This window comes from Heloderma suspectum, chromosome 1 (assembly GCF_057233095.1).
Source record: "Heloderma suspectum isolate Gila_16-S chromosome 1, 16-S_ref, whole genome shotgun sequence".
NCBI classification, from domain to species: Eukaryota; Metazoa; Chordata; class Lepidosauria; order Squamata; family Helodermatidae; genus Heloderma; species Heloderma suspectum.
In genome coordinates, this window is record NC_139458.1 from 273,978,104 (window position 1) to 274,122,282 (window position 144,179).

A 144,179-nucleotide genomic window follows, 5' to 3' on the forward strand; every position below is an offset into this window, starting at 1 on the left:
ACAAGAGACCTCTTCCAGAAAATTAGAAACATCGGAGGTAAATTCCAGGCAAACATGGGTATGATCAAAAGCAAAGATGGCAAGGACCTACCAGAAGCAGAAGAGATCAAGAAAAGGTGGCAAGAATATACGGAAGATCTGTATAGGAAGGATAATAATATCGGGGATAGATTTGATGGTGTGGTCAGTGAGCTAGAGCCAGACATCCTGAAGAGTGAGGTTGAATGGGCCTGAAGAAGCATTGCTAATAACAAGGCAGCAGGAGATGACGGTATCCCAGCTGAACTGTTTAAAATCTTGCAAGATGATGCTGTCAAGGTGATGCATGCCATATGCCAGCAAATTTGGAAAACACAAGAATGGCCAACAGATTGGAAAAAATCAATCTATATCCCCATACCAAAAAAGGGAAGCACCAAAGAATGTTGAAACTATCGAACAGTGGCACTTATTTCACATGCCAGTAAGGTAATGCTCAAGATCTTGCAGGGTAGATTCCAGCAATTCATGGAACGAGAATTGCCAGATGTACAAGCTGGGTTTAGAAAAGGCAGAGGAACTAGAGACCAAATTGCCAATATCCACTGGATAATGGAGAAAGCCAGGGAGTTTCAGAAAAACATCTATTTCTGTTTTATTGACTATTCTAAAGCCTTTGACTGTGTGGATCATAACAAATGGTGGCAAGTTCTTGGTGGTATGGGGATACCAAGTCATCTTGTCTGCCTCCTGAGGAATCTGTATAACGACCAAGTAGCAACGGTAAGAACAGACCACGAAACAACAGACTGGTTTAAGATTGGGAAAGGAGTACGGCAGGGTTGTATATTCTCACCCTACCTATTCAACCTGTACGCAGAACACATCATGCAACGTGCTGGGCTCGATGAAGCCAAGGCTAGAATTAAAATGGTTGGAAGACACATTAACAATCTCAGATATGCAGATGATACCACTTTGATGGCTGAAAGTGAGGAGGAGCTGAGGAACCTCATGATGAAGGTGAAAGAAGAAAGTGCAAACCTGGGTTGCAGTTAAACCTCAAAAAAACCAAGATTATGGCTACCAGCTTGACTGATAACTGGCAAATAGAGGGAGAAAACGTGGAGGCAGTGACAGACTTTGTCTTTCTAGGTGCAAAGATTACTGCAGACACTGACTTCAGCCAGGAAATCAGAAGACGTTTACTTCTTGGGAGGACAGCAATGACAAATCTTGATAAACTAGTGAAGAGCAGAGACATCACACTGACAACAAAGGTCCGCATAGAGAAAGCAATGGTATTCCCCGTAGTAACCTATGGCTGCGAGAGCTGGACCATAAGGAAGGCTGAGCAAAGGAAGATAGATGCTTTTGAACTGTGATGCTGGAGGAAAATGTTGAGAGCACCTTGGACTGCAAGAAGATCAAACCAGTCCATACTCCAGGAAATAAAGCCAGTCTGCTCACTTGAGGGAATGATATTAAAGGCAAAACTGAAGTACTTTGGCCACCTAATGAGAAGACAGGATACTGTGGAGAAGATGCTGATGCTAGGGAAAGTGGAAGGCAAAAGGAAGAGGGGCCGACCAAGGGCAAGGTGGATGGATGATATTCTGGAGGTGACAGACTCGACGTTGGGGGAGCTGGGGGTGGCGACAGCCGTCAGGAAGCTCTGGCGTGGGCTGGTCCATGAAGTCACGAAGAGTCGGAAGCGACTGACCGAATAAACAACAACAAACCAGCACTGACCTTTCCCAAATAATAATTATTTAGCCACAGTAACTCAGGATATAGTCACATCCCTATAAGACTACTGCAGTGTGCACTACATGGGGCTGCCTTTGAAGAATGCTCACACACTTCAAAGGCAGCTCTTCAGGCACTACAACTGGCTAAGAATGTGACTGCCAGGCTGGCTTCTGGGCCCAATTCAAAGTGCTAACTATTAGCAAACTACTAGCAAAATATTGCTTTTTTTTTTTTTATTCTCTTATGCGAGGTCTTTTTATTGAGCTGTGTTGGTGCCTAATAATCTTTGCTTGGATCCAAGATTGCCATTCCACCAGCAGAACAGATACTGCTGGTAGAATGGGACTTCCCTATCCTCTGCTCCCCCTGCAGCCCCTGACACACCCTCCAAATCTGCTTCAGAGGCTTGGGAGACCCTCTGGAGCAGATCTGGAGCATCCACAGGGGGCTACAGCGGGAGAGAGGAAAGGGAAGTCCCGTTCTACCAGAAATATGTTCTTGGATCAAACCCCTTGTTTTTATTATGTATTGTAATCTTAACATCTTTGTTAGCCACCTAATAGTAGATCTATGGAGTGAAAGGTGGGGTGCAAATATTTTAATAAACAAACATTTTGAAGTCCTCACCTATGTTATAAGGCTGATGCTTTGGTCATGTAGGTATAAGAATGGACAAATATAGAGGAAATGGCACCTAGCATGCTCTCTTTTCTCTTAGTGGCCGAAATTGTGCTGGACTTTGCTGGTATACAGCTTAGAGCCCTGCAGAGTGGCTTACATATTTTTTTAAAATTATGATTAGATTTATAGCCCGCTTTTCTTTCCTCTTACAAGAAAAAACTCAAGGTGACTTACATGGTCCTGTTCCTCCTCTCCATTTTATCCTCAGAACTCTGTGAGGTAGGTTAGGCTGAGAGTCAGTGACTGGCCCAGTCAGCTTCATGGCTGAGTGGGGCGCAGAACCTGGAACTCCCAAGTCCCAGTCCAACACTAACCACTACATCACACTTGCTTTCCACTTCAGTGCTATAGAATTGTGTGAGAGCAATTCAGCTATACTAAAATGGAGAACTAAGTCTCACAGATAGGCAGGGGTTAGACTGCACTTTATCAGATGTATAGGTTTTCCCATTATTGCACACCTGACCAATTTTCCTTACTCAGCTATGTGTATAGTGCAGAGTACAGCTGAGTTATCTAAATACAGTACACTGCACTCCACATAGTCCTTACTTTTATATAGATATAAAAGCAAGTAAGCAACATGTGGAATGCAATGTCTACATTATAGACCATGGTTTTTATGTTAACCAAAAATATTTGCCAACAGGTGGTACTGTTTAATGCCACTATTTATATAGCACCACTCTCCAGCACTGCAGAGAACAGGTCTCCTCTGGTATACGAAGTATGGAGGAGAGTGCCCTATACTCAATTACCTACAAAATCTGTCAGCTGTCCATTTCTTCTGCCTGTGGTATTTGTAGAGATTTTATTGTGGTGATTTTTGTTGATGTCTCTTCAAAATTACCAATTCTCTGCATCACTGTGGGAGGCTTGGGGAAAAAACTCAAGTTTTCTGGCTCAAAAAGACTGCGGCATTGCAAAAAGTTTTATTTTTTTCCTTTTAATGCTTTCCTCTTTTAAAATTATTTGGAGGTTTGGAACTATTCAGAAATATACTGTGATTTTTCAACTGTAATTTTCATTAATACATTTTAAAATGTATACCCAGCCCAGCTTTTGATCAAATGATCCCCAGTGTGTCTTACAACAGATAATAAACACAATGCAAAACAACCAAACTGTCTCTCCTGGTGATGTGGCTGCTGCTGCTGCTTTCTCCAATGTTCATCCAAAGACCGTTTTATATTGGGCTTTAAGACAAGGGTCACTTACATGTTATTCTTGTGTAAACACTTGGGTTGATTAAAAAACAAGGGAAACATAGTGTTTCTTCCTACAAAAGCTGAAGGGAACAAATAACAAAAAGAACATTGATCGCCTGTCTTCTGAGTTTTCAGTAGGGCAAAGTGAACGTGTGTTCAAGCTGTAGAGACACATTCAGAATATCACATTTTAAAAATGTCCCTGGTGCTCATCTTCACTTTGCGATCTTGGCCCCATCTACATTGGGCTTTTACTCCGGGGCAGGTGCAAGTTGAGGTCCCTTGTGATAGATGACACAGTCGTGACTTCGCAGCCATCCGTGGTTTTTGCCTGGAAAAAGTGGAGTTCCAAGGAGTTGTTTTACTGCGATTTTTTGGGTTTCCTGTGGGTTCCCCCGCGGCTGCAGGCCATCTGTTCCTTCCCCGAACTGACTTCGCATCTTACAGTGGGCATGTTGTAGGGGTGCGTAGTGCCTGCATTACTCTGTGACGCCCCTTTGCTCCCCCATCCCTTCGCAGCTGCGCAGTTACAGAGTTTCATTTATTTAATCACACTTTCCCACATTTTTGCAGCTTTGTATCTTCGCAACGGTTGCTTTTGGACTCAGTACCCAAGGGCTAGGGAGGGTCTTGGGGGAGGAACAACATTGCTCCGGGCACCATTTCGGAGTGATGGCTAGGCATGTAGCGCTCATGTTTGTGAGCACGAACCATCGCAAGAGTCTCGGGCTGGGGAACTGACAAACTGATGGTGCGGAAATGAAGGAGCACAAAACACCCAATTTTTATCTAAAACAGGGTCACAAAGACACAGCAGAGCCCCTCAAATATAAAACAGCCACTGAAGTGCCACACCCCCACACTCATGGGACTGCACAACTGTACACAATGGCAAAAAAAGGGGCACGGTGAGTCTCTTAGGGAGGCGCACAGTACATCACCAGTGTATCACAGGGCATGCTAACTCGAAGCCGCATTACTGCACAGTTGCGACGGGATGGAGGGTCAAAGCAGTGCCATATAGATGGGGCTCTTCTATTGTCCATCCTTATAGCAAAATCATACTAGCAAGGCTTGTGCTTCTTTGCATGCCCCCATCATAACCATGTGTCCTCCTCCTTCATGCTGGATGTAGTAATGTTTTTTTAAGGGGGCTCTTTCTGATTCACCAAAACACTTTGCTGAACCAAGAACACAGGAAACTTCAGGCAGATGTATCTTTAAAGTGCCCTTCCATTCATACAACCAAGATAGTCATGTGGTATGCTTGTGGCTTTCCCTCATTTCAATACATATTTAAGGAAGCATTCTTGGTAGTTCCTTATACTTAAATAATCACAGCTATGTGGAAGCAACTGGGAAATGCATAGCAGTGGCTCCACCTGGCAGCGATTACATATATAAGCAATGTGTCTGCATTGCACATGGCTAATAAATAGCAGATGGTGGTGGCAGCACTTTTAAGTCCAAGCCTTTTATCCCCTACCCCTGCTTATTTATTTTCTTTATAAATTGATGGGGGCTGGAAGCCCCTCTGTAATTCACTGCCTGAAGTGACTGTTCCATGCATCTTCACAGGAAGGAGGGCTTTGCCAACGGAAGGAAATAATTGTCAACTTCCTCTACACCAACTTTCCCCAACCTGGTGTCCTCCAGCTGTGTTGAACTGCAACTGGCTGGGAATGATAGGAATTGCAATCCAACACATCTGGAGCGCACCAGATTGGGGAAGGCTGCTCTTCATGGTTTCCATAAAATGTACACAACTCTTCTAAACACTATTCCTTTAGAACATGGTTTTATTATTGTTGAGCACCATTAGGTGGGATATAAATTTAATTAATTAAACCTGCCTTCATTCATATATTCGCCTTCATGAGGCATCATGTGGAAGAAGCCTCGTAGTGGCTGTAGTAGGAGCTATACCTTGCCTTTCCCCTTTCCACTTATTTCCTTACCCTATGCTTCTTTGCCCCATTCAGCCTCAAAAGGTCCATACCTCCTCTACAGTATAAGGAAATGAGTCAGCATATGTAATCCAGCATAGGACTATAAATGACTACTGGTCATGATAGCTATATGCTACCTCCAGTATCAGTGTGCCTCTATATACCAATTGCTAGGGAACATGAGCGGAAGGGCACTAATGCACTATTTGTAGGCTTCCCACAGACAGTTGTTTGGCCACTGTGTGAACAGAATGCTGGACCAGATGGACCCTTAGTCTAATCCAGCTTGGCTCTTCTTATGAACTGGGGAGAGCAATCTGCGCCCCCTAGGCAGCAGCTGGGGGACACAGGATATTTTGGTTTCCTGACTCTGAGTGTGGAGCCAGGAAACTGTGCTCCCTGCCTCCCTCACAGCCAGAGCAGAGAGGACTGCACTGGCTGCTCCTACGCGCTCACACGTGAGCTCGTGGGGGTGAAAGAAGGTGTTCCCAGGGGTGAGGAGGGGACTGAGGACGCAGGGATACGACGTATCCCCAGCCGTCCCCAGCCTCCTTCCCTCCCCCTCCCCAAAGCCTCTGCTAGACAGGCAAAATCACCCACCTCCCACTCTGCATTAGATACTCATTGTAAGCCTCTGAGTTCAGAGGCTTACAAGTACCCAGGGTGGATCAGATTAGATTGTGCCCTAAGTGAATAAACTAGGGCTCTCTTCTTGAGACATGTGGAAGAATGGGGGAACATCCATTCCCTTACTGGTTGGGTGAATAGTGTTTTAAACTGACCATTTAACCCCCTTTCACTGCTTTTCACAGAGCAATTGTGCTGTGTGCAAACCTGAAGCATTAGGTGATTAAAGGATGACACAGGCCGACAAGAAAATTTGTCTTTATTTCAATTAACATTTCTTGGCATTAGGCAGATATTAAATAACACTGAAATGCACAAGACTATTAACAGATGGACAGCAACAAGGTCAGAGGGCCACAGCAAGTGCGTGTCGAATCACCTCACCTCACTCAAAAGCCATTTTAAATGCTGCAGCCACAGTAAGTGGCAGTTCACTGCGAAACACAGAAGTAGAATTATTCCTTTTTAGATTTCATTTAACACAGTAAAACGCTTGAACAATCAGCAGTAAAAACGAATGAAGTGTTGCAATTGGTAATTAAAAGTGTTATATCCACAAACAGCTAGTCATGCAATGCCGTTACAACAACTTTGTTATGCATAAATATCACAATCCTTTTTTTTTAAAAAAAAGTTTTGAATAATCACAGACATCTAGAAGAAATGAAGCATGAGTTCTACTTGATATATTAAATATGACCTAAATATTAAAATTTTACTTCACCATATATATAGTTTTTTATATATATATATTTAAAAGAATGGAAAGACCATTACATAAGTGCAAGCATTTTTCCTCATAGAAAGGAAACTGTTTTCATGCTCTTAAAAAAAATCCTACTCAATTTATTCCACATTTCATAGCCATTTTCTGGGACGCAACTGACATTGCCTGTCTTTTGCTGTTGCTGTGTCAGGCAAAAGGTACACACATCTCTTCTTAGGGGTTATTAGAAGGTCACCCATTCATATTAACCAAGTGATGTGCAATAAACCCTCTTTAACCTGCATGTAAACATATCCTTAAGTTATGTCAGATGTGTAGAGAGAGTCATAATATTATGCAGAGAGAGAAAACATGGAACCATGGAAGGAGGAGGAGTTGCATCAATATTGGTGAGAGGAATGAGACTCTGTTTCACTTGGATACACAGACAATCTGGCAGTGGAGTTTCATCCACTAACCACTGAGGAATGGTTGAGAAGGCATCAATTTATGAGCAAAGCTTGAACAAGCCAGTAATTTTCTTTGCAAACTGTCCAGAGTTCAATTAGAACTGACTTGCGCTGCTTGGATCACACTGTAACAACCGCACAATAGAGGGATCACTCTTGGCACCTTTAATAAACTCTTCGAGTGATAGTTTACCTTGAAGGGAAACAGAAAAAAAAGATACAAAATTAAAACATTCTCTTTGCCAAAAAATGGTAGCAAATGTAATTTATAAAACTCAAATAAAATAATGATAGAAGGATTAATCATACATATTCAATTGCCAATGAGTTTTAAGGTGAAACATATAATCCTGAACAGATGAGCCAGGCAATTATTAAGACAGTTCAAACAACTACCAGCTCAGGGCACATCTGAATAACATTTTGGTAAAGTGCAAAGTTATTTGTACTCCAAATTCTATATTATGGTACTAACAATACATCCGCCCTTACCCAATAATCCTTATTCAACAGAACCTAGCGGACTGTTCTGTTCTGCTGTCTACAGAAACCTTGATATAATCTAGACTTCAGAACAACAATCAGAATATGAAACAGACAAGATTCTCATATCCTGTTACACATCCAAAACACTAAAGATAAATGCAAAAACATTTCATGGAACTGACATGGAAAACATGTATAACCTCTCTAGTGATCCATTGCTTCCTTGAACTGACATCTTGCCGAGGTGTGAACTTTAACAAATCCAGATGGCTGAATCCCAGGCAAAGATATTTTTGAAGCTAATGCAGATCTCTCCCTGCACATACAAATTAGTGATGCCAAAATATTTGAAACTAACTAGACATTAAATCCAACTATTCTAGGTGAATTGGTCTGCAGACCTGGCAATCTGAATCAACACAAAACATTTCACAGAACGCTGTATGTATACATTCTGACAAACGGCTCACATTAATTACCAAATTGGAGCAAGACTACACAGTATGAGAATCCTGATGTTACCACTGAAAATGGCATCTTCAAGCACTCTCACTCTCTCTCCCTCCTCCTCCTCCTCCTCCCAGATAACATATAGTAAAATGCCCTGTGCCTTGACATCATCAGCATCATGTTATGAGTTATCCTGCCAAATCATTGTTCCAAATCAGTGGCTGTCACTGGAACACACACACAAAATGATGATGCCCTAGGCTATTTGTAATCTCTAGCTCCACCCTTAAAGGATTATTGAAACAATTCATATAATTTGAGGTACAGTGTAAGCTAAAAATTTGGGTATTTTCCTCATACTCATATTTCTTAGATCGGTAAAGGGAGAGGAGCAAAGCAATGCTGTAAGGAGAAGTGATGTTCTATTTCTAGGATGATTTGGTCAAGCACAGATAAACCTCCTTGAACACCATTCACTGCGGACGAAGGCCATCTGTGCTTGATCAAATCATTCCAGGGACATAGCCGGGCTAGAAAAGTGACACAGTGGGAACATATTCTGTTCTTCAACTCTTTCCTTTATAGCCACTTGAAGCCCATTATCAGGAAGTGATAATGTGCAGCCACTGCCCTAACTTAAATGGCTTATAGACACATACACTTCTATGTAAGTCCTCCCACAGTTGATGTAAGGAGGGATGGGAGAGCTGCCCTGTGTTTGACCCAAAGTACATTTGTGTCTCAAGTGTTAAAACCAAATGCTTGTAAAGCCTCAAGAAGGCTTTTGAAGCCTTCAACAATGCTTAAAGAGCACACATTCCAATCTCCCACCAGCTGCTACCCTCTCTTCCTAGGGCAAATCTCTCTCGCCTTGAGAAAGTGCTAGTAGCCAGCAGGGGGTGTCAATGAAAACTGGAGAGTTGAGCAAATGACACCCAGAGCATGGCTTTCTGCCAGGAAATCATACAGAGGCTGTAGTCCAGCCCATAATTTCTCGCCAGAAAAAAACGAAGGCACTCTGCATATTGTTGCTGCTTGTGGGTAGCCACTGTCTCCAATCTTTGTTGAAATCCTCCACCAGTTGATAGGCTCCTTTCCTTGTGGTGAAGGGTTTTTGTCCTGGGGAGGCAGAGTAGGAGCTGTTGGAGAGCTGGGGGTGCAAGCAGAATTGAAGGTAGGGAGGCTTACTTGAGGGGGGCTGTGCCTGCCTTGATTCAGCTTACAGTTATTTGAGTGGGGATGCTTGAATTGTCAAGGGACCAGCTTCCAATTCTCATTCGTTCCCTAGAAGCAACTGTTGCTTGACAGTGGCTACTTACTACACCAGGTAATGTTCTTTCCTTTTGAAAGCTGTTTGATGTATAGGTTATTGCATTCCAGGATAAAATGTATTAATAGGTAGCACTTCATAAAAACATCCCATTTGCATCTTATGTCATAGGAGACAGTATTTCATTAAAAAAAATAATTGCAACCTATTCCAAGACAATTCTTAACCCAATTTCCATTGTTCCTATTATAAGAATCACTTTCATTGCATTTATTTTGCCAGAGGGAAGGTTATTCATGTTGGAGATGTGTACTACTTTGCATCTTATAAAAAACCTGAAAAGGGGGCCTCATTCACACTTCGTGAATGCCATTATCCTCAACCAAGATGTTAAATTGTTGTAAAGCTAAGACATTTCGATAGGCTATCCATGTGGGGAAGATTTTCATTAAATATAATCACACCTGTTAGGTTATGTACTGCTTACCTTATTAATATTACTCCCAGTATCGACTACTATTACATATGTATGCATTCTCTTATGTCATTAGAGAACTAGTGTTTACCAGAAAGAAAGCTATTCTTAGTCCTGTTGCAACTGTTTTATTCACTAATAACTGTATTAGCCACCTGGAAGAGGTTGCTTTTTCCATGGAGTGGGGCAGGAAGGAGAGCCAGAATGAGAGATCACTCATCAGAGAAAATTCTGTCTCTATCATGTCCTGATCCAGTTGTATAGACTCAAGACTTTAATACTTTAAAAGTTGCTAGGTTAAGAATCAGTGTCTCTATATAGAAATACTTAATCTACTAACTTTTAAAGTATTGAAGTGCCAATTAAACAAACGACCATCAATGCAGAGCCAGGATAAAGAATTTAAAAATTAAAAGCAATTCTCTGAATTGCTTGCATTTCTTATCCTTTTATCAGTGCCTATCAATATTTTTGGTTTGTTTAAATGCTCTAAACTGGTGTGTTCTGCACATCCAACCATGATCCCACATACCTAGATGAACAATGCTATTAGTCTGAAGAGGAACGGCTGCTGGACAAGTCTGGAAGACCCCAAATACAAATAGTGAGGAGGAGAGGTATCACAGAATACCCAGCCTTGGGTATTCCATCCAAAGGTGATCCCCCCACCCTACTTGGAGGAAGAATAGTTCAAGGGAATCTGGTGGCAATACAATAACTCTATGGAAAAGCTCACTGCAGGAATTTTGATTCAGAACTCACAAGACCTTGTGGGAAAAAAGGAATTATCAAACTCACTGAAGTTGGCAGGTTTTTGACAAGATCAATTGTGCATAAATTACTGTTATAATTTCACTGGACCAGCCCTGACTGAGAACAAGGGCCAAACTACATATTACGTGGAAGATCCATATTCAGCTTTTCAACCCAGCTCTTTTTATATTTACTAGGACTGCAACATTTAATTGATTGATCAGTTAGAAGATCACCCAGTAAGCTTCATGGCTGAATGGGTATTTGAATCTGGGTTGCCCTGTCCCTTGGGTGATAAACTTTCAGCCTGCAGGCCTAGTCTGGTGCATGGTGCACCCCAATCCTGCCTACATGTTGCCGCCCTGGAGGAATCCCCTCAGAAAGCATCTAAGACTGGAAATAAGAGCGGAGATTCCTCTGCTGGTGCACACCAGCAACAGAACCTCCACTGTTATCTCTGATCTCAAATCAGAGATAGCAGTGGGGATGTGGGTCAGCCTGGGCACTGGGACTCACCCAGGTTGAGATGTCTTCACACAGTACTTGCAACTGATACAACTGCTCTTTGTTGTGCAAGAGAGAAGTTGGCTAAAGGTCTGTGAATCTCGAAGTATCGTAACTAGACTACATTGTATGAATTAGGACAAAAGTACTACCCTTTTCCTAATTTATTTCAATTGCAAAACATACATATCTGCAGTTTTACATTGCTTGGCAAGGTCTCTGGTACTAGTGGAGAAAAGTATTATGGTTAGGAGAAACATATTATGTAAGAGGAAACGGTCAGCACCTGGAGAAGGGGAAGAGATGTGTGGACATTCAGATGTTATACCTCACAATCGCTGCCTTTGGCAGGGTCATGCTTTTCTACAACCAGAGAGGCTAGAATTGTGGATTGCTTTGTTTAAAAAATGAGGATTTTAAAAAATATGTCACAGATTGTGGCTGTGTAGATTTTGTGACCTGAGATTAAGGAGCTATGAGCACATGCATATCAATATTCCAGGCAGGTTTGATGCAGGAATCATACCGTCATTGTTTGTGTCCATCTGTCTGAAGATTTTGTCTGTTCGTTTCTCTGGAGTAGATTCATCCTCTGGCATTTTCATGACTGAAGACACCATTTTGTAGATTGCCTATGCAAGGACAGCAAAATACAGGAAATGTGTTTTGTAGCTTTGAGGGATTGTAGACCAAACTTAAGAAAGGCTGATTGGTGATTTCCTAAGAAGCTTATATTTTAAGCTATGGGAAATAAGTGCTAAGGGCACATTCTGCATTTTTTTAAAAGCAAAATTAGGACATGAACTGTGATTTGCATATAATGTATTCCCCATATACTACATGCGCTGTATTTATATGAGTCATAAGAAATGCAGAGAATTATAATTTACTAGAAAATGCCCATCAGTTTGACAGTGTCTGTGTGTATTATATAGGTTTACATATTGTGCTTATTTACATATTGTAAGCACTGTTGTGGGGCGCTGTGTTATTTTGTGTTCTGCACAGACACACATGATCCCCCTCCCCCAAAGGGAAATGGGAGAATTAAATGGATGCACTTTTGGGGACACTACAGGCACTTGGAGCTAAGACTGCTCTATGTGCACATGGTGTGTGTGTGTGTGTGTACACACACATGCACAAATAGTTTTGGTTCAGCTGTTTCGTACAAGATGGGAAGAACTTCATCTGGAATATGCTCAAGTCCTGTGGCACACAAATCAAGACAATGTATGCTATTGCATGTTAAATATGCAGTTTAACATTTAAAGGCCTTGGACTGGACTAGACAAGTTTTAATGTACCCTTCCAGCTCTGATTTACTTACCTGAACGATCTCAAGCATTTCAGCACGGCTGATGTAGCCATTGCCATCAAGGTCATACATGCTAAATGCCCACTTCAGCTTCTGTTCGAGCTTCCCTCGAGAAGTGACGCTCAATGCAATTATAAATTCCCGAAAGTCAATTGTCCCATCGCCGTTGGTATCGAAAGTGCGGAACACATGTTCTGCAAATTTTGAGGCATCGCCATAGGGGAAGAAGTTAGCATATATCTTTTTGAATTCATCAACAGTCAAATGGCCAGTTGGGCAATCTTTTAAGAAGCCTTTGTACCACTCTTGAAGCTCGTGGTCTGTGAATTCAGTATTCTCTCGGAGATCTTGGAGAACTTCAGGTCTTAATTTACTGTTCTGTTTCCCCATTCTGTTCTTTGTTAATCTCTAAGAGGCTGCAAACAACAACAACACAAATTAAGTTTTTCTTAAACCCACTGCTGACATTAAGAACTTAGGGATATTAAACATACAGACTGAATGTAAGAGATTAATGCTTATTTGATGCAAACTGGGGGTGGGGTGGTGGCAGCAGTTGGATCAATAATTTATTGAGAAGAAATACCCAACCCTTCTTTTCCCACCTTTGTCCAAGTTTATCGCTGCTGACAAGCCCATTGTAGGATATGAGAAGAGGCAGAGGAAATGTGAATCATTATGCAAGTAATTTCCTCCTCTTCATTTGTACAGAACATATAATACAAACTATATCTTGTATCCAGTGGTGGCCTTCTGAAAACGGGACAGAGTCCTTCAGGTTTTTGATCTAGTGGAGGCTTCCCCTAACAAAGAGGGAAGGCAGTTTCTTCAAATTCTTCCTCCCACTGCAGCTCCTCCTGTGACATCTCAGGTTAGTGGAAGCTTCCATTAGGTTAAATGCTCTCTGGGAACAGAATGCACAATTGGATGCACAACCCTGTTGTTGTTTTTTCATATAACAAGCCACAATCACCATTATAGCCAGTCTCCTATACTAGGAATTTTGTTCTATCTCTCCCCGCCCCCCCATACTTTATGTACATAATCATAGAATCATAGAATAGTAGGGTTGGAAGGGGCCTACAAGACCATCGAGTCCAACCCCCTGCTCAATGCAGGAATCCAAATGAGAGCATCCCCGACAGATGGCTGTCCAGCCTCAACTTGAATGCCTCCAGTGTGGGAGAGCCCACTACCTCCCTAGGTAATTGGTAACAGTCAGGAGATTTTCCTGATGTTCAGCCGGAATCTGGCTTCCTGTAACTTGAGCCCATTATGCCGTGTCCTGCACTCTGGGATGATCAAGAGGAGATCCTGGCCTTCCTCTCTGTGACAACCTTTCAAGTACTTGAAGAGCGCTATCGTATCTCCCCTCGGTCTTCTCTTCTCAAGGCTAAACACGCCCAATTCTTTCAGACTCTCCTCATAGGGCTTTGTTTCCAGTCCCCTGATCATTTTTGTTGCTCTCCTCTGAACCCTCTCCAGCTTGTCTGCATCCTTCTTAAAGTGTGGTGCCCAGAACTGGACACAGTAGTCCAGATGAGGCCTAACCAGTGCTGAATAGAGGGGAACTAATACTTCACATGATTTGGAAGCTATACTTCTATCAATGCAGCCCAAAATAGCATTTCCCTTTTTTGCTGCCACATCACATTGTTGGCTCATATTCAGCTTGCGATCTACAACAATTCCGAGATCCTTCTCGCTTGTAGTATTGTTGAGCCAAGTATTCCCCATCTTGTAACTGTTCATTTGGTTTCTTTTTCCTAGGTGCAGAATGTGGCATTTATCCCTGTTAAATGTCATTCTGTTTTTTTCTGCCCAGTGCTCCAGTCTATCAAGATCACTTTGAATTTTGTTTCCATCTTCCAAAGTATTAGCTATCCCACCCAATTTTGTGTCATCTGAAAATTTGATGAGCATTCCCTGCACCTCCTCCTCCAAGTAATTAATAAAAGTGTTGAAGAGCACTGGGCCGTGCGGTACCCCGCTCGTTACCTCTCCCCAGTTGGAGAAGATCCCATTGATAAGCACTATTTGAGTCCGATTCTGTAGCCAACTGTGGATCCACCTGATCGTTGTTTCATCTAGCCCATTTTGAGCTAGCTTGCTCATCAGGATATCATGGGGCACTTTGTCGAAAGCTTTACTGAAGTCGAGGTATCTTATGTCCAGAGCATTCCCACAGTCCACAAGAGAGGTGACCTGATCAAAAAATGAGATCAGATTCGTTTGGCAGGATTTGTTCTTGACAAATCCATGTTAGCTTTGAGTAATCCCTGCATTGTTTTCAAGGTGCTTCCAGATGGATTGCTTTATCATCTGCTCCAGAATTTTCCCAGGGATTGATGTCAGACTGACTGGTCTGTAGTTTCCAGGTTCCTCCTTTTTGCCCTTTTTGAAGATAGGGACAAAATTAGCCCTCCTCCAGTCATCTGGCACTTCACCCGTCCTCCATGATTTCTCAAAGAGAATAGACAGTAGTTCTGAGAGCTCTTCTGCCAGTTCCTTTAGGGACTGTTCATCCCTAAAGGTGCAGTTCATCTGGCCCTGGAGATTTGACTGACTAGGGTGCAGTTCATCTGGCCCTGGAGATTTGAACTCTGAATGAGTAGTTAGGTGTTCCTTGACCGTATGCCTATCGATCTCAAGCTGCAATCCTGCTCCTTCAGCCTGTACTTCTCCTTTGCCAAGGGGGTCATAGACCCTCTTTTGGGAGAAGACTGAGCCAAAGTAGGAATTGTGCACTTCTGCCTTTTCTTTGTCATCTGTTACCATTTTGCCATCCTTATTTAATAGCTGAACCACAATTTTGCTATCCTAGTAGTTACAATCCTACTGAATACTAATTCTTCATTTCCCCTTCTAATTGTACCCTTTCTGCATGTCAAAAGTAAAAGTAAAAACACTGGGTTTAAATGGAATTTATTATTCCAATTACTTTTTACAGTCCTTCCCAGTATAATATTTCCAGACATCCTTATCACAGGTAAATAAGCTGTCTCCAAGTCATTTCCCACATTTGTCATGATTATATATGAGGATAATTTCGAAGTAACATCATTTATCAAAAGGTGTGTGCTGTTGTCCTGATGTACTTCCCATTTTAACATACACGTTTCCTCCACCCCTTCCTGATTCATTAAGATACTGTATAATTTAGACTTTGAATGTGGTGCTTTCATTTCTCTCAGACTTCCATTCTAGCTAAATATACACAGTTGCACAGCCAAAGATTCTAGAAATGCTTTGGAAGTTGATTCAGTCACTCCAAACAGAATAAGCAGGATGTAAAGACAACAGGAAGCACAGAAGGAAACATGAAAAAGCCACTGGGAAGCCACCCCCATGTTTATTAGGAGCACCCTAAGGGAACTTCGCCCTCCTACTCGCTAGCACACATTTCAAGCATGTTACCCAGGAAGATGTATTTGTGAATACCCAAGTGACTCAGCCGATTTAACATGCATGTTAAAAACAACAGAAACAATAGACAATTAGGAATGTGTGGAATAAAGCTAAAACTGGCATTCTAAGGTGCTAGTCTTGAGAAGTGGAATGAGTGAATGGTAAATAGATTGATCCTGCAGCCCTGTTTGTGGTCTTGCCACAAGCATTTGCAGAGAGAATTATGTAAATGTGATAGTTTGTTCAGTCTTTGTGCACTCTCACTTTAAGAATGCTTAAAAAAAAATAGTAGCCCACACTTTCTGGAATGCAATAACTTGTCTAAATGGCTTTTCAGGAGTGAAGCTTGATCAGGCAAAAATGACAGCTGACCAAGGATTTTTCCCAACACGGCTTTTTAGGACCAGTTCACACATAGTCAACCAAGCCAGAAACCCAGTACATGTAGTGGAGGAGTACAAGGCCATGATTGTCCCTTGCCACTCACTGTATGTAAACTGTAAAATGTCTGTATCAGATGTATGCATTTGCCACCCAGTTCCCAGAATCTCTTTCAGATTCCCAATCCCTGAATCTTTCTACACACGCACATACATACGCGTGCGCACATGCACACACACACACCCCTACCTCGCTGCAAATGTTATGCTGTACGCACAGTTGAAGGCCTACTCCCCACAATAGGGGAGTTCTGGATTGAGAAGTATAAGCTAACCTTAGATTTTCAAATTAAATCCTCCCATGAAGAAAATCTATAAACTGACAGTCCCCACATAAAACAGATGAAGGGTACTTCCAGTCAATGCCAACTCCAGGTTTTTCAGTGGCCTTAGGCAAGACACCCTCAATGGGCCCCTCCCTCAGTGAATCTGCCTTCTCCCTTCTCTCCATCATTGTCATCAGCTGCTATAGCTCCTCATCCTCTTCCTCATCATTGCTGCCACATGCTTGCTTGACAGGCAGAGAGCCAGTGAGCAACCAGGCCGTGGTATCTGCTGCTGCTCCTTACCACCACTGTTATCTGGCCCAGAGTCAGAGGCTGGTGAACAAGCAGGTTGCAAGGGTGAAGAGGAGAAGCAAGTCAAGGGGGTTCTTAATATTAGGCCCCTGCTGGGGTATGGACCCCCGGCAGGTGCTTGACCATGCCTACCCTTGATACCAGCCCTGCTTCCAGATGGAGGACTCCTAGGCTTTCTTCACACGGAGCTTTTATCCTGCGCTTGAGATTGCTCCTTCATGGAAGTTTGCAGGCTCTTTACATGACGCCGTGAACCTCCAAGGTGTCTCCTGCACTAAATGCCCCTTGTTCCATTTTTAAATAGATCACAGATAACGAGCTATCCAATCACCCCGTTGTGTTCTGCTTGAGTTCCCGCCACGAAAAGAGGAAAAGTGGCAAAAAGAGGAGTGAGATCAGTGAAAGATAATGGAAGACTCAGATACAGGAGGAAGGAGGGGGAAAGGGGAGGGGGGAAAGGAAGTGGGTGAAAAAGGGAGTCGTCGTGATCCTGCATTTAAAACGGAAGCAGAAAGCCCCATTTTAAATGCAGGGTTTTAGGCTGGTGTGGAGATGCCCCTATCAGTCAAAAGACATAGTGGAGCCATTCTGTCTTTCCCTCCTTTGTGGATTTTTGGTGCTAAGAAGAATGATGGAAGAAGTGGCAGCAACCCAAAAGAGGGTTACAACTGGAAGACAATATCATCTGGACCCCCTGTAAAATTCTGTGAATGAGGCAGGATGACTGCATGATAAGCAGCAACAACTGGAGTACCTGAGCTACAGTTGGAAAGTGAAATCCACATAAAATTAATGCACACACAAAAGTCCTTGAGCACATACAAAGTGATGGAATGGGCTCTCTGTTCTTTGATCATAGTCTTGACTAAATATTAGAGAAACCTACACACATGCAAGAATCATTTTAACAAGTCACTGCAATCAGAAGACAACTCTTTGTTTAAACAGCATGTGCAATGATGGGCATGGTGTCCCATGAAGTAGAATGTTTTAGTTATTATATGATAATAATACTATACTGTACCTGTATTCTGATAAAAGATTTGGAATGCAAGAGGTGAAGAAAGGAATTACTGAGAAAATATAACTTTCCAATTGTATTTCTTTATTACATTTATATCCCAGCTCTTCTCCAAGGAGCTCTACACTGCATATATGGTTCTGTCCTACTCCCACCACCCCATTTTGTCCTTACAATAGCCCTTCAAGGTAGATTAGGCTGAGACTTGGTGACTGGCCAAAAGTCACCCTGTGAGCTTCATGGCCATGTGGGGATTTGAACTGGTCTCTCCAGTCCTAATCTGACACTCTGACCACTACACCATGCTGGCTCTAATATATTTGGAAACATGAGGATAGTGTTTGTGCGTAATTTGTCGAATACCACTCCTGCAACTTACTTCTCTCTCTCTCTCTCTCTCTCTCTCTCACACACACACACACACACACACACACTTCGGAAAATCTAAGAACAGTAAAGTATAAAAAAGGTGAGAATATATATGCAGAACAATCAAGTTTGCACATTTTAAATTGATTTACATAATATATTCTCAGTCCAGAATATAAGCTGAGTTTTCTTTTAGCAATACTGAATAATACTCCAATTCAATGCAAAAAAGTAAGTAGGTCCCAGAGCTCCTCTAGTCAAATCTATTCTTTACATAACCTTCACAGCTAAAAGTGTCTTACGGCGATACTGAAATGCTATTGGATTTGCAGCCCTCTGATCTTTGTGTACGTATATTGTGTTGTGGCAGGTTTTAGAAAGGTAAATGAATAGTGAAAAACGGTTTTTTGGCATGATTTTGTGGTAATATGAACAATGCTAGTATTATACTAATTTAGGGTTGAAATTTGAATTATTAACAGTGAATTGTCTGGTCAGCTGTGAAAAGATCTCTACCAGGTAGGGAGGTTTTGCGGAAGCTTATTCTCTTTCAATCTTGGGCCACAAATTACTAATGTAGGGAAATGTATGTGGGCTGGTAGTAATTTTTGTGGATTTATTTGTAAGGCTAGCTTGTTTGGTGCCCATCATCGTACTCCAAGTAGTGTCATAGCTTATACTACTATGATGTACAGCTCCATGATAGGTAACTGGAGGACATGTACCTATCCTTAACCCCTGCATTTCAGCTGGAAAGCATCTAGCTTGATCAGAGAAGTTGCATGCAGAACATCTCCCTAAGCTTGAGTTGGGAAGTGACTAGCCAAAGCGGAGGGGCTTCAGTGAGTGGGTGGAGTTGGGCTTCAAGGACATGTCTGCAAAGTTCTATACTTTCCAAGGTCAATTCACCCTGCCCAAACTTTCCAATTGCAAGGGGCCATTCCCCCTCACAGTCTAAAGTAGGGGTAGGAACCAGTTTTGGCCCAAGGGCCAAATTACCCCCAAGGCATCAAGGGCCACATGCCAACAATGGGTGGAGCCACTGTTGACATCCCCCGCCCCATTTTCACACATACATTCACACCAACAGACCTATAGACTCATCCCATGCTCATAGGCATGTACAAACATACACCATTCTCTCTCACTCACACACTCAGCCCCGCTCCCCATGCCTTGAAGCCACGGCTCAACCGCTCTCTTTTCCCTTCTTGAGGCGGTGGAGCTTTGGGGAGGGGCCTCACCTGGAGGCCTTCACAGGCTGGATGGGGAGAGGCCTAGCAGGCCGGATTTGGTTCTCCATCCATGGTATGGGGGAGGAAGAGTGACTGGGCTTGTAGAATGCTCCAGGCTAAAAGGGAAACAAGCAGCAAGCCATGAGCTTCTCCTCAACCCAACTCCCAGCCCTGGCCATCTGAGAGCTTGCACTTGCATGCTCCTCCCCTGCCAACATTCAGAAGCAGCATTCTGGCAGCCCTTGACTTCTACTAGGATTTGTTTTGGGGGGGGGGGTGTTTAAAAACTGAAACACCATCACCACATGATTTCTTCTGCATACTTCAGTGATCTCCCTGCTATGTAGAAACACATTCCTGGCCTTTTCCTCCCCTCACTTCCATTTACTAATTGGGGGTGGGGATGGGATTGATAACGTACTGTGGCCTGACAACACTGCAAATGTGACAAAACACAGAATCATAGAATAATAAAGTTGGAAGGGGCCTACAAGACCATCGAGTCCAATCCCCTGCTCAACAAAACAAGCCACAGCCCAACTTGCATATGACTACCTAAATCTTGCATATGAGGAAGATATAACGACATAACAGGATAGGTTTAATCAGAAACAACACTCTCCTGTGTGCTATTTGTACTCCATTTACTTTCTACCCAGCCTTGGCAACATGAAATCCTCATCCTGCTCAGAGCCCAAAAAAAAGCAACCAGCTGCTCATTAATAGAATACATCAGGTTTAAACAGAACCCTGTGTTTATATCATTAGCTACTTCTGTGTTGGAGGATACCATAAACATCCCAGCCTCCTAGCTTTATTCCTATTCACTGTTTGCTCTGATGGAGCCCTGCTTGCTTCCAAAATGTTGTAATGTTTAAACTAGGCTCCCAGCTGGTAGAGCTGCAAGCCATGTAAAGAGCACAGAGGAACTCTCCAGCTAATTGCACACATTGACAGCTAGGCAAATACTTGCTCTCCATCTTCATTTCAAAATGCTACTCAAAATGTGTTGCTTGTGCAAAGAGGTCAGGGAAGGGGAAGAAAGGGACCCAACCCTTTGCATTCTCTGTTGTTTTTTAAAAGGGCAGCTGGAATTAACAGCCTCACTATGTAAACACAGACAAGCTCTGTACCATCACAGACTAGTCTTAAAAGTTAAAAGACAACTCATTGGCATCTTATATTTTCGTCCCCCCCCTTTTTTTTACTCACTAAAGAAAGCTGCCATTTTCTTTTTTGTCTTTGGATAGCATAAGCCCCAGGGTCAGCAACTGGGTCAACCTCTGAAAGCCCACACTGAGAAGTAAGGTGTAAGAGGCCAGGAAGGAGGAGGTGGAGGTGAGTGTGTGGGGGGTGGGAAGGATCGCAGTGGAAAGGCCATTTCGGGTAGGGGAGGAAGGAGGAGGTGCAGGTGAGTGCGGTGGTGGCAAGAAGGCCATTAAGGGCGGGGAAGGAAGGAGGATCAGAGGTGGCAGTGACGGGAAAGGAAAGCAGTGGTAGGCAGTACAGCATTCAAGGGGGGGGGCGGTGGAGAGGAAACAAAATCCAATGGGGGGGGGAAGTATCCTACTAAGGGGGTCAAGAAAAGAGAAAATCCCCAAAATAAATGCCTGCAGGCCCAAATGACTGTGGGATAAATGTGCCCTCTAAGCCTGAAAAAAAAGAAAGACAAATGTGCCCATGGGCCTGAAAAGCTGGCCTACCCTGGCCTTGGAGAAGGATATTGGAACTCCTTCAAAGCAGGACTCTTTCACATCCAGGATATCCTCTCTATTTTGTCCCAATTTTAGTTCACATTGTTAAACAGATTTGTAAATTTTATTTATTGGCTGCTAGTTTTGGTTTTGTATTAGTCTCTGTAGCTGTTTTTAGCTTGCTTTAAATGTTTTTGATAATAAATAGATTTGTCTTATATTATCTGCCTCTTCCCATGCTCTCTTATCTAAGACAGACTGAGATAGGGCAAAGTAACTGAGCTATATCTCATAGCTCATACATTGGGATATGGTCTGCCACCTTCCCAAGATATCCATTACAGTTTATTTATTTACAACATTTGTATACCGCTCCACATCTAAACAGATTCTGGAGCAGTGAACAGCGACAGATAAAATGATACAAAGATAAAAATAATAAAACACAGTATTATAATTATTCTTTTAAAAAACAGAGTGCCAATTAAACCGTGGCTGTTCAACCAACAAAGGCTTCCTGGAAAAGGGCTGTTTTCAGGAGATGCCAAAAACAACACAGTATTGGTGCCTGCCTGACCTCCAGAGGCTGGGAGTTCCACAGGAAGGGGGACACCACACTGAAGGCTCTTCTCCAGGTGGACTCCAATCGGGCCATAGGTCCCTATGGAACCACCAGGAGCATGCCCTCCGATGACCTCAGTGACCAGGCAGGTTGGTAAGGGAAAAGGTGCTCTCTCAGTTATCCTGGTCCCAAGTTGTTTCGGGCCTTGTACACTTGTATCAAAAGCTTAAACTTGGCCCGTTTAATAGGCAGCCAGTGGAGTTCCCTCAGCAAAGGAGTTACATGCTGAAAAGGGGCAGCTCTTAATAACAGCCCAGCTGCTGCATTCTGCACTAGCTCCAGCTTCCAGAGCAGCCCTAAGGGCAGCCCCACATCGAGCGCATTGCAGTAAATCAGTCTTGAGGTTACTAATGCCTATACCACTGTGGCCAAGCTATCCCTGTCCAAGAGGGGCCATAACTGGCGAACCAGCCAAAACTGGTAAAAGGCACTCCGAGCCACCATGGCCACTTGGGCCTCCAGCAACAGTGATAGATCTAGGAGTAACCCCAGACTGCAAACCCGCTCAGAGGGAGTGCAACCCCATCCAGAACAGGCAATGAGCCTATCTCCCAGACCCAGGAACAACTCACCCACTGTTGTCTTTTAACCTATGGTAATAGTTGCACTATGCAGAGCACCTATGCAATTCCAAAACAGCACTATACACAAGAATCGTGTACTGTGAATACGCAGTCATTTTTTGCATACCTAATTTATTCCATTGTCATCTTTTAGCTTGGGAAGAAACCACATCCACAAGAAGCAGCCTCAAATGTTTCATTTGCAGTAATGGTGCTAATGTACCTTGGCAAAATCACATCAGTTGTTTCAAGGAGTTGTTTGTCTGCTGGATCATTTTAATCAGTTCAGCAGAGTAGGTGCTGCCAGTTAAATCTAAAATGGCTGTCTCCCATTTTGGATTTGGAATCAGCCACACTCACAAGTTCAGACACAACTATGTTAATACAAAAAAAAAAACTGCATTGCTTATAAGAACACCTTGCAAGCTTAGCTGAGTTGGGGCACTTTTAACAATACTCTTGTATTCTTCCTAGACTTCTCTATCTTCTAGCTACTCTTTTCATGTCCCTGACTACCCACCGGAAGCCCTATTAGTTCAATATTGAGAATCATACTTTCTAGCAAGAGAAAGAATTGGACTTCCGAAAGGCTTTTGACAAAGTCTTCCACCCTGAGCAAGGGTAGGTCATAGGATAAGAGGAGAGGTCCTCTTATGGATCTGTAACTTGTTAAAGAACAAAAAGCAGAAAGTAGTAATAAGTGGTCAGTTCCAGGGACAGCTGGTGCTTTTGGGCAGGAGGGGCAATGAACCTAGAATCATAGAATAGTAGGGTTGGAAGGGGCCTATAAGACCATTGAGTCCAACCTGCTGCTCAAAGCATCCCTGACAGAGGCTGTCCAGCCTTGTCTTGAATGCCTCCAGTGTGGGAGAGCTCACCACCTCCCTTGGTAATTGGTTCCATTGTCATATTGTTCTAACAGTCAGGAAGTTTTTCCTCATGTTCAGCCGGAATCTGGCTTCCTGTAACTTGAGCCCATTATGCCATGTCCTGCACTCTGGGATGATCGAGAGGAGATCCTGGTCTTCCTCTCTGTGACAACCTTTCAAGTACTTGAAGAGCGCTATCATATCTCCCCTCGGTCTTCTCTTCTCAAGGCTAAAAATGCCCAGTTCTTTCAGGCTCTCCTCATAGGCCTTTGTTTCCAGCCCCCTGATCATCTTTGTTGCCCTCCTCTGAACCCTCTCCAGTTTGTCTGCATCTTTCTTAAAGTGTGGTGCCCAGAACTGGACACAGTACTCCAGATGAGGCTTAACCAGTGCTGAATAGAGGGGAACTAATACTTCACATGATTTGGAGCTATACTTCTATCAATGCAGCCCAAAATAGCATTTCCCTTTTTTGCAGCCATATCACAGTGTTGGCTCATATTCAGCTTATGATCTACAACAATTCCGAGATCCTTCTCACTTGTAGTATTGTTGAGCCAAGTATTCCCCATCTTGTAACTGTTCATTTGGTTTCTTTTTCCTAGGTGCAAAACTTGGCATTTATCCCTATTAAATGTCATTCTGTTGTTTTCCGCCCAGCGCTCCAGCCTATCAAGATCACTTTGAATTTTGTTCTATCTTCCAGGGCATTAGCTATCCCACCCAATTTTATGTCATCTGCAAATTTAATAAGCATTCTCTGAACTCCTCATCCAAGTCATTAATAAAAATGTTGAAGAGCACTGGGCCCAGGACTGAGCCCTCCAGTATCCCACTCGTTACCTCTCCCTAGTTTGAGAAGACACCATTGGTAAGCACTCTTTGAGTCAGATTCTGTAGCTAACTGTGGATCTACCTGATAGTTGTTTCATCTAGCCTACTTTTAGCTAGTCTGCTAATCAGGATATCATGGGGCACTTTGTTGAAGGCTTTGCTTAAGTCGAGATATATTATGTCCACAGTATTCCACCTGGCTATGTTCCTCCCTGCCCCCCCGCCCCCCATTTTAAAACTTACATTATAGTAGTATGTTGCCTAGAAATCGTACATAGAATATACTCTAGTGTATTAGCCCATTGGCAATTTCGACGGTGTCCAGAGTTTATCACTTATTTGGGAATAATTATTCCTAGAGATATATCTCAAATGATTAGTTTAAATTTAAACAAGTTGGTTAATGATATTTCACAAGATATAGACAGATGGGAATCTTTAAAGTTGAGTTTATGGGATAAGGTGAATACCCTTAAGATGAATACTATACCCTGAATTATTTATGTTATACGAGGGATCCCTATACTTATACCTGGCAAATATTTCCAAAAACTCAATGCTTTGTTTTGTAAATTCTTTTGGGGTTCCTCTCCATCAAGAATATCTTTGAAGAGGATGCAACTTCTAATTAATGAAGGCGGGTTCAGTTTTCCGGATCAAGCTATGTACCATCGGGCCTATTTGCTGACCTCTCAATTCCCACTCAAATTAGATTTTCCTCCATGGTCAGTATTGCAGTCTTCTTGTCTGGAGCCTCTCTTTAAATGGATGGCATTAGGTTCTTGGCATATTAAGGTAGACACAGCTCCTCCCACAATTTTGGCAGTTAGGGAACGTCATGTCAATTACAGTTTGATCCATTTTCCCATGCTAAATTGACTTTATGGGGAAATACAGATTGAAGAATTGGCAAGAAAATGTTTTTATGGTAGACCTCGACAGATAAGATGATCTTTACTTTAGATCAATTAGTGGGGGCTGATGATGAGTTTTTGGTATTTTCAATTTTGCGAGATCAATGTGATCTGCCGGCTTCAGCGGAAGCAGTATTTGCAATTGAAACATTTATTGGTATCTAGATTCAGTCCTGCTGCTTTTATTGCTTCGGAGTCTCCTTCGCTATTGGAAATACTTATTGAAGCTGATCAGATACAGTCATGTGAAAAAGAAGTACACCCCCTTTGAGTTCTATGGTTTTACGTATCAGGACAGAATAAAAATCATCTGGTCCTTAGCAGGTCTTAAAATTAGATAAATACAACCTCAGATGAACAACAACACATAACATATTACACTGTGTCATTATTTATTTTACAGAAATAAAGCCAAAATGGAGAAGCCGTGTGTGAAAAACTAAGTACACCATTACTGCTTCCATAGGTATGAAGAGGCTAAGTAGCAGCCAGGTGCTGCTAATCAAATGCCCTTGATTAATTGATCATCAGCAAGTGTGACCACCTCTATAAAAACCCAAGTCTCAGGAGTTTGCTAGTCTCGAGCATTCAGGTGTGTGTTAACACAATGCCGAAGAGTAAAGACACCAGCAATGATCTTAGAGAAGCAATTGTTGCTGCCCATCAATCTGGGAAGGGTTATGAGGCCATTTCCAAACAATTTAAAGTCCATCATTCTACAGTAAGGAAGATTATTCACAAGTGGAAAACATTCAAGACAGTTGCCAATCTTCCCAGGAGTGGACGTCCCAGCATATTCACCCCAAGGGCAGACCGTGCAATGCTCAGAGAAATTGCAAAACATCCAAGAGTTACATCTCAGACTCTACAGGCCTCAGTTAGCATGTTAAATGTTAAAGTTCATGACAGTACAATTAGAAAAAGACTGAAAAAGTATGGTTTGTTTGGAAGGGTTGCCAGGAGAAAGCCTCTTCTCTCTAAAAAGAACATGGCAGCACGGCTTAGCTTTGCAAAGTTGCATCTGAACAAATCACAAGACTTCTGGAACAATGTCCTTTGGACAGACGAGACCAAAGTGGAGATGTTTGGCCATAATGCACAGCCCCATGTTTGGCGAAAACCAAACACAGCATATCAGCACAAACATCTCATACCCACTGTCAAGCACGGTGGTGGAGGGGTGATGATTTGGGCTTGTTTTGCAGCCACAGGACCTGGACACCTTGCAGTCATTGAATCGACCATGACCTCCTCTGTATACCAAAGTATTCTAGAGTCAAATGTGAGGCCACCTGTCTGAGAGCTAAAGCTTGGCCGAAATTGGGTCATGCAACAGGACAATGATCCCAAGCACACCAACAAATCTACAACAGAATGGCTGAAAAAGAAAAGAATCAAGGTGTTGCAATGGCCCAGTCAAAGTCCAGACCTCAACCTGACTGAAATGCTGTGGTGGGACCTTAAGAGAGCTGTACATAAACAAATGCCTGCAAACCTCAATGAACTGAAGCAATGTTGTAAAGAAGAGTGGGCCAAATTTCCTCCACAATGATGTGAGAGACTGACAAAGTCATATAGAAAACGATTACTTCAAGTTATTGCTGCTAAAGGTGGTTCTACAAGCTATTGAATCATAAGGTGTACTTAGTTTTTCACACACAGCTTCTCCATTTTGGCTTTATTTCTGTAAAATAAATAATGACATGGTGTAATATGTCATGTGTTGTTGTTCATCTGAGGTTGTATTTACCTCATTTTAAGACCTGCTAAGGACCAGATGATTTTTATTCTGTCCTGATACATAAAACCATAGAACTCAAAGAGGGTGTACTTTCTTTTTCACATGACTGTACATCTCCCTACAATTCATGTTTATAAACATTTATTATGAATAAATATGACACAAGTGGTTTACAGCAGGAATGGAACAGGGAATTGGAATGTCCTATTTTGCTTAATCAATGGACTGCTGTTTTGGTGTCTGTATTGGATGTTTCAATGGATCATCGCTTACGCCTTATTCAGCAAAAACTCTTGTTTCGGGTCTATTGGACGCCACAACGTCTTTTTAGTAAAGCCTTGTCAAATTCGGCTAATTGTTGGAGGTGTGATATAGTCAATGCTTCTTTTATTCATGCGTTTTGGAAATTCCCAATGGCCGCCTCCTTTTGGGAGGATGTTATTATATGGATAAATTTTGTATTGGAAAGCTCTTTAATATTTACTGATGTAAATGTTCTTTTAAATTACTTACCTGCTTCTTGGAATGTAACACATGGTCAGCATAAATGGATTTTTTGCACCCTTTGGGTTGCTAAAAGACTGATACAATATTGGAACGATAAAAGCTCACTGCCTATATAGCACAATGGACTGAAGACTTAACAGCACTAGCAACATTTGAAAGAGTGGTATATAGGCGTAACTTGCAAATGGACTTATATGTGGATATTTTGTCTGCTTTTACTGATGTTTATGTGTAACCTTCCCCTCCCCTTTTCCCCTCAGATATTGTAATGTTAGAAACAGAGGATTTTGAACATGTTGTTGTATTTTTATTTCATTCTTTTCTTTTAGGTTTTGTAATGTTTTCAGTTTGTTTTGTTTTGTAAAAATTCACAATAAAAAATTAAAAAAAAACCCTCTCCCTAGTTTGGGAAGACAGATTCTGTAGCCAACTGTGGATCCACCTGATAGTTGTTTCATCTAGGCCACTTTTAGCTAGTTTGCTAATCAGGATATCATGGGGCACTTTGTCGAAAGCTTTGCTGAAGTCGAGATATATTATGTCCACAGCATTCCACTTGGCTGTGTTCCCCTTCCCTCTGCCACCTGATTTAAAACTTACATTACAGTAGCTGTGTACAGTTCTGGTCAGAACTGTGTACAGTTCTGGTCACTGCATCTCAGAAGGCATATCACAGAGCTGGCAACAGTGCTCAAAAGAACAACCAAAATGATCAAGGGGCTGGAGCAGCTCCCCTATGAGGAAAGGGTACAGTAGGGCTAGAAAAAAGGCAAGGAAGTGGGAGACATGATAGAGGTGTATAAAATTATGCATGGTGTGGAGAATGTGGATACTCTCATAGTACTAGAATCCCAAATGATTCTATGAAGCTAAATGGTGAGAGATTCAGGACAGAAAAGGAAGTACTTCATGTACATTGTTAAACTATGGAATTTGCTAGTACAAGATGTAGCACTAGCCACCAACTTGGACAGCTTTAAAATAGGATTAGTCAAAGTCATGGACCATAACGCTATCACTGGCTACTAGTCATGATGGCTATATCTTACCTCCATATCAGAGGCAGTATGCCTCTGTATACCAGTTGCTGGGAACATGAGTGGGAGGGTGCTATCATGTCCTGCTTGTGGGCTTCCCACAGGCATTTGGTTGGCCACTGTGGGAAACAGGATGCTGGAACAGATAGGCCTCTGTCTGTTCCAGCACAGCTCTTCTTACGTTCTTATAAGAGATACAATTATTTTTTAAAACCACTGCCAAATTAAGCTTTGCATTCTAAAGAACCAGAAACAACCTTTGACCTACTTTTTGTTGCTTAGATCATTTTTAAATACTCTTGTAATATTGGTTTCAATTATTCAATTTCGATGAGGCATTTTGTTTAAAAGTACCAGATTTCTCAATGTGTTAGGCTTCAGTATAAATCTTCTGTCATATAATCAATTTATTATGAGAAATTAAGTAACTGACATATACATTAATTTATTAAGGCTCATCTAATGGAATAGCACGTAAACAGAACTTGCGCTTCAGGTAGTTGCTACAAAATTAAATGCCCAAATCTCTCATTCATCATGACAAAGAAAAGAAATCTTGCTGCTAGCACCTCTGTAACATTTCAGTCAATTTCTCTACAAGGCTTTTATCAGATCACTTCCCAGAAGCTCATTATCTGACTTTACCATGGTAACTCTTAAAAGAACAAAACCACCTGTAGCCCTACCTTGCAGCACCATTTCCACAAGTACTGCAAGCCACTTACACTTTTCATGTAATGCATTTACCTAAAACAGTATTTTTTCTGCCTTTGTTTTGTGAGCTACTTGGAATTACCACAAGAAAAGGCAGTTTTCATGTAAGGGGGGCATGAGAGTAGGGGGAGGAAGAGAAGGCAGATCAAGGACAATTGACCTTGGAAGAAAGAAAAACCCCACCAGGACAATGTTAGGAAATGGAGAAATTAAGGAACAAGCAATTACTTTCTCTGAAAGCTTTCAAAAATTGAGAAGTCATCATAATTTTAAGGTTACATTGTTTAAGGAAATGTAATTAGTCTTAGACAGGGTAAAACATTTTCATGGAATGTCCTGGTTTGCACGTAACAAGAAGCCACTGTAGGTGAATTTCCCCCCAGGGCTTCTCGTGGCGCTGGTGGATGCCATTCTGAATGTTTTGGGTGTGGCGGGTGTGGCGGGGTGTGCCGCCGTAGCTTCTTATTACATACGAACCTGGCAAGGGTGGGTTGTTTGTGTGGTTGACAGAACCCATGGCTTATCAACCACCACAACAACCTACCCTTGCCAAAAACTGTTGGCACACTAATACATTTAGCAACACAAAAAACTGTGCATGATATAATGGCACATATTTACAAGTCTGAAACTCCCAAGCTTGCCTAATATTGTATTTGTAAATTGGCATCCATTCATTGTTACTAATGAACATATATGAAATGGAAAATTTACCACAGAAAAATTAAGCACTGGAAAAAATTCCCCCACGCATCCCCATCCAGGGGGGTGTTTCCAAGACAATGGAAGGAGAAGCGAATGCAAGAGTACCGGATTTTTTTTTTTTTTAAGAATCGGCTTTGCTGCACTTTGGTCCATGCAGGGCTCCACAAGCGAGTGCTCTGCACCAGTAAAAATAGCTTCACAGAACATACTTCTGGGTGGGGGTTGGAGTGAATGCCATCTGACTGGCAGGGGCTGCTCAACCAATAAAAGAGGCTCCCCCCCCCCCAGGCTCGCCACCCCTTTCTCCTTTCCCCTGAAGCTCCAGATGCACCTGCATTTCAGGAAGAAGCCTCACTGACCACAATGGGAGTTACCTCTGAGTAGACACACATATGTTTGTGCTGGGAAACAGGAAACACCGTTTGTCTTGATAAAAATCACTTCTCTCTCTCCCTCCCCTCCCTGCACCTGCATTAAATACTTTCTTAAAGCAACAACCACTAAAAGAACAGAGTGTTCTCCCTGCCAAACAATCTCTTTCTCTCTCCCTCCTCCCATGCATTATTTACTTTGTTAAATAAACAATCAGTAGAAGAGGAACACAGTGTTCTAGCTGCCCTGCGGGATCAATTGAAGCTTTGACATTAAGGCTCCTAGATACATTATTTCAATTCATGGGAATCTCAGTGACTCCCTGTAGTGCGCATTTTGGGGACAAGTTTAATTGCTGAGAGTTACTTCCAAGGAGGCACACATATGCTTGTGCTGGGAGGGGGGGGGAGACACAGGGATGGGAAACCAGCCCCCTTCTAACCCAGTGCTGCGCAGGATCCCTAAAACGAAGGTGTGAAGTAGTTACTTCCTAAGGCAATAAAACAATGGAGAATCGGAGCCTCAAGATCCCACTCTACAACCTTTAGGGAATTTGTGCTTTAAACTGTGCCACTTCAATTGAGGCAAATCTCTGTAAATTCTGATGTGTGCATTCAGGGGACAAGCTTTACTGACCACAACAGGAGTCACTTCTGAGTAGACACTAATTGGTTTGTGCTGGGAAACAAAGAGACAGGAAACACCACTTGACCAGGGTCATGGTGAAAGGCGCACACCTGGGCAGGGCTAGCATACCCGAGGTAAATGCGGGGGTTGGGCACACAGCAACTATACCGCCGAGAACCCAACTTGAGGGAAAGAATTGGACTTTAAGCTGTCTCAGAAAATCCAGTTTTTCCATGATAAGCTCTTCGGTGGCTGCTGGATGACCATGACGTCATGTATCCCTAATGACCTCCAAACGCAGCCAGCTTACCAGTTTCTGTTTGCTTTTGACATTATTAAACAGGGCAAGAAAAAGAACAGAATGGAAGTAAATGCACAATAACAAGAAAGTGAAGTGGAATTAAGGTCCTGTTGTCTGCTTTTCAGGAAGATTCAGTCTGAGTTACTCATTTAGATCATGGCAGTGTGCATAGCCTTTCCATGCCAGATGTCCTTTAACTGTCAGCATCAAAGCCTCTTTAGGGCTTAGCATTCTTGTGTACAGGGTCATTGGAAGAACTCTGCTGTGCATACCGTATCTAGGAGTTGCCAGCAAAACACATCAAAATACACTGTGAATTAGTAAGAGATTTGCTGTGCTGTGCTGCGCTGCAGCATCTCGCACCACAGAGCATGAAGGCAGATAAAATACATTGGTTCTCCTCCCTGCCTTGTTCTAAGAAGAGCATTTACATTTAAAGACTTTGTGTTGACTATGATAAAATGACTATGGCACATTACTCCTCAGATCTACTTCTTACATGTCTACACGGTCTAATCACCAGACATCAGTGACAAATATTTTGCCTCCCTTTTAAATTCCTGTCAGTCTTAAGAATCTTCACAGTGAAGTGGAGCTGAGCTATTTTGTCTTACAATTTAAAGTTGTTTTGCAAAATTTGCTTCATTGCATTAACAAAGTGATAGGCAAGTGAGTCCACTTTGACCACATCAGAGCATCTTTATGTGTGTACTGTGTGAGGTACGTAACGGTGTTAACAATAATCTTGTAGCTATCTTTTTAAAAATTAAAAACACTTTTGATACAGCACCATCAGCACTTTTAATACAGCACTAGTTCTTTAGCACTAGCAACATGCCTGGTGTTGTACATGATATACAAGAGACAGATGAGAGAAGGGATGAGAGAAGAAATGTTCTCTCACCAAGAGAGCTTTAGCTACTGGGCGGTATAGAAATGAAATAAATGAAAATGAAATGGGGGAATGAATGGTCAGGGATTGACAAGACGTTCAGGGAAGATGAGGTGCCCCTGGAGGAGCAAGTGAGGCTAAGGTGGTTTAGAGAAGGATGATGCTAAAGAAGACACTATGGAGCAACTTAAACAAGACACTATTAAGCTTTGAGCAACGACGACGACAAGAACCCAAACCTTTCAATATTGGACCTGTTGACCATCCTTTTAGGTTGGAGAAGCACAAAGGCGATAGTAGAAAGCTGGGTCCCACATGAAGACAACAAGCCCCAGAGATTTGGATCTTTGAAGTAATAAGTAAATCAGGACCACATCAAGACAGAAGCAGGGCTGAAACCAGAGGCTGAACTATGAAACCAAGCTGGGGCAGAGTTAAGTCGTGGCTGAGTGGCCATTGCAGGCATGGATAGATGCAGGCAGGCTGATTAAGGCCTTTGTAGGGCAAATGCTGGAGTGCATTTTAAGTAGCTGTCTCTAATTTTCCATTCTGTTCAAATCTAACAGTCTTGTGCCAGACAGCAAGGTCTATGGGCCAAACTAAACATTCCTTTAAATGTTTACTCTCCTGCAAGCATGTGCAGCCCCAATTCAGATCAGGACCATGGAGTTCCAGGACAGGGGGCTTTAAAGCTTTCCCTCCACCTGTTTTTGCCTTGCAATTCCACCCCACCCCCGGCATGGAGGGTTAAAAAAAAGAAAGAAAAAAAAAAAGCATGCATTAGAATCAATAGATATTTTTTTCTTTTCTTTTTTACCCCCCCCCCCCCAGCCCTGAGTGCTCATTGGAAGGACAGATAATGAAGCTGAAGATCCAATATTTTGGCCACCTAATGCGAAGACAAAACTCCCTGGAAAAGACCCTGATGCTGGGAAAGATTGAAGGCAAAAGGAGAAGGGGACGGCAGAGGATGAGATGGCTAGATAGCATCACGGATGCAATGAATATGAACTTGAGCACGCTCCGGGAGAGAGCGCAGGACAGGAAGGCCTGGCGTGCTATGGTCCATGGGGTCATGAAGAGTCGGACACGACTGAACGACTGAACAACAACAACCAGCCCATGGGGTGGTGGTGGAATATTGGGATGAAAATGGGTGGGGGGAAAGCTTAAACCCTCCTCTCCAGTGCCATGGTCCTGGTCCTGATCCTGATCATGACTACCAGACCCAAAGAGGCTCCAACTCCTGGGAACCCAGGGTCTTGTAAGATCCTTCCCAGCCTCGGCTCAGGAAATGCCATGCTTTAAACTTGCAATCGTAGCAAGAGCTTTCATGAGCTTACACACACACACATCATGTGCTATTGGATGTAAATTCTGTTAGTGGTTATTGGATATTGCCCTCTGGTCCGAAGCCTTAAAGGTCAATACCAGCATCTTGAATTGGGCCTGGAGATAGACTAGAAGACAGTGAAGACAGCAAAGCAGTAGTGTGATATGCTCATATCACCCAGCTGCATTTAGCAGTCTTGCAGCCATATTTTATTTATTTATTTATTGCATTTATATCCCGCCTTTTTTCCTCTTGCAAGGAACCCAAGGCGGCTTACATGATCCTCCTCCTCTCCCTTTTATCCTCACAACAACAACCCTGTGAGGTAGGTTGGGCTAAGAGTCTGTGACTGGCCCAAAGTCACCCAGTGAGCTTCCATGGCTGAGTGGGGACTAGAAGTTTCCAGACTGTTTTTAAAATGGCAGCCCTAATGTACAACACATTGTACAATGACATCTTCTTGAGACGGTTTTAAGAAAAATACAAATTAGGTAGTGACAACTCACAGCTGCTTTTCCCCTTATCAAATGAATGCTGCCTTCAAAAAACAGCCACCTTTATTCATGGAATAACTACTGTGTTGACCAGTGCTAAGCACATCACTGAAAAGTTTCAATATGACTAGTGTTGCTTTTGATGGTATCTCTACTTCAAGTGTCTAGTTATGAATGGGAAAATTAATCCAAACAAAATCGGGGAAATTGATGGGAAGTGTGTATGGGGAATGAGAATCAGAAGCAGCTCTCACCTTAAGCACACTTCATTCCTCAGCCAAACTCAACTCTGACAAATAAATTGCATGCTTTGAAGAGGTTGAAACTGGTATCATTTTTAAAATGTTCGACTCTGCTACTACTCAGATCCAAATATTAAAATGGCAAATTCAGCAGAAGATAGTGAAAGTCATCAACAGAAGAATTAAGGAATTTAATGATATTGCACATGTAGATGGATATTCAGCAGCAGTCTATGAGGTAAGCTAACCCAACAATGTGGAGTGTTTTCAAGTTCTTAAGATGCCTCAGTATGGGTCAAGGTTGTAACTGGTGGTGTTGGGAGACAGAATAAGGCAACATGCCGCCACCCTGTAATGATGTCAGGCATTCAGAATCTTTAAGCAGAAATACTGCATTTTGAGTACTTATGAAAACACAGTTTCTCACACAACACCTCCACAACACATTTATTGTTGAGGAGAAATGTTTGCCTTTGGGGGGCCTTTTCAGACAAGCCATGTCTTGTTCTTAATGCACATGAACAATGAATATGGGATCAGAGGGAGAGATCTTTCCTCTGGATGCTTTCCTTGTGCTATGCTTGGACAAAGGCAATGGTAGAGTTATACCCCAACTCAAAGGTGGAACGGACATGCCACTATCAGCTGCTGTGGACCATGAATTCCGCAACCAAAATAATGTCTAAATATTTGCTCAGCACAAACAAGCACTTGAATACAATAATACCAGTTCCATGCACCCACACATCTAACCACTATTCAGTCAATAACCTCCCCTTTTCCATAAGTTTTTTGTTGTTTATTCATTCAGTCACTTCTGACTCTTTGTGACTTCATGGACCAGCCCATGCCAGAGCTTCATGTCGGCCGTCACCACCCCCAGCTCCCCCAAGGTCGAGTCTGTCACCTCCAGAATATCCTCTGTTCCTCCCCAGTAGCATTTTGACCATCTTCCGACCTGGGAGTCCCATCTTCCGATGGTATACTGACATATCTCTGGTTGTACTGATCCATTTAGTTTTCACGGCAATACTGGGGTGGGTTGCTGTTACCTTCCCCAGGGATTGTATTTAGTCTGACCTCTCTGCCACGACCTTCCTGTCTTGGGTGTCCCTTCATGGTTTAGCTCATGGCGTCATTGAGGTGCTCAAGCTCCAGCACCATGACAAGGTAACAATCTCCTTTGTTGGAATTTCCATAAGTAGTTTCTGATATTTAAAGATGTACTGACTCTCCTTCTCATCTGAAAATGCATTGCCTCTTCAATACCTTCTAACATCTTGATGAGAACCTAAGCGATGGTACTTTTACACCGTTTTATTGTGTGTGTGTATTGTTTTTAATTGATCTTTTTGAGCCATGCTGAGGACCACACAAAGGTCTGAAAGTAGGGATATAAATGTTGCTTTAATTTGCAGGGTCCTCCCACACACCACAATGGAAATATGGTCATAGTTAACTAATCCTGATATGAAAAAGGAAACATTTCCCCTCTTTCCTCTTGGCAGAGGTTCTTGATCATGCAGTCAGGCCAAGGATTGTACAACTTGCAGTTACTCAAATTTCAGGTTTAGAAAATGATAACGTAAAATGATATTCATACTGAAATCTCCAGCTTCTTTTCAGTTTGCAATGCTAGTTACTAATTTTCCTTTCTTGACATAGCATTAAAAATGTTTTTATTAATTTTCTATAGCCAGCCCATAACACATGTTCTCTGGGTAGCAAACAAAACAAAATTATCCTCTTCGTTGTCTTGCATATCCAGGGAAAATGGTTTAAAAACAAATATTTAATAAGTGTGGTGCTAAACTAGGACAGATTGAAAGCTATTATACCCACATACCCCTCAGCAGTTGTGGTTATCTTGTAAAACAAATACTGTGGTTACCCTTGCATACGAAGACACATTTTATGTTGATGGACATTTAATTGTAAAAGTTATACCTCACCAATTAACCCCCCACAGAAACAGCCAATGTACAAAAATAAAGCAGTCAAACAATATATCAAACATACAGTATGCAAAACAAACATGGAAAACAGCAGTTAACATGGTAACCCCAGAAATCAATTAAACAAGAACAGCCAGCCGTTCATAAAGCGGTAATAAAAAAATGGGGAATAGCAGTAATTATAACGGACAAAAACGGGGGGGGGGGAGGGGGGAGAGACAAAATACTTAGCCAAAAACCTTCATAAACCACCAACTTCAGTATCAAAAATGTTAAATCTGCAGTTTAACTATGGTCCCCAAAAGCATTCCATAAGGAGCTTAGAAAAGAGGGTTTTAATATTTACTAAGTAAAAATCCAGCATGAAGACATTACCAGTTATCAGTACACATTAGTTCAAAGTCCTAATGGATATTAATATTATATTACAAAAACTTGCAGTGAAAATAAAGAGTTAGAAATAGTGATTCATTGGAAGCTGAACATTTCCTTTTAAGAATGCCAGTACTTCAGTGCACACGAAGTAACGTAGGAAAATTCCAAACCAGTAGTGACTCTTTAATTTTGAAAGGGGAGAAGTGGGGGGAGGAATTAAGAGAGGTATCCAAAATAGTTCAGCCCCATGCTCCAACAGGCATTCTGGAAATATTCTGTTTAAGACAAGAAAAGACATACATCTTAGGAATAGCCACTGACACAGCGGAACTGTAGAGCAACAAAGAACATCAGGGATGTAGGAGACAAGGCAACAGAGAAAAACATTAATGGAATTTGGGCAAAAAAAATCTATTTGATAGGAAGTAGTTCTTGCTACTTCAATGGAATAAAAAGTTTTAAATCAATCTGTCTTCAATGCTGGGGAAAGACAAATTGCTTTAACTGAATAATAGGCTGACACTATCATGCTATTCCTCTGCCTTGAAAGATGTATAATGTACAGGTATCTGCTGATACAGTAAAAAAGTAAAGCACTATCACTGTTTTATACAAGTGAAAACAGAAATGCATCATACATAAATTAAGGGCTTAGAACATTTCTGCCTTTCCTTTTCCGAAACTCCATCCTCTTATCACACTAAACTTAACAGGCACACTCAGCTCTCAGAGGTTTCCACACTGAAAATGCAAGTTGTGTGTTATCATGCCAGATGCATACAAATACACACACACAACAAAATACTGCAAGGATGCAGATAACAGCAAGCATATTCATCACAAAAAAAGACTAATAAAGGATAGCCATTGAAAGCATGGTGGATTTTGGAATGGTCACCAGTGTTTTTTGAATTGGGATTCAAATGCAACAGAACTAAATCCAACTCCCCCCGCCCCCCGCTGGCATGTTTTAGCAACAAGACTACCTCCTCACAGCCTGTTCATTTTTAATGAATAAATACTAGGTCCTTAATTCTGATCAAATGCCTCCCATTTACCTCTTCTGTAATGGTAATAGAAACTTCTATTTTTTGTAGCAATTACACACGGCAAGCATCATAGAGCAAGTGACACAGACCGAGTTCACCAGACATGATAAGCCATGGTGGGTTGTCACCATGGGTTGTTTCAGGGTAGCTTGTTGTGACATCTGAATTCAGAGCAGTTTCTTCATTGTGGGTTGTTTTCCATGAACAAGTCACCCTGAAAACCCATAGCTTGTTGCTGGGTTGTTCAGGTTGGTTTGTTGTGATGTCTGAACTCGGCAAGGTGACTTCATCATGGGTTGCTGGGAATGGCTAGAGAGCTGCCGAGCAAGAGCAGTGAAAACCCCTGCTGTTCCTTGTGATCTTACTAGTGCCCCTGCCATCCTCCCCCACTCTTTGTCAGTGCCCTCCACCCTGTGCTCCTAAAAATTGAGAAGGACACCAGAGAGTGCCCTGAATGTGTTCACAACCTTAAAAAAAAAAGGTCTTGCACAAGTGTACACATTTGGATGTCCACTCCTATGAAATGTGTATATTTTTCTGCTCTGCCATGAAATTTGCATATATTTACCCATCCCACTCACTCCCTGCTCTGCCTTGAAATTGTATACCTTTACCGATTCCCCTCAGCTAAAAAGCTGTATATAGGTTAAAACTTGAGGTTGCACTGACCACAAGATTCAACTTGGCACCTGATTCAGAGCTTCAAAACATGCCCCCATTCTGCTCAGACTGATTCAGAGGCCGTCCAACTTGACTCAGGTACTGAACCCAAGTCAAGATTCGGAAATCTGAGGTTTCATGCCTCCACCTGGCTAACATGGGAAATTACAACCTGGCTATAACTTTTTCTGTTTGTCAGACGTGAATGACATTTGGCAGGCATAGTAGCTCCTTAGGAGGGGATTATACCTACCATATTTCAGAAAAACAGGTGCAATGCTTTTTGTGCTATGTGCCTTTATATACTGACTTTTTAAAAAGGGAACGGCTGATAACTTTTGATTTTTTGGCAGAATTGGATGAAATTGGCAGGGACAGTTACCCCTTTTGACGGGATTAAGCCTGACATGTTTCAAATGAATAGGTGCAGCAATTTTTATGTAAGAACAACCTTTTGCATTTGGAGAGTATCCAAAAAATGATGAGTTCATCCCCCTATATTCCTTGTGGACATTATTTTAAAAGTGACAGACAGCATAGGGGTGGCCGTAAGTAAGAAAACTGTGAAGTTAGCAGTTTATGTGGAAGAGGAATCCTCAAATTTGGGGGAATGGAGTGATTCGCTTCCACTCCCCCACCCACATTTTTTTAGCTGGTGGCAATTTGCATGAAAATGGCACACATCATAGAGGTGTCTCCAGGCAAGAAACCTGCAAAGTTTCAGAAGGATAGGAGCAGAAGCTAGGGAGGTCTGATGATTGAAAACCTGTTTAAAGCTTTTTTCATAGCAAAGCTTAGTGGCATTGGAAGAATGGCTATCTCACAGTCCCATCCTAGCCCTTCTTCAAAGCACAGTGATTGGAGAGCCCCTGGCAAAACATAACCTATGTTTAGAAGGTGGACTTACCAGTCACTCAACAATATTCCCATGCCCCCCCATCAGTGTTTAGAGAAACCAAAAATAGCAAAAGGTGCTATTTTTGAAGACACGCTGTCTGCCTTTCTGAAGCCCAATTGTGAACAAAGCCTTGCTTGATTCTGGTCACTTTGGAGGGAAACCCGCCTTGCTTTGGGAAGCACCAGGAAAGGTCTGAAAGGTGTTGATTTGGCTCGGGCTTCAGCTGATACACATCCCTAGTTAAAGCAAAGCCTTTAGTAATTAACCATTGCTTCTTTGATCTGGATAAACATTCTTTCTGTAATGTTTTCCAACCCAATTCTGTAGAGAATGCTGAGTGTATACAAAAGTAATATTAAAGTTACGGTAGACATGGTATCTACTGGTAAATCGTGTGGTAAACGTTTATCTTCCAGGAACTGACGAGACCCCTCCTTATAGCAGAACTGACAAGAACCCTCTTTATAGCTGATCAAAAGATTCAAAACATGGTACTGTTCCCAACTCTCACTCAACCAATTCATCATTTCAACCCAAACTCTCTCACCACCACCACTTTTATTAGCATGATATGACCTTAAGGAAAGTTAGGTATTATCAGGTATCAGTAAACAAGAAGTGTGAACTTCATTGAAACAAGAGCCACAGAGTCTGAAGGGAAAATGATACTCAGATTCATGACTGCTACTTTTTCCATAGAAAAGTCATTTATTCTTCCCAGGATGAGCGAAGCCTAGTCCACAGTGAATTTTTCCCTTTCTCCTTTTGTCCAAAATATACTCCCCCCAATCTTTTGTAGTGGTGGCCACTACATGAAAATATGCATATTGTCTGTGATTGTATTACATTGTCTTCGGTTTCAACTATATTAACATGTATCTTTAGTTTACTCCTACACTGACTCTGGCAAGAATAGTCCTTCACTTCTGTACTGTTTACATGGCATCTTCCCCATTCTGAAAAGAGAAAGTCAACCCTGCTCTCTTACCCATATACCCAAGCATTGATGGGAACTGTGCAGAGGACATTTTGAGGATTCTGCTTTTTGCCAATTTTTTTCTAACATTCAGCATCAAATTTCTAACCACAGCAATTTGACTACTCCAGAGGTTTCCACAACAGTTGTAATAAGCTCAAAGTGAAACTGCAAGTATTGTTCCACCAGCACCTCCCAATATCTTTGGAGGCCTTCCCCATAAAAACTTGGCCTCGTGGGAAATTTGAGATGGCAGAGATAGCTCAGACATTCACAGGGCGACCCATTTCTTACTTCAAAAACATTGGGATTAAAGATACCTGGGAAACTGCTGAGATCTGAAAAAGCACAAAGCCCAATGCGTACAATTGGGGTGGGTGGGAGATCTGAGTTTTCTCCAAAACGAAACAGGCATGGATTATAGCTACTCCCAACCCCACTTCCCCAGCTGAGTTTCAGTACCAGGCAATAGTTTACAGCAATCCAAAACTGAACTGAGCATCTACGACAGTAGGATTTAACTCGAGCTATACACAACCTGAAGCACAGGATCAGTGGAATTGTTCTAGTTCAGTCTTCTCCAACCTGATGCCCTCCAGATGTGTTGGACCACAAGATCTATTAGTCATGCTGCCTGAGGATGATGGGGTTGTATTCCAACACATCTGGAGGTCACCAGTTAGGGAAGGCTGTTCTAATATATACAAATCCTGCTGAACAGCAGATTAGGTTATATAGTTACAGCTCATTAAGATTCACACTTACATACCCAATAGTTAAGTCATTCTGCTGCCTTTCTGGAGAGGAAAAAGAACTGATAGAAAAGATATGACTTTGCAACATTAGAGTAATGGCCTCAAGATTAAACAAAGTAAAAAAAAGTAATTAAAAAAAGACCATCTGCCAGCTACTTATTTTTTTACTTAAAGCTAACTTCCAAAAACTTGGTAAAGAAAAAGCGTTTACTAAGATCATCTTTGCAAAAACCTAACAACAAAAGAACACTTAGAATATGATGGAACAGAAACTCACTCCTCTTAGGGAAGGAAGGAACACAGGTTTCTGTGCCATAGATAATGAAACTTGCCTGGGTGACAACAGAGATGATGTGATGAAAGAGAGGTATACTTAGATGTATCTAGAGCAGCCTTCCTCAACCTGACTCCCTCCCAATATATTGCACTGAACCTCTCATCATTCCCAGCCAGCATGGCAATTGACATTCAAACCTATGATGGGGGTTACGCTCTAACATATCTGGAGGGCACCAGGTTGGGGAAGGCTGATCTAGAGGGTGTGTATATTTATTTATAGATCTCTGGGCCCAGTTATCTGTGGAATTGTTAATAGTGGGAAGTCCAGCTGCCTTCTGACAGCTCCTCTGGGTCAGATTACACTGCACATCCTTTATTAGGAAACTTTCCCAGGTTACACCAACCTGGAACACAGTAGAGCCTCCAAGACGAACTTTCTGGATGTCACAGAGACTATTTTTAAATAAACAGGGCGAGAATGGCAGGGTAGAAGTAGCTGGAAAGCAAAGAGTGCCTTTAAACAGATATAAACATTTGGATTCAATCTCAGAGTTTCCTTTGTGGAGCCTAGGAAGAAGTGGAACCAAAAAACTAGTTCATTTGCTGAGAACTATGGACCCATCTACATGGCACCTCTTTCACCCTCCACTCCATCACAACTGCGCAGCACTGCAGCTTCGAAGTAGCTTCTGGTGGTATACACTCGCGATTTACTGTGTGCTTCCCTAACAGACTCCATCGTGCCCCCTTTTTTGCCATTATACTTAAATGCACAGGTGTGCAGTCCCGTGAGTGTGGGGGTGTGAAACTTCAGTGGCTACTTTGTATTTTAGGGGTTCTGCTGTGTCTCTCTGTCCCTAGTTAGGTAAAAAGTGAGTGTTTTGTGCTCCTTCATTTCCACGTCATCTGTTTGTCAGTTCCTCAGCCTGAGACTGTCACAATGGTTCGCACTCACAAGCGTGAGTGCTACGTGCCTACTCATCACTCCGAAATGGTGGCTGGAGTGATGTTGGTCCTCCCCCAACACTCCCCCCCCCCGCCCTTTGGGCACTGAGTCAAAAAGCAACCACTGTGAAGATACGAAGCTGCAAAAATGTGTGAAAGTGTGATTAAATAGATGAAAACGGTTCTCTGTGCCTCTGTAACTGCGCAGCTGCGAAGGGATGGTGGGAGTAAAGGGGCGACACAGAGCGGTGCAAGCACTACGCATACCTACAACACGCCTGCCCCAAAATACGAAGTCAGTCGGGGGCAGGGACAGACAGCTCGCAACCGCGGGAAACCCACAGCAAATCATAAACATCACAGCAAAACGCTTCCTTGGAAATCCACATTTTCTGGGAGAAAACCACGGATGGTTGCGAAGTGGCAACTATGTCATCTAATCGAAAGGATCTCAACTTGCACCCGCCCTGGAGTAAAAGGCTCATGTAGATGGCCCCTAGGATAGAGGAAAAAGGAGTTATAAATGGTAATAAGCTAAGGAGTCTGAACCTAACAAATACGGAGTTCAGAGCACTTCAGTGTTATCAGCACTCTTGGAAAAGAACAGTAATTTTACATCTGCGATCTTACGGTGGGACTGTGTATTAGTTTGGCAAATACACATTCAAACTCTAATTCTTGCAGAGATAACATAAATGTGGGGACAGGGGACACTTGGAGGGGGGGATCAGCAGGCAGGCAGGCAGACAGAAGTTCTTAACCCCATACCCACCAATTCTCCTATGCAAAATGCCCTTCCCTAACAGAGGCAGTTCCTTCCCCCTCCATGGGCTGGGCTTACTTTTGGCTTTGGGGCTCAGCTGGTTAAAAAAAAATAAATCTCATGGCCGGGAGGGGCATTTGCAGGGGAAAATCAGTGGTCAGGGGAAGGGTTAAGCATCCGTCCTTCTCGCCGATTCTCTCCTGCCAGTCCTCACCGCTGCTGCAACTTGCAATATCCCTTGTAATGCCTAATTCTGCCCTTGGGAACAAATTCAGTGCCAAGATCTCCATGCACTCCACCTACTAAACTCTACTAACACCAGAACGCTTGTACAGCACTCTAGCAGTCAATAATCTTCAAAGATCTAAAGAAGGCTGGATTAACAAATTTATCAGGCACTGAAGCAGAAATGTACTCAAAACAATTGAATGCATAACTTCAGTTAAGGCCAGGAAGATACCAGATGCAAAAAGGTATTTTAAGCCCATCATATAAGGATATTAAAGGCAACCTTTCCGTTTAAAAATAATGGGAATGTTTGACACTGAACCACTTCTAGCATATAAAAATTTTATTTTTTAACAGAGAAGTGTGGTTACCCTCTCTCACTCTCTTTCACATGGACACACATGCAGTGATGGTTACTACAAACTGACTGCCCAACCCTATCACATTTATTGAGCAGTAATTCACACAGGGTCTACTGGGACTTACTCCCCAAATAAGCATGCATAAAATTGCAGCCTGAATCTCATTAAAAGGAAAAGACTTGTAGCATGCATGCGCTTTTGTAGGCAAAAGCCTACTTCAGATGCAAGTCTGTAGGGTGCATCAAGCTTTTGAAAGGCTACTCTTTTATCCTTATTCTTTTTTAAGTGCATAACATCCTTCTCATAAAACAGTATTTTTAATTACATTCACGCACAGTACATACTCAACACCAATGAAAAAAAGAAGAGATCAAGTGCAAAGTGTCTCCAAATGATGCAACACTGCTTAAGTCACTTATGTAACTAAGGAGCTGTAGGGTAAAAGGGCAGGAGAATCACACACAGTACATATTTGAGCAGCAGCTAAAGCATGAGCTTTGAAAAGCTCATAAAGAGCTTTTACTGGAACCACAGGAGTCTTGCAAGAATAAGCTTGAAAGTGAAGCCATGCTCACAGTATGTCTGGCGGTTCAGACCTTCCTGTAATCATCATGTGTGGCATGGAGATCAGGTTAATGGCAAACGCACAAACAGCACATTAGTGTCTTAAATAATGGAGCATCAAAAGTAGGCTGTGGCTTATCTTCTCACACAGAAAGCTATACTCAGAGCCACCACCATAAACTTATGTGTTCTTTCAAATGCTCAGTATATATGTATGTGTAGTATATGTATATTCTGTGTGCTAGTTGGGATAATGGCTTTTTGTTTGCTGCGCAATTCATTATGTTGTATTCTGTTCATTATAGGCAGAAGTTTTCCACAGTGAAAATGATTGAGTATTTATAGAAGCATCTTGTTAATGGTGTATCTTATACTGTGCACTTGGATGTACACTGTACTTGAGTTCTGTATATCACTCCCCCTTCATGGATCACTGCCTTGTTGTGGCGAAGGGGCTTGCATAACTCAGTGAAGCCATAAGCTATGCCGTGCAGGGCCACCCAAGATGGACAGGTCATGGCGGAGAGTTCTGACAAAATGTGGTCCACTGGAGAAGGAAATGGCAACCCACTCCAGTATTCTTGCCAAGAAAACCCCATGGAACGTATCACAAGGCTAAAAGATATGACGCTGGAAGATGAGCCCCTCAGGTCGGAAGGTGTCCAATATACTACTGGGGAAGAGCAGAGGGTATTTCCAAGTAGCGCCAGAAAGAGTGAAGTGGCTGGACCAAAGCTGAAAGGACACTCAGCTGTGGATGTGTCTGGTGGTGAAAAGAAAATCCGATGCTGTAAAGAACAATATTGTTTAGGAACTTGGAATGTTAGGTCAATGAATCAAGGTAAGCTGGAGGTGGTCAAACATGAGATGGCAAGATTGAACATCGACATCTTGGGAATCAGCGAACTAAAATGGACAGGCATGGGCGAATTTAATTCAGGTGACCATCATATCTACTATTATGGGCAAGAATCCCTTAGAAGAAATGGAGTAGCACTCATAGTCAACAAAAGGGTGGGAAAAGCAGTACTGGGGTACAATCTTAAAAATGATAGAATGATCTCAGGACGAATCCAAGGCAAACCATTCAACATCACAGTAATTCAAGTCTATGCCCCAACCACTGATGCTGAAGAAGCTGAGTTTGATCGGTTCTATGAAGACCTCCAACACCTTCTAGAACTAACACCAAAAAAAGATGTCCTCTTTATCATAGGGGATTGGAATGCTAAAGTAGGAAGTCACGAAATCACTGGGATAACAGGCAGGCATGGCCTTGGTGTACAAAATGAAGCAGGACAAAAGCTAAAAGAGTTTTGCCAAGAGAACATGCTGATCATAGCAAACACTCTTTTCCAACAGCACAAGAGACGACTCTACACATGGACATCACCAGATGGTCAATATCGAAATCAGATTGATTATGTCCTTTGCAGCCAAAGATGGAGAAGCTCCATACAGTCAGTAAAAACAAGACCTGGAGCTGACTGTGGCTCAGATCATGAGCTTCTTGTTGCAAAATTTCGGCTTAAATTGAAGAACGTAGGGAAAACCACTAAACCATTCAGGTATGACCTAAATCATATCCCTGATTAATATACAGTGGAGGTGACGAATAGATTTCAGGGATTAGACCTGATAGACAGAGTGCCTGAGGAACTATGGACGGAGGTCCGTAACATTGTTCAGGAGGCAGCAACGAAATCCATCCCAAAGAAAAAGAAATGCAAGAAAGCCAAGTGGCTGTCTGATGAGGCTTTACAAGTAGCTGAGGAAAGAAGGGAAGCAAAAGGGAGAAAGGGGAAGATATATCCAACTGAATGCAGAGTTCCACAGAGTAGCAAGGAGAGACAAGAAGGCCTTCTTAAATGAACAATGCAAGGAAATCGAGGAAAACAACAGAATGGGAAAGACTAGAGATCTCTTCAAGAAAATTGGAGATCTCAAGGGAACGTTTTGTGCAAAGACGGGCATGATAAAGGACAAAGAAGGCAGGGACCTAACAGAAGCAGATGAGATTAAGAAGAGGTGGAAAGAATACACAGAAGAACTATACAGGAAAGATCTTAATGTCCTTGATAGCCATGATAGTAATGTCCTTGATAGCCATGATAGTGCGGTCACTGAACTTGAGCCGGACATCCTAGAGAGTGAAGTCAAGTGGGCCTTAGGAAGCATTAGTAACAACAAAGCTAGCGGAGATGACAGTATTCCAGCTGAGCTATTTAAAATCCTAAAAGATGATGCTGTTAAAGTGATGCATTCAATATGCCAACAAATTTGGAACACTCAGCAATGGCCGCAAGACTGGAAAAGGTCAGTTTACATTCCAATTCCAAAGAAGGGCAACGCCAAAGAGTGTTCAAACTACCGCACAATTGCGCTCATTTCACATGCCAGCAAGGTGATGCTCAAAATCCTACAAGCTAGCCTTCAGCAGTATGCGAACCGAGAACTACCGGAAGTACAAGCTGGGTTTCCAAGAGGCAGAGGAACTAGAGATCAAATCGCCAACATTCGCTGCATCATGGAGAAAGCAAGAGAATTCCAGAAAAACATCTATTTCTGCTTCATTGACTACGCTAAAGCCTTTGATTGTGTGGATCACAACAAACTCTGGCAAATTCTTAAAGTGATGGGAGTACCAGACCACCTTACCTGTCTCCTGAGAAACCTGTACCAGGGTCAAGAAGCAACAGTAAGAACCGGACATGGAACAACCGAGTGGTTCAAAATTGGGAAAGGAGTACGACAAGGCTGCATATTGTCGCCCTGCTTATTTAACTTATATGCAGAGTACATCATGAGAAATGCCGGGTTGGATGAATCAGAGGTCGGAATTAAGATTGCTGGGAGAATTATCAACAACCTCCGATATGCAGACGATACCACCCTAATGGCAGAAAATGAAGAGGATCTCAAGAGCCTCTTGTTGAGGGTGAAATAGGAGAGTGCAAAAGCTGGTTTGAAACTCAACATTAAAAAAAACTAAGATCATGGCATCTGGCCCTATCACTTCCTGGCATATAGAAGGGGAAGAAATGGAAGCAGTGACAGATTTTACTTTCTTGGGCTCCAAGATCACCGCAGACGGTGACTGTAGCCATGAAATTAAAAGACGCTTGCTCCTTGGGAGGAAAGCTATGGCCAACCTAGACAGCATAGTAAGAAGCAGAGACATCACCTTGTCAACAAAGGTCCATCTAATCAAAGCTATGGTTTTCCCAGTAGTAATGTATGGCTGTGAGAGCTGGACTATAAGGAAGGCTGAGCGCCGAAGAATTGATGCTTTCGAACTGTGGTGCTGGAGAAGACTCTTACGAGTCCCCTGGACTGCAAGGAGGTCAAATCAGTCCATCCTAAAGAAAATCAACCCTGAGTGCTCATTGGAAGGACAGATACTGAAGCTGAAGCTCAAATATTTTGGCCACCTAATGCGAAGAGAAAACTCTCTGGAAAAGACCGTGATGCTGGGAAAGATTGAAGGCAAAAGGAGAAGGGGACGGCAGAGGATGAGATGGCTAGATAGCATCACCGATGCAATGAATATGAACCTGAGCACACTCCGGGAGAGTGCGCAGGACAGGAAGGCCTGGCGTGCTATGGTCCATGGGGTCACGAAGAGTCGGACACGACTGAACAACAATATCACTCACTCATACAATAGACACAACTACAGAAAGCTGTTTTCACATACCAGGCAAAACCTATGTGCACATAGTAGTCCACGGTCTGGTTGTATCCCCAGGTGCACCTTTTTACCTTCTCCCATGGAGGTGAACGGAAAAAAAGTAAAGCTCTGTCCTTGGGAACAATACTGTAGCAAGGGGAAACTTGTCTTCCATCTGGTAGCCCCTGAGAGGGGTCCTGAAGAGCTATGCCATTTGATTTGTGTGCAGAGACCCTGCACCCTCCAGGGCTCTTTACAATAGACAGACAGGCACGCACACGGTGTCACAATGATGGGCAATTTGCTAGTGGCTCATAACCAAGGCTGCTGCTTATGCCAAAAAATAAAACTTTGTGTTAATACATCTAGCAAAGGGGGGGTGCAGAACTGTTTTGAGGTAGGGCTGATTGCCCCTCACCTTATGGGCTGGATAATGTCAGGGGGTGTGGCCCTACCCCTGACATCATTGTCTTTTCTTTTGTTTCTTTTTTCTTCATGCTGTAAGGAAGTATGGAACTATTCCTCCTCCCAGCATGGGCAAAGCATGGATCAGAGATAGCAGAGGGGATGCAGGGTGGCCTGGGAGTTGGGACTTGCCCACATGATGGGGAGGGACAGTGGCTGCTCTCCCTGGCACAGGCAAGTCCTGCCCCCCCCCCCGGCTGTTATCTCCGATCTCAGATTGGAGACAGCAACAGGGATGAGGGGTGGCAGGGCATGGGAGTCAGCTGTGCGTGGGGAAGAGCACGTGCTCTCTCCTCTGCAGGGGCAGGCCAGGCCAAGGCCACCTGGCATCCCTGCTGCTATCTCAGATCTGAGATCAGAAATAACAGCAGGGGTTCCGTGGTGGGGCACATCAGCAGGGGAATCCCTGTTGTTATGGCCGATCTCACATCTAAGATAGAAGCGGGGATGCCCTCCAAAGGGAATCCTCCAGGAGGTGGGGCATGGGCTGGATTGGGCTGCTTCGCAGGCTGAAGCTTCTGCACTCCTGTAATAGAGTGTTTGTGAAAAGGGACTGGGTGAAGAATCCTCTCAGTGAGGAATGCTGACACTCTCCTCTATCTGTTCCTTTGCCCCACTTTTGCCTTCCCCTACCCTATTTCCCTGGCTCTGTTAATACTTACAGGGCCAGTCAAGATAAATGACCACTTTGCATATTCTGCATGGGAGGGGAAGGAAGAAGAGCATCTGCAAGCATGTTATCCATCTTCTCCAGTAATATGCAAACTCAGAATCTTTGGCTATGCCAGAAGCAGCAGGAAGCCAAAAACCAAGCTGCCCTCTAGATGGTTTGGATTTCAACTCCCATCAGCCCCAGCCAGCATGGCCAATGGTCAGGACTGCTGGGAATGTAGCCCCAAACATCTGGAGGGCACCAGGCTGGGGAAGGCTGCTCTATCTGTCAAACCCCCCCCCCGCATGTTCAGCACTCCTGACTCCTTTGGTATCCCCTTCTCTCCTTCAGTATCCCCTTCTCTCCAACATCCCTTTCTTGTAGCTTAATCCCACCAACCTCCAATACGTTTGGGCCCCTACGTTGTATTTCTGCCTGCTCCCAAATCCTGCAGCTATTCTTTTGGCTTCCTACCCAATTCCCTGTCCCTGCTTTACCTGCATACCGAAGTGAGTCTATGACAGGCACAGACAGCTTCGCTACCATAAACTCCAAAAGCACAGTTCAGCAAACCACATTACCCTGGTTAGTAATGGAGACATTTTTCTATGTAAGAAATACATTACATTCTTTTCCATATTTGAGCAGGAAGATCACCTGCAGGACTGACCTGGGGAAAAATGTAGCACATGAAATGGCCGTTATTATTACCTATTAAGCTGGATGTATTAGAACTTTGGTCCCATTTTTAACTATAACAGCTGCCTAATAGTCATCTGGCCATATTCACTGAAAATATTTTGGTCATGTGAGGAGATAAAAATAACTGCTGGCTGAACTTCAACAACAAACTCATTAGAGAGAGATTCTTTTTGCTAGTTCTGCAGCCACATGTAACTAAGGGTGTGGCTTATGAACTTTATTTCATATTTGAGCCAATTAAGAATCTTTGTAGACATTTACATAGAAATCATTATGTTCCTTAAGAGCCAGAAATCTTATATTAAATACCCTGGAAGCCAATATTTTTGAGATAAAAGAAAACCAAAATAAAGAATTTAAAAAAATCTACTTTTAACAATACAGTGCTTTCAACATTCTAAACTTAGAGATAGAATGAAAAATTATTTTAGGCATATGACTACCTTGAACCAAGAATGGTATCATGCTATCACTCACTGTCTAGTGTTCACTCAGGCACCTATTGTGGCTCTAACTTGTATTATTCACCCATGTAGCAAGCTGAGCATTTCCATCTTCAGTTAAATGGTTGTTAGTGGTTATTATGGGAGTGAGATTGCGTTCATCTATAGTTAGAGTTATCATGGATGAACTTTCAAGTAGCCAACACACACTAAGACCATGTTCGGATGTAATACCAATTTTTGGTGGCAATTCATGGGTCAATTAATTAATTAATTAATTGACCCACAAATTGCAAGTACATACACCGCTACTGGTTTCCAGTAATAACCCTCACATGCCACATTTAAGGGTTGTTACTGTGATGTCTGAAACCAGGAACGTGAGGTTGTTCATGTGTTAAACAACCCGCAAGTTAACCCAAGAACAAGACATGGGTTAACTTGGGTTTGTTTAACCCATGGACAACCCCAGGTTCCTGGGTTTGGACATCATGGTAACAACTCCCAAATGTGGCATTTAAAGGCTGTTACTGGACACAAGAAGCAGCTCGTGCAAAGCACATGTCCCCACAATTCGTGGGTTAATTAACCCACCAAAAGCTGTGCTACATCCAAACAGCCCCTAAGTGTTCTTGCAATTCCTAATAAGACTTGCAGTCCTATAATATATAAAAACCAGAAACAGTACCAGACATACTACAGAAAAAGACTGCCCACTTCTCATCAATGTTTGTTGTGAAAAAAAAATTGTGTAGTTTAAGGAGTGGCAAAGAAAAGAGGAGTGTGATGTGGCTGTATGTCCCAGAAAGTTCCACCTAAAGAGACAGAACTAGTATTGTCAAGTAACTGAGAGAATGAGTGTGAACTCAGAAGCTTTAAATCTTGCCATGAACTCAGAATTTGTTTATTAACTTAAAATATTCTGAAGCTGCCTTTCAGGGCAGGAGCTTTCCCAAGGTGGCGTACGACAGTAAATTCATATAATAAAATTCTGATGTAATAATAAAAACAGGAAAGGTTCCAAGAATCCACAGACATCAGCATAAGACAGAACCTACAACACAATTGCAGCTACAACCCAGTCTGATAAAAGTAGCACTTTAAATTGAGCTTGGAAACAAACCAGTGTAGCTGGCGCAGTATAGGTGGTGTTATATGATCTGTCCCTACCAACACTCAGGCAGCCACGTTCTGCACCAGCGAAAGTTTCCGGACCATCTTCAAAGGCAGCCCCACATACAGCACGTTATAGTAGTCCAGCCTGGACGTCATCACTACATGGATAACTAAGGCACAGTCCATCCTCTCTAGATACGGTTGCAGCTGGCGTACCAGCCTATGGTCTTAAACCTGATTAGAATGGATCTAAATAATCAGTATTATCTAACATTGCTTGGAGTTGTGAGGTCATCACCAGCTCCAGCACCTTGCCTAGGAATGGCAAATTTGACACAGGGTGGGCTAACCGAAACCATAGGATTGAATGGCTCTCTACGTGACCGCTATATTCCACCACAGTGTTGCTGTTTTTGGTTATTGTTCAAGCATGGGGTTCTTTATACAGGCTTCATTTACCTTGCTACGCTGTACTTTTAATAATTCCACGGGGAGCGGTGCGTCTCATAAGAACCAGTCATGTTGCGAGACACTCCATGGTACCTCCCCCTTGCCCTATCCTTTCCCTCCCCTCGCTGATCATTGGTTGCTTCACGGTGATTGGCACACCCAAGCAAGTATCCCAAACTGGCTTACAATCTTTTTGTGAGCCTTTGCAGCTGAGTAAAAGTAATTTAAATAAAGTATTTGCATTTATATTGCATATTTCCTTGATTTGTGAGCCTCTCTGTGTTCCCCCCAAGGCTGAAGAGGGCAGGGATAGACATACACAAAATTTATTTTAAAAACTATTTGGGATGTGATGTGTGTGAAAGAAGAGATATCTGGGTTCTCATTGTTCCCCGCTGTGCCACTCTGTCGTGTCGCTGCTCTGCTGGCGAACAGTAACAAATCAGGTGGAGCAGGAAGAGCGCAGGCGTGCTGGGGTGACATTCCCAATCCGTCATGTCATTGCCTTCATCATCCAAACGGCACCCCCTGGGAAAGTGCTTCCTTCTGTCATTGTACAACTACATGGGCTGCTGGTGGTGCTATCATGGCACAGAAAATAACACAAATATCCCCATCCCAGAATAGTACAGGAGAGGTAGGGGGAAAGCCCAGAACAACAACAGGATGAATGCCTCACAAAAAAACCCAGTTGGGGAGTGTAGAGACACCAGTGTAGAGATGCCTAAATTTAGTTTCTTCAACAAGGCCTCACCACAGCCTCTTTCAAAGCTGTGGGACCCTATCCTTAAAACAACAGCTCTCCATGCTGTCTATTGATTTCCCAGCCCTTGAAGATGATGCAATACAAAATCCTGGATAAAGTAAAAACAATTAAACCTCTTTCCAAGATACTAGTTTTTATGTATGTATGAATCAATCAGGCTGGAGTCAGTAAGTATACCACAACATCAGTATTTTTAGTGAAACAGGTATTGGGCAGTACAGAAATGTAATAAAAAAAATTAATACATATTATTTCAATTGTTTGGTAAGGCGCCTTTCCAGCTTCGGTTCAACTGAGACTTTTGAATAATGGTTCTTATTAGCAGTAGGAGGTAGGGGGAAGAAGATATAAGTTCAGACAGTCCTTGTTTTAGTCGAGATTCGGTATGATTCCCTGGCTCAAATTTCACTTTGTCATGTTAATTATGCACATTTCACACAGAGTCCCCCCTTCATGGATCACTGCCTTGTTGTGGCGAAGGGGCTTGTGTAACTCAGTGAAGCCATAAGCTATGCCGTGCAGGGCCACCCAAGACGGACAGGTCATGGCGGAGAGTTCTGACAAAATGTGGTCCACTGGAGAAGGAAATGGCAACCCACTCCAGTATTCTTGCCAAGAAAACCCCATGGAACGTAACACAAGGCTAAAAGAGATGACACCGGAAGATGAGCCCCTCAGGTGGGAAGGTGTCCAATATACTACTGGGGAAGAGCAGAGGGAATTTCCAAGTAGCACCAGAAAGAGTGAAGTGGCTGGACCAAAGCCGAAAGGACACTCAGCTGTGGATGTGTCTGGTGGTGAAAAGAAAATCCGATGCTGTAAAGAACAATATTGTTTAGGAACCTGGAATGTTAGATCAATGAATCAAGGTAAGCTGGAGGTGGTCAAACATGAGATGGCAAGATTGAACATCGACATCTTGGGAATCAGCGAACTAAAATGGACAGGCATGGGCGAATTTAATTCAGGTGACCATCATATCTACAAGAATCCCTTAGAAGAAATGGAGTAGCACTCACAGTCAACAAAAGGGTGGGAAAAGCAGTACTGGGGTACAATCTTAAAAACGATAGAATGATCTCAGGACGAATCCAAGGCAAACCATTCAACATCACAGTAATTCAAGTCTACGCCCCAACCACTGATGCCGAAGAAGCTGAGGTTGATCGGTTCTAGAAAGACCTGCAACACCTTCTAGAACTAACACCAAAAAAAGATGTCCTCTTCATCATAGGGGATTGGAATGCTAAAGTAGGAAGTCACGAAATCACTGGGATAACAGGCAGGCATGGCCTTGGTGTACAAAATGAAGCAGGACAAAAGCTAATAGAGTTTTGCCAAGAGAACATGCTGATCATAGCAAACACTCTTTTCCAACAGCACAAGAGACGACTCTACACATGGACATCACCAGATGGTCAATATCGAAATCAGATTGATTATGTCCTTTGCAGCCAAAGATGGAGAAGCTCTATACAGTCAGTAAAAACAAGACCTGGAGCTGACTGTGGCTCAGATCATGAGCTTCTTGTTGCAAAATTTCGGCTTAAATTGAAGAACGTAGGGAAAACCACTAAACCATTCAGGTATGACCTAAATCATATCCCTGATGAATATACAGTGGAGGTGACGAATAGATTTCAGGGATTAGACCTGATAGACAGAGTGCCTGAGGAACTATGGACGGAGGTCCGTAACACTGCTCAGGAGGCAGCAACGAAATCCATCCCAAAGAAAAAGAAATGCAAGAAAGCCAAGTGGCTGTCTGATGAGGCTTTACAAGTAGCTGAGGAAAGAAGGGAAGCGAAAAGCAAGGGAGAAAGGGGAAGATACATCCAACTGAATGCAGAGTTCCAGAGAATAGCAAGGAGAGACAAGAAGGCCTTCTTAAATGAACAATGCAAAGAAATCGAGGAAAACAACAGAATGGGAAAGACTAGAGATCTCTTCAAGAAAATCGGAGATCTCAAGGGAACGTTTTGTGCAAAGACGGGCATGATAAAGGACAAAGAAGGCAGGGACCTCACAGAAGCAGATGAGATTAAGAAGAGGTGGCAAGAATACACAGAAGAACTATACAGGAAAGATCTGAATGTCCCTGATAGCCATGATGGTGCGGTCACTGAACTTGAGCCGGGCATCCTAGAAAGTGAAGTCAAGTGGGCCTTAGGAAGCATTACTAACAACAAAGCTAGTGGAGATGACAGTATTCCAGCTGAGCTATTTAAAATCCTAAAAGATGATGCTGTTAAAGTGCTGCACTCAATATGCCAACAAATTTGGAACACTCAGCAATGGCCGCAGGACTGGAAAAGGTCAGTTTACATTCCAATTCCAAAGAAGGGCAACGCCAAAGAGTGTTCAAACTACCGCACAATTGCGCTCATTTCACATGCCAGCAAGGTGATGCTCAAAATCCTACAAGCTAGGTTTCAGCAGTATGCGAACCGAGAACTACCCGAAGTACAAGCGGGGTTTCGAAGAGGCAGAGGAACTAGAGATCAAATCGCCAACATTCGCTGCATCATGGAGAAAGCAAGAGAATTCCAGAAAAACGTCTATTTCTGCTTCATTGACTACACTAAAGCCTTTGATTGTGTGGATCACAACAAACTGTGGCAAATTCTTAAAGTAATGGGAGTACCAGACCACCTTACCTGTCTCCTGAGAAACCTGTACCAGGGTCAAGAAGCAACAGTAAGAACCAGACATGGAACAACCGAGTGGTTCAAAATTGGGAAAGGAGTACGACAAGGCTGCATATTGTCGCCCTGCTTATTTAACTTATATGCAGAGTACATCATGAGAAATGCCGGGTTGGATGAATCAGAGGTCGGAATTAAGATTGCTGGGAGAATTATCAACAACCTCCCATATGCAGACGATACCACCCTAGTGGCAGAAAGTGAAGAGGATCTCAAGAGCCTCTTGTTGAGGGTGAAAGAGGAGAGTGCAAAAGCTGGTTTGAAACTCAACATTAAGAAAACTAAGATCATGGCATCTGGCCCCATCACTTCCTGGGGAAGAAATGGAAGCAGTGACAGATTTTACTTTCTTGGGCTCCAAGATCACCGCAGACGGTGACTGTAGCCATGAAATTAAAAGACGCTTGCTCCTTGGGAGGAAAGCTATGGCCAACCTAGACAGCATAGTAAGAAGCAGAGACATCACTTTGCCGACAAAGTCTAATCAAAGACTTTGATTAAGTCTAATCAAAGCTATGGTTTTCCCAGTAGTAATGTATGGCTGTGAGAGCTGGACTATAAGGAAGGCTGAGCGCCGAAGAATTGATGCTTTCGAACTGTGGTGCTGGAGAAGACTCTTACGAGTCTCCTGGACTGCAAGGAGGTCATATCAGTCCATACTAAAGGAAATCAACCCTGAGTGCTCATTGGAAGGACAGATCCTGAAGCTGAAGCTCAAATATTTTGGCCACCTAATGCGAAGAGAAAACTCTCTGGAAAAGACTGTGATGCTGGGAAAGATTGAAGGCAAAAGGAGAAGGGGACGGCAGAGGATGAGATGGCTAGATAGCATCACCGATGCAATGAATATGTACTTGAGCACACTCCGGGAGAGAGCGCAAGACAGGAAGGCCTGGCGTGCTATGGTCCATGGGGTCACGAAGAGTCGGACACGACTGAACAACAACACACGGAGTCCATCTGTCCCAGGGTGGCCGGTTGCCAAGTTCAGCAGTATCAAGAGTGACACAGAACAAAATACAATACTAAATCAGTCAATAAACAGAAGGGAAGTGGTCACTCTTTCATAAAACAAATGTTTGAGACGCCTCACTTTAGATACTGTATTATTCAATTTTGTATCTTCTCTTGTCCCCCAGCTATGTCCTCAGGCAGGAGCAGAACGTTTAAAAAAACCTGGTCCCTAAAATCCATCATATAACACACTTCACTTGCAGTCAGGATTTTTCAAATGGAAAATAGCCAGCTGGTTCATTTCTTGCCACATATTGTATGGTCAAGAAAAAAACAAATTAAGGAAAATGTAAAAGCTATCAATGGCTAGTAGTCCTGATGGCTACGTGCTACCTCCAGTACCAGAGGCAGTGAGCCAATGTACAGCAGTTGCTGGGGAACACGGGGGGGAAGGTGCTCTTGCGCTCCCCCCGTGGAGTTCCTGGTTGACAGCTGGCTGGCCACTTTGTGAACCGAATGCTGGACTAGATGGACCCTTGGTTTGATCCAGCAGGGCTCTTCTTATGTCCTTAAGTCCTTGCTTCAAGGGGTTCATTTCACCCTTACAGCCTTTTGGGTGGCCCTTTAAAGCAGCAAAGCTCTTCAGTTCTAGCATCCCAGTGGGTGAAGGTGCGTAAAGTCTTTTTGTACTCATGACCGGGGCCAGAATGTAGCTTCATTCAAGGCCCCAGAATGTTTGGGAAGTTCACAGCTTATGTCTCTGTGGCACATCTGGTCACTCAGGTTTTCTAAGACAATGGATGTTTTAACAGGTGCAGCTTGTGGCACTGCACCACTGGAAAAGGAAGGAGGCGCTGTATCAGGTATCCTGGTCCCAAGTTGTTTAGGGCTTTGTGCACTAGCACTAATACCTTAAACCTGGCCTGGTAGTGAATAGGCAGCCAGTGCTGTTCCCTCAGCAGAGCAGTTACATGCTGAAAAGGGGCAGCTCCCGACAACAGCCGAGCTGCTGCATTCTGCACTAGCCCCAGCTTCTGGACCAGCCTTAAGGGCAGCCCCACATAGAGCGCATTGCAGTAATCCAGGCTTGACATTACTAATGCCTGTACCACTGTGGTCAAGCTATCCCTGTCCAGGAGAGGCCGTAGCTGGTGAACCAGCTGAAGCTGGTAAAAGGCACTCCGAGCCGCCGCAACCACTTGGGCCTCCAGCAACAATGAAGGATCTAGGAGTACCCCCAGACTATGGACCTTATCTTTCAAAGGGAGTGCAACCCCATCCAGAACAGGCAATGAGCCTACCTCCTGGACTCGGGAAGCACTCACTCACAGGGCTTCCATCCTGCCAGGATTCAGCTTCAGTTTTCTGGCCCTCATCCAGCCCATTACTGAGTCTAGGCACTGATTCAGGACTTGCACAGCCTCTCCTGATTCAGATGTCACAGGGAGATAGAGCTGCGTGTCACCAGCATACTGATGGCATTTAGCTCCAAATCCCCTAATGATCGCTTCCAGCGGCTTCATATAGATGTTAAACAACACTGGGGACAAGATGGTACCCTGCTGCACCCCATAGCTCAATTGCCAAGGGGCCAAGGAATAGTCACCCAATGTTACTCTCTGAAATTGGCCCCAAAGGTAGGACCGGAACCACTGTAACACAGTGCCTCCAATACCCATCCCACAGAGTCTATCCAGGACGATACCATGGTCAATGGTATCAAAAGCCGATGAGAGATCGAGCAGAATTAACAGGGTTGCACTCCCCCTGTCCCTCTCTCGATAAAGGTCACCCATCAGGGTGAACAAGGCTGATTCAGTCCCATAACCAGGATGAAGCCCAGATTGAAATGGGTCTAGATAATCAGTATCCTCCAACAGTGCCTGCAGTTGGTCTGCCACGATCCTCTCAAGTACCTTCCCTAGAAAAGGGGTATTTGCGACTGGGCGGTAGTTGTCTAATACCGTTGGGTCCAGAGTGGGCTTCTTCAGGAGTGGCCGCACTACTGCCTCCTTAAGGACAGCAGAGACCACCCCTTCCCATAAGGAAGCATTTATCACTCCCTGGACCCACCCAGTCATACCCCCTCTGCTAGCTTTTATTAGCCAGGAGGGAAAGAGATCAAGAGGGCACGTGGTCAGTCGCATTATTGCAAGCATCTTGTCCACATCATCAGGTTGTAACAACTGGAACATCTTGGTGTTTCTACCTACTCCACAGGCACAGACGATCACTACCATCTCACATTATCCATTTGAACTGTCACTAGCAACGTGGGAGCCATGTCTCTGTACCCAGACTTCATGCTGCTCTGGTGAACAGATGAATGTAGGAGCTGCAAGGAGTGAGGCCAATTACATGGGTTCATCCCATTAGATCTACCCCTGCCCATGTGGTTCCTATATTCAAACCCTCATCACGGTGGTACAGGAACACAACATGGAGGAGAAGCAGCACCCACTGCATTAGGAGCAACTCCAAATCAGTTTTCCCAGTGATGCTGGTTGAGGCAGAATTCCCAACCACAGTTTATCCACAATGCACACTCTCAGTTGACTTTTGTCAGAGGTTCTTGATTTGATCTGGGAAACGTTACCTACAAATGCTGCTGGAAACATGCCATTCATCACTATGGCTCCCTTCTGACCTGGATGGAAGACAGCCATGTTCTCAACATCTCAGCCAACCTACGAACAGGAGACAGCAACCATGCAAAGTTAAGAGCCCCAAACAGCATGAGTAGAGCTTATCATAGATTTCACTTTCCCAGGCCAGATTAACATTTGGGATTAGGAACTCTGCCCTGCTCTGTCTCAAGTGAGTGAGTGATGAGTTAAGGTGGATCATTTGAATCTAAGGCAGTTATGCCTAGATGAATGTCTTTTTCCACCCCACCCCCCAACATAGCTACATCTGGCATATAATATTCCCCTAAAGTACTGTTATGTAATATAAAATATACTGGTGCTCTATTTTCTTAGATTAGTAAATTTTTGTGCACCTTTTATAGTCTTCTTTGCTCAGATAAGCAAGGTGCTAGCCAAGGACTGCAAGTCGATACTTGTCCTTATACTGGTTATCAGTAAGCCAACTAAGATCTCCTTCCTAATATGCATCTAAATTCATTATACATTTGCATGCCTATTCCAACATTACATTATGCATGCTTTAACTCACTGACACAAATATTAAAAAAAAATTGGGAAAGTGTTTGAATCAGCCCTGAGAAACAAACCCTGGAAAGCCAAGAAGATTATTCAATTGCTTACCAGGATCTGTAACACAGTACCCTTTCAATATCCAGAAGACCAATACTGGAGCAACTGAGCCATTACTTTCTATAGATGTCACTTAGCTTCCGTCTAGTAAAGGTATACAGTAATGATGCTTTTCATGACCTCTCACAGCTGAGCAGTTGGCCCTGTTACTACAGTGTGTGCGCGTGTTGGGGTGTGTGCGCGTGCCTGGAACACCTTTTGATCTAAAAGGTAAAGAAAATGAGATACATGGGACAGATATGCAGAAGAGATAAAATGGTATAGTAGGAGTCAGTTTGCAGGGCTCCGGGCTCACATTTCACCTCTGCTTCAGTTGGGGAAATAAGCCCAGCATCTAACGTATGCTAAAAAAAACCCATCTTCCTGTAAAAAAGCAGTTATCTCAGGAAGCTTCATTCAACAGATTATGACACCAAGCCTATCTACAGTCATAAAGAGTTGCAACTAGATACTTCAGTCCTCATACCATGCCAGTAAGCCAGCTAACATCTCCTGTCTAATACACACATCTTAACTCAGTATACATATGCATGGCTATTCTAACATTACATTGACAGAATAGCTTTAATTGACACAAGTATTAAATTCTGTTGGGAAAAGTGTGAGAATTAGCCTCAAGAAACAACAGCTGGAAAGCCAGGAAGACACTGCTGTCTGTTTGTATGAGGCTAAGGCAGAGCCATTGATAGACCTATCCTCCAGGAATGCATCTAATACCCTTTTAAAGCTATCTAAGCCAGTGACCGTTATCAAATCTTGTGCTAGTGAATTCCGTAAGTTAATTACTTGTTGTGTGAAGAAATACTTGCATCTGTTCTGAACCTACTGCCAAGCACATTTTACTGGGTAATCCCCAGGTTCTAGTATTATGAGAGAGGGGTAAAAATCTCTCTATCCACTCTTTCCATACTGTTAATAATTTTGTAAAACTCCACCATTTAACAAAAGTGCAATGTCTGTCTTCAGAAGATCCAAGCCTAGGCACTGGATAGTTTAGGAAATGAAATAAAATAAAAAGGGATACTGCCAGCCAATATTTTTAAGTAGGAAGAGGTAGATGGCTTTTATCACATGCAAGTTAGGAGAGAAGCAGATCAGCTTATCTGCCTATTTATGCTATGTGGGTGTGGGAAGATGCTTCATGCCTCCAGCACCGTTCACTTCATGCCAAATGGTATGCGTCAGCTAACCAGGCTTCTATATGCACTGAAAACTATTTCCAAGAAATTGATTTTTAAAAATTAAAATGTAACATACTAATAACAGTTCTCTCTCTCTCTCTCTCTCTCTCATCTAATACAATTCTTCAAAGAACTGTTCTTCTGCTTTTTTGTATATTTGTAGCCACTTGAGAACAACATTGCCCAGGAGGCAAATCCTGTAACAGGGCACTATCTAGGCTTAGTAATGAACACACCAAGCACAATAAAATACCATCAAGCAGGAACAGTTGGTTCCCCACCCACTGCCACACCCCCTCCATGCCTTTCTTTTTGGCTAAGAATATTGTGTAAATGAATATATAAGTAGAAATCCTGTTTTAGATCTCTCAGGAAGACAAGCCCTCTACACTCTGATCCTAATTATGTCCAGACAGAAATATAGCTCACTAAGTTTAAAGAGACTGGTATTCAGGTGAATACTTTTAGGACTGCAATTCTAATTATATTTGGTTGAATCTACAGAGAAAGAGTAACCATATAGCAGTACAAAGGCAATTCACCAAGCTTCAGTCAGGAATTAGAACCTACTGCAGATATGATAATCTAAAAGTAAACAGTGTTCAAAATAAAAAGCAATGCCTTTGCAACCAAATTGTGCTCCCTCAAATCTTTATCTGCTTTCCCTTCAAACATCATGGAGATAAAGTGTTTATTATTTCATAAACAGATAGGAACTAAGGCTGAGAAAAAGTGACTTGCCCAAGGCAACACAGCAAGTCAGTATCAGGAAAAGGTCCAGTACTTCCCATATCAAGAAGAAGAACTTTCTACAGTAAGTTCTCAAGAATCATAGTGTGCTTATCCAACAACAAGCACACTGTCAGTTCTTGGCAATCTAGAAAAGTTTAAGCAGGGATGGGGAACCCCTGACTTAAAGAATTTGAAGAAAACAAATCACTGCTATTCTCACTGGATCTCTGTCTCCCATAGATGAAGTACCACATCCCATAAAGTGTTCTTTGATTTTTTTTAATGTTGACTATCATATCTACTAGCAACAGAGAAGTAGAAAACTCTGAATAATTCAGCAATTGTTGAAAACGTAGCCATAAAGAAGAACCTTTCTTTTTGCTTTCCTATCTCAATGAAGCAGCATGAACAGAAGTAGTTCATCTACAACTATCACAGCAGTAATTCCTAAACTTTCCAGTACTGTTCTAAAAGTAAAAGCAAACTATTGTTTGTAGAGAGGTCTACAAGCCTAAACTCACAAGGAGGCCCTCTGGGCAGATAGCAATTTACAGAAAGAGTCTCTTTTCTCTCAGCCACTCCTGCTATGCTATTGTCCCAAGAGTGAACTCTTTAGGAAAAAGATAATTATTGTAACAGATGGCAATATACAGTTGACTTTAAAAAAAAGGGGGGGGGAGCATGACTTTCAGAATTTAGACGGGAGAAGGAGGAAGTGGACATGCTATCTGCATGTTGCATATTCTGAGGAAGCAGGAAGTTTACACATATTTTGTTCCCATGTGGCACTCTGGGAGAGACTGCTAAAATACTGGCATTCAGAGTATTATCTTTTCATCCTGTACTCTCTTTGGATATAGCTGCACACTGTATTTAAATCATGATTACCATTTTTATTGGAGTTACCCATGGCATCATTTGGATGCTTTCCTGCATTACCTTCATGGTAAGATTAAAAGGAGGTCTTTGGAACTTGGCATGGGTAGCAATGTAGGTAGACAAATGAAGTCAAGGTTCCCCTGGAAGTCAGACACTGACACAGATATTGCACCTTTGTGAAATGCAACTGCAATGGAGATTTAAAATCTTCATTGCAGGATGAGGGAGAGAGCTGGCACTGGAGAGTACTGCGATTCAAGAAGAGGGCAAAGATCCATGCAAGAATGGCACATATAAACAAGCACTCCAGCTGAAAGGGAAGGATATGGGAATAATCTCTAATGAGAAAGTGATCTAGGAATACTTGGTGAAGGTAACATATAACCACCACCACCCCCAAGGCTTTGCCCAAATACAGGCCTTAGATACATGGCAAGAATGTCACTATACATGGACAGGGTTCCACAGTAATTGTAAAGATGAGGTGTTATTTTGTCCCCTTGCAGAGTCACACGAATGCAATCCAGCTGTTTGTAGATGCCCTATTAGAGAAGCTAGTTTCCCATACTTTGGATCAACCTCAAAAGACAAAGGGTGGTATCCCCCAGTGTCTATCTGCCCAATGGAATGGACAATGCTGATGGAACAGATTCCCCTCCTACCTACAGCCCCTTGGGCATCCCCCAAATCTGCTCCAGAGAGTTGGTAGACTGTCTATAGCAGATATGGGTGGTGCAGTGGGCATGGGGTTGGGGTGGGGAGGGGAAGGGAATATTCCACTGGGCAAGCAGAAGCCTGCTAACGAGATGTTGGATGTCTCCCAAAGAGCTCTCACAATTTGTTTTAAAGGACCATTTACTAAACTAGAGTTATATGTTTTGGGGTATGTTATGAACTCCTTTTCCACAAGTTTGTTGTGCAAGTATAGAATTTGGCATTTGATGCAAATTTGTCATCAGGTGACTTAGTGTTGTTGTTTTTAAAGAAAGTTGCTAGCTCTCACAGATGTGGAGGTATGTGTGTCTCGGAAAAATATTTGGGTAATCTCTACTGAAACTTCAGAAGAGAAAGGGGGTCTTGGGAGGGCTTCCAGTGGTCAGGATATCATTCTACCTGGGTTTCGCAGACATATTGCCCATCTCCTTGCCTTTCAACTGTGCCACAGTTTTCTCCTCAACAGGAAGTCCAAAATTAGCAAGAAGAAAAATTTTCTCCCCTTTTTTGGCAAGACCACCCACAGCCTTCATTGCAGTTCACAAATTACTTATGACATACCTGAATACTTGAACTGTTAAAAGGACAAAACTTGCCATGTCCTAGGTCTAGGTGTAAATGATGGGTAAGCCATGTGTATGCAATAGTCTTAAAACAGGGCTGAAAATAGACTCATATGAACTAAAGTTTTATACACATCGTATTAAAGACGCTTCAGGCATAATAGGATTTGCCAGGTAGTCCAAACCAGCTACAGTAGATTTCAGTTGGCCTCTGTTCAAGGAAGGAAACAAGGCAGAAGAGTAGCATGCTATTTATACGTCTTTTCAATATCATGATCCTGTACTCACAATGACTGGCGCCCACCATGGCTTAAATACATCTTGGGGGATTGCGGTGCATGCTGGCCACCCTTGTGAATATTCAAGCTGCAGTGGGAAGTCGCTGCGGCTTATTGTTATGTACAAACCCAGGCAGGGTGGCTTGTTGCTGTGGGTAACAAGCCCCCCAGAACCCAAAGGCTGTAGTATCTCTTTCCTCTCTGATAATAAAATGCATAGTACGTGGTATTGTTTTATGGTCTATATCAGAAATGAAGCCACCAAAAGAAAACCACTAAATACACATGGAACAATTTGCCAGGACCCTTTTCAATAAATCCATCTATAATCAATCGTTATTTGTATTGCTTTTGATAATCTGTATGCTGCCCTCTTTGGTTGTTTTTTCTTGTGTTATTCTTATGCAAAAAATTAGTAAAAAATATATTAGAAAGAAAGGCAAACCAGCCATATGGCCAAAATAAAATTAAAAATAAGCCAAGGCTACACTCTGACTCAGCAAATTAAGGAGGGATTCTACCATTACCAGGGGCTATAGGAGACCCAATAAGCTTGATAAAGGATAGCATGAAGATGGGAAGCCACAGCTAGATAGGAGGCTGCTGCAAGGAAGCAACACGTTCTCTGCTTTTGCATGTACACGAAGCAGCACAAACTCTTCAGCCTCGTTTTTTGGAACCTCTCCCTACTATGGGATAATAGGATCCAAGGTTTCTATGTTTTTTATTTAGTGCATCTGCCTCCAGGAACGAAGACAATAAAATAATATAACCAATGTTCCTTGGATATTAGGAACATTTATACAACACTTATAGTTTCACATATAGAAAAGAAGGGGAAAGTTTGAATAAAATACGGACTGAAGAAGCTATGTCCTAAACATTATTAGGGGATCACTGCAAAAAGAAAATACGTAATACTCCTTTAATTAAAAGATTACTATCCTTATTTATGATTAGCTGGTGTACTAGGGCACTAAATCCACATACCATATTTTATGTGTCTCTGGCATGATTGTTACAAATCGCATTTAGCTCAACATGTGTTTTTTTTCTTTTTAAAATACATTGTAAATACGTAAGTGCTTGGGAGCTCTTCTTTCACTGCTAGAGCAAAAAAGCAATGTATCTATCAGCTAAATATAATTCAACATAATTCCAGTGCATTCGTTATATAGAAAAGCAGGCTTCCATCTGCCAGTTCTGTAGGGATAGAACACAACTCTTGTCCAGCCTTTGCACTGGGGCACAATCCCCATTTACCCAAGGAAATCAAATTTGAGAAAACCATCCTAAACTCCTCAAGCAAATCATTTGCATTACATATATACTTGGAAAAGACTGAACATAATAAACTTAGCTCAAGAAACTTCCTAACAAGGCAGTCTATTAGACTACTAACATACAGGCAAGCCAGCTCCGTTGCATATGTGCACCTCATATCCCTTTTCCCCTACATTTTTTTGGTACTTAACACTAATCTTCCCCGAAACCATCCCCCCTTTCTAGCGGCGACTGTTTCTGATGGTTTAGAACAAGGGAGGACAACATGCAATCTCTAGCCCCGCCAAGCCTGTTTGTGTGCCCCCTCCCCGGCCTGCCCACTGACCTGCCACGGAAAATTGCTGCCACCACTGTACCACAGCAGTTCTGCTGGGAAATGAAGCATGCAGGGAGCACAGCCCTTGTTTCCCAGCAGAACTGTGCTCCTCACAGCCCACCAAACAGTTGAATATCTGCCTTGCTCTTCATTCCAAACATGTCACTAAGCACTTGATAAGCATATTCTCTTTAACCTAAATAATGTAAATTAGCAAAGATAACCTAGACACTAGTGGGTAGAACTGTCCTGCTTCCAGAAATGTTAAGTGCTCCATATACTTTTGTAACCCACTTGCAGGCTAAATGTATATATCTTGAAAGTAAAAATAGGATTTAATGTCTACTTTTATAATGGGAAATAATCACTCTGTAGATCCAGCTGTCTCAACACGCCCCCCTGGCAATGCTGAAATAAGATTTCATGCTATAAAGATCTCACTGTAGAGGAAGAGTGATTTTCATTTTTTTAAATAGCGTTGACCCTATTTCAATTCCTTCTAAAGTGATGGAATAAAAGAGCTGTGTTTTAATGTGGAAGCTAGGGTTATATCCATTTATGGTCTCTTAAGTCAACAGTGAAGAGGGATGCCTCTGTTAAGAAAGCCAATCCCAAATGTGTCCTCACTGGCAAACTGTTGTTTTAGTACCCATCAATTTTTTAAATTGCATCTTCTCTTCATTATGCCTTTCATGTAATACAACCATTGAGTATAACACCTTCCATTTCAATCAGCTTTTCACCCACATGTATGTATAATTTTCCTTCCATAAATCTCAAATAATGATCTGGAAAAATGGCAGTTAATCTCCCACACATCTCCTGAAATTCCAGTTTTGTTCTAGCGCTTGTACAACCCCCCCCCCCCAAAGCACAAAGCCAACACAAAAGTATGAATATATATAACTGGCATGGAGTTGGGTCATGTATCCTACTGGAGCAGTTAGACACAACTTGTGGCCCTCCAGATATTTTGGCCTACAACTCCCATCACCCCTAGCTAGTTTCACCAATGGTGAGAGAGGATGGGAGTTGTAGGCCAAAACATCTGGAGGGCCACAAGTTGCCCACCATGCCTGATCTAGAAAGTAATGTTTTTGGCTCCAAGAGCCCTTTCCAGATGTGCATTTCACTATTAAGAAGTTGCCCAGCAGGAGTGCATTTCCAAAGGCTGGAGTTCTCAGTATTCCTCACTTCCAATTCAGCTTCTACATCCACAAACTTGTCCAAAAGCCTGAATAGTTCAGCCATTCACCTCTTTATAGTGAATATAAAAATGTATTGAAGCTGCAATCCTATACCCACTTACCTTGGAGTAAGCCCCACTGAACCTGATGGGGCTTACTGCTGCGTAGACATTGCACTGTAAATCATTTAACCATAGCCAAATCAAACAGTGATCCCTCACTGGTTTACTCCCTCTGCATTCACCTGAAGTTCTGCAACTTAACATATCAGATATACCTATAATAAAAACTGTCTCAACTTACTACAAAGACCCTAATAATATATTTTGTAACATTACATTGGCACAGCAGATGATACTCCTCTCCCCAAACTTCCATGTACTAAGCACTTTATTAGTACAACAAAGTTGTTGCTTTCAGAGTTTGTGGCACACATCCCATAGACAGGTGTTCATCCTAACTTATCACCAAAAATGGGGTGGGGAAGGGGAACTTAGTATAGAAGTACTGTATTGAGGATAACACTGATTTTCCCATTAATTAACCATTTCCACCCTTGGTCAGAGTAATATCTCTGTTCATATCCACAGAGCTAATAGTGCTCCTTCATGTCCAACAAATCCCCCAACATGAAAAGGTATCTCTTATTTTGAGTTTTAACTTTATACATTTATTTTCAATCTTCGTTTTTGTTTCTCTGCCTCTGTAGTGGGTATATTTAGAAATCAAATAAAAATATTGGCATGCGTATCTGTCTTTTAAAACTCTTGTTGACTTCCCAGTTGCTGGCACATAATATAATTTATGGAGGCTTATTGTGCACAACTAGATTGTTGACTGAACTGACAATCCTAATGTTATGGGGTAACTATTTAAATTGTTGTGTATTAACTTATTTCTTGGCTGAGAAAGAAAGTAAACAAATTAGTATTGTTTCCTTTGAGGCATTAAACTGTACATTAAGAACAGATGGAACATGTACAAAATTTATTTTTAATGCATTGTTACCTAACAATACTGAAGCTGGGCCTTGGAACTCGAGCCTGATACTGAACATCTCTCAGAACCTTGGCAAGTGAAAGCTCACAGCTGAATGTGTGAACTAGCTCCACTGAGAAATATCTGAGGACCCCCCGGGGATATGAAACTGCCTAGCATTTTAATCTGATGTGTCCATCATTGCTTCATGTTAAATGAAGTAATGAACCTGTAATGGGGAATCTGCCCTAAGAGCCACCCTGTTCCTTTCTCTAATGCTCTTATGAAACAATGGCCAATGCAGACAGCCATGTTTCATTGGATTAGAATAAGCAATAAACTTGATAGCTCCCTCTTATTCATGTCCTTGGCTTCATAGAAAACTTACCAGTTTGTTAAATTAGTTTGTCCTGATCTGCTTTTCTCTTCTCACCACAACTATGCTATGTGCCCCCTGCCTTGCAGGAAGGACTCTAAAGATCTCCCCATTTGGGGGATTTTCCCTCTCATGGACTAGCATGGCTTTCTTTGTTTGTTTTTCTTAAAAAAAAATCTGTAATATGCAAGCAGATTTGTGTGTGCTCTACACTTTTAAAGAAAGAAAAAATGCCACATTTCTGAACAAAAGAAAAATAGAGTCCTGTGATGCTGGGTAAATTTAACACATGTAATTTATCCTACTTCTTACCATGGAGAGAAAAAAAAAAGGATTATGCAGTGCAACCGGTTCTCCCCCTGCACCTCACCACTTTGTCACCAGAAATTCTATTCCCATCTTCTGAAATTTCCCAAAGGCATTACAAATTATTTCCATCCTATCACCACAATCCCAAGGGCTAAACAAACAATGCTCCTTGCTTATTTAAGAGCTGAGGTTTTTTAAAGACTGCACCCAGTGCACAATTCTAAGCTTGTATGTAGACCAGGGATGGACAACCTCAGGGGGTCTGAAAACAGGGAGGGAAATAAAACATAAACGAAAACAAAATGGTATCTGGAGCTGCTATAAAGCATCGAAAGGTTAAAAAAAATAGCTTGCAAACAGGTAAATTTTGACCTTTCTGATGTTCCGCAGCTGCCATGGATGCCATTTGGTATGCAATTTTTTAAAACCTTTTTGGGGGTTCCCTCAAATTTTAGGGGTGACAGGGGCTGCATGGCTGGGGTATATGTTGCCTATCCCTACTGTGGACTATCAGGACCTTGAGTAAGCTAATGTGCATTTTCTTCCAGACAAAATTTGGAAGGAAAAAGAAGCATCTAGAAAAAGGTCCTCAAAGAGCAAAACATTTACAGTAAAGGAGATTGATGACTAGCCTTCTTTCAGGTTATGCCTCAGTCATCCTCCAAGAAGCTAAAATTAAATTCTAGTTCAAACAAAAGATCAACCATCTGCCATTAGTTAACTTTGTTTTGCTGTGCAATAAATATGCAGTAGTAATTACTCAGTTGTAAAAGGGGATTCCAAACATCTTTCCCTAAAGATATCCTCTCCTGCTGTGACGGCATTATATTTCCTCAGCGCTCAAATCACAGTATTTTGGTCATGGGAACATGAGATTCATTAGGAGTGCTACGTAGAATGTGATTGTGTGAGCGCCATGGGCACCTCCTACCCAATTCCTGTAACATCAGTGATTATGAATGATAGAGTTTTGTTGCTCCTTCTTCCACCTTCATCTTTTGAGTGTGGAGGAGGAATAAGTATTTTATTTAGAAGCTGAGCACTCCCCAATGTACCACCTTCCACCCACAATTATAACAATAACCCCCACTGATTAACTCCAGGAAAACTACCCCCTACCCCATAGTAATGTATCATCCTTGTGTGCATTTTAAAGAAAAAGCTTAGTTCTGAGGTGTCCAAGGCTCTTCAGTTCTGGAGATCACATATCCCCTGTTCTTTTTAAGAAGTGGCAAATGGGCCCCTCTCCAGTAAGATCATACCCTCCATCCATGGAAATGTTACCACATACTACTAGTACTGGATGAGTGGTGGCCTCAGCATAGCTAAAAGGAGCCATTTGGGCTGTTTGAATTCTGTCCATGCGAGAATGAGGACCGTTCTGGCATCACGCTGAAAGTCTTTTCCTTGCAAGGGTACATTTTATCCTGTACCACACAAGTACGAAGCTTGATATTGGACAGATAATTTAGCATGCAAAGTACCTCAGCCCTTGCCACTGAAAAGACAGGCTTGAAAATTATGGGAACCAGAGGATTAAGCAGGACTTCTTCTGTTTTGGTGAATGAAGGCAGGGTTTTAGTATATTGCTTTGCCTTATAACTAGAAGCAGAATTATACTAAATAAGTAAATGTACTAAATTAGGATGCAGACTTTGCAAAATTTACACAAGATTCCAGCTTTTCTTGATGCAGAACTGAGGTGCTGGCACATCATTTTTTCCTTTTAATATAGCACAGGACAAGACATTATGTTTTCCAGTTTTCCAAGAGAGACAGCCAATTCTGATGGTGTTCTCTGGAGGACACAGAAAAGAAGCGAATACTGAAGTCAAAAACTGAGAGGAATGTTGTGTAATGTATTACCACCTTAGCTACCCAGGGGTTTCAAGAAGCAACCAAAACCTGTCAATTATCAAAACTTTATGAATTTGATGAGCCAGTCTAAAAGGCTTTGAAGTACATGCTCCAGGTCTCAGGACACAAAAACTCAAACACTTCAAAGCAAACTCTCACAACAGCTGCAGGCTCCGCAGCTCTGCAAGACTAAAATCTACCCAGTGAAGACACAGATACCATGTTTATAAATTTAAGTACTTTAAAGCCTTTTCTTCTTGATCAACAAATCAGGAATATCACCCCGAGGAGTTTACATGACCAACATTAGCATTAGCTAAATGCAGATTATGAAATTGGTACTCAGTGGCTAGGAGGAAGTCCCTGTGACTTGGAGAGAGATTGGGTTATTTTTTATTCAAGTATGACTTCTGCCTGGGGCATTCAGTATGGCCCCTTCCTGTAATCTTCAACAGTAAAGAGATTAAAGTAAAATACTTTGCTCTATTGCTGTTTGGTGACTGAATAAAAGTTCTTTGAAACAAAGCTTCTCTGGCCTCATCTATACAGCTATTGTTACAAGAATGTTTAGGAGACCATTTGATCATGTTGCTCTCAGAGAAAGGGAAAAAGAACTATTGTTGTTGTTGTTCAGTCCTTCAGTCGTGTCCGACTCTTTGTGACCCCATGGACCATAGCACACCAGGCCTTCCTGTCCTGCGCTCTCTCCCGGAGCGTGCTCAAGTTCATATTCATTGCATTGGTGATGCTATCTAGCCATCTCATCCTCTACCGTCCCCTTCTCCTTTTGCCTTCAGTCTTTCCCAGCATCAGGGGCTTTTCCAGAGAGTTTTCTCTTCGCATTAGGTGGCCAAAATATTTGAGCTTCAGCTTCAGGATCTGTCCTTCCAATGAGCACTCAGGGTTGATTTCCTTTAGGATGGACTGATTTGACCTCCTTGCAGTCCAGGGGACTCGTAAGAGTCTTCTCCAGCACCACAGTTCGAAAGCATCAGTTCTTCGGCGCTCAGCCTTCCTTATTTATAGTCCAGCTCTCACAGCCATACATTACTACTGGGAAAACCATAGCTTTGATTAGACGGACCTTTGTCGGCAAAGTGATGTCTCTGCTTCTTACTATGCTGTCTAGGTTTGCCATAGCTTTCCTCCCAAGGAGCAAGCGTCTTTTAATTTCATGGCTACAGTCACCGTCTGCGGTGATCTTGGAGCCCAAGAAAGTAAAATCTGTCACTGCTTCCATTTCTTCCCCTTCTATATGCCAGGAAGTGATAGGGCCAGATGCCATGATCTTAGTTTTTTTGATGTTGAGTTTCAAACCAGCTTTTGCACTCTCCTCTTTCACCCTCAACAAGAGGTTCTTGAGATCCTCTTCGCTTTCTGCCATTAGGGTGGTATCGTCTGCATATGGGAGGTTGTTGATAATTCTCCCAGCAATCTTAATTCCGACCTGTGATTCATCCAACCCGGCATTTCTCATGATATACTCTGCATATAAGTTAAATAAGCAGGGTGACAATATGCAGCCTTGTCGTACTCCTTTCCCAATTTTGAACCACTCAGTTGTTCCATGTCTGGTACTTACTGTTGCTTCTTGACCCTCGTACAGGTTTCTCAGGAGACAGGTAAGGTGGTCTGCTACTCCCATCTCTTTAAGAATTTGTGACAGTTTGTTGTGATCCACACAATCAAAGGCTTTAGCGTAGTCAATGAAGCAGAAATAGACGTTTTTCTGGAATTCTCTTGCTTTCTCCACCTGAAGTAATTATCAAGGGCATTTTAATGTCTCCAGAATTAACTAGGACTCATCTTCATAACTCCACTCACCACCAATGCCAGCATTACTACTTTGTCAGGGTTAGCTCCTCTGGAAGCAACCTGGTTCCCTCCAGATGTTTTATACTACAACTCCCAGTATTCAAGACCATTGGTCATGATGGCTGGGGCTGATGGGGGTTGAAGTTTAAAACTTCTGGGGGGCACCAGGTTGGGGAAGACTGAACATTGCTGGGGGGAAAAATACTAGTGATGCCATTTGGTTTTGCATGATTTAGGCGAATGAGACTATTGGCCCAAATAGACCAGCACTGTCTTCTCTGACTGACAGCATCCCTCTAAGCTTCCTGATAGACGCCTTTCCTAGCCCAAGGTCCTTTTATGAGGAAATGTGAGGGACTGATCCTCAGGCCTTCTGCCTGCAGAGTATGCTTCCCACCACTCAGCTGTGACCCATTTCCTAATCTAGATTCCTACCTTCCGCCTAGCAAAATGGAGCTTGACTCTCAGTGGAATTATGACAGAATATACAATACGTTATTTTTTTTAAAAAAGAGACCTGCCTATCTAGTGTCAGATTATATTAGACACCTTGCCTCAAGACATCCTTGAGAATGTGGCAAGCAGGGCATCATTCTGAACCCTTCTGTTGTTTTCTCGTGTGTGCATTTCATCTGTTAAATACTGCTAAGGAGTAATGGAATCTGAACGCTTGCAAAGTGACTATCTGAAAGCAACCCAATCCTCATCGCTGGAATGCTCAGGTTAAATTAGAGTTTCCAAGAATGATTTTCCTGCCAACCTCCAAAGACTAAACTGGGAAATCTTATTTTCTATTCTTGATTATCAGAAGAGTTTGGGGCATTTTTATTTAACACACTAATACAAACACACACACACTGAACAATCACAACTGGGGGGAAAACAGCAGCATAACTGTAAGGAAGACATTAAGAGCAACTTAAAATATAGTTGGTACTGTTTCTCATTATGATGTATTAGAGAAGTACTCCATGAATTGGGAGGTGCAGAGGCAGACAACTTGGCAGTACACCACTCAGTATAACCGGAAAGAAATGTGCAAGCATCCTTTAGATTGTTATGAAGTACTGCTTTCATTTAGCCCTGAGAGATTATTAATAAGTGGCAAGTTGTTGAAACCTCTCTAAAACAGCAGGAGCCTTTCAAATCCAGGACCCCTTCAGCAGTACTCTGGCAGGAGGGAAGAGCACTGGCATGCTCATGCCTTCCTTGTAGACATTTGACTTAACTCTTTCGGTGCTATATTTTAGATAGGAAAATGAAGTGACAGCACTGCCAAGCAACAGAAGAAGTTCTCCTCTGTACTCAGCAAGGAATGTGTTATATAAATTTAACTTGGGAAATCTCCACTGGAATCCTCTACGTTTCCAAGATGGGAACAAGACAGATTATCAATGGTGAAAGTTATTTTTAAAGATTAGCAGAACCTTGGAAAGATGCATATAAACTGCAGAAAAGGTAAAAATTCCTTTGCTCGCTCAAAGGATGCATCATATTAGCAACACCTAGTGTGCACAGGGACAACCCTGTTAAGATTGTTAAATGCAGTAACGGCCTGTCAAGGACAATAGAGAGTAGTACTATGCTAACTTTTCATGAGGTTCAAATTTCAATGCAAAGAGTGGTGTTTCAATGCAAAATGTGGTGGAGAAAAGGGCAACTAAAATGATCAAAGGGCTGGAACATCTCCCCTATGAGAGCATGTTACAACAGCTGGGATTGTTTAGCTTGGAAAAAAGGTGGATGAGGGGAGACATAATAGAGGTGTGCAAAATTATGCATGGTGTGGAGAATGTAGACAGGGAGACATTTTTCTCCCTCTATCATGATACTGGAACCTGGGTTCATCCCATGAAGCTGATTGGTGGGAGATTCAAGTAAAAGGAAGTACTTCTTCACACAGCACATAGTTAAACTATGAAATGTTGTAGCACAATGTGTAGTGATGGCCAATTCAGATGGCTTTAAAAAGGGGGTTAAATTCCTGGAGGAGAAGGCTATCAATGGAAACTATTCCTGATGGCTATGTGCAACCTCCAGTACCAGAGGCAGTGGGCGGGAGGGTGCTCTTGCACTCGTGTCCTGCTTGTGATTTCCTGGTCGACTGTGGGTTGGCCAGTGTGTGAAGGGAATGCTGGACTAAATGGGCTGTTGTTCTGATCCAGCATGGCTCTTCTTATGTTTGTGAGATGGGCAAAAACGTCAGAGAAGCCCCCTACCTTCAACTCTTTTATAGCCATTGCTACTATTTAGGCTATTTAGAATCACTATTCTATGATTCTACCGTCTTTATTCTTTGAAAAGAGCTTCTTCACTCTGATCTCAACAGATGCCCTCTCGGGTATCCCGGTCTCAAGTTGTTTAGGGCTTGTTTGTTAGTATTAGTTGTTAATACTAAATCTTTTCCCGTGCCCTCTCATTCACACACCATGCATGTATGCATATACACATACCCCTCCTTTGGCTCACCGCTAGCATATGAAAAAACACACTTGCTCTTTTTCAGGATCCCTCCAAAATCCCACCTAAACCCTTTGTCTCTCCCTCTCTCCTTCCCACACATATGCAGCCTCTATCCATACAGACATACAAGCACACAACCCACCACAACCCCCAAGGTTGCTCCCAGCAGGCTCTCCCACCCCTGCTGGCTGTCCTGACCTCCCGCCAAACTCGGTAACCACTGCCCTCCCTATCCCCTGCCACTCTCTTTAGCCCCGTCCCACCACCACCCAGCTTACCAGGCAGAAGTGACAGGAGTAACTTTCTTTCCCTCCCTTTTTTTCTTGGTGGCTGGGCACACTGCATAAGAAAGCATCAGTCTGCCATCACCCACCATATTCATTCCTTAAGAATGTCTGAGACCCATGTGTGACCCAGAGGTATTTATGGGAAATGAAGATGGCAGCTGCTAGAGGCGTTCACTTTGCTTTAAAGTGATCCCAGCTGCTGGTAAGAAAATGTGTTCGCTTTTTTAAAATAAAAAGTGAGTGCCAAGAAAGGTGTTCAGAGGTACACTAGTGCCCAAGGCCCCATGTTGTCTACTGCCGCAATAGTCCTTGCATACTTGTAGGAGTGGTCCCACATGGAAATCCATTTCAGTGCAAAACATTTTAGGCAGCTGCAATTAGTTTAAGAGGCCATTTGTTTTCTTAATTACCAGAGTTTCTCATTTCCCAAATGCCATGCATCATAGCTGTCATCATTTGGCTCTGTAATCGATACCATATCCCAGCAGCATTGTTTTCCGCAGAGGTCAGCTGACTTAACACATTTTAGTATACCCATTACTTTCAATACAAGTAGAAGGGTTCATACGGGTATTTAGCGTCTGCTTCAGTATCTTCTAGATCAGGGGTGGGCTGAAGGTAGAACTTCAGATGTTGTGGACTTCAACTCCCAGAAGCCCCTGCCAGCATGGCCAATGGGTAGGGATGCTGCGAGTTGAAGTCCAAAAATATCTGGAGATATACTTTCTGCCCACCCCTGTTTTAGAGGACAGCAGGCATACACTAGTGCCTATGTAGTCCTGTGTAAAGGAGGCAAGTAAATACGGTCTCCTAGGACCAGAGTTGTGGCACCAACTGTGCATTGCCCCTCCAAAATCCCACCTAAACCGTGCTGTTTAATACTAGGTCAGTTTCTAAAATACTTGCAATCATCTAGGCCCTAGGATTTAATCCTAGATGAAGGTTATCAACCAGGCTTGCATTAGAAAGAGTTGGCTGGGCAACAAAGGTGCTTTTTCCTCTGTATCAATTAGATCCAACAGACTTCCTGGCACAGCACCAATGGAAGTGACAGTGGAGTCACCTAAGTTTATACAAATCATCTCTCTCGCCAGGTTCCCCATCAAGCTACATATGCACAGTGCTATGTATCTATTGCATTCCTTCTGGCTAAAGAGATTTCCTAACTAAGGGTGCAATCCTATATAAATCCTATAAATCTATATAATCAGTCAACACTTTGTATATTGTAACTGCCATTCTACTAATTTCCTAGATAAAATTCTATCACCATCACCTGGTAAATAGTTTATCCCCTTGCAATTCGGTTGTCAAGTCACACTAATACTGGACATTTATAATCCATCTCCTGACTGGAAGAAAAGGTATTCAAGAGAAGTTTTTTTCTACAATTCAGTGGCCAAACAGACTTAACCTCAATGTTAAGAAATGCCTTTCTGCTTTTGTGTTTTATTAAACTTCAGGCTACTGCATGCACTGCACAGTACACAACAGGATGTTGTACACACACATACAATCCATTGTGCCCCTGCCAATGCAGTTCTGCAAGCAGCACCCACCACTTGCAAATCAGAGATGTAGTGCTTCTGGGATACAAGCAGAAAGATAATTTCTGGAACAGGGCAAGTTGGCGGAGCTTAGATAACGGAGCTCTGCCGACCTGTCCTGATCCAGAAATGAACATTTCCGCTGGTGCAACAGCCCTGTTTGGATACTGCCCATAGATAATTAATTAGCAAAGATAATCAGAACAAATGATCCCTAATGCTTTAATAAAAGTAAGCTCAATTAAAGATATAGGGAATGCAATTCCTGCGCAATTAATGTGATTAGGTCAGCCATAAAATGTCAATATATCTGAAAATTAATGGTCTTCCTGTTCCATGGCATGTCCTGCATTTCTCAGAAATGCACATTGTTAAAATATCAATGGAAAGTGGTCAACAAAAGATATTGCATTGCTTATGTTGGCCAGCATCTAAAACTGGGGTCCCCAATGTGGTGCCCATGAGCATCATTGTGCCTGCGGACATCTCCCATGGCAACTGCCAGACTCCCCACCCCTCCTTGTGTTTTTTTTATTTAAAAAAATTATTAAATTATTTGAAAAAGTGGGGAGGCTGGCATGCTGCAAAGTGAAGTGCTGGTCCCGAGCATGAATATTTTATTCTAAGAATACCTTTGAGTCCCAAGTGAGCTGCATAGGCATCTTAGAAAATGAAAATGGAAGGTAGCTACAGCTTGGCCTTTCTTTTGAAACATGTCCAGCCACCCAGACAAAAGAAAAAGGTTGCCTGGAGATGGTAGGGAGCACCTTGGGAGACCAGAACTTCACTTTGCTGAAATTTCAGTCTTTCCTTGAGATGATACGGCAGTACTTTCACATCACTTTGTGCACACTGATGAGGAAGGCTGCAGCACAAGTTTAAAAAGACACTGTGCTGTACTGAGACCAACAATCAATGTTTAATGGTAAAGAAAAATTCAGAGTGCAGCTTCTGACCAGCAGGAAGAAAATGGAAAGCGCTGGAGTTCATTGTACTGACGGGATTTATTCCAGTACTTGGTAGTGATGGGATTTATTCAGCAATGTTGATTTTTATAAAAATAGCAAATCGCATTACCACTACACTGCAAGACCAAAGATGCACAATGATACCTTAATACAGATTAAATAAAAATAGTACCACCTGAGTCAATCTGAAGATGATAATGCTGTGTAATCCCATGCTATTAAAGGATGAGCATTGGAATAGCAGTGAAACAGCAGCAAAGGCCTGCAGGAAGACAGAGTTCATCCTTTTTCTTCCTTCTCATATGTTCAGTTTTGAAAGAAAATTTCTAAAAGAGCAATGTATAATATACATTCAGTATATGGGAAAATTAAATCTTTTATTAGGGTTTTTCCCAAACTCAGAGCACTTATAACAAACCCAACCCACAACAGATTATGATACAAGCACCCCCCCTCTTTCTTTCTTTCTTTCTTTCTTTCTTTCTTTCTTTCTTTCAACAAGTCCCATCAAGAACAATAAGAGTTTCTTCCATGTAAACATGTTTAGGATCATAGTAGTCAGCTAGAAACAAAACATTCTAAATGCAGATGTGTTGCTTCAAACACTACAGAATTTGAGTTCTCACCTTTACTGGTGAACCTCTTGTAGAAAATGTATCATGCCAGTGACCTAGAGATGTAAAATGTCTATATTTTAATTTCAAGCTATGGAAAATAACCCTTTAAAAGAGAGAGGGGGTAAAAACAGAAATGTTGAGGGAAGTTGCAAAATGCACATGGTACTTTAAGAATATGAAACGCATTATGCACACAATACTTCCTCTGTTCAGTTTTTTTTTTTAGAGATCTGTATAATGTCAGAAATCTGAAGAACCACACTAGTTCTGTGCTGCCAAGGGAGCTTTGGGTTCATTTCTCTCAAACAGCAGTTCCCCCTTTCACATGGCAAACTGCTTTCGAAACAGAGTCTTTCCAAAACAATCTGTGATATGGCAAGGGGGCTAGGGTAATGTTTACTGTTCAAAGAAATAATCCCATTGGGTATGCCCAAACACTCGGGCATGCCTAAGGTAGCTCACTGATGGGGCAATAAAGGGGGCAATAAATGAGGATAGTCAGACCTAATAATATCAAACATTTTAATACTGTACCATACAGCCAATGTCATAGCTACTGTGGACAAAATTACACTGTCCTGAATCCATACGTATTAATTTTATTGATATTCTGTTCCATGCCAGTATGGTACAGCCTTGGAGATATAAGTATAATAACATTTCATGCAACTTTCTCATGTCCTAGAAAGCTTATGCCATAATAAAATTTATTAGCCTTTAAGGTGCCACAAGACTCTGTTGTTTTTGCTGCAACTGACCTAACACCCCTAGGGATATACGAAAGTCACTTACCCTTTCAATGGGGTGATTTGCGGTGGGGGGGAGGCGCTCTGCGCCTCCCCCCAAAATCCTAACCTGGCTGGCTCCGCTCCGTGGACATTCCATGGAACTGCTGGACGGGGCCGCCCGCAGCCAGACGTCTGGCTGCTGGGCAGCCTGCAGGCAAAAAAACCCACCAGCGTACACAAATGGCGGCGGCTACGGCGGCTGCCATTTGTGTTCCTTTTTTCGCTGTTTTAGCCTACATAAATATTTACATAAGCTATTACAGTGAAAAAAAAGGGGAACACAAATAGCGTAGTGGGAGCCATTTGTGTTCCTTTTCCCCCCGCCGTTTTAGCTTACATAAATATTTATGTAAGCTATTGCAGCGGGAAAAAAAAGGAACGCAAATGGCACCCACTATACTATTTGCGTTCCCCTTTTTTTCGCAGTAATAGTGTACGTAAATATTTATGTAGGCTAAAACAGCGAAAAAAGGGGAACACAAATGGCAGCCGCCATAGCTGCCGCCATTTGCGTACGCTGTTGTTGTTGTTTTTAGCTTGCTGTGATAGGCTACGTAATTATTTTTGTAGCCTATCACAGCTATGATGAGAAAGCGAATGGCGGCTGCGCTGCAGCCGCCATTCACAAGTCAGCGCGGACGGCAGCAGGTCAGTGCTCCGTTTCGCGCACCTTTTGTGGGGCGGGGTCTTCATTCCGCCATGGATTTCGGGGGGCCGAATGCACTGGCATTCGGCCTCACCGAGATCCGTGGCAGAATTCTCTGACATCCCCAAACACCCCTATGGGAAAAATTTTTTCCAGCTGGAATCATTATTGGAAAGATCCAAAACGTCTGATTCTGAATGTTCACTTTGACCTTTAGGAGCTCAGTATATGGAAAGTTGCACAGATTGAAACAAGCTTCTCAACTCTTGCATTTAATCATGCATGTTTTTAATCATGAAACAAACTAACATGCATAGCTTATTTTACTTGATGCAGAAGGTGGAAAATCTGAGTCAAACAGAAGCAAGAGAAGTCAGAGGCCACTCTGTTATACAGAAGGTTTGCCATAATGTTCCAGAAGCAGTATCCATTCTGCTTTCAGATTGCACTCCTGGAACAAATACCTATTCTGTATTCTGCAACATTTGAAAGTACTTTTCCAGCATCAACCCCCACCTGTGTTACTTGTTTAGTAATCCAGTCAAACCAAATAGCATCACAATCACACCAAGTTATTCCTTTGAATCTTTGATGTAAAAGATTTGCAACAGTTTGAATTGACTATTTACAGTATTTTGAAACACTGCTTTACAAGTATTTCACGTGTATTTTCTTAAGAGTCCCTAGCCCACCCCACAAATTTTAATTTCAAACCCATACTTTTTCTATAGTTTTTTCCCCTGAGGATTCACATCTCTACAATGACCCAATGGAATTTTTTGATAACTTTTAAGTTTTGATAAATAAATAAACAAACAATCGATCAATCAATATCCACCTGTTTTGGAGTTTTCACACGCCTATTTTTAAATAGGCATTCTATGTGTTGATGAGAGCATATCAGAAGTCTTGATATAGTAATAAAAGCAGCACTATAATAGCACAAGTGAGCAAAATTATGCTGCACAATAAATATGAAGAACAGAAAAATCCATTCAGCTCTGCAGTAAAATAAAGCAAGCTGTATAAGTATGAAATTGGCAATATAAAGATGCAACAATTAAAAACATACAAATGCTATTTATCTTGCATTATATTACTTTCCATTATTTTGAAATCTGAGAAGATGTGAGAAACCAAGAGGGAAATAACTGGAACTCATATTTTCAACTCTTGATCCAAGGAAGTTTCAATATAATAATGCATTGGCGCATACGCTGCCCTTTATTTTAGGGCATCAATGAGAACATTATATATTTATTTCCTTTTTTATTGTACAAATTGATAGACTGCTTTCCGTCAAGTTATCAAAGTGGTGAACGTACAATGCCATATAACATATAACAATAATACAATAAAATACAATAATAATTACTAATTAGCAATAAAACTATAGATGTTACTGTGCACTGTAGACTCTATCTGGCTGGGAAAGCCTGCATGAAGAGGTGGGTGTTAAGAAGATGTGTAAGTGTAAAAACTGTGAGTGTCTGTCTAAAAAGAACTCGTAATGTGTTCCAGAGGATGGATGCTGGGACACTAAATGTTCTGCTACAAGTGCTCCTGAGGCAAACCTCAGGACCACATGGCACCAGCATTAGTGCTCCCTCTGACTCGGCAGGGTGAGGCAATCCCTAAGGTAACGTGGTCCCAAGTTGATTAGGGCTTTATACATTCACAACAACACCTTAAACTTGGCCCGGTAGCTTATTTGCAGCCAGTGCAATTCTTTTTAGCAAAGTTGTAACATGCTGTTGGAAAGACTCCTGTGCTACCTGCTGGTTTTGACCTATACAAGCATCCTAAGTACCTCCAAACCAAAATGGCTAAGGCTATCTTCATAACCTACCAGGAGCCCTGCCTTAATATCCATGTCCTTAAATCCATGGTTATGGAGCTCCTTCCATCTGGAGATAAACAAGCACAAGCATTTTTCAGTAACTGGAATCAAAGTGGAAGGGAGGGTATTTCTGTCTCCAGAGTTCTATATTTTAATTAGTATTTTAAGAAGTATGGTTAACAGTCCTGACTAAAAATCATACCACCACCACCAAAATATTCTGAAGACATAAAGCCACCATTGAAACTATGCAGAAATGATGCACAAACTGGTACAGCAGCAAACAAGAATAATGACAGGTACCTTACAGTTAGGTAAGAAGCAGCAGGCTTTCAACCTTTGCCATAGCATGTCACCTTAAGTAGACATAGTCACCTTTTCTATAGCACCAAAGGTGTGCTAGGCGAGGTCCAGAACACAGAAGAGGTACAGTCCCTGCCCAGAAGGCTTGTAACATCTACATTAGGCACAGATAGGAGGTGATCAGGGACCAATGATGAGCTAGACAGAATCTGATGCAGAGATAGATCAGATGGGGCAATGAAGTTTCGATAAAAACTTTGGCTTAAATTGAACAGCGTGCAAGTGGTCTTCCGTTTGTGCAACAGGATTTGCCCATCATCTCCTACCGGATGCTGGAAAATCAGCATTCTGGCTTGCGTGGATAGAAGAGGCTCTCCTTCTCAGACAGTTGCCCCCCACAAGTAGAGAGTGATGGATGTGATGAAGGAGGTGGGCAGGGCTGCAGCACTCTCTCTCCTCGCATGTTTGCCCTACTCAGGTACAGAATGCCTGAACAGGGCTTGTGGGACTTGAAGAACAGCAAGAGAGTTAGCTTGATGACCAACAAGGAAAAGGCAAAAATTTAAAAGGTACAGAATGCAAAAGTCACAGAACGACTTTTTACTTCCTTTTTCTCACATTTTTATCACCACCACTCTTCCTACAAATTTTTCAGGGTGGCATACGTGACGGCATCCAATTCAATCCTCACAGCAACCTATGAGGTAGGTTAGGTTCAGAGGCAGTGACTAGATCAAGATCACCAAACAATTATTTGAATCTTGGTCTACTTGGTCAAATTCCAAAATTTGATCCTCTCCACTACAGCAGCAGTGGAGAGAGGAGACGACAAAGGGGGCTAGTAACCTCCCCCTACAAACCACATATTTCTGACACCGCTTTGCAATGACGAAGCTGCAACTGAAGGCCACAATTATGCAAACTGTATCAGATGCAGCTGAGGCATGTCTTATTGTTTACTCTCACGTAAGCATGTAGTGCCCCAATATGGATTGGATCCACAGTGGTCTGGGAGGGCAGGATTACACCTTCATCCCATTTCTCCCCCATGGAGTGGGAGAATTTCAAGGGAAAATGGAGGGGGAGGTTTGATACTCACTGCCCAGAGTGCCACGATCCCAATCTAAATCAGGGTCATGCACTTACACAAGAGTAAAAAATAAAACCAGCCTTAGCTACATACACAATTAGCGATAAGCATTTAGAATGGCAAGTTGCACAGTAATGTGTAGTTCCAGCATGAGGAAGGCTCAAAGGAAGAGGCTGAAGAAAAAAACAAGTTTGTGTTGAGGCTCCTGATGAGTAGTCAAACAAATGACAGAGTTTACACACCAGGCTGCTCAGCACAAACGTGAAAGGAAAGAGAGACTAGAGGTATCCTACAGGTGTGAAGAAATGTTTAAGGTTAGAGAAGGTTGAGACCATCACACCGCAAACAAATCCTGTTAAATAAATGCTCAACAGGTGCTACTACACACACAAAAAGTGAATGTCGGCACTGACTGGGGACGCAGGTCAGATACAGACAATTATATTTACCAAGTGGCATCTATGTGGGGCACTTTGCTCATTTGCTAAATGTGTCCTAGAATCATAGAATAGTAGGATTGGAAGGGGCCTATAAGACCATCAAGTCCAACCCCCTGCTCCTAAAGTGCTGTAATGCAGATGACTGTAGCAGTTGTTACACCCCCATCTACTGACTTGTTCTGTTGTATTTAGTGAAGATGTTCATTCTATTGCCCTTCTTCTCCAATCTGGCCAAGGAACTTCACACACATAACAAAAAATATCTATTCCAATACATGGCTGCCTTACCCACCCCAGTTTGTGGTGCAGAAATGTGCAACTAGTCCATCATTCATGTGCTTGAGATGACAAGCCCCATGACTACTTTTATTTTGAGCATTTCCCCCCCACTCTTCAGCAAAAAAAGGCTCCCAGAGCTTACAAAGGCTAATATTAAGACAGTCCCTGCCCTCCGGCTTACAATCTAAGACACAACACAAAAGGAAAAGGAATTGGGAGGGAGGAGGGGAAAGAAAACAAATACATCGCTGCCCGATGTATTGGGCCAGTTAGTTTCCCCCTTGTCATGATGTTCCTCCTGGGAGGCCGTAGGTGCAGCCTCCCAGCATTCCTTGCATGTTCTTTCTAGCAGAGAGGGGTGGAGCAAGCTCCCTGCAGCCCTTCCCTCTCTGGCTGATGAATTACCAACTTTGGGAATTACAAATTTATTTATTTTTTAATAAAAAAGCATGCTAAAATTAAGGTGAGAACCCATACAATAGAATGGTAATGAAACACACAGTATGATCCTTCCTTACCACATTTCATTATTAGATCACATTACATAAAACTGTGTAATTATTCCATCATAAATGTGCATATGCACAATAACATCATGTCATCTTAAAAAAATGACAAACACGAAATAGAGACTAACCAGAAGGAATGACTTCCCCACTACTGCTCTCCAAACACTAAATACACACAAATACAACTTTTCACAGACTGAGACCAGGCTGGACTGATTTAAAATCAACTTTCCTATTTCAAAATTCATGTATTTCCTGAACAAGCATGCATATGCTTCGATATCCTGGTTTAGTTTCTTAGTTAGGAAACTATGGCTCATTCGGAATTAAGATGCAATGGGGAACTCATTAAACATGCTGCCAAGCCAGCAAGAACTTACATGTGCAGCATTCCACACATCTGGTGTTTTGTTTAAACTGTGCTCTGCATGTTGCATGAATGGAAGTGGACCTCCATTCATGCAACAAGAGTTCCCCTTGCTATCCTTCCCCCACCCAATGCTCCAAAAGGTGCCCCCAATCCTCCTGAGTAGAGTTGCCAAGTGTGTGGGAGGCTGCAATGAAAGGAGGCATGTGTTCTGCCAGTGGTTTCCATTCCACTGCTGGATAGACACAACTCAGTGTCAGCACACCAGCACAGTGTCCGCCCAGGCACTCAGTCAATGGCAAAACAGTAGTTTACAACAAGATTTACAACAACAGGATACTTGAGAGAGTGCCTCCTTCCTTACCAACCTGCCCAGTCACTGAGGTCATCAGAGGGCATGTTCCTGGTGGTTCCACATGGACCCATAGCCCAGTTGGAGTCTACCAGGAAAAGAGCCTTCAGTGTGGTGGCCCCCTTCCTGTAGAATTCCCTGCCTTTGGAGGTCAGGCAGGTGCCAAAGTTGTGTTCCTTCCAGAGTCTCCTGAAGACATAGTTATTTTGGGAAGCCTTCCTTGAGTGACCAGCTGCGGTTTGTTAAATTTGGTCTTTCTGGAACTTGTTTCTTTTAAAATGTTTTAATCGTTTAAACATGGTGTTTTATTCTTTCATCCTTGTTGTTCACCACTCTGAAATCTTTTGATGTGGAGTAGCATATAAATATTATAAATAGAAAATAATAAATAAGATTACAGGTGCATAGGATCCCACACAGTTAAGTTTCTTACATGTTCAGTGACATATTTAAATCAAGCCACAGGTTTTTTCAACTACTTTCTCCTTGTATGAAAACAATAATCAACCCAATTCCCAAAGTTTGTAATACCTTCGGTATCCTGTTCTTAAACCCCCACTTCCCTTTTCTAAGCCTTCAGCTTTGCTCACATTTCATCCCTAGTTTCCAAGTTATTTCTTGCAATGCAAATTCATTAACTTATTTTATTTTCTTGCTTGTCAATCTATTTCTCTATTCTGTTGGTGGTAGTCTCAGATAAACTATTTCAACAACTGTATCAACCTACCCAGCAGCTTAAACAGCTTAAAATTCATCTTGCTACTTTTGTCTCTCCACAGTGAAATCTGAAATATAAGCTGTTGAAACATGTATCAGTTTTATCGTTACTTTATTTTACCTATCCTCATTCCCGCAACTTCTCCCCACAATCTATTCACAACATTTCACATTATTTGCTAGCTGCATTAACTGCACATTGATATGACACTATAAAGTGCCTCCCTGAAACAAATTACTGATACTCAAAGGGCACATACAAATGACACTTTTTGTTTACACCCAAGCTAAAGAGGAATATTACAAAGAACATCCACAAGAAAACATGAAGTGAGGAAATATCTTAAAGTTCAATTATATGTTATTTTAAAATGCAATAACTTAGAACGATAACAAACAGTTTGACAGGCACAATGATGTAAACAAGAATAGTTCCAACAAAACAAAATTAATCTTGCTAAAATTCCATAAAGCTATGTTTTATGATTTAACTGAAGACACATTAATGTTAAACTTCAACTGTGAGCTTCTCCGTTCCAAATCCACCATGCCTCTCACAGAAAGTGTGCCTTATTAACACACTATATTGCCCAGGAATTCAAAAAAGCGCTGAAGCCTTTAATCCAGCTGCACAGATATACATATCAGTGAGTCAATTATATTATTCTTGAAAGCAAGTACTGAGTTGAACGTGCCCCTTACACATCTCATCTGCACAAGTATAATGCAACTTTCCCCACTTTATCATGTACGAGGCATCCAAAGCCAAAAGCAACTATTCTAACTTCTCTAACAGTGGCAAAAAAAACAGTGCAAGTTATATAATGGCTAGGGTCACGTCAGACAAGGGAGCCAGTCCACATGAGATTGAAAAGTCTTGTTGCATCTCCAAAGGTACCACAGGAAAGCAAAAGTTCCTGAAAAGGGGAGTGTAACTTCATTGGCCCCAGGTAGCAGCAACCAGCTATTAGGACATGACACACAATCCACAAAGGCCTCTTCAGAATATAATATATCCAAAACAAACACAGGGATAATGTTCTAAAGGTAGGAAAATTATGGAACAGATTTATTATGCCCTAATTCAGCCGGGCTCCAATCTGAGTCTCTGAAGCAACAGAGCTGTCTTAATTCAACCTTTTCACCAATGTATGTTATCATAGGAACAGAAAGGTTCCGCCAACCAGTTCAAATTCCATTTGATTTGGGGACAACATACCCAGAATGTCTATGGAACCATCTTGAAGGTTTTCAACAAAAATCTGGCATCTTGCCAACATTTTCTGAAGATGTATCCTAAAGATCTCATTAGGGTTAATGAGATTATTGTCCCAAATTATTATTTGAAAGTTGCACTGGTTGATTTATTTTAAAGCTGTGGCATTTAATTTGCTCTCTAACACATGCTGTTTGTATGTGGGTGAGGAGACCTGGAGCTAATTTAAATTACTGACTTTGAGTGACCTCACACTAACCATTTAATTTACACTTTCTCTGTAACAAGAGAACAGATAGTCCAGGTACTGTGAAGTCCCACACCAGCATTCCCGAACCGGGTGACTTCCAGATGTTTTGGGCTACAAGTCTCAGCATTCTCAATCATTGGCTATGCTGGCTGAGGTCTTACTGGAAGTTCGGGTCCAAAACATCTGGACGGCAGCAGGCTGGGGAAGACCATCCCATATAATCCCATGGGATTCTACAAAATCTTAAAACATTTCTCATAAATACCACTTTGTTTCTGCTTTCAGATTTAAGATTCTAGCTGGCTGATATCCAAAATGGTGGCAGAGATATAACCTGTAAAAACAAGCACTGTTAATGTAGAGGCTATTAAACAGATTAGTCTGGGCTATATCATTCAGTATCTCAAATTTTAAGAAAACTGGACACATTGATTACGGCACCTGAGATTATATTTTTCCCCACCCCTGTGATAATTTCCTTTAGCAGTTCTATCAGAGGAAGCAAGTTCTAGGTGCCACAGTAATAGCAATCCTCTCCCCTTGAGAATATTGGGATAGGTCAAAGTTTAGAAAGATGCCACAGACCACACAGATAAGAATACTTTCCTGAAAAGGGATCTAATAGATTAAAGTTTTTATAAAACCACTGATGGGACCAATAGTTTTAGGAGAAGTTACTCCTCCTCCTATAGTATATACAATGCTTTTTAGTTACAGATGACTACTTTTCAATGTATTCAAGTTATGCAACACGGTAGGACATTTGATAAGAATCAAAGGTGGTCATATACATAATGTAAACATAACATGATTAATCTGAATATTAAAATATATTTTAACATTCACCATCTATAGAAATTTACTACCAAGAAATCTCTATTCAGATTAGGATCTGCACCCAGCACCTCTTATCTTTAATGGGTAAAATTTTAAGCACAACTTGGCCTGTCTCCAGAATAAAAATAAAAATACATTGTACAGAAATAAACCAAGGTCTTTTACCTTCTTTTGAAGGACTGTAGATACATCAACTTCTTCCTTCCATCCACATACACTAATAACCAGTACTACATTTGAGATATTATACATCTGTGGTTTCAAAATGTAAGCCTATTTTCTGACTGACTTTTTTTGGAAATTTTACTTGGGCTTTTCACACCAGAAAGAGATTTTAGGAATAAATATGGGTATTGCCTATTAAGATATAGGAAATTCAAAGATACAGCACACTGACCTACAGGGCTCTGCACACTGCTTCAAGACAGAACCAAGTGGGTCTGAAAAACAAGTTTTTATCCCAGTCCATCCACTGTCAATCAATAGAAGTTGCTGCCTTTCCAGAATTCCAGGCCTTTAAAAAGGACAGTAGCGAAACAATGCAGTGATGATCAGGGGCAACAAGGAAATGACAAAGGGCATCAGACTGATTGAGACTAGAGCTGTAAGCATGCATAGAAGGCATCAATCAAGATGAGAAGGCCACAGCTTAGGGCCAGTGCGAGCTCTCCTACCACCTGAGGCAGAAGACCACACTCATGAGTCTGTCACATTTGCACCCCACCACACATGGCCACCCCTACAATGTCTCGAAGCCCCCCACTGCCCCTCCCCCTCCTCCCAGCAACCTCCCATGTCTTCCCCTTCCCACCACCACCCGCCATGCCATGTCTTCCACTTACTCTCCCATCTCTACCACCACCGCACTCTGAAGAGCCTCATCAGCTATACAAAGTGGAAATCTGGCTCTATAGAGAGCCAACCATGCCCAAATACCTGGCTCTGACAGGTCCTTCCTCAGAGCCAGGCATTTTGGGTGGGGGTATCCTGGAGCAAGAAAGGCTTTGCACCTTCAGCAAACATCCAAAACATTATTTTTTTTTGGAGGGGGGGATATTTGTAAAGTCTGCCCTGAGTTATGAATACATAAACCAGCATTCCCCAACCCGGTACTGTCCAGATGCTTTGGACTACAATTCCCAGGATTCCTGACCATTAGCCATGCTGGCTGGAGCTGATGAGATTTGAAATTCAAAACATATGGAGAGGGCCTAGTTGAAGAAGGCTGACATAGACATTCTCAATGGTACTTTATCATAATACAGAAGAAGTCTACTTTATCTTACTGATAACGGACGTTCTCCAAAGATGTATGAATGATTTTGAAGATCCAGACAAGATCTTCTGTGTACGTGCAGATCTGAAAGTGTGCCATGGAATCTGGGATCCTAGGAATCTTAGCTTTCATTTTTTTACAAGACATTTCTAACCCTCAGAGTTGCAGAAAGCAGGTGACACAGGGAGGGTTCACAAGTAGAGGACTATGGTAATATTCGTACCAGGTTGCTTGGTCTCAGAATATGGTAGTCAGCAGTGCACAACCTTTCATCATGAAGATTAGCTCTACAGGTGTTATATCTTTTATAAAAAGGCATTTGTGCTGGTGTCCATCAGAACCAGATACTATAGTAATGAATTGAATAGGCTAACTGTATAGCAGCGTGCTTTCCTGTCACCTTACCGATTTCATTGGATGATCAAGCTGTCTCTCCACACTACTCAAATTTATAAATCTCTACCCCATTTACTCTTCACTGCAAACCCTATATTTTTTTTATATGTAAGCCAGGAAGCGTTACACCTCCCTTCATAAAAAAAAAAAGCTCCACCATCCTAATCACTTCAGCTCCACATGGGGGTGAGGCAAAGGGAGAAGAGAGGAAGGTCAGGATGTCCTGCTCTTTACCTACTACTGCTTTATCATCACTCTTATTCCAATTTATCTTTTGCTTGCTGATAATATCCCCAAATCAATAGCCATATAATCAACAATAAAAGAAACATAACCTAGTTCTTCAAAGTCCACTTTCAGAGTAAAAAAAGTATTAGCACAAATCAATACTGTTATTAATGTAAATTCTGTGCTCATGCTTTCTTCCAGTTAGTCAATTTTTCAGTGGATCTGACATTTTTGAACGGGAATGCTATTATTGAAAAAGACCCCATGCTAATGACAGACATTCTACCTACACCATTATCCTGTCTAAAGATTTTCTTATACTTTTCTGCATGCATGTGGGCTGTTTCCATAACTATTTATTTCTGAAATCCACAATTCGGCAATACCTTTATTAGAACCAACCAAAATTCCACAAGATTGTGCAAGCTTTTGAGTTCTCCAGAACTCATCAGGCTAGGTGGTCAAAAAAGCATGGGATGGGGAAAAAATAGAAGTCCAAAAATTTGGCCAGGCTACGAGGTCTGCAGTTTAGACAGACTCAGTCTTAAAATGGAGATCTGCAATCTGAATGTAATCAGATACTGGCAATACCTTCCACTGGCTAATTCATTCGGGCTGTAGATCTCCATTTTGAGATTACATCTATATAAATTGGAGATCTTGTGGCCATAAGACCTGGCTAAAGCTTGCACAATTTTGTGGAGTTGATCCTAATAAAGGTATTGCCCAACTATGAATTTTGGATTTTTTTCTCATGGACTAGGCAGGGCTTTGTCTTTTTGTTTATCAATTTATGTTTATTGTCATGGCTGGAAGGGATGGTAAAACAATATATGTGGCATTTTCCCAAAGAAAACCAAGGCTTATTCTCTCAAATGTGGTTTTCTTCAGATCTTCTCCTTAAGTCTGAATGTCATTCACAATCTAGGTGCACAGATATCTCCCAAACTCCAATTCCATGACCTAAGAACGAGCAAAAAATAACCCATCCCTTGGCCCATATGGTTTTTGTTGTTGTTCAGTCATTCAGTCATGTCGGACTCTTCGTGACCCCATGGACCATAGCACGCCAGGCCTTCCTGTCCTCCGCTCTCTCCCGGAGTGTGCTCAAGTTCATATTCATTGCATCGGTGATGCTATCTAGCCATCTCATGCTCTGCCATCCCCTTCTCCTTTTGCCTTCAATCTTTCCCAGCATCAGGGTCTTTTCGAGTGACTTTTCTCTTCGCATTAGGTGGCCAAAATATTTGAGCTTCAGCTTCAGGATCTGTCCTTCCAATGAGCACTCAGGGTTGATTTCCTTTAGGACTGACTGATTTGACCTCCTTGCAGTCCAGGGGACTCATAAGAGTCTTCTCCAGCACCGCAGTTCGAAAGCATCAGTTCTTCGGCGCTCAGCCTTCCTTATTTATAGTCCAGCTCTCACAGCCATATATTGCTACTGGGAAAACCATAGCTTTGATTATATGGTTTTGGATGGCTCTTAACTAAATGCAGATTAAATATGTTTCATTTCATGGAGAGTAAGGGATGCTATAGTGACCAACCTAGGGTGAATAGTCATTGTCCAGTTGGATGCCAGAAGGTAGAGGATCTGGCTCACTTTCTTTTAGAATGCCCATTGTATCTAGATCTGGGGACTTGATACCTTGAGCCCCTTAATGTTGGTGTCACCATTAACTCCTCTTTAAACAAAGTCTTATGTTTATTGGGAGGGACAGAGTATTTTGTTACATAAGGTATTGTTAAATTTGTTCAGTTGGCTCTAGGGAAGAAGAATTATTTTATCTCAACTTATGATAATATAGGCCATTAAGTTATTTTAGCTAATCTAATAATTTTAATATACAAACAGTTGTTGATGGTTTGTGGAATTATTACTTATTTTCCTAGTATTATATTTAGCCTGGGTTGTGTGTGGGGTTGTTGTTTTTTTGGCATGTTGATACTCTGTATCTTTCTTGGTTGTGTTTTTAGTCTGATGTATATGCAAAAGCCTGGTTGGCTATTGAGCATTTAACTAAACTATTGGAATAACTTTTACCAGCTGTCAAATCTTTATGTTCACACCAGAAATGGGCCCCAGGAGATTTTCTGGAATATTTTCCACTATTATATTTTTCTGTGGAAGTTTTACCTTTTCTAAAAATGCATTGCTTTATCAAATTAGTAAGAAATATAAAGAATGGGTATTATACTAGTCAAAATTGGAAGTCTCAATGTTGTAATTAATATTTCAAGTGACTATCCGTAGGGTATTTCATATTATATATAATAAAATTACACACATAAACACAGAATAGGTCCATATTTGTAAACAGAGAATGTTAAAACAAAAGTCCACATAATCAAAGCATGCTACATCAGAGATCCCAACTGAGTTAGAGCTGGAAAAAAATTCCTGAAAACCCATATCACTTGTTGATATACATATACAATTATAATTGTATAAATATAATAAATGCCAGATTGCTGACCAATTCTTATCTCTTTAGGTAGCCCTCACTGCTACCAAAGCCAGGCAGCCACATGCCAACCAAGTAATAAAATTTCAATTTTATCTATTGTCCTTAACTGACAATAGATAATTATCTCCTCTCAACTTTAGTTCTCACTGTGTCTTCTGCAGACAAAAGGAGGAAGGGGGAAAGGTCAAGAGCTTTCCCAAGTGTAACAAAGTAGACTGTGGCTCATAGGCCCATTTTCTACTTTCTCTTTTCTTTCCTTCCCTCCACCACCCAAAAGTGGGAAGCTCAGATGCTTGAAGAACCCCATTCCATTTGGACCTGGAGAAATGACATGACAGAAGCCTTCCCTTCCATAAATCTAAAAAAGTGAATCTGCAGCTTACTGGGCTTCATGTTTTAGCCTACGCATAGCATTTCTTCTTATGCCCCAATTCGAGAACAAGAGCTACAGTTTCACAATGCCTTCCAGTTCATTTGTGTTTTTGCTCTGGTTGAATTCATCTGAATGGAAAAGGCAAGTGTAGTTATTTTATATGCTTTTTGAAAAGTCAACAGTGTGGTTCATACAGTATTACAGCAGCTCAATACAATTTTTAAAAAATATCTCTTCCAACATACACCATTACAGTCTATTTTCCCTTCATTAACTCTTCATGCCTTTGAATTTTTCCACGTAAGCCAAAGCATCTAAAAATGGATAGTGCCTTCATTTTGCAAAAGCATGACTGCTTTAAGGACCTCTTCATGCAACCGTATCAGTCTTTGGCAGTCATGCACAAAATACCAAGCTATGCTGACTTGAACCCAATGGTGACATTCTGCTAGCACAAAACTTCTACAGCTTGAGGAAACTTTGTTTTTAGCTTTGCAGAAGTGTCAAATCCAATACCTTGGATAAAACAGGGATGGGCATGGCCAGCCCCACCGGACCCTGCTCCACATGTGCCCCACCCTGCCAGCCCAAGTCCCTGCATGGCCGCAATACAGCACTTCCAGGGGCAAGCCCCAATGCACACAAAAACGCTAGTTTTGGGAAGTGGTGCAATCCACCCCTTCTAGGAATCAAGATTTTTGCACACGTTGGGACCTGCTCCTGGAAATGCTATACTGTGGCCACACACAGACCTGGGCTGGCAGGGTGCGCATGGAGCATGGCCAGTAGGGACGGCTGCACATGCACCACCCCTACTGAATATTATCCCGTGATTCTGCTTGCACAAACTGTTGTTCAAGGCATTGCAAGGCATTGTGCAAGCTGTTCCACAAACCGGTGCACAAGAGTTTGCACATAGTGTTACACAGTTCATTATGACTTCATTAGTCTAGATGTTGGTTGCCCTAATTGTACTAGTTCTGGGTTATATCCAATGTTATGTAAGCAGAAAAATTACAAGAGTTGGCATTGTTCTGTTAGCAGTTGCACTATTGGAACTAGGGCAAGCTACACCTAGTCTAATGAAGTCATAATATGTTGTGCAATGGCCTGCACAAGTAGAATCAAAGCACCACATTTGTGCAAGGATAAAAACAGGGTTTCTGCAAGCAAAAAAGAAGCTTTGCACACACAAAATGACACCACTGAATACAAACCAACAGTGTTAATAGATGCTTTATGTTAGCTCATGATACTTGCCCTCTGAGGCTCAATCCATTAAAACTACCCAGGCCAGAGTTTTGCTGTGCTGGGCATTTAGTCTCAGCCTAAAATGAATATTTTGTATTTGCAAGGAACCAATCCATTTTTAAAATAAGCACATTAACATTTCTACTGATAAGAACCCACATGATAAAATACATTAACTTGGATGTCTGCCCCAAGGATTTAATGGGATCTTCCCTTGAAATATGCATGTAAAATGACACAGTCTTAACGAACTAATGCAGTAGGTTACAGTAAAAGGAACAGCAGTGGATCTTTTAAGACAGCCATGTGCATTTAGGCAAGTTTAAACAAGAACTATTTCTTCAACATAGAAGACGTGATTTTCAGTGAAAATCTGACATTCAGCATACAGTTCTGTTGTGGTCTTCTTATGTTTCAAAGACAAGCTAGCTTGCAGATTATCATGTACCTGATCCTACCCATTAAGTAGTAACATTTTGGGCTGCTCAATTCATCTCCACAGGAAGACAAAATATTCAAGAGATCCTGAATTAGGAAACTGTACCCACTGCTTCCTTGCTGCCCCCATGCATGGAACTTCCTCCCTGAACTAACTGCCACCTATCCCCCTTCCTTCAACTCTCTCCTCGAAACCACCTTTTCTATATGGGTTTTGGTTTATCCTCTTAATCCCTATCCCCAACTGTATGCAAGACTTCAGTATGCATAATGAAATTTACCGACTTTCCCCCTCCGTTTCATAGTCTGTGTCTCCCTTCCCCCCTCCATTGTTTCCCATTCTATTTTAGATTGTAAGTGCCCTATATGATACTCTGAATTGCCACCTACACTAAATGGCATGGTATAAGCAACAGTAATAAAAATTTTGCAAAAATTTGAATTAGCAAATTCAGTCAATTGGCAGCATTATACAGATTTAGGCATCTTTATAAAATTTGCACATACTTCGTTTTGGTTGCACTTCTGCAGAATTTGTAATTCTGTTTCAGTTTTACAGCATGGGGGGGGGGCACAAGGGCTGAAAAGGCATTTTAGTTTCCTAGGCAGCAACTTCAAACATGTTCACTGGGGAACCAGACACTGGGAATTCTTCCCTCATGGAGCCCCTAGCACAGCGATAAAGCACATACTTTGCATGCACAATAGAGCACATACTTTGCGCAACAGAGCACAATCCCTGGCATCTCAAGGAGCCGTGCTGGGAAAAACTTTTCTGCCCAAGACCTTAGAGAGCAGCTATCAATCACAGTAGATAGTATTGGGGCTGGGGTGAACTCAAGAGTCAACTTCATATGTTCATTTGTCAAGCAAAGCCATACAGGGACCTGGTTTTTAATGTAAAGGCAGCTTCAATATATTTCACGGTAGCCTCCCAGTTCTGCATTTATAACCCACATTCTACACAGCTTTCTAGACACACCCATCTTTCCTACACAGAATAAATTGAAGCAGAAACTTTTATTTATACATTTTCTAAATGTCAATGTTTTTATGAGAAGAACTTGGAGAATCAGAGGAAATGTTGTAATACTGCATTAGTTCTCATTCGGTCAAATTTTGCAACCTTTGAAGGGCACACATGAGATTTATTGTTTTTCCTTCTTCCTCTACTACACGTTTGTTAGCTGGCAATTGCTGCATATAACATATTGCACTTTGTCCTGAACTACCAAGGAAAAATGAAAGAAAAAAAATTAGTGTACAGATACCAACGGATAGAATTTTGCCCATTACTTTAGTTCATTTCCTCTTTTAATGCTAAACCGTTTCCAATAAGGTTAACACAATTATTTTTATACACATTAATTGCTCAGGAAGTTGATCATTTTCTACTGACTGCACTTCCCAGTTGCCCAGGAAGCTAACTGCTACAGTTAGTTCTTCCAAAGACAAAATGTAATAACAGCTTTGTGGGGAGAGAGGGAGGGAGAAAATGGGAGAAAGTGGGTAACTAATTTGCTACTGTAAAGTTTTCCAGGTAGAATCTCAATTAAAAAACATTTGTAAAATTAGATTGAAAGGTATAACTCAATGTTTGTTAACAAGAGTAGGAAAGCAATAAAAGCAAGCAATTTTATAGCCTTGAACATCTAGAAAGCAGGGAATTAGAAATTACTGGAGAAAACATTTGAATGAGAAATGCTGAACAGAAGCAGGTTTTAGGAAAGTATTTGTGGCATGCTATTCACCTGCCATATAATCGTGTGTGTGTATAATAGCATTTGGGTACTATATTTTCGCAGTGCCACTAGCATATTTTTGTAATAGCATTGTGCTCTACATTGTAGAGCACAGGTGAGATATTTTGGCCTATAAGTACCATCATCCCTCATGACTGGCTATGCTGGCTAAGGCTGATGGGAGTTGTAGGCCAAACATCTAGAGGGCCACACATTGCCCATTCCTACTGTAAAGGCTACAGTCTTGATTTTATCTTGATATTCTCTTCTTTAAAAAAAGTGAACAAATTGTACAGCTACAAAATAAACTTATAAATTCCCAAATCCATAGAAATGTCAAAGCAATTGTACATCTTTGAAATGTGTCAACCATCCTGATTTCTGTAAACTCTTGTTTAGGGTGATGTACCTCAGGTTATTCCGTTAAATCCTGTTTGTGGTCACATATCAGTAACTGGAAAGGCTTGCACAAGTCAGAGAGTCGGAGTGGCATCTGGCAAAGTGAGGTGGTTGTCTTAGGTAGCTGCTTTGGGGTGTCACAGAAGGGCAGGAAAGGAAATTGTTATTTATTTATTTGTTGTTGTTGTTGTTGTATTTTCACTCCAAGAGAGAGGAATTTATGGGATTTTCTGCCTCAGGTGCCAAAACAATGTAGCCAGCCTTAAACAGTAGGCACCTTGACTTGGGGAGGTGCTGCCATTTCCCATTCTACCTCCAGTAATATACTGTCTTGGGCTGGCCCTGACAAACGACTGGCAAGCCTGGACATCTATTGACAGACTGATAGACCTGGTTCGCATGTCACCAACAACCTGCGGTTAACAAACTGTGCTAGTTCCCATGCTCCCACTGCAAGTGTCCAAATCCAGAACTCTGGGTTGTTGGTGGACAAAGAACACACAGGAACCAGCACATCTGTTCCCGTTGCATGTTCAGCAACCCTTGGCTTGTTAACCCTGAGTTGTTGGCAACATGTGAACCAGGTCATAGACTGTGGGGCAAGTAAGAGGTAATCAGGAATGCTCAGTGAAGAGGTGACTGAATGCCCACGCTGTACTGCTTTTCCTGGGGCAGCTGCGACAGCAGAGGGCACATCTTCATCAACAGAATCCTCACTTCCCTGTGTGGGGGCTAAATCTAAATCCAAATAGGCCTTATTTATTTAATAAGGGAACTAGGAGGGAAAAGGGCTGTAGCATCTGTCAGAAGAAGTTTCCACAGCTTACCGGGATAACAGGCAAGCATGGCCTTGGTGTACAAAATGAAGCAGGTCAAAAGCTAAAAGAGTTTTGCCAAGAGAACACGCTGATCATAGCAAACACTCTTTTCCAACAGCACAAGAGACACATGGAGATCACCAGATGGTCAATATCGAAATCAGACTGATTATGTCCTTTGCAGCCAAAGATGGAGAAGCTCTATACAGTCAGGAAAACAAGACCTGGAGCTGACTGTGGCTCAGATCATGAGCTTCTTGTTGCAAAATCTCGGCTTAAATTGAAGAACGTAGGGAAAACCACTAAACCATTCAGGTATGACCTAAATCATATCCCTGATGAATATACAGTGGAGGTGAGGAATAGATTTCAGGGATTAGACCTGATAGACAGAGTGCCTGAGGAACTATGGACAGAGGTCCGTAACACTGCCCAGGAGGTAGCAACGAAATCCATCCCAAAGAATGCAAAAAGAAATGCAAGAAAGCAAAGTGGCTGTCTGATGAAGCTTTACAAGTAGCTGACGAAAGAAGGGAAGCGAAAAGCAAGGGAGAAAGGGGAAGATACATCCAACTGAATGCAGATTTCCAGAGAATAGCAAGGAGAGACAAGAAGGCCTTCTTAAATGAACAATGCAAAGAAATCGAGGAAAACAACAGAATGGGAAAGACTAGAGATCTCTTCAAGAAAATTGGAGATCTCAAGGGAACGTTTTGTGCAAAGACGGGCATGATAAAGGACAAAGAAGGCAGGGACCTAACAGAAGCAGATGAGATTAAGAAGAGGTGGCAAGAATACACAGAAGAACTATACAGGAAAGATCTGAATGTCCCTGATAGCCATGATAGTGCGGTCACTGAACTTGAGCCAGACATCCTAGAGAGTGAAGTCAAGTGGGCCTTAGGAAGCATTACTAACAACAAAGCTAGTGGAGATGACAGTCTTCCAGCTGAGCTATTTAAAATCCTAAAAGATGATGCTGTTAAAGTGATGCATTCAATATGCCAACAAATCTGGAACACTCAACAGTGGCCACAAGACTGGAAAAGGTCAGTTTACATTCCAATTCCAAAGAAGGGCAACACCAAAGAGTGTTCAAACTACCGCACAATTGCGCTCATTTCACATGCCAGCAAGGTTATGCTCAAAATCCTACAAGCTAGGCTTCAGCAGTATGCGAACCGAGAACTACCGGAAGTACAAGCGGGGTTTCGAAGAGGCAGAGGAACTAGAGATCAAATCGCCAACTTTCGCTGGATCATGGAGAAAGCGAGAGAATTCCAGAAAAACGTCTATTTCTGCTTCATTGATTATGCTACAGCCTTTGATTGTGTGGATCACAACGAACTGTGGCAAATTCTTAAAGAGATGGGAGTACCAGACCACCTTACTTGTCTCCTGAGAAACCTGTACGAGGGTCAAGAAGCAACAGTAAGAACCGGACATGGAACAACCGAGTGGTTCAAAATTGGGAAAGGAGTACGACAAGGCTGCATAAGGCTGCATACTCCTCGGGATGCAATTGTTAGCAGAAGGAGCTGAATAGAGAAGATCAACACTGGAACAATAAGACTGCTTTAAATAGCAGCTTATAGGCTCTGCTTATTTAACTTATATGCAGAGTACATCATGAGAAACGCCGGGTTGGATGAATCACAGGTTGGAATTAAGATTGCCGGGAGAATTATCAACAACCTCCGATATGCAGACGATACCACCCTAATGGCAGAAAGCGAAGAGGATCTCAAGAGCCTCTTGTTGAGGGTGAAAGAGGAGAGTGCAAAAGCTGGTTTGAAACTCAACATTAAAAAAACTAAGATCATGGCATCTGGCCCCATCACTTCCTGGCATATGGAAGGGGAAGAAATGGAAGCAGTGACAGATTTTACTTTCTTGGGCTCCAAGATCACCGCAGACGGTGACTGTAGCCATGAAATTAAAAGACACTTGCTCCTTGGGAGGAAAGCTATGGCAAACCTAGACAGCATAGTAAGAAGCAGAGACATCACCTTGCCGACAAAGGTCCGTCTAATCAAAGCTATGGTTTTTCCAGTAGTAATGTATGGCTGTGAGAGCTGGACTATAAGGAAGGCTGAGTGCCGAAGAATTGATGCTTTCGAACTGTGGTGCTGGAGAAGACTGTTACGAGTCCCCTGGACTGCAAGGAGGTCAAATCAGTCCATCCTAAAGGAAATCAACCCTGAGTGCTCATTGGAAGAACAGATACTGAAGCTGAAGCTCAAATATTTTGCCACTTAATGCGAAGAGAAAACTCTCTGGAAAAGACCCTGATGCTGGGAAAGATTGAAGGCAAAAGGAGAAGGGGACGGCAGAGGATGAGATGGCTAGATAGTATCACCGATGCAATGAATATGAACTTGAGCACACTCCGGGAGGGAACGCAGGACAGGAAGGCCTGGCGTGCTATAGTCCATGGGGTCACGAAGAGTCGGACACGACTGAACGACTAAACAACAAGCAGTGAGCTATTTGTTTAGAGAAGCTAATTGCACAGAACAGTTTAAGGCAGTCTCCAACTCTGACTTTTTTGGTATCTTTTGAGAGAGATTTTGGGGATGCCTTTTAAAATGGTTAGTGCGCTCATGCGCGCACACACACTACAGTTCAGCAGAGCCTCACCTTAATCTTCACTCATTGACTTGAATGGGCAGAGGGACAGTTGGATAGTTCTGGCTGGTCCTATTAGCTTAACATCGACATGCCACATTGAAGGTAGAAAAGAATCTAAGGCTATGTGTATGGCCTGTACTAGCTGTTGGGAAACCACAGTCATCCCAGGATTCCCTTCTGTGTGCATAGTTGTATGCATGCACAGAGGCCTGTGGTACAGCCAGTAGATTCAATCCCACTTCCTCGCCACATATTCCTCCAGGTTTGACAATTATGGCAATGATTGACTTTCGGGTTGCAAGATACTCTGTAAATTATTTATTTATGTAAGATATTTTTAGGTCACCTTCACAAGGCGGCTTCCAACATATTATAATACAATCAATACTCACATTTAACTGTAAAACTATGGTGGAATTAACAATGAAAGAGCAATGAAAACAGTAGTATCAATAACATACAGCCCAGCAGAACAATAATAAAAGTCAGAAAGCAAACCAGCAGCACAATAGTATGCTTTTAAGAGGCAGCAAATAGGTGTTTAAAGGCCTGTAATCAGCCCATCCATATTTCAGCTGGAATAGAACTCCACAAGTGTGGGGCCACCATCAAGAAGGCTCTATCCCCTGTGCCCACCAAGCTAATTGCTCTCTCCAGAGGTGTAAGGCATAGAATCTGTACTACCTGATCAGTGAAAATCCTAGCCAAAGAGCCCTGCAATTTGAGCTCCCAAGTACTTCATGGTAATTTTCAAGCTTTTGCCACCAACTGAGAAACATTGCTTTTTAAACAAAAGCTAAACTGTTGGTAAACATTTGCACTAAATTCAATTTTATTTTCAGCCCCAAGTAATTTATGTAAATTGTATTCACTACACAATGTACAAAAAACTGCCTTTGAGGAGCGTAAAGCACTGCTTTAACCAAATCAAAGCATGAGAGAGAAATGATAGGGTGTGTTCAGAATCTGTATGAAGGTATAATCATTTTTAACCCCTTTAATGACAACATAGGAAAATGAATGAATTGTTTAAAGCTGTTCAATTTGCAAATTACAACAAAATATTTCAGACATTTGTTTAGGATCAATTATACCAAATTGTTCCGTTAGTTAAACCACCACAGTTACATAGCACTAAGTCTGAACAATAAAATGCAGCTGATTCCCAGTGCCAGTAATAATATACACCACAATGAACATAACTCCAATTACTTTTACACAATGCTGAAATAATGTCCAGTAAGGCGTGTGTTTGTATTGCTCATGTGCCTCCCTGAAATCATACCAATGTACTGCACCTAGAAAAAATGTTTGGGGTTATTAGACTGATGGAGACCACCACCAGAATATTCCATTCTTTCAGGACTGTACATCTCTCACCATTCCACTAAGGATACAGATGGTGTGAAAGTAGTTCTGTTTTGTTTTTTAAGTGGGGGAATGGTGGCAAATTGTGTAATGGGGGATAGAAACAGATATTTCCAGTCAGAACCCTCAAGCTAATTATGGACACAGCCAAACCCCCAAAGTTTTGCCAACCTTCCCAAAGTCTGGGCCAGTTTCATAAAGGACTAGGTTGTGCACACTATCATATAGCCAATCTCTTTCCCACACCTTACATAAAAGTGGCACTGGCAACAAGGAGGGCTAGCATCAATGCTTCCATTATGCCCTAGAGTGCCACCACAGCGGCATAAACGTATCATGATCCCTGGAAAGTATAGTTTACCAGGATGCAGGAGCCCTGGGAAACTTATACTTCCTGGAATCCCAGCACTTGGGATGTTGCCTCAGCCACATTCAAGGGCATAACTGAAGAATTAGGCCAACTTGCCTCATTGTGAGACTATCTTGCGAAGACTTCCAGATAAGTTTTGGAGAAGGGGGAAGAAGTGGTGGCCCCCCTCAAAGGCTCAAGAGACACTGGGGTGAGGTGCTCAGGCTCTGTCACACTTCTGCTATCAACTGGGATCTTCGATTATCTTCTATTAATTCAACTTTCCTATTACATGGCAGCCCCCCACCCCACCCTCTTTCTTCTCAAGGCCTGGCTTGATTTAGTGTTTCTTGGCAATATAGTAATATCTGTATGACCTTTGAAGTCAGATTATAATACATAAATACGCCTTTGACACTATCAACAATGACTTTCCTGGCTCTGCCTTTCTGTAAAAGTTTCCACATGACTTCCTAGCCATGTTTTTCCTTTGTAGCATCTGTGCTAAAGGCTGTAATCCCAAGCAAGCACTCCCATTTTATATGTAATTTCCTTCTGAGAGAATCGGACCAGACAGTAAAATTCTGCCAAATCCAAGAACTTTCCCCAAACAGCCATGAACCTGGTCAATTGGTTTTCCATCTTTTCTCATGCAGAAATATTTACACATGTCACTTAACTCAATGTGTTCAGCTGCTGCAAGATGTTCCAGGCCACTGGGACAGTTTCTATTCAAGGATGCCAAGTAGATGAACCTTGGGGTTCAAGATTAAACTAACTTTAAATCACTCCTTCCATTCAGATTAGAAAAACACTAAACATCTCAAAAGCTTTCATGACTGTTTTTTATTTAATCAATAAGAACTGGGTTCAACCCTATTCTCCTCTGCCTGCCGAACATCTAGTTTGCCTTACAAAATTGCCAATTTCAAGATTAAAGTCTACAAACATTTTTGTGATGCCATTCTAAAATAAGGACCATCAGGGGAGGGCTGAAAATAAATGACATCTTGCAATTCTAAGTAGAACTTTGCAAAACACAAGGAATGCAAAGGAATCCAATACTGAACCACAGGACAGATTTACACATGGAAAGAAGAGATAGGTCCCCATGTCCATCTAGCTCAGAACTGTCTATACCATGGGTAGGCAGCCTGCTGTCCTCCAGATGTTTTGGGCTACAACTCCCATAAGCCCCAGCCAGCATGGCCATTGGTTACAGAGTATAGAAGTTGTATTCCAAAGCATCTGGAGGGCATTAGGTGGCCTATCCCTGGTCTACACTGACTTGCCTGATATCCTAGACAGCTGCTGCAAGGATTTTTCGCAGCTCTACATGGAGATACCAGGGATTGAATATGGGAGCTTTTTCATGCAAAGCACATGTTCTACCACTGAGCTATGGTCCGTCCCCCAGGAGATACTTCTGTGCAAGCACAGAACATGCTCATGATCACGTGAGAGCTGCATTTGGCTGAAGCTCCTACACAGATGTGTCCTGCATGCTTACATCCTTTAAATGTTAAAAGAAAACATTTTGTTATACTAGGGGAGACACAGACGCAAATATTTTCTGTAATGTTTTTAAAGACACCTAGAAAGAGGGAAAGGGCAACAGTACATGAACGGAAGGAGATGAAGTAGGCTGGGGCAGCCATGTTCATTCACAGTCATAGAACTCAGAAAGCAATTGGGCAGTGGGGGAGGAAAGCATATTTATGCCTCCCCATTCTTTTTTATCTGCTTCAAACAAAGAAGATCCAAACCAAGTGAAGAGGGCTGACCTGAAGTCCTACACTCAATGGTCTTCCAACTGGCCTTGGGAGTCTGTGGTGGTAGACAAATGTTAAACCCTTATTTGCCAGGACAAGCTAAGTACCCCTACTCTCTACAACTTATGGAAGACAGCCAACCAGTCCGCCCTTGGCTAATTTTCTTCAGAAAATATTGTTTCAACAAGCAAGCAATTTAGGTTAGAGATTAACAAGATTTTACATGCGTACACATTTGGGAGGTAGGGTAGAAAGAGCATAGAACATTGTGAGTGTTTCGTTCAATATCTATGGGGGAGGTGGAAATGATTATGCTACTGTAGTTGCAACATATGAAGTTCAGGGTTCCCAATTTGTGCATTTTCAGGAAGCCAACTCAAGATTGTTTTGCAATAAATTGGTTTTGGTGCCCTTCCCATTCACAGTGCTGAACAGCTTCACTACCACTGGTTGAGGAGAGGGAAAAATGATCAGAAAAGAGTGCTATTTTTGTCAAAAGTATCTTCATTTCACATACAAAACCACATTCTGTATATATTACAGGGTTGGTTTGTTACTTTTTAAGAAAAACATATGCTGACGTTTCCCTTCTTGAAGAAATGTATGCATGAATGCCTATTTCATTAAATAAGAAAAACAAGAAAGATCAAAATGGAGAATAACTCATGTTTTACTTCCTTTTTACCTATTAAGGCTGCAGTCCTATGGACACTTTTCTGGGAGCCTCATTGAACACAGTGGGACTTATTTCTGAGTAAGCATAAATAGGATTGTGCAGTTTTCTGGAAGTAAACCCCAATGAATGCAGTGGGATTTATTTTCAAGTCAACATGGCCAGGATAGTGAAGTAAACAGAGTTGCAGTTCTCTCTCCCCACCCCAACTTCTTGTTTCCACTTCTGTGCCCTCAGACTCCTCCCACAGTTTCATAATAATAAGGAATTATTAGTGGGAATGTGATTTGAATATGTTTAACATGCTGCAACTTTCCCAAATGGGTATACTAATCAACTCTCACAGTCCAAATTCATTCTTTATCCTGCATTTAATATACGCATTTAATGTATACCCCAGGGGGGCATGGAAAGCTTTGAGATTTGATGTTGAAGCCTTAAGGCAGACTGGACAAATCTGGCTATAATTATATGGATGGGATGGGTATAGCCACAGTATAGCTATGGCAATAAGCTAGAGTAAATTCTACCTCATATACAGTGCACAGCAGAGTGGGATGATGGGTTTCTCGCCTACATGCACAAACTGGTGGACTGAAGGATATGCAAAAGCAGGGAAGTGAGAACCCCTGCTCTTTACAATACACAAATATAAAATGCAAGGCTACCAACAATTTTCAGAAGGCAATTCTAGGAAACACACTGTTAATTCCAAAAAGCTGCTTAAAGAACAGAAAGTAAATTGTGGACAGCTGAGCAAAATTAAGACTGATTGCAGATATTACAGCAGCTGGAAACTACCAGGGTTCTTTCCCACATGCAGATGAGACCTCAACCATACATAGCGGAATTCTATTTAGCACACTTTTATAAAACTGAAAAATACAAACATATAGCTGTAAGACAAAGATATCTGGAAGTAATACAGCACATTCAGCCCTGAAATGAACTAAAATAAAGACCATGGAAAGACCAGCTTGCTTTACACCCATGCACATACCTGATTTCTGGCTCAAGAGAGCACACTCCTCCCACTCCCCCCATTCCCTAACAATTATAAATTGAGTTTACACAGCAGACATGCCAAAAATCTAAGGCACTGGCAAAATGCATTTCCTCATCCCAGGCACTTCATCAATCTTTGTTTAAAAATAAAAGTATTTGTATTTTGACAGAGTTCTAGCTGTCTATATGAGAACTTAAATAGGTCAAGATTGCTCACCACAAAGGATTTTTGTTTAACAGAAGCAGAAAGTATATACTACAGCTCATCTGCACAAGAGTATTCAGCAAAACATAAGACATGCAGATGTGATGCATCTCACACACACAAAAAATCCATTTCTAGTCCATACAAAGCAGCCTAGAAGAACTTCAAGAAAGGATAGGTTGGAAGAATGGTGTGCAATATAAATAAAACAATATCTTGTCCAATGTACTTTCCATAGGCATTGTTTCCCATAGCTCAAAGTTAAGCACTGAAGCAGTGAACTGGAAATGCAAGAAGGTCCTGTGGTCCTATAGCCCATCATGTTTATACATAAAGAATTCAATACAAATGCAGAGCCACCACTACTCAGATAAAAATTAAAAAGCTTTTTGTACTCTAAAAATATGGGAGTTCTTTTGGATTCAGTGCTAACTGAGGAAGTTCAGGGGGTGAAGGTGGCACTAGTTGCCAGTGTGTTTCCAGGCCTAATTTAAACTGCTGGTAACTGCCTTGTCAGTTTGGGTCCAGTTACTTGAAGGACTGTCTTCACCATACCAACTTGCCCAGCCTCTGAGATCAGCATCTGAGGCCTTACTTGTATGCCCACATCTAAGAGCAATTAGGCTGGCATGCACAAGGGATAGGGCCTTCTCAGCAGTGGCTTCCCTGCTTGAAGAACTCTGTTCTAATTAATGTCTGCCAGGCCCCATCATTACAGACCTTCAAGCAACCCCTAAAGACTCAACTGTTTGCCTTGGCTTATAATTAAGATTCTACTGGTCCACTTGTGTATATGGTAGTCTGGTCCAGTTTTAACTGTTAATTTTGATTTTATCATTATGTTTATTATTGTTCTTATTTTTTATTCTGTCTTGTGGTTTCAGGTTTTGACTTGGGAAGGCTTATCGTAGAAGACGGCTTAAAATATTTTAAATAAATAAGATAAAGAAATCATGTGTGCTATATATCATATAGATTCATTCTCTCTCTCCATTCGTGTGCGCACACACACATACAGACTGATAGGTTCTTTCTTGGCATAGAGCCCAGATTCATCAGCTGCTTTTCAGAGATTTTAACATTTGTTAAAATGAAATATGTTAACAGTTCATTTTTATATACACACTCAATATTGAGCTCTTCAGGCAAAATATCAGACTTTCAGGCCCCCTTCACACATTCAATGAACAGCATGGGAGCAGCTTCTGCATGATGTGATGCTATTGTGGACAGATGAACATGCTAATGATGAGACTATGTGAACAGGAAACATCAACCAGCTCTTCCTCAGCCAGTCAGCATGCTCCCTTCTTGCAGGGTGGTGAATGTGGGAAAGAAGTATGTAATTGGCCTTGCCCACATGGGCTCATCATTCCCATGCAATAACAAAGCAAAAATGGCCCTTAATATGTGTTGTTAATAAAACCCTGAGTTAACTGACATGAATATACACTATCAATATTGTTTAATATTAAAAAGTGCAAATGTCTAAAATATTGTAACAAAGACATATGTGTCACAATATACAAATAAAAATTTGGGTATATAAAACTTGGTCTATTTGTAGTATTTAAGGATTTTATACTGTGGGTTTTTTTAAAAAAAATTATACATTGTCATTTGTGTCTTTCTACATTGCTACAATATTGAGGAGGAGGAGGACTATTTATGCTGCCTTGGGTTCCTTGAGGAAAAAAGGCGGGATATAAATGCAATAAATAAATAAATAAATAAATAAATAATATTAACTCAGCACTCATCATTCCTATGGGCACTCATGCAACATGGCATCACATCATGAACAGTGGTGTAGCTAAGCAATTTCAGACCCTGGACTTAATAGTCTTATTGGGTGGGGTGGGGGGGAATTACTTTAAATTGCCATGCATATTTTCCCCCATCATTCCATGCTTTACACCATTATTCCATGCTTTACAACTGTTTCTACATTCTGGATGTGTTAGAACACCATTTACCAACCCTGATATATATTATTTACTGTAAACTGCCCAGAGAGCTTTGGCTATGGAGTGGTATAGAAATAATAATAATAATAATAATAATAATAATAATAATAATAATAGAAAAAGAAATCTTCTGCACATCTTCAGTTTGACATTTTAAGCACACTTAAATCACAGCAACATGTTGATCACAGGAATAAAATGGAGTTTGCTTCTGCTGCCCCACATATACATAGACACAGAATCATAGGGTTGGATGGGGCCTGCAAGACCATCGAGTGCAACCCCTTGCTCAGTGCAGGAAGCCTGATTCCCAGGCAGTCTCCCATCCAAGTACTAACCAGGGCTGACCTGCTTAGCTTCCGAGATCAGATGAGATCAGGCACATCCAGGAAAAGAAGCAGGAAAAGTAAAAACAGTAACTTGAGCATCTGCAGCCATGTACGTGTCCAGCCATCCACCCCTTGACTATAACTAGAGAAGGAGGAAGAGGGATGCTGCAGCAATCAGAGTCAGCCCTGGCTGGCCCTGGCATGCCCATGTCAGTCCAGGTGTTGACATGAGGCCTGTTTGCTGTTGCACCATTACCTGCTGCTGTCTGGGTGGTCAATGGCAGTGGGGCGGGAGGCTGCAGGATCCTGGCACCAAGGACCAGCCCTAGCTGCACAAGTGATCATAAAAAGCAGTTCCCATGCTGCTGTCTACACATATGAAGGGGAGCTCTGTTTTGACTGAAGACTTCATGTAGCACCAGATCTCATTCAATTCTGGTCACACAATAGTTGGTCCAATAAAACAATCACAACCCAAGGCATGTATCCAATTGCACTCCTGGTGCAATGGAAGAGGCCAAGTAATGAAAGAGCAATACTTGATCCAACGGTCAGTTTATGAGTTTCCCCACTAACGCTCTTCCTGCTTTAGCCAGCATTGTTGTTTTTTCACAGCCACCAGCTGAATGAATGTCCAAACCTCTTAATCAGAGAGCCAAAGGCAAAACCTTTGCTCTTTAAATCATGAGCTGAGGTAACTTGTGTTGTTAACATGTATCAGTTTGCTATGCCTTTCATTCTTCATACAACAGTGTAAAACTGCAAATACAGTAAGATCGTATCATATAGTATTTTTTTTTAAAGAAAACTCTCTTATATATTTTAATTTGCATTCTTGTTTTCTTAGGCAAATCTAATTTTAGGTACTTGGGGTTTTGGGCCCTGGGTTATTCAGAATTCCAATGCCTGCAAAGTCTTCTGCTGCTTAGATATGTTACCTTTGAGATATTCAGGTATTAATTTTGATATAACACAGAAGATGATCATTACAGGGGTTTGGGAATCCACTCAGAGTAACTAAAGAATGTGTGCACGGAATCCCATCAGTTTACTCCTGTCTGTTGGATCCTCAGAAACCCATTTCCTCCTAGTTCTAATGAAAGGCACTTTGAGTCTCTCCAGTTAGAAAAATAGGATACACTTTCTTTTAAATAGATTGGGTGGTGGTAGTTGTCCCAGTGGGGCAAGTATGAAGTCTGGTTAGCTTACTCACTTTCTTTTGTATTTAAAAGTTACCAAGTGTGGTTCTAAAAATGACGAGCTTGTTGTTCATCCACAGTTGTTGTTGTTGTTGTTCATCCACAGTTGTTTCTGGTACTGTGACAGCTGTTTAAGGTTGTATTGGGGGTGGGGGTGGGGTAAGAGCCTTTTCCTCAATTTCAAATGTAAACAGTGATAGAGCTGCAGTCAGGTACCTGGGTGTAAGCCTCACTGAATTCAATGTGAGTTACTTCTGAGTAGATACATAGGATTGTTCTATAGGTGTCAAATTTATTCTGACTGCCAAGAAGAATTTAGATAGCCAACAGTGACTTCAAATATCCTATACTGTCCATTCTTCCTCAACACAGAATTAACTATCAAATCATTCAATCCATTTTCTTATATGGCTTCCATGCAACTGCAAAAGAGAAAACAACCCTCTCTTCAAAACCCTCAAAAGTAGCAATGGATGAACCTGTTAACTGACAGTTATTTGAAATATTAAAAAGCTAGCTAAAAACAATATTTAAGGTAACCGTTACTGACCATAGACAGGCTTGCAGATTTCTCCTTGTCCTCTCTCAAAACACATCTGTCTATAACATGGTTTACAGACCATGTTGGCTAACAGAAGCTGACTGGAATTTGAAATTCACATGATTATTCCTCTGAGGATAAATAGTCTGAGCAGAAGTGTCCTTTTTTTTTTTTGTCTAGTCAAGAAAATGCTGTAGAAGTCACAGATCAGACTTTGTGGTTGACCATTCAGTTGCTGCAAAACTTGTAGGCCTCACTCGTCTAATTATAAGTTATGCATAACATTTTAGTAGGAACTACATGCCCCAAATAGTGGACTCCAGGGGAATTAATGTACTTCACTGATTAAAAAGCCACTTAGCTTCAGACATGGACCTTGCAGCACTAATGAATTCAGATATTACAAAGAAAAGCAATCGGGCAAAATTAATGGATGTTCAAACCTAGAAATCCAATGGTCCACATATAACTATATACACTACCTGAAATTAGATAGTTTTCCAAACATGTGTTTTTTAGCATTTGCCATTTTCTTTCTGCTGGGGGGAAGGAGAGCATTTCATTCCATCAATTTCTTTTACAAATTTTCTTTCACTTTTGTTCTATAGAGTAGAGCACGACAACTGGAGGAAGACATTGAACTACAATAATCAAATGAGCAAGCATATATGGAACTCAACATTAGCACAACTTTTTCATTAGCAATAAGTTAAAATAATATGCCATCTTGTACATTAGTGAAAATTCAGAAAGGCAGAATACTGACGTATCCAAACTGATTTTAAACGTATGTTCATTATTTAAAACATATGTTCATTAAAGTTTAACTGATGGGTTTCTGCATGCAGAAGTACTCAAAAAATTTATAACACAGACACCAGGGGTAGCCAACATTACCTTACTAATACAGTCACTCTGAGGAAGAGATAAATGACTCCTTGCCAGCAGAAATTAACTCCACTGTGAATTGAGCTCCCTCCCTCCTCATTACATATAATATGAGGCAAAGGAACAGATTAGAGATGAAGTAATTTATTAAGTATAGATAATAAAAAGCTTGCTATCTAAAAACAAAACCACCAAGGATTTGTTTTCCGCTCCATTCACTGGAAAACCCAATTGAAATTAATACCTATTCACACTCAGAATGCATAATACAGAAAGAAGCACAACCTCTCAGAACATACAGAGAAATGATTCTGTAAGGAATACATTCTACAAACTAGATTTTAGATGGAATCCTGTTTTCAATTACATGTCATAAAACCTATTGGCTTCACTGGGAGTAAGTGCATAGAGCTGGATGCAGGAACATTCATTTATCGCCTTTGCAAAATTGAGATAGTAGGAACATAAAAGCACATTAAGAGTGCAATCCTGTACATATCTACTCAGAACTAAGTCCCACTGAGTTCAGTGGAGCTTACTCCTAGGTAAGTATGTATATGATTGCAGCCCAAGAAGAGTTTCTCAAAGTATTCTTAATCTAGAAATTTAGAACAGAATTTAAGAAAAATAAAAAAGCAGAGCAATTCTCAATTCTCTCCTAAAATTTGTCTTTTCCAAATGTGTTGGGCTATAAACAGCAAATATTTCCCCTGCTATACAGGCATTGTGCTATTTTCTCTCTTTCAATGACCAAAACTTTTTAAAATTACCTTAAGATAACATTTTTTCTTATTTCAGCAAATACAAGTCCACAAGTAATATTAAAAATCTTCCATTTCATTAAGCTCAAATGTGTGTTTTTTTAATTTACAAAATCAATTTTTGAAGTGTTGGAATGGCTGAGCTGCATCACATTAATAAGAGTGTCTCACCCACAAATATCTCTACTAGAATTTCTTGCTCTGATCTAATGAAAAATAAGATACAACGTGTTTTCTTTCTTACAGCTAAATTCCACTTCTCTGGAACACTCCACCCAAGGAATCATTTACCTCTTGCTGGAGAAGAGAATTCAGTCATTCTTAAATTTGCTTGTCAGAGCACATAAGCATCTAAGCCACTAAGGGTGCAATCCTACGCATGTTTAGACTGAGAAAAGGCCTACAACTCCCAGCATTCCCCAGCCAGCTTTGGGAAATCCTGGGAGTTGTAGGCCTTTTCTCTGTCTAAACATACGTAGGATTGCACCCGAAGTGCAAAGCAAATCATACACAAAAACTGAGCATATCTTAAGTCAGGGCAAACCAGGGCCCTCTTCATTTTTCCTTCATGCCTCTCCTACTAAATATTTGTTAAGCACCAATGATGCTATACAGAATTCACATGTGTCAGAGTCTCTTCCTAGCGGGTTTTTCAATTTACATCGATCCGTCTAACCTCGAACTGGACAGAGATTAGGGCAGTCTTCCCCAACCTGCTACTCTTCAGATGTTTTGGACTACAACTTCCATAATCCCAGACCACAGTCCATGCTGGCTAGGGATGGTGGGATTTGTAGTCCAAAACATCTAGAGGACACTAGGTTGGGGAATGCTGGATTAGGAATGTAAGAGGGTGACTAGGGACCATGAGGGAACCATTAAGTAACCCAGTGAGAAGTAAGCTGTGGTTCAGGTTGTCTAGAAAGAAGTTTGCTACTTTGTCATTTAAAGCCTTTTTTTGACTGGCATGTGCCCAGGCAGTCTGGAATATGCAAACACACATATAAGGGCAACAGGCATGGGTTAGTCATACAAGCCAACATCCCATGGTGAAAGCAGATCTCAAAGACCAATAGGCAGGACACTTCAAAGACACAACAGATTAACTGTTGTCACAGCTTTTCTTTAGTGACAGCAGGAAACACTGAATGGGACACTGGCAAGAACCCATGCAAGGCAAGGCACATCACAACAACAAAAATTCCCTGCATTCTCACTATAGCTTAATTTAAAATACAGGAAGATCTGAGCTCAAGGTAGCTCCTTAACTTGAAGAATATGTTAGCGTAGGGACTAGAGCAATGTTATCTCTTTCCCAGCCCTTTCATTGCAAGAAGCATTGACACTGCCTGACATACCCAGTGGTAACTTTTTTTTTGGCTAAGATTTCATGTACAGGTCACATATTAATGCTACAGTCCTACACGCACTTACTTGAGAACAAGCACCATTAACCTCACTAAGGCTTACTTCTGAATAAACAAACTAATGCAGCATCAGGCTTCATGGCTGTGATCCTGCACAGCTATGTGCAAGTAAGCTCCAGTGAAATCAATGCTACTTACAAGTAGGAGATGCATTTAGGCTAGAAATGTAAGCTACCCATCAAAAAGGAAAAGAGATACTAAGTTATTTAGCTGTAATGTAAACCAGCAGGAGACTGTGGGTGCTTCCAGACTGATGGCTCCACCGATCAAAAGACAGCTATTCCTTCTTTCCCACCTTAATGGATTTTCTGTTGCAAGAAATAAAAGACAGAAGGAGAGGTGGGGAAATATGGGAGGATTACAAATGGAAGAGATCATCATCTGGACCCCCTGTAAAATTCCGTAATTGAGGTAGGGCAACTGCACAATCAAAGTCTCATCAGGAAGCACCTAGTGTGTGATATTTCAGATACTGACAGGTTAAGTTTTGTTGCTTATTCTGTAGCTAAGTTTGTTTGTATGGAACGTCATTTGAAAGAGCAAGTGGATTATTTTAAATGTCATTTCCCATGGAACTCAGAAATCCTTCCAGAGACTTAAGTATATTGCCTCAATAAGCCATCTAGCCAATTCTGACAAGAAATATTTTCCAGCAAGGGGGCCATTGAAATCCCTTTCACAAATCAGAGATTTAAAGAACTGTTTCCATTTGCTGATGTACATCTAGACAGCCAGATTCTCCATCTTAAAAGAAATTCAAGTATTTAAGACAGAGAAAAAGGAAAGCAAAGGGTTTTTACGGGGCAACTTAGAGGACAGCAGCTAGGAACTTTCATTTTAAAGCATGTAGCAGCTTGATATTTATGCATTTGTACATCCAGTCAAATATTAACTACCCTTAATGCAAGCCTTGCGGACTCTGAATTACTTTCACCCTAATATTCTTTTGTTGCACTGGACAACTTGCATACTCACAATCACAACGCACCAAACATCCAGACTTAGATTTACAAGACTGAAAAACTTGCTATTTCCTACAGTCCAAAGCAAAGGATCATCACCCTTTATGCAGCATTAAGTACCTGGGTGTTTGGGGTGGGTGGAGGAAGACTTAGCTGGAAGAGGCGTTTGACTCTAGCAAGAAAGGTCTCGCTGGCATGTAAGGAAGTTACAGTTTGCTTAAAACAACCACAAATCACGAAGAAGTAACCAAAAAAAGCAAAGAGACCACAACAGCATTATTGCAAAATGAATGGAAAGCAGACTCACAGGAGTCGTGTTGGTGAAAAAAAAAAAGCTACTAGCAGGCACCCTCGAAGGCAGCTGGAAAAGTGTAAGGTCTTCCCTGTCCAAACTGGTCACATTAATCTAGGGTCAGGGGCTTGCAAGAACCCAACACACCTCGCTACACAGCGGTCAATCCTAAATCGTCACCCATGCTTGGAGCTGCTTCTTTTTTTAAGGGGGAGGGGGATGAAATAGAAATCTCCTGCAAAAGTGCCTGCGCTTCAGTCCCACAATGACATTGTTGCAGAACAGTCCCTGTCAAGTTGTGCTCTCCAAATTCGAAGAGGGCACGAGTCAAATTAATTCACTTGGGCGAGGGATGTGCTGGATCACGAGCGGGGGCCGCCGGGGGTGGGGGAACAAACAGAAGACAACCAACTCCAGAGAAAGAGGGAGAGAAGTATGTGGCGAATGGTGGAACAAGTCCCAATAGCCCACTCACTCACGCTCAAGCCCCCTTACCAGTCTCCTGGCTGCGCGCTCCTCTCCCTCTCACAGGAGCTGTCGCTTTTGCAGGACGCCGAGTGGCACTGGAAGGAGAAGGTTCGTTGCTGGTGGTGACAAGGAACTCCGCCTTTGGCTTGCTGCTGCTGCTCCCTCACAGTGGCAACAGCTCCGCTTCGACGCTGGCGAGGGAGCAAAGTGAGGGAGAGCGGGAAGCGCGAGAAACAGCCCAAGAGGAAACGAGAGCAGAGTCACACAAGGGAGGGGGAGGAAGCAGAGGGGAGAAAGAAAGAGGCGGGGGGGGGGAGAAAGAGAGTATGAGAGCGAGAGAGAAGTTTCCAGCCGGCCAGTGCGGAGCTTCCTCGGACGGCTATTAATGGGCCGTGCTCACTGCCCCATAGCGCGTATATAACCACAAGCACTACTACCGCGAGCCCTCAGGAAACGCTCGGAGCGGCACAACCTCCGCACCGGGTTACGCCCGCAGCGGAAAGAAGAGGCGCTCAACCCGCTGCGAGCGCATATTGGATTAAAGAGCGGACCAACGCCGCCACGGAAGGGGTGGCCCGCCGAGGAAAGAGGCTCTAAACTCCCGCGCCGCCGCCCTCCCTCCTGCCCTTTCCTCACCTGCCCTCCGAGGACGGCGGGCCGCCAGCAGGAAGAGGGAAGGTGCTTCCCTCAAGCGACCGGGTTTGGTTTGGAGAAATTTGGCGCCCCCCACTGCAGTGCCGCACTTGGTATCGCCCTCCACACACACCCCACGCTGACTAGCCTAGGGTAGGCAGGAAGTTACGAGGAAGTCCTGAGAAAACAAAGTGACCCGGTGTCGCTGCTTGGCTGGCTGGCTGGCTGGCTGGCTGGCTGGCTGCGTAAGGAGAGTTGGTGTGCTGGAAACCAGGCGCGGAGAGCCGGAGGTTCGGCTCGCACCCTCGAATACATCTCCTGCCTGGCCCCTTTCCACTACCGTGTAGGCAGACCGGGCTTTGCCTCTGCTCTGAGCCAACGTCTGAACCTCTTGGAAGTGTCGTCCCACCTCTGCCGGTTCTGGTTGCCAGGGGTCTGTCTCCTTTCTCCCGTTATGCAGACATGTCCACTCCTTTCAGTGTACGACGATGGCAAATGAGCATTTCCTACACAAACTATTGTGTGGCGCACCGTTCAATAGCTGGCAACCTTTTCAATCCAGGACCGACCCGCGTATAACTGCAAAATTCACCTAAGTCGTTTACATATTCTCTTTCTCTCTCTTTCCCAAAGGGGTAGACGCATTAGTCTATTTTGTAGCAAAAACACTAAAGAGCCTCTTTGCACCTTAAAATACTAACATTTATTTTGACAGAAGCCCTTCCGAAGACTCCAGTTCATGAAAGCTTCCCTCATAATAAATGTGTTAGGGTTTAAGGCGCCACAAGGCTCTCGGGTGTTTTTCATTCTTCCATCTTTCTCATTCTGTTGAAAATCTCAAATAACAAAAGGGAAATGGTGGTGATGCTGCCACTGGTGTAAACGGGTTTTTTTTTCTTAAGCACATCCAAGGGTTTTAAGACATCTGCTTGGGAATTAGAATAGTGGATAGTCTGGAAAGTCCTGGGGTGCCTCAAGATGGAAGGCCTCTAGTCCTAGCAATCAGAAGGCAATGTGCAGCTATCCCATCTTTTTCTCCTTAACAGATTCCCTGCAGAAGAAAAAAGTCAGAAGAAACAATGGGAAAACTGGAAGAAGTTGTCATCTCCCCCCCGCCCCCCCCCCAATAAAATTCTGTGAATGAGGCAGGGTGATTGTAGGTTAAATGCCTCCTCTGGAAGCAACAACAGACTTGATGGTGGGTGCTTCCAGGTTGGAGGGCTCCTAGCACTATCCATGGGAAGGCATTGTGCAGTTGTTCCATCTTTTCTTCCATAAAGGGTTTTCTGCAGTCCCCTGTGCAACCTGATTCTATGCATATTTACTCAAAACTAAGTCCCATGGAGATCAATGAGACTTTCTCCGAAGGAAGTGTGTTTAAAATTGTAGCCTTAGAGAGAGGGGACTATTGGATTCATGTCCTGCTTGTGGGCTTCCCATTGGGGAGTCTGGTTAGCCACTCAGGGAACAGAATGCTGAACTAGGGGCCTTGAACTGGTCCAGCACAGCTCTTCTTATGTTCTTATATCAGTCTTAAACAATTGAGTCGCCATATCCACCTGCAGCGTCGTATGCATGTTCCAAATATTATCTATTGAATAGGTACAGTACCTGTGTTTGTATTTTAAATTGTGGGCCCATTGCTTTTTGGTACAGGATGTCCCTAGGACTTGGCCACTCTTCTTCGTTTGACTGACATAACACTGTCTCTATCTAGCACAACAGTCTCATTATGTTAGTGGGACTCTTGACATCTGGAATATTTTTATGACTTTATGAGTTGTGATGTGACAAAAATTAAAAATTTATAAGATATGTCTGTAAAAATAAAAACTCAGGGTTTCAGGGAAATGCATATTTGAACATTTCTGTGTTGGGGCAGACTGTATAGAAATGGAGTTCTCTCATTTAGTTTCCTCACTAAATCCTACTGTGACTGCAATCCTATTCGAATGTAAGTGTCCATAGGACTCCTTTTTGAATGAAGTAAATATGCATAGAGGATTGGTTTGGATGAATGTTTTAATTTAACTGTCCTCTGAGCACAGAAACACTTTGGGTTTCCTCTCACTGGAGGCCCTTACATCAAGGTGCAGAGTCATCGCAATGATGTTTCCAAGTGCAATATAATTTCCCCCTTCTGGGGAGAAGAGCAACCATATTTATATGGGAAGCAGGGCCAGCCCAAGACATTTTGCTGCCTGAGGCGGTGCTCCAAATGGTGCCCTCCCTGGGTCCAGGCAGAAATTCAACATTTTCTCCATCACCCCATACTTTCCCTTCCCATCAGGGCTGGCCCTATTATCAGGCAGGGTGAGGCAGTTGCCTCAGCCAGCAGATTCAGCACCTGAGGCAGAAAATCCCACAGGCACCTCTCCAGTTCCTTTACAATAAACAACAGCAACAAAAATACAATGGGGTGGATCCAGACTTAGTTACTCTTAGAGCAGACCCATTGAAATCAGTGGGACTTAAGTAATGACTAATTTAAGTCCCATTGATTTCACTGCATCTACTCTATGACTAAGTTTGGATCCAACGCAACAATAATAATGCATTAATAATAATTTGCTGCCTTTTCTCAATACCGAAAGTCTGCTGCCTGAGGCAACTGCCTCACCCTGCCTGATAACAGTCAGCTCGGATGGGAAGGGAAAGTACGGGCTGATGAGGAAAGTGATGAATTTCTGCCTGTCATACAGTTGTTAAAAGCACAGGAGCCTGGTAAGGAGGAAAAGGGAGCAACTTTAGTAGGAAAGGGTTGCTGCAAGGCATGCATGGGAGCTAAGGTAACTTGTGGCCAGCGTTTGGATGACAATAGTTCAGCACTCGGCACTTCAGGGCAGACCTCAGTGTAGCAGAACTAGGGGTCTGTTTCCACCAGTGATTTACTCCAAACTGGCTATGTGTGGAGGTTGTTAGGGATACATGACACCGTGGCCATCCAGCAGCCACCCCAGAGCTTATCACGGAAAAACTAGATTTTCTGAGACTGCTTAAAGTCTGATTCTTTTCCTTAAGTTGGGTTCTCCCCAGTATAGGTATAGTACAGTATAGTACAGTATCCCAATCCCCACATTAACCTTGGGTATGCTAGCCCTGCCCAGGTGTGTGCCTTTCACCATGACCCTGGTCAAGGTGTGTTTCCTGTGTGTTTCCCATCCCTGCACCAACCGATTAGTGTTTCCTCAGAAGTAACTCACATTGTGATCAATGAGGCTTGCCCTCTGAATGCCCACAGAACTTACAGAGATCCCCCTCAATTGACATGGCACAGTTTAAAGCCCTAAGTGTGGTAAAGCACGATCAAGGTTCCAATTCTCCTTTGTTTGGTTTATCACCTTAGGAAGTAACTACTTCGAACCTTCGTTACAGAGATCCTGTTAAATGAGGGCTCGTTTCCGTCTTTGCATTTACTGCTCTCTTTCCCACAACAAACCCATTAGTGTCTACTTGGAAGTAACTCCCATTGTGCTCAATGAGGCTTGCTCCTGAAATGCAGGTGCATCTGGACTTTCAGGGGAAAGGAGAAAGGGGGGGAGGGGGAAGCCTCTCTTATTGGTTGAGCAGCCCCTGCCCGTCAGATTAGGTTCACTCCAACCCCCACCAGGAAGTATGTTCTGTGAAGCAATTTTTACTGGTCCAGAGCACTCCTTCATGGAGCCCTGCATGGACCAAATCGCAGCAAAGCTGATTCCTTTTTTAAAGCCTGGTACTCCTCCATCAGCTTCTCCTTCCGTTGTCATGGAAACATGGCCTAGGTCTTCCAATTTAAAGGAGGGGAGAACCCTGCTCCAATGCCTTTAGCACAGGAGTGGGGAGCTTCTTCCAGCCAGACAGCCGAATTAAATTTCAGAGAACCTCTCAGGCCTCATTTCAGTGGTGGGCATGGCCGAAGACAAAGGGATGGAGCAGAAGGCAAATGGGTGGGTCCAAAAATACAAACAATAACCAGCATAGGATAGCTTAAAGCCCTTACTACTAATAACCAAGAGTTAGGAGATGCATTTCAACCTTTTGGAATTTGGGGGAGAGGACTGCACAAAAACCAGGAAACCACCAAATGATTGGTGGTTGAGGAAAAGGGGTGGGGCAAAGGGTAGGGGACATGGCCATCCGGGGACCTCAGGAATGCCGGATTTGGCGCCTGGGCCTTAGGTCCCCCCACCCTCGCTTCAAGAGCAGCTTTGCTCTGCTGACATTATCAGGTGATAATGCTGACCTCTGTGCTAGCCTTTCTCAGCCTGGATTTCTCAAGCTTTAGACTCCACTTCCCATAATTCCCAGCCAGCATAGCCAATAGCTGTGCTGGCTGGGGATGCTTGGAGTTGTAGTCAAATGCATCTGGAGAGCACCCGGCTAGGGAAGGCTACTCTGTGCCATTCAGAGCTTCCCCTACTGTCTGCAGATAAAGCTACTGTGAAAGGCAAAGGAGCAAGCCAGGCTGACTTGGCCCTGATGAACAGGCCTGATGTTAGAGTGTCTCTGAAAGCTGCACATTTCTTTCCAGGCATGCTAATCTGTGAGTTAGTCTACAGAGGGAGTTTCCTGTGCTCCTGGCTTGTGCTTTAGTGCACACACACTGGGAAGCATGGAAAGCAGCAATCTCAAAACCAGAAATAATGCACTATGGGTTTTTTCCTGCACACATTGCTGGCTTTCCCTTGCAGACTGCACAACCTACAATTTCCTGCGGCTCCTGCATGGAAGGGCAGAACTGGGGCAGGCTTTGCACAGGCAGCTATCGTGGCTTGAGGGCCTCTGGTGCACCTGAAAATATCTCTGCATGAAAGCATCCTATGCAACTGCTGTCAGCAACCATGCCCCCTCTTTTTAGCCCCTTTTAGACATAAAACCTTAACATAAAATCTTTTGTTAAGGCAATTTCCTGGAGAGGATGCATGCCTTCAGCAGCTTACCTGCACCTCAGTGACCCCAGCCTCAGAGAAAATGCCCTTATACAAACACTTTGTTGAAAAAGATTGATTTTGCTTTGTCAGTGTTTTATGAGAACATGACTATCAAATTAATATATAGATAAGAATCTATGTAAAAAACATGTGAATTATTTATGTGACTATTTAAAGAATAATGAGAGAGGGAATCACTTTAGAACTACCCCATCTAAATATTTGTAGCATCCCTCATTTTCTAAAAATCAGAGGAGCAATCTAAACAAGGCATGAGACTGATGTGTGGAATCAAAATTCATCAGGAACACTCAGTGCTAATATTATGATTATTCAATGCAAGTAACTATACCTAAGGGCTGATCAAAGAACATATAACAAGGGCCCTCTTGAAAAGCAGACATGTTTAGCAGTTTATAAACCATCAGGAACTGGGGAGGCAGGGGAATGGAGGCCATGGAGTGTGGTTTCATGTGGTTATTATGACATTTCAGGGTTCTTTAACATGTAAGCAGTAGGGGGGAAATTAAGTGTAGGTGACTGTACTCCAGGAAGGATGCCAGATATGCACCCAGATCCTATGCACACTTACTTGGGAGTAAGCCTCATTGAACTTAGTGGAGCTTATTTTTTAGTAAATGTGCACCAAAGATCATAATTCGCCTCTCTGTCCTCATAAATGTTCTTCTAGACAGGCCTCTGAGTCCTTCTGGAGGAGGCATGCTGGGCGGGGCAGGGCCTGGCGAGGACATAGAATTTTTTGTATCCAGGCCTCTCCTCTCTCCTCCTACTGGAAAGCTCTCTTGTCGGCCTGTTTGAAGTCTTTCAAGGCCGCTATTGCAACCTCGGAAAGCAGGCATAGCAGTTCTTTCCGTGACTGCTGCAAGAGGATGGGGAAAGGAATCAGATCATGTAGTTCCCCTCCCAAAGCAGTGTCTATGGCTTTGGGATGGGGAATCTGAGAAGTCCTGGGATATTCTCCAGGGGCCACAGGAGTGTGCTACCCAATGGTGATCTTCCCTTTGAAATACATCGTTTTAGTAGATCATTTACTAGAAAATTCCTGGCATTCCCATTACAAGAATCTTATGTAGCAGGGCAGTGAAAAGGTCTACCTGAGAGCCTGAAGAGCCACTACCAATCAAGTGAAGAGGTTACACAAATAAGGTAGATGGACCAATAGTCCAGCCTGGAGTAAGGCAGCACACTTAGGGATAATTCACATTTACTTTTTGTATGCAGTTATGGATAACCATGCGGTGGTTTGTCAGTTGTGAATGCCACATGGACATAAGTTTTAAATATACAGTTCTCTCCCACAGTATACATGGAAATGAAAAAATGGAAAGATTTAGGACCTACAGTTCCATATATGTCAGGGAAATTTAGACGCATTCACCCCAATTCTTCTGTTTATTCAGGAGCAAATCCTCATCAGTTTACCATTCACAAGGCCTCAAAACCTACCAGTGATAAGCAGGGTCTATCATTAGAGGTCACAAAAATCTTTATCGAAACATAAACAGTTAACATACATCACATTTCTCCACATGGTCCTTACACCTGGAATATATGAATGGTTTCATATTCACCAAAATGTGCCCCAAAATACAGCAAAGAAATTCTCCTATATGTGCTTCATTTAGGTGTCAATATAAATATAAGGGTTTAAAAATGTGTATACCTAAAAATGTACATGTTTGTGAGCCCATATGTTATACATTTGTCTGATAACTGGGGTTGATTCTGATTCCTTGTCAAGCATACAGTTGGCAGCAAACCCAGGTTTGTGCATCATGAAATGTTAAATGACCCATAAGACATGTGTGAGTGTGTAAATGTCACATTTTACTACATCTTCACTAACAGAGTCTGATCAAATTCTGCAGTTACCATTCCTGGTTTCAGATTGCTCATGCAATCTCCTCACAAGAAGATTCTCTAGGGGGCTTCAAATGCGTACTACTCATCATCACCAAGTGAGGTAATTCATTTTAGTGTAATGAAGTCAAAAGCATTCATCTTCGATGCCAGTGTTTTGGGAAAACTGTCCGAACAGGGAAGTCTGTCCGAACAGGGAAGTCTGTCCGAAAAGCACTGCTTTCTTCCATGAGACAATGTTTGCCTAAAATAATAGGCTTCACACTGTAAATTACCAAAAGGACTGACATTTGTTGCAAACAGATGCCAATGCTTGAATCTTTGCCCATTTCAATTCAGCTGTCCAGCACTTTCTTGTCCCTCTGGATTGCTAACCTGGGCAGAGGATGTAAATAAATATGTCTTTGAGGTGCCAGTTGTATAGGTAGATTTCCGGATGAGTCAGCAAGTGTTAGTTTAGCACAGGAACGATGGTGTCTAGCTATAGATAACTGGTTAAGATAACTGTGTATCTATTTTTTCAAATTATTTTATCAGGATGGGAAAGAGCTACTAGGGTTTTCATTTTTATTCTCCCTCCAGTGCAAGATTTCTATCTGCAGCAGAGATCTGCACATTACTCGGAAGTAAATTCCACATAAATGAATGGAGTTTATTCTATGTATGTTACATTCATGTCCCAACTTTCCTCCAAGGAACACAAGGCAGCATATACAAAATCTTCCTCTCCATTTTATCCTCACAACAACCCTGTGAGGTAGGTGAGGCTGAGAGTCAATGACTGGCCCAAAGTCACCCAGTGAGCTTCATGGCTGAGTGAGGAATAGAACCCAGATCTCCCAGTCCCAGTCCAGCACTCTAACTACCACATGACACTGGCTCTCCTAATTATGTTTCGCATCTGGTTAGGAGAGTAGATACTTTTGTTTTTCTCCCCCTGAAGACCTGCTGGTTTTCATAGCAAGTTAAATATGCACAATAGTGAATTAGTTAACAGTGAAGTCATGTTTCTTATTGTATCAAACCTGAAACACATCTCTGCAAACTCCCAGTTAAAGATTCTTCTGGGATTCACCAATCGTTAATATGTCAATGTTTAGTTGCTATATTTTTGGCTAAGTCCCCACTATCCACAATGTATTATTTTATTGCATATTAACAGCATAAGACTGCAGAGCTGATCCAAATACAGCTTTACTGTGATAATACCCTTTTGGGCTTCATCACACGGAGCTTTTATCCTGCGATTGAGATTGCTCCTTCACGGAGGTTTGCGGGCTATTAACGTGACGCCGTGACCCTCCTGCACTAAATGTCCTTTGTTCCGTGATCGCAGATAATGAGCTATCAAATTACCCCGTTGTGTTCTGCTTCAGTTTCCTCCGTGAAAAGACTCAAAGCGGTAAGAAGAGGAGTGGGATCAATGAAAGAAAATGGAAGACTCAGATACGGGGAGAAGGGGCGGGGCAGGGAGAAAGCACATGTAAAAGGAGTCAGTGGTGATCCTGCATTTGAAATGGAAGCAGAAAGCCCTGTTTTAAATGCAGGATTTTAGGCTGGTGTAGAAATGCCCTCAATGTACAATGGCCTTCCTGAGAATGTCAGCCCGCCTTTTTTCCCTCCCAGAGTTCTCGGAGCAGTCGCAATGGGGTGGCTTTTCATGAAGCCAGCCTGACAAACACCAGATACAAACCTGCATGGCTGGACAAAGAGAAGAGGTTTCATTTCATTCCCAACTGTGTAAAGACACACAGACTGTCATGCACAAGTATGTATAAATGACAAGTCAAAGACATAAAGTTGCTCACAGGATTGATGCATGTTTTTCAGACAAGCGAAGAAAATTATGACAGTATCTAACAAGAAAACTTGCCCATCCCTAAGTATTTTAGTAGGATAACACAACAAACATATTTTGTAGGGATGTACGAAAGTCACTTACCTTTTACGAAATTTGATTCGCGGTGGGGGGGAGGTGCTCCGTCCCTCCCCCCGAAATTCTGGCCGGGGGGGAGGCGCCCCGTCCCTCCCGCTGCGAATCCTGGCCGGCTGGGTCTGCAAATGGCGGCGGCCGTAGCCGCCGCCGTTTGCGTCCCTGCAGTCAGCCGTGATAGGCTACGTAAATGTTTACGTAGCCTATCACGGCTGAGTTAAAAAAACAACAACAAACGAACGTACGCAAATGGCGGCACCCATGGGCGCTGCCATTTGCGTTCCTTATTTTGGCACGTCTAGTCTACGTAAACATTTACATAGACTACGGCGAAGATAAGGGGAACGCAAATAGCGTAGACGCTATGCTATTTGCGTTCCCCTTATTTTCGCAGTAGTGTACGTAAATGTTTACGTAGACTAGACGTGCCAAAATAAGGAATGCAAATGGTGGCGCCCATGGGCGCCGCCATTTGCGTACGCGCAGTTCTTTTTTTTTTTTTACTTAGCCGTGATAGGCTACGTAAACATTTACGTAGCCTATCACAGTATTTTTTAAAAATCTAGCCGTGATAGGCTATGTAAACATTTACGTAGCCTATCACAGTATTTTTTAAAAATCTAGCCGTGATAGGCTACATAAATCTTTACGTAGCCTATCACGTTTTTGTTTTTGTTTTTTTTGTTTTTTAACTTGGAAATGGCGGTGGCGGCAGCCAGTCCGAAGACCGGGTGCCGCCGCCGCGCCGCCACCAGGGAGATTCGCCCAAAGTAAGTCCCGTCCCAGGGGGGGCGGGGGGGCAGACCGTTTTGCCACCGATTTCGGGGGGCTGAATGCTTTGGCATTCGGCCTCCCCGAGATTCGTGGCGAAATTCTCTGACATCCCTAACATTTTGATCAAACTGTCAGTGTTAAGTGACTACTGGGTTGATGTTGCCATTCCAATTCATTCATAAACAGGTCTGAAAAGAAAAATGTGACATTCCTAGACAACAGTTTGTAGGTAAAGACTAGACCATTCCAGTTCATTACCCCCATTAATAGGTGACAGACTGAGGTGGCTATGGGGAGGGGGGCTTAATCAGGGATAGGGCTGAACCAGTTTGGAGGGGCCCTTACCGGAGTAGTGGTGAGAGGAGAAGGCTTCCTCTTTCTTTCCTTTTTTACCCCTTTTTAAAAGGTACCACCTGGAAGAAAAAGAAGATGAGGAACCCCCTCCCTCTCATCTAGTAATGGTGCTTTCAAACTGGATAAACTGGTTCAGCCCCCACCCTGAAATGACCGCCGCTATTGAAATGGCAGTATTTGGAGGACAAACTCTGAAACTGGTTGAAAGGAGCTCAGGACCAGTAAAAAGCCTATGCAGAAATGCGGGTGGGGGGATGCCAACATTCTTAGTTGCCCTCACTGAATTTTTATGGGGCTGAGCGACCAAGTGCTCGAGTTATTTCCAGCCCACTTTATAAAGGATATGTCTATGGGCTTCTCTACACAAGCAGTTTATTGCATGCTCATGATTGCTCACTCACAGAAGTTTGTGGGTCCATTACATAGCGTCATCAACCTCCAGGACATCTCCTGCACTTTATCCCACTTTCAAAAAGACTGGAGAGAAGCTGTAATAAAAGTTAATAGCACCATATTGGCAGTGCTATAATGCACTATGAATTTGCCAAGGAAGGACTTTCCTCGATTCAGACCAAGTGTCCCCTGTGTAAATGCTTGAGCACATTTCTCAATCACAGGTATGGGGAGTGTATAGTAGGACAGGAGGCTCCCCTTTCCCCCCAGAACAAGCCCAATCCATGCTGAATCAGTCTGTCCAGAACTAGCAACAGCAAGCAAGCAAGCTTTGCTTTCTTGTAGCAAATGCCATTGCCCTCCTGCCTAGTCAGTTGTTTTTGCCACACACCCCTGCCCAATCCAAGAGAGTTATGTAATGGTTAGGACAGAGTTTACAGCTCACTCACCTACATTTGTGGGGTGGGATGGAGGGAATGGGGAATCATAAATTTCCTGAGGGCTGTGAGGAAAAAGTCCAGCTAAGTTGAGCAATGAAAATAAGACTCCCCCCCCCCCACACTCCTTTGCACACATGCCAGGGAGGGAGGTACTCCCTCCGCCTCTCAATTCAGACCATGTGTCTGCCATGTAAAGGAGCCCATCATAATCCTGCAAAGAAACCAAAAGCAGAAAGCCCCAGTAAGGATGCGGGTTTTTTGCTTAATGTAGAGAAGCTCTATGGCTGCCAAGATTTACATGACAACTTATCTTTATGTTTACGTGAGTGGTTCCATTGACATGTTATGGAAAGGTGGAAGAAGGGAAAGGCTAAGTATGTAAGAAAATATGCAAGGATGGTATGGATTAGGAAATGGAACTGTGGAGTTTGTAAAGGCTACAGGTTGTAGACTGTGCCAATATTCTTTTACTTTGACTTTCACTTCAAAACTAGCATAAATGAGTGATAGAAATAGGAGGGCCTTTTTGGCATCCACAGAAACAAATACGGAGCAAGATAAGTAGTCTCAATTTGACCCAGTTCTAATGGGTTGTGTTTCATATAGTTGGAATATGCATCCTTGATAGTCTAATTTTTAGAAAAGTTAAAAATAACAGAGAAATTCACCAAAGTGATCAGTGATAAAAAACATGTCTGCCTAAAATAGCTTTGCTATTGGCTCATGGCTTCCCTTGCTTGAAATAGCTTTACATTCTCTTGGCTTCCCTTCCTTTTGACAATACCACAGTACCCTTCTCTTACAACAACATTTTAGAATCTGTCATTACATTACTATGCTGCTCTGTTTACAAAACAAATATTCTTCTCTTTTATTTTTACAAAGAATACATCTGTAGATCTGTTAGCTTTATTGATGCTCATGAAATGTCCCACCAAAGTCAACTGGATACCATAAAGCTGTTGGGTGCTGGGGAAGAGTTGGTAGGTATACAACAGAAACCCTGGATCTGTCAGGTCTGATGATTGAGGTAAACATGCAAGGCAGTCTCTTCTGGAGAGTGTGTGCAGGTTGTTGAATTTCACTGAGCTCTTCATCAGGCAGAATGACTTGAGAAGTATTCTGCTTTTGGTGATCCTCAGAAAAGACATTACTTCTTCAATTCTGTAGTTCTTATACTCTAAAACAAACACAACAGTAACATGCTAGAGAAGTCTTCATGCTTTTTGTATGTCTCTTAGTGGCTTGCAACATAATTTATGGTCAATATGCAGAGTAACTGCTATGACAAGAAAGAATGTCTAAAACTTTTTTCTACCATAGCAACAAAGATTGTTCTTATCTTTTTTTTAAAAACTAAACATTGGCTGCATTGCTGTGCCCAGTTTCACATGCTTAAGGATGACTTAATCCTAGCAACCTCAGACACCCCAAAATAAAAAAAATTATACATTATCTTTGACAAATTGTTGCAGTGTCCTATGTTCCAGCTGGTTTCCTCACAGGAGGCCTAGATCAGGCAGGCAACAGACAGCTTCATTCACGGTTGACTTGCCTTCCAGTGTATCGTGCAAATATTAAAAACATCAGCAAATTTAAGAGCTACTCCTTATAATTGCTCATAGCTTATATGCAAATCTGCTGATACATCCCATCATGTCATGAGTAATACCAGATTATCATATTTAACATCAAATAATATTCATGCAGCCTAGAAAATCTTTCCTTTCTCCAATACATATTATCTGTTTGATTCAGAACTAAGCTACTTTTGGACACAGACTATGGATTTCTCTCTGTTTGTGTTGGCTGACAGGGAGGAATAAAAGAATAAAATGTTACTAGATGGATATCTCCCAAATTCTTAGCTGCATTGCTTTTTCATATTAAGTGCCTGGTGACACCTGTTTTGTATCCATTTAATGAACCTTAGTTTCCTTTTAATATTATGCCAACGTCTCTAAATAGAATGCAAGGGCTTGTTATCTTTCCCGTGGAAGCAAATAATCACAGAATACCGTTTTGCTTGGATGCAGCAAGGAACCAACAAAAAAATGAGAAAGAAAATCACACACAGAAACACTTTGTTATCTTCAAAGTGAAAAATGAAAATGAGATGCTCTATAAGAAATTGATATTGTTTTGATTTGCCTCGCAGTTAGAAACTACCAAGCCATTAATTCTGTATTAAACTGAGGAAATAAACCTTCAGGCTCCTGGGAGTAAGTCCCACTGAACTTATTGGGACTTACTTACAAGTAGAAATATATTGGACTGCACTGACATTACATCTCTAGAGCCCTAATCAGCAACTAGAGTTATGAAGGCCACTTCTAGTAGAGAGGGATAATAGTAGAACAGGCCCCACAAAGGAACTGCCAAAGGAACAGCCATAGCCTCCATACATCACTTTTGCCTCAGACTGGAATATTGAGGGACAAGTTTGTACTCTTCAGGGGGCAGGATATAGCTCCAAAGCCACCACCAATTTGTCTCCAGTCCCTACACTAGGTGTAGTGTAGGGACTATGTTCTATGTACTGTGATGATTTGCTTCCATGGAAAGATAACAAGCCCTTGCATTCTATTTAGAGACTTTGGCATAATATTAAAGGGGAACTAAGGTTCACTGAATGGATACAAAACCGGTGTCACCAGGCACTGAGTATGAAAAAGTAATGCAGCTAAGAATTCCCTACACTGGACTGTAGGGAAAGTATCTTCAAACAGAAATGTCAGGTGCCTAGATCCTATGGAAAGAACATCTATATGGGAAGCTGCATTTTGGTTACTGGGTTCTTTAGCATTTTCTTGCTCTGCTGCATTAATGATGATCAGTTCCTCTAATATTTAAAATTACCAGATTCCTCTAAGCTTTATAAGTTTGGGTTTCTGTAAAAACTCATCACTAGTTGCAGTAGAGCTCTGTTTGGCCTGAAAATGATTTCCAGATAGTAAAATTATTTCCCTATTTATTAATAAAAACAAACAAGCCAGTCCGAAGAGATAAGATTTCAAGAAGCAAAGTGTTTGGCGGAAGAAGTTTCTTTGCTTGTTTTCAAATAGATACTTATTGGTGCTGAATGATTCTGCTACTGCGTCATTTTTATAACAGTGCAAGGGTAAACTATCCATTTATAGTTTAACTTAGCAAAAAGGATAAAATTGTTTACTAGCGCGCGCGTGCACACACACACACGTGAACGACCCATCAGTGCCAAAATAAATGCCTACTCTTCTTGCCCATCATTTTGCCCTTGTTCAAGATTGCAGCCTAATCCCAGTTCTAGAAGTTACCCCACTCACGCTTGGAATAGCAGAAAAGCCAAGCAGTCTTTGTTATACATGTGCTCACCCGAATAACTGTTCCCTAACCATTCTTACTATCTTTTTTATTGTCTTATGCATTCTTATTACTCCTGCTGCACTCTTTCTGAATGTTTTACATTCCCTTCTATTAGCTCTAGTCAGCTACTTTCCAACTGACATATTTTCCATATTTTCTCCACAGCCATGGGCATTAGACATTTAGGGCTTCCCAGGCCCTAACCCTCATAATCTTCTCAGTGCATGAAGGCTGCAGTGTTGAGTAAAGTAATGTGAAACCAAAGTTTGTTTAACTAAACCATGGTTTTGTGCTATAGCTCCACCAAACTCAAGCCTGCCCACAAACCGGTTTATTTAGTGCCAACAAACCAGGATCTGAAACCATAGTTTGAAGCTGGTTTGCAAGCCACAGTTTATGCGTCACTGTTACATCTGAATGGGAATTGGAGCTGCTCCATCTCTTGAGGCTGGTGCACTATGGAGACAAGAATGAACTTGTGAACTAGTGCTGAGTTGCTGAGAAACACAAGCAGACAAGCATCTTGAAACCTTGATTTAGCATCTCGGAGTGCAGTTTGTAAATTCAAAATATGGTGTAAGTTCTTACAATGGTTAGCACACACTATAGTTTTGCACTACAGCTAAACCCACGCTATGTTGTCTTTCAGCTGCAGGTGCCATGCACTGAGGCAATCACATAAAAGCTACCATGCTCTGCACAGTGCAGCATGGATCCACTTTTTTTGCATGCCACTGCAACACTACCAAGTGTTCTCAGGAGCATGCAAGAGCTGCTCTGCACTGAGGTTTGCATACAGTGATGGCATTCATGGGGGGCGGGGTAGCACTCCACATGTAGCATCCCCAGTTGCATCATGACAATCTCTGTAACCATGTGCCCAAGGAGAGTCCATTTCTAGCAATATTCATCTCTACCAGGAGCAGGTCTTTTATAAAGCTTATGGGTTTAATTGCCCATTCAAGACCAAGGCACCCCAAAATATTTTGCATTCCAACAGGGATAGCTCACAGCAATATAGTGTTGCTGGGAAAATCCATGTGTTCTCCAGCTACTGTGAGTATTGCAGCTAAGCTCAGAGGGAACAGAGAAACCCGGGGGGGGGGGGTTGCTGGTGGTGACAGATGACATCATTGTTCCTGCTAATCAAAAAGTCCTGGTGCTTTGACCCTGTGAGCCCTGGTTCCACTATACCACTGGATAGGTACATTTATAAACTGCCTTTCTTCTGTCACAGTGCTCAAAGCAGCATAGATGAGCTTTCCAGGCAGTCTCCCATCGAAGCACCAACCAGACCCAGTCCTGCTTAGCCTCAGCAAGGCGGCTGCCTCATGCGCCCTCAAACCAAGCTCTGGGACACAAAACTATCCCCTCAGAAATGAGCAGCTCCATAGTAAAATTGCCATCATCTAGAAGTAAGAGCTTCACCTTAATGGAGCTTGAGCACAGCACTTAATAGAAGCATGTACATTCACATATTGCATTCACATACTCACAAAGTGAAATGTAAGAAGTATCTCTTACTTCTTACAACTTGGAAGCATTTTTCTTCACCTTAAAGTAAAACTGTGGAAAAGCTAACTTGATTAAAATTTGGTAAGGCTACCAGGGACCAGATAAAATGGTCTTTGGAGCTAGATCCAGCCTGGGGGCCACCAACTGCTCATCGCATGTCTGGTGGCCAACTCTCTTCTCGGCCCAGTTGGAACAAGGAAAATGGAACCAGTTTGCTGGCGAAGACCCTCCCATCCCATCATACTTCCATCTATATACTTCCAGTGAAAAGCACCCACACAGCTGCTGTTGTGCTCTGTGCTGCAAACAGAACAGGCCAGTCTGGGAAGAGCAGAATGACTTCGGCAACTTATTAGATTCGTTTTTCAGCTGGAAAAGTGGTTTCATAAAATCAGTGACAGTGAAGCAATTATATCTGGTGATCTTAAGCTGCAGGGACCATAGCAATGCTCAGGTAAAGAAACACCATACACCAATCTAGTTTTAGGGGTATCTTTTTCTTTTCCTGTTTACTGTCTTATGCATATGTTACATACTAATGTTCAAGTCACACAAATTGACAGAGCATTTATGCTTAAGATCCAGACCTAGTACATAACTAATATTAATCTTGCAAAAAGTAATAGATGACCTTATCAAATTTGTTTCCATCTGCATTGAAGAACATGCTTGTCCTTTGATGTTTTCCTTAATCTATAAATACTTCTGAGATCTGATCCATCAAAGTATCAAATAGCACATTGTCTCTCACACTGTGCTGCACTTCCTGTGACCCTCTTTCAATTACATCAATTTCAAATTTGCTTTAGTTTAGCTTTGCAAGATAGAGATTTTTTTTTCTTAAATGGCCAGTCTTACAAGTTCTTTCTGTGTTCTGAAGGGTTTATTAGAAAGAAGAACCCATTTTCTCCAGCCTTTGCAATAATGCTGATTTAAAATAAAAAGTAAAAATACCAATCTGTATGTATATAATTCTACCTCTAAAAAGTTCAGCTGATGCTGCATGAGGCCAAAGGGAAATTAGAAAAAAAAATACACAATTAAAATCAATAGCTCCAGTGCTGGAACTAGTTTTACTGGATCTATCCAAATTTCTATGGGGCAGACAGCTACTGTCTGCAGCAGGGAAGCAAGTAGCCATTAGGGTCCACTCTATTAAAAAACAGAATTGGGATTTAGGAACTCAGTCAATAAAATGAGAAACTGGCCCGTTGGTACAACAGAGAAGACACCTATACAGAAAATGAATATCTTGTTTCTGACACTTTTTCAATAATAGATCTGGTACTTCAACTTTTTTATTTTACTGAAAATATCTACACTAAGTTGGTCCAATAGTTATTCCACCTCATCATCTTTGTTGTTACTATTGTTAAAAATTGTTACTGTGTTCTTGCAAGCACACATCCTTGACTTCCTGGCCAAAGCTTCCAAGGCCTTCCCCCAGTTGCTTCCTCCTCTGGAAACTGCTTCTCACCCATGTGGTTTCATTACTCACAACATATGAATTTCAGAGACACACACCCCTTTGCTTAAAAACAAACAAAATGATCGTTAATAATAACTATCAAAATGTCAACCCTTATGATGAGTGAGGTGCATATGGAAGGGACTGAAGTTCATCTCGCCTCCTGTGAAATCCCACAGCAGGGAGGGCCAAGTGGCCTAGAGTTTCATGCGGAACGTTTTGCTTACTCAGCAACATCAAGTGCTTCACATTCCACCCTGAAGGAATGGATGCCAGCAGTACACTCTGTTTATAGGAGTAAGTAAGGGGGCTGGGGTGGCAGCACTCAGGAACACCACCACTGGGGTTTGAACTAAACCAGCTCCCTGCTCTTGGTGACACCAGCCATTAAGAATCAAGCCTGCCCCTATCTGCATAGCCACACCCACTTTCTATCTGCATAGCCCTGCCCCTGGGTTGTTTCTTGGAGAGGACAGAATTTTGGAGAGAAGGATGGAATGGTGGCTGAGACTGAGAGAGAGAGAGAAGGAGAAGAAGAAACATTCATATAGTACTTTAGTGGTATTCAAAGCACTTCAGCAGATATATTACCCCAGTAATACTTACAACAACCCTGCCAGATAGGTCAGTATTTTTATTCCTCCCCCCACACACACCTTCCCTATTTTACTAATTTAGTAAAGTTGCTCTGCTATGATTACGAGGTATAAATTAATCACAATGTAGAATTTTATAATAGTTTGTATTATTCAGGGTTGAACCTTGAATATATTCAAAAGCAAGCCTTTGGATCTAGCTGAATTGTGTCCCGCTCACTCAGTGACTGAAATCTCGTGTTCACTCCCACTGAAATCTGGAAAGGCATGCTCATTTCTTGATAAAAGAGGCCTAGGGATAGGGGATTCTCATTTCTAAGCTTAGTTGTATAGGAGCAGTTCGTATGGCCCCCTTCAAAAAATGAGACAGCCATTCCAAAACTGCAACGGGAAAGAAATATTGACATCTGTTGGTCCTGGGGCAGTAAAATGTAATGGCTCACAGTCTTTTGGTGGGGGGAGAAGATAGAATACTGCAGAACAGCAGTGCTGGACATGAAATGTGGGAAGCGAAAGGTAGATCACTCCTTTCCCATTATCGGGAAAATCCAAGTGCACGCGGACATCAATTCACATTAGTTAAAAGCATTAAGGTCCGTAAGAGCTAGTGGGGCGGGGGGGGGGGAATCTGCAGAGAGCCTCCACAGCGTGAATAATTTATTCCCAGACCTATAAAAAAAAAAACTATCAGAGGATGGAGTTAGGAAAAAGTATAATTTTAGGATAATTATAGCACAAGGCAGAAGAACACTTGGATCCAAAGAAGATATATTAGCCACAGAGAGAAAGCATAATGGAACAAATTTAGCTCTGGTGGATATCAGGCGCTGCTTTAGGGCCAGACGAGAAGTTATAAAGCTGCATGTAACAGTCTCCCAACTTTTTTTTTAAATGAAAAGTAGGCATCAGAGGTTGTGAATTTGAGTGAAGGAATGGAAAGGGCTGCTTAACCCTTTACCTTCCAGCACTCTCCCCCACCCAAAGGCATCCTAGGTCAGGGCTGGCCCAAGACGTTTTGCTGCCTGAGGCAAAGAACAAGATGGGACACTCCCCCATGTTATGTACAAAAGCTGACTAGACTGTTTCTTCAACTGTAGTGATGGAAACTGAAGGCAGCAGACTTGGTTGGGAAGTGCAGTGCAGGCCATGAGGGACATACCTTTCTCTTCCAACACCTTGCTGCCAGCTCCAAGCATCTGCTACCTGAGGTGAACGTTTTACCCTGCCTAATGGTAGGGCTGGCCCTGTCCTAGGTCATGAATATTTGTTCCACTCATGTGGGGAAAGATACTGGATTGCCACACAGTTGATATGGTTTAGTCAGTGCTGTGGCTGTTTCAGTTGTGTGCCTGGTGCCATGATGGTTAGCAGGCAGATATGGAACCTCCCACTGGTTGTTGCTCACTCACTTCAGCTGTCTTCATCATAGCACAATGGGCTCTTCACCATAATACCCCACCAAGCTGAGGGTCTGCATCTAACCCAGTGGGGCATTAGCAGGGATAAGGTTCAAACAGCTCAAAGCCCTCCTGACCCTCCCCAGCATGCTGCAGAAATAACCCACAGACACTGGCAATCTTCCTAATGTGGGGTGGGGTGGGATGGAAGAGGCTAGGCAAAATGTAAGACCTCCTAGGGCATGAATAGCCCAAGCTACCTTGGTGAAACTATGGGGCCACCTGTTTATTTATTTATTTATTTATTAAATTTATTAAATTTATTAATCGCCCATCTGACTGGTCACCCAGCCACTCTGGGCGATGGGGCTCAAACCCACATCTACATTTCCCCAGTTCCATTATCCTTTCCTACTGGCTACTGGGCAAGCCCATAGTGTTGCTTCCTGTGAGCCTGCTGTTATATAGTTTCCATTCTTCCTAATCCACAAGACTCACTTCTCTTTCCCTTGTTCCCATCAGACAGACAACAGTACAGAGATGTTGTGTGCACAGTGTTATCAGCATGCCAGGTAAGATAGCATCAACTTGGTGTCCCATTGTGTTGACTGGTGCCTTGCATAGCTATTGCTGTGGCATCATTGGTGACCCACATTGTGATCAATGGGCGATAGTGGAGTTGCCGCAGACACTGTGGGAGCGATTGTCAGTGCTGCTGCATTAACTTTTCTTTCTATTGTTATCGTTTTGCTCTTAATTTTGTTGCTGGGGGGTTGCACAGGATGGGGACCAGGGGCATCGTTAGGGGCGGGCCCACCTGGGCACAGGCCCCAGATCTTTCAAGCTGTGGCCCAGATCTTTTGCGCTGTCCTAATTGCCATTTTTTTTTTTTTACATTTTCCAGTTGACTTGCATTGGAAAACAAAAACGGCCATACCTTTTTTATTTTGTATGATAAATACATGAAATTTGGAGGCTTGGTAGCCCCCATGGAGCTGACTGAATATGCCAAAATTTCAGGCAGTTAGGTGTAGTGGCTTTTGTGCTAGTCACAGGTAGAATGTGCTATTTTCAAGAAAATCTGTCAAAGCAAAGAGCTATAATTTCTTTGTTCTTCCACATACGTGCATGGGATTTGAGGACCTGGCAGCCCCCATAGAGCTCACTGAGTCTGCCAAATTTCAGATAGGTAGGCCTAGTGACTTTTGTGCTAGCCTAGCCACAGGTAAAATTGGCTTTTTTCAAGAAAATGTTTCAAAGCAAAGAGCTATAATTTCTTTGTGCTTCCACATACGTGTATGGGATTTGGAAATCTGGCAGCCTCCATGGAGCTGATGGAACCTGTCAAATTTCAGGCAGTTATGTCCAGTGACCTTTGTGCTAATCACAGGTAAAGTTTGCTTTTTTCAAGAAAATGCATCAAAGAGCTATATATATTTTTTGTGCTTCCACATATGTGCATGGAATTTGGGGATCTGGCAACCTCTATAGAGATGATTGAGCCTGCCAAAGTTCAGACAGTTAGGTGTAGTGGCTTTTGTGCTAGCCACAGGTGAAATTTGCTTTTTCCAAGAAAATCTGTCAAAGTAAAGAGCTGTAATTTTTTTGTGCTTCCACATAAATTCATGGAATCTGGGGACCTAGCAGGCCCTTTAGAGCTGACTGAACCTACCAAATTTCAGACAGTTAGGTCCAGTGGTTTTTGCGCTAGCCATGTGTGAAGTTTCCTTTTCTCAAAGTCTAAAACAAAAAGTAAAAACTGTCAAGTCACCCAGAGGATTAGAGATCCTATCAGAAGGTGTTTAAGGTGACCATTAGGAGGTCACAATCCCTAATCTCTGGTGTAGGATTTTTCTGAGGTGCAAAAAACCTCTCTCCCCCTACTTTTCTTTTCTGCTCTTACATGCCCACTGTTGGGAGCTTGCCTGCAATGAAATTTTGAAGAGGGAGAAGGAAGGGAAGAAAGAGCTCCATGTGAAATACTGGTATTTCACACAGCATCTGATTTTACTGCCCCAAACTGGAACCTTTGGCTTCTGCAGAAGTTTAGTAGCTTCAGTACAGCAAAGGATCCAATCAGCCTCCACTAACGTCTTTCTCCCCCTCCACTTTTAATTTCTCCTAAATAGATGTAGGACTAAAATAACCCCAAAGAGAGGGTTAGGACTATGTGATGTCATGATCAAGAAACTGCTGGGGTTTTTAAATAGGTTCTACAGTTTTAAAAAAAACTAGAAAAAGCCCTCAGCCACCTCACCTCATAAAGTTCATTTAAGTACGTGCAATCCTTGCAAACCCTGCACAGCCTCCTAAATTCCTCTGAAGTACTACCTCTCTGAAAGGAGCCACTTGGCTTAGGGAATTCTTTCTGCCCCCCCCACCCCCGCACACATTTCCAATCACCATTCTTCTTTTCTTCTTCCCTCCCCATCCCTTTCTTTCTTTCTCTTCTTTATTCAACACAGAGTATATCTTGAGGAATTCTTAAGGAGAATTCTCTTCGGTGGGCAAGAGAAGTTCTGAACTGTATTTGACTTTATATAAACAGACAAGAGGGTTGGTTTTTCTACTTCTCACTCAAGTCTTTGAGAAGAGTGGGTTCGTATGGTTGCAGAGAAATAAATCTGGGGCTGTTTTGTTTGTCAGTTGCCATTATCCAGCAATAGGAAGGGCTGTGGCACAGTGGTAGAGCACATGCTTGGCATGCAGGAGGTTCCAGGTTCAATCCCCAGCATCTCCAGGTAGGGCTACGAAAGAATCCTGCCTGAAACTTTGGAGACCTGCTGCTGCCAGTCAGTGTCAGCAATTCTGGGCTAGATGGACCCAGGGCCTGACTCAGTATAAGGCAGCTTCCTATGTTCCTACGAACAGAAAGCTTTAATTAAAAAAAAAAAAAGGAATTTGGGGTTTGCTTTTTAAGTGGAGGGGAGATAAATATTGCTAATTTATGCAATCCTATGTATGCCTACTGAGAAGTCCCATTATGTTTAATGAGGCTTACCCTCAGGAAAGTGTGCATAGGATTCCAGCACAAGTTACTTTTGCAGGGAGGTTTGCACCTTGATGTTCTGCATGTTTACTAAGGAATAAGTCCTCAGTTGTGAGCATGGTACTGCAGGCTTAATTCAGTGCCTACCCAATTCCATCTAATGAATTGACTACCCTTTCAGCTCAGTCCTATGCATGTTCTGTCATTTTTATTTTTATTTTTTTGCATTTTGCATGAACTCTAGCTTCAGTGGTAAGGGAAAGGCAGTTAGTACACGCTCAGAGTTTCTCCATAACTTAGCCCTAGTTTTGAAAACAGACTCATTGGCTGAATCCTGGTGAAGTCTTGGCACAAATGAAGTTATGGGGAGGAAGATACAATGAGAGCTTGTGCATAACAAGGAGGAGGTAGAGAGGAGTTTCATAAAACAAGACATCTGTTTTGATGAAGAGTTGCTGGAGGATGGTAGGATGAGGAAGGATGGTTGCATGGAGAGGAATAGAATTGGTAAGGGGAGAATGTAAGTGCTCAGTGGTGAAAGAAAAACATTCTGCACATGCTCAGAGGCGCTCTATATTTAAGAACATAGGAAGAGCCATGCTGCATCAGACCAAGGTCCATCTAGTTCAGCATTCTGTTCACACACTGGCCAACCAGATGCCCATAGGAAGCAGGACATGAGTGCAATAGCACCTTCCCACCTCCTGCTAACATCGGTGAAATGTAAATAAATTCTAGTAATTCTAAATTTGCATACATGTATATTCTTCAGAAACTTTGCAGGTTTCTTGCCTGGGGGACACCTCTAATGATCTGTGCATTTTCATACAAATTTTAACCAAAAACTTTTGGGGAAGGGGTGAATGGAAGGGAAAGCAAATCCCTCCCTCCCCAAATTGGAGAACTCCCCTTCCACATGAACTGCTGCACCTATCCTTCTGAAACTTTGCTGGTTTCTTACTTAGGGACAACCGTAGGCTATCTGTAATTTTCAGAACAATGGTCCACAAGGAACATAGGGAGATAAGTATGTCCTCTTTTGGAGACCTCAAAATGTCAAGGCCACCCTTGCACAAAACCCCTTAGGGCTAGCATTCTGAAATTTGGCAGACATGATCTCCTCTGATGGGGCAATAAATCCTGAAATTGTTTTCCAATTCTTCCAAGGAATAAAAATGCTATTGGCAGTTCCCTTTAAAAGAAAATCAAAATATAAACCCTGCACCTATTTTTCTGACATTGGGCAGGTGTAATCCCTTACTATGCCTGAAATTATCATCCAGTTCTGACCAAGAGAAAAAAGTTAACAGTTTTTTTTTTCTAATTTCCCATGGTAGTCAACAGGGAGCATAAAAACTAATTTTTCCAAACCTTGACTCAGGTTTGGTGCTGAGCTGAAGTGGTCCAACTACAAATTGGCCAGAGCAGAAGCGAGATGTTTCCCAAAATGCTGAATCGGGGTCTGAGTTGAAGGGGGAGGGGGTGTCAGTGCATTTTTCTTATGTATGTATGTAATCTATACACACACACACACACACACACACACACATATATATATTAAACATGCACTTAGACTCGTGTGTGTGTGTGTATGTGTGTGTGTGTGTGTATACACACACACACACACATACATACATATATATATATATATATATGCAAATTTGTGTTATGGGCCTGTGCCCTGGATCTTTTAAGAACCTAGCAATGCCCCTGATGGGGACTATGTCGGCATTGTCCTTAGACTAAAAGCTGCCTACCATAGGGGGACCACAGGATCATCCTCCCTAACTAGCAAGAACTATTTCTGTAGGAACAATATCGTAGTGGAACGGATTGCTGAATATAGTAACCGTTCATCCTCATTCATTGTCCCAGTTCACTAGATAAGCATTATTGCGACGCTTTTGAACACCTACTGCACATTGGGAGGTGACTGAAACGGCACTTGCATTCTTCAGTATGGGTGTTTTGTTTTGTTTTTGGTAATGAAGAAACTGAGATCTGCAAACAGGAAAAATGCCAAGTAAATAGTATGTATGGCACCAATACTTCTCATGGTTATATTTAAGAGTTTTTTTTGGTTCTGAATGATCCCAGAGCTCCTTGCAAACTATATTTAGGGAAAACTTGGCTTTCTGCTGAAAGGCAGCATCTGTTCCTTGGCACATAGTGACCCGTCAAACAAATTAGTTTGGCGAGTAAGGAATGTTGTATCATCTTATTGTAACTGGAGGATTTTATATAAACATAATCTATACCAGAAAAGCAAATAGACACTCCACCTCTTAGAAAAGGGCTGTGCAATGGGACCTATTAATGGTAACAGGTAATCAAGATCTCTGCTTAGAGCAAGTACTGACCTATCTAACTCTAAATAATAATGAACTGGAAGTTGCTTCTTTATATATGTGTCTGGATCTCTGGATGGCACCTTCTTCTATCATCCAATTAAATTTAATCTGTGATGTAACTTGATACAACGGAGTTTAGTGGAGGTGTCATACCTCAGTAGTAGAAAATACAAAATGTTGCAGGGTGGAGAGCTCCTCTTCAGTGTTCCAGTTAGCCATACTCCATTTCATTTCTCCTCCCTCTGTCCCCCCCATTCCCCCCACCACAACAGAGAGTCAGCTTTCTGTGGCCACTGAGCATGCTCAGTCTTCATTGGGCTGGATGTTGGGTTTGTTTGTGTGTTTGTTTGTTTGTTTACACGACTGAACGACTGAACAACAACATAGGCTTAACTAAGATTATAATTTATTTAACATTTATTTATTATATACATTTGTATCACACTTTCCCATAAATCATACTGTTATGTATGGGAGGGGGTCGTTGTTGTTGTTCAGTCGTTAAGTCATGTCCGACTCTTCGTGACTCCATGGGCCATAGCATGCCAGGCCTTCCTGTCCTCTGCTCTCTCCCGGAGCATGCTCAAGTTCATATTCATTGCATCGGTGATGCTATCTAGCCATCTCATCCTCTGCCGTCCCCTTCTCCTTTTGCCTTCAGTCTTTCCCAGCATCAGGGTCTTTTCCAGGGAGTTTTCTCTTCGCATTATGTGGCCAAAATATTTGAGCTTCAGCTTCAGTATCTGTCCTTCCAATGAGCAGTCAGGGTTGATTTCCTTTAGGATGGACTGATTTAACCTCCTTGCAGTCCAGGGGACCCGTAAGAGTCTTCTCCAGCACCACAGTTCGAAAGCATCAATTCTTTGGCGCTCAGCCTTCCTTATAGTCCAGCTCTCACAGCCATACATTACTACTGGGAAAACTATAGCTTTGATTATACAGACCTTCGTTGGCAAGGTGATGTCTCTGCTTCTAACTATGCTGTCTAGGTTTGCCATACTTTCCTCCCAAGGAGCAAGCGTCTTTTAATTTCACGGCTACAGTCACCATCTGTAGTGATGGTGATGGGGCCAGATGCCATGAACTTAGTTTTTTTAATGCTGAGTTTCAAACCAGCTTTTGCACTCTCCACTTTCACCCTCAACAAGAGGCTCTTTAGATCCTCTTCGCTTTCTGCCATTAGGGTGGTATCATCTGTGTATCTGAGGTTGTTGATAATTCTCCCGGCAGTCTTAATTCCGACCTGTGATTCATCCAACTCGGCGTTTCTCATGATGTACTCTGCATATAAGTTAAATGAGCAGGGTTTATGCAATATGCAGCCTTGTTGTACTCCTTTCCCAATTTTGAACCAATCGGTTGTTCCATGTCCGGTTCTTACTGTTCCTTCTTGACCCTCGTACAGGTTCCTCAGGAAACAGGTAAGGTGGTCTGGTACTCCCATCTCTTTAAGAATTTGCCAGAGTTTGTTGTGATCCGCACAATCAAAGGCTGTAGCGTAGTCAATGAAGCAGAAATAGACGTTTTTCTGGAATTCGCTTGCTTTCTCCAAGATCCAGCGAATGTTGGCGATTTGATCTCTAGTTCCTCTGCCTCTTCGGAACCCAATTGTACTTCCGGTAGTTCTCGGTTCACATACTGCTGAAGCCTAGCTTGTAGGATTTTGAGCATCACCTTGCTGGCATGTGAAATGAGCGCAATTGTACGGTAGTTTGAACACTCTTTGGCATTGCCCTTCTTTGGAATTGGAATGTAAACTGACCTTTTCCAGTCTTGTGGCCACTGTTGAGTGTTCCAAATTTGTTGACGTATTGAGTGCAGCACTTTAACAGCATCATCTTTTAGGATTTTAAATAGCTCAGCTGGAATACTGTCATCTCCACTAGCTTTGTTGTTAGTAATGCTTCCTAAGGCCCACTTGACTTCGCTGTCTAGGATGTCCGGCTCAAGTTCAGTGACCGCACTATCATGGCTATCAAGGACATTAAGATCTTTCCTGTTTAGTTCTTCTGTGTATTCTTTCCACCTCTTCTTAATCTCATCTGCTTCTGTGAGGTCCCTGCCTTCTTTGTCCTTTATCATGCCCGTCTTTGCACAAAACGGTCCCTTGAGATCTCCGATTTTCTTGAAGAGATCTCTAGTCTTTCCCATTCTGTTGTTTTCCTCGATTTCTTTACATTGTTCATTTAAGAAGGCCTTCTTGTCTCTCCTTGCTATTCTCTGGAAATCTGCATTCAGTTGGGTAAATCTTCCCCTTTCTCCCTTGCTTTTTGCTTCCCTTCTTTCCTCAGCTACTTGTAAAGCCTCATCAGAAAGCCACTTTGCTTTCTTGCATTTCTTTTTCTTTGGGATGGATTGAGTTGCTGCCTCCTGAACAATGTTATGGACCTCCGTCCATAGTTCCTCAGGCACTCTGTCTATCAGGTCTAATCCCTGAAATCTATTCCTCACCTCCATTGTATATTCATAAGGGATATGATTTAGGTCATACCTGAACGGTTTAGTGGTTTTCCCTACGTTCTTCAATTTAAGCCGAAATTTTGCAACAAGAAGCTCATGATCTGAGCCACAGTCAGCGCCAGGTCTTGTTTTTACTGACTGTATAGAGCTTCTCCATCTTTGGCTGCAAAGGACGTAATCAATCTGATTTCGATATTGACCATGTGGTGATGTCCATGTGTAGAGTCGCCTCTTGTGCTGTTGGAAAAAAGTGTTTGCTATGATCAGCGTGTTCTCTTGGCAAAACTCTATTAGCCTTTGTCCTGCTTCATTTTGTACACCAAGGCCATGCTTGCCTGTTATCCCGATGATTTCTTGACTTCCTACTTTAGCATTCCAATCCCCTATGATGAAAAGGACATTTTTTGTTGTTGTTAGTTCTAGAAGGTGTTGTAGGTCTTCCTAGAACCGATCAACCTCAGCTTCTTCGGCCTCAGTGGTTGCGGCATAGACTTGAATTACTGTGATGTTGAATGGTTTGCCTTGGATTCGTACTGAGATCATTTGGATTCGTACTGAGATCTGAGAACATCTGCAGAGTCCTTTAGAAGCTGTAGAGCAGCCTGCTCCAACCTGGGTTTCCTTCAGATGTTTCGGACTACAGTTCCTATCACCCCTGACTATTGGCCATGCTGGCTGGGTCTGATGGCTCTTGGAGGCCAAAACATTAGGAGGGATCAAGGTTGGGGAAGACTGCTGTAGAGATATTGTTTTCCCAACAAAGCTCTGATACCAGAAGGCACTGAGCTGCACCAGTAAACAAAAAACATAATGTAATTTTTAAAAATCAGCATCCTGCTCTGTTACTGAAGCAACCAAACTTCAGTATGATGCCAGGAGACTCTCCATAATAGTGCTTTTGAAATAAGGGAGCAGGGCATCACTACTGTCTGCAGCTATTACCATATCTATAATTTGGGCATTCTGGATGTATGAGTTTGTTACAATGGGGGTTTGAGAGAATTCTTTGAATTAGAAATGAAGTCAGGAATGTTGCCTACAGCACATTTACCCAGGGATTGTGATTTCTGCAGAGAAACAAGCATAATTGTTTGGAGATTTGCTTTAAAAGTAATTTATTTTATGATGGAATAGAGAATATACTCCTGAAAATGTCAGCCAATCAACAGACGGAGGAAAAAGCAAAACAGTTTTTAAGTTTCATTTAGAATTAGGGAGAGCAATCCTATGGCCCCTAGACAGTGCCAGGGGGGAGGCATAGGATGGTTCAGTTTCCTGGCTCCAAGGTCGGACACAGGGTTCTGACCTTGGAGCCAGGAAACTGTGCCCCTCCACCCTGTAGCCAGCACGAAGAGAACTGCACCGGCTACCTTTCCATGCTTGGAAATAGAGCATGGAGACAGGGAAAAGGGGGTGTTCCTGGGGGTGGGAAGCAGAGGAGACTGGGGTGGCTGCCTTACGCCATTTCCTATGGCCGTCCCAGCCTCCTTCCCTCCCCCTCTGAAGCTCTGCTGCAGCCGCCCTGCATTGGATACTCCTCAGCCTCCGAGTTTGGAGGCTGCTGACTATCCACATAGGATTGAGCCGTAAGTGGAAATGGAAATACTGGATTAAAATACAAAGTTAAAACAGTAAAAAGAGCTTCAAGAAAAGAAAATGCTTGCAAACAGAAAAATCTAATGTACAAATTCCCGAACAAGAAATAGCTGCAAATTTTCTAGAGTGTTGTTTTTTGAAGACTATATATATTTGTTTTAAGAAATGCAATGAGAGAGAAACAATTCCCATATAGCTGAAATATTGTTTTCTTTGTTTTATTGTGGACCATTCCACTTTTAACAGTACAATCATATGAATGCCTACTCAGAAGTCAGTCATTAAGTTCAGTGAAACTTACTCCCAGGTAAGTATGTATAGGATCACAGCTTAAGAAATATACAGATGCATGCACAATCCAGTGCATACTGGGAGTCCTACTGACTTCAATTGGGCTTACTCTCAATTAGGTGTGCACAGGATTGTAGCCACAGTGGGGATAGGTTCAAAGCTATCAGTAAGTCCATTAAGCATGGAGTTGGGTGGTTCATGTGGATTATTCACTTTGTTTTATTTACTTATCATATTCGTATCCCCAACTTCTTCGAACAGAGTCAGGTAAGGAACTCACAATAACCCTGTGAGGACCCCTGAGAGTAAATGATCAAGAGGCTAGAGCCACTCCCCTATGAAGAAAGGTTACAACATCTGGGATTGTTGTTTAGCTTAGAAAACAGGCGAGTAAGGGGAGACATGATAGAGGTTTACAAAATTATGCATGGTGTGGAGAAAGTGGATAGGGAGACATTTTTCTCCCTCTCATAATAGTAGATCTTGGGGTCATCCCATGAAGCTGAGTGGTGGGAGATTCAGGACAGATCAAAGGAAGAACTTCTTCACAAAGCACACAGTTAAACTATGGAATTCACTTCCACAAGAGGTAGTGATGGCCACTAATTTGGATGGCTTTAAAATGGGATTAGACAAATTCAGCAATATGGCTCTGTGAACCAGTTGCTGGGGAACATGGGCGGGAGGGTGCTCTTACACTCATGTCCTGCTTGTGGGTTTCCCATGGGCAGCTGGTAGGCCGCTGTGTGAACAAAATGCTAGACTTGGATCCTTGGTCTGATCCAGCATGACTCTTCTTATGTTCCTGTGAAGGTTAGGTTGAGACACAGGGGCCTTTGTCCTAGGCTACTCTGAGCTTTGTGGCCAAGTAGTAGATCTGAATCCAAGTCTCCCTGTTTGTTGTTTTAATTTATTATTACATGTATATCCTGCCTTTTTTCCTTTTCTTGCAAGGAATCCTCCTCCTCCTGTAGGTTAGGCTGAGAATCAGTGACTGGCCCAAAGTCACCCCATGAGTGTCAGTGGGGACGAACTCAGGTCTCCTGAGTCCCAGTCCAACACTCTAACCACTACACCATCCAACACTCTACTATCCCCACACCAGGTTTCAACTAACTGCTACTATAAATGGCAAATTGTGCTCCAGAGCACTATTAGAGGCAATGTGAAAGAAAGCCACAGCAAAAACATATTCTTCTGGCGCAAAGGGCACATATATGAGGAAGAAAAACATTAATGATATGATCTTCTAGAAAGCTAGATGTGCCAAAAGTTTCACAGCCCGTGAAGGGCACTGGCAAACATGTTCACATATTTCCAAGAGTGGGGAACCTTTTTCAGCCCAGGCCATATTCCCTTGTACCTAATTTTCAAGGTGCGGCATGCCAGGGTGGGAACCAAACTAAAAGTCAGTGGGGCCATCTATTAATTCAAAAGGGATGGTCAAAAATTAGTCAACTCGGGTTGAGAAAAGTCCCCACCCTCAATCTCA

At 42.3% G+C, this 144,179-nt stretch overlaps 1 protein-coding gene across 8 annotated transcripts; it reads right to left on the reverse strand.

Annotated features, from left to right (window-relative positions):
* Nucleotides 1-3,366: 3,366 nt before the first annotated feature.
* Nucleotides 3,367-114,139, reverse strand: HPCAL1 (hippocalcin like 1). 8 transcript variants are annotated; one of them, XM_084826648.1, is made up of 5 exons: nucleotides 113,998-114,139; nucleotides 113,389-113,552; nucleotides 12,641-13,044; nucleotides 11,837-11,942; nucleotides 3,367-7,565 (listed from the first exon to the last, which is right to left on the reverse strand). In XM_084826648.1, the coding sequence occupies exons 3-5, from the start codon at nucleotides 13,016-13,018 to the stop codon at nucleotides 7,468-7,470; spliced, it is 582 nt and encodes a 193-aa protein (XP_084682774.1). In that variant the 5' UTR covers nucleotides 13,019-13,044; nucleotides 113,389-113,552; nucleotides 113,998-114,139; the 3' UTR covers nucleotides 3,367-7,467. The 8 variants fall into 8 exon arrangements, with proteins under 8 accessions (XP_084682774.1, XP_084682778.1, XP_084682777.1 ...); XM_084826652.1 differs by lacking the exon at nucleotides 113,998-114,139 and adding an exon at nucleotides 58,469-58,559 and having other exon boundaries at nucleotides 113,389-113,961; XM_084826651.1 differs by lacking the exon at nucleotides 113,998-114,139 and adding an exon at nucleotides 111,778-111,947 and having other exon boundaries at nucleotides 113,389-113,961.
* Nucleotides 114,140-144,179: the final 30,040 nt, after the last annotated feature.

Excerpts from the sequence above, each read along its gene's own strand:
- HPCAL1 (XM_084826645.1), bottom strand. The coding sequence starts at position 58,112 with ATGGTAGTGATCGTCTGTGCCTGTGGAGTAGGTAGAAACACCAAGATG.